This window comes from Muscardinus avellanarius, assembly GCF_963383645.1.
Source record: "Muscardinus avellanarius genome assembly, chromosome: 12".
Classification (NCBI taxonomy): domain Eukaryota; kingdom Metazoa; phylum Chordata; class Mammalia; order Rodentia; family Gliridae; genus Muscardinus; species Muscardinus avellanarius.
Window position 1 is genome coordinate 97,124,139 of NC_137798.1, and position 141,923 is coordinate 97,266,061.

General features: G+C 53.8%; 2 protein-coding genes across 2 annotated transcripts; one reads left to right on the plus strand and one right to left on the minus strand.

The window, feature by feature from the left end:
* Positions 1 to 67,625: 67,625 nt before the first annotated feature.
* Positions 67,626 to 68,585, plus strand: FAM181A (family with sequence similarity 181 member A; the record flags this gene model as incomplete). The annotated part of the gene is made up of 1 exon (XM_080707624.1): positions 67,626 to 68,585. The coding sequence occupies exon 1, from the start codon at positions 67,710 to 67,712 to the stop codon at positions 68,583 to 68,585; it is 876 nt and encodes a 291-aa protein (XP_080563750.1). The 5' UTR covers positions 67,626 to 67,709.
* Positions 68,586 to 73,032: 4,447 nt separating this feature from the next.
* On the minus strand, positions 73,033 to 99,801 carry ASB2 (ankyrin repeat and SOCS box containing 2; the record flags this gene model as incomplete). The annotated part of the gene is made up of 9 exons (XM_080707811.1): positions 73,033 to 73,169; positions 75,374 to 75,527; positions 76,561 to 77,122; positions 82,678 to 82,849; positions 86,240 to 86,485; positions 88,164 to 88,319; positions 88,895 to 89,061; positions 92,255 to 92,350; positions 99,602 to 99,801. The coding sequence occupies 9 exons, from the start codon at positions 99,799 to 99,801 to the stop codon at positions 73,033 to 73,035; spliced, it is 1,890 nt and encodes a 629-aa protein (XP_080563937.1).
* Between the last annotated feature and the right edge of the window lie 42,122 nt (positions 99,802 to 141,923).

The window sequence follows — 141,923 nt, forward strand, 5'->3', positions numbered from 1 at the left end:
CCCCGTGCTGGGTCAGTCATGATCTGGTCATGATCCAGGGACCACGTGCCCCAGCTCTGGGGGTGGGGCCCAGCAGGGACTGCAGCTGCAGGCTCGGGTCTCTGTCACCAGGCTGAGGGAGCAGAACTTAGAGCCACGTGGATGCCAGCCCAGAGCCTGCCACCTGCAGGCGGAGCTCCTGGGGAAGTGGTTTTGCCTCTGGGCCCCACTTTCCTTATTGGTTAAGGCAAGATTGCTTTTGGCATCCTGTGGGCTGTTGGGAGGACTAGGGGCTCCCTGGTATGTTCTGTAAGTCACCCACCTGTTCCATACTCCAGCCAACCAGCTGAGGTCACAACAGTGATCGTTCTGGGTTGCTTGTGGGGAAACCAAGGCCTGGAGAGGGTGTGGAGCCTGCCTGGGGGCCTGGATCAAGCAGTGCCCACTCCTTGACCACCGCCCTGGTCTGGGGGCTTGGAAGGGGCTCAGAGCAGCTGCGTCCTCCCCGGAGCCTCCAGGCACCTCCCAACCAGGCAGGGCACAGGAAGGGGCATCCCAACCAGGTGGGGTGCGGCAAGGGGCATTGGGACACTGAGGGGCGGGTGGTGGGGTGGGGGTCCCTCCCCCAGAGCGCCCCGGCTCTCTGCTGCTGCAGGCGGGAGGCAGGTCTATCTCTGCAGGGAGAGTGATGAGCCAGGCAGCTCCTAACTCAGCCTCTGGGTGGCAAACCCTAGGGGGTCTCTCTACCCACAAGACCACAGCGGGTGCCTGGGGGGCCATCCCGTGGCCTCTCCTTCCAGCCACACTGCTGTCCTCACGCTGTAGTGGTGGTGGATGAGGACTCCTTGGCATCAGGGGCATTGAGCGCTGCGGGGATTGAAAAGCAGCTCTTTTACCTTCTGAGACAGGAATTAATGGAGCCTCAAGTCACCCCCAGGGCGTGGCAGCCAGGGCTTCTTGCATACCTCCTGGGACGGGAGTCTCACTGTTTGTGCTGCCTGGGGGCTAACCCCATTTTGGAAGTTCTTTCTTGGACTGAGGCTTCCTCTCTGTGACTTTCCCATCACATTCTGTTCTGCCCTGAGCTTTGACTATCATTCTTTCAGCTGTAGGGAAGTGGAGTACCTTCATGGAATGCTACTGTGGAGACGGACCTATCTTTAAATCCAGGATCCTTCCCTTGCCAGCCTCCGTCTGGAGCAAGGCGTCCCTTGTCTCTCCTCTATCCACTCTATAACAGGGGTGGAAAGGGTCCCCTCTCGTGTTGGCCATAAGGAACGGCTGAGAAGATGAAGTGCCCTCGTGGAGGGGCATAGTAGGTGCTCAGTAAACAACAGCCGTTTCTGGCTCGAGTCTAGTCTCTTCCCCACACGACAGTCCCATCCAGTGTGGACACTTCTCCAGCCGTCTCTAACTGTCTCTCCCATGTTAAGCGCCTGCCCTCCTCATGCTTGGTTTCCAGAGCTTCCATTTCCTGATTCTTCCTCTGGAAAGACTTGTTTGGTCCGATCATCACTCATTAATTTCTCTCTCCCAAAGTCCGTGTCTGTCGTGCATTAGCACCAGTAAGAAGAAAGGACAGAGCCCCTGCATCAGAGTTTGGAAGTGGAAATTCAAATCGGCAAAAGCGAGACCGTGGGAGCTGAATGGGAGTTCAGAGGCGAAGTCTAGAAGCGGGATGAGGGGCCTGGAAATGCAGCCGGGCTGTCGGCCTCTAGGCGCTGACACCACAGCGGCCCCATCTGTAAGGTGTCCCTGGCGACCGGTACGGAGCATGCGCGGGCAGGGGCGCACGGCGTGGCATGGTCGCGGAGGACCCCTGCCTGGGACAGCAGAGAACTGGGGGCCAAGAGCTCAGGAAAGAAAGGCGCCCTGCAGCAGGCCTGGCCCCCGCGCGGAGACCGCTGCTGGTAGAGCTCCAACCCCACCAGCTTGTTCTGCTGGTTTCTGGGGTGAACCCCGGGAGATCGGAGCTGGAGACCCCTCAGCCAGCCCAGCCCCACGCTGCTTATTTTACAGCCAAGGAAACTGAGGCCAACCCTGAAATATGAGAGGGAGGCCACTCGAAGGACACAGGGCGCCTTGGGGCCCCAGGGCGGCTTTCGGCTTTCCCACCTGATGCCCTAGACCAGGAACCCAAGGTCCTCAAGCTGGCAGCCATGGCAGGAGCTGTCATCCCAGGGACCGCCTTTGAGGAGAGGTGGTGCCCCCCCCCCCGCAGGTTCCAAGGCCAATTGGCCCAGCTTCAGCCAAGCGCCTCCTCCGCTCAGTCGACCACAGCCACCTGCGGAAAGTCACTTGGAAGAAAATACCACGTGAGCCGGCTGACAGCCCTTAGGGCGGGCAGGCCCAGGCCTTCGCCAGTCCCCTCCTCCCAAGGACCCTGCAGAACAGGCACAAACCTCTTCCTCTTTCCACACTGAGCAAACTGGGGCAGCCACTCGCAGCAGGCACGAGGGTCGGGGTCAGAAGCCGCCCATGATGCCACCTTGGCGCCCCGTGCTCCAGGCCAGGCTGTTATAACCACCCGGAAGGAAGCAAGGACACTTCCAAAATAAAAAGGGGGCCAGGCCGACCATCCAGCGGTCGCCAGCTCGAGCCCCTCGGCGGGCTGGCGGCAGAGCTGGGCTTATTTTGTTGTTTGCTGGCGTTCATGCCCCCGACTTACAGAGACGCGGGAGGTGAGGGCCGTCTGTGAGGGCTGTGAGGGCGTGAATCGCAGTCAGGAGCGAGCACGCGGTGAGGTTTCTGGCACTCTTGCCCATGCCTGAGCCTCCCCTCGTGCACTCAGGAGAGCGCGTCACTGTCATTAGCCTCCTGGTTTGGGGCTTTGGAAGCAAATTTCTTTATAAAGCTGACAGCTGGCAGCCCTCGTGAATGCCTCTGCTTTGAATGGATGGGGCTCTGAGTAAGGGCTCTATCAGCCATGCTGCGTGTGCCGGGAGGAAGGCGGCGGCCGGCTCAGAGGACCTGCCCCCACCCGTGCTGGGCCCCCCAACACTGCACTGGGGGCCCTCCTGCGCCCCAACCTGCCAGCACCCGGCCACTCTGGGTCTACACTGGGAGAGATTTGGGTTTTAACTATGTTCTCATTCTGAGTCACAACTCCAAGTCCTGGGTTGGGATGGAGACTGGGATCTGAGGCCTGTCTCCCCCTGACATCACTGTAGACATCACTGTGGCCTCTGCCCGCCAGTCACTCGCCGCCCTTGTTTTCTTACCTGGGGAAGGGGAATAATGCTAACAGCTCCTCCTTCTTGGGGTCTTCCGAGAGCCCAAGAGGAGAAGAACCCGTGAAGGCTCACACAGTTGCTAAGAGCACACAGGTGTTCAGGTCGCTGCCGCCCTTGGCGGGGTTCTACTGGGAAAGTGGGGCTCCGTCCCAGGGTGTCCCCGCTCTGGACAGTCAGTGGCCTCCCTGGCCACAGTTTTTTTGTTTGTTTGTTTGTTTGTTTTGGTTTTTTTACTTAACAAAGCTGGATTTCAAGGAGCCAGGCTATTTATTTATTTATTTATTTATTTATTTATTTATTTTGGTGGTACTGGGGATGGAACCCAGGGGCATTCTACCTCTGAGCCCTATTTTTTATTCTTTGTTTTGAAACAGGGTCTCACTGAGTTGCAAAGGGCCTCACTAAGTAGCTGAGGCTGTCCGTGAACTGCGATCCTCCTGTCTCATCCTACCAAATTCTGGATTAAAAGCTTGAGTCAGGCATACGAATTCAGTCACGTCTCTTAACTACTCTGCTCTCTTCTCCAAAATATTGATGGTGGTTTCCTGGGAAATTCCCTGCAAAAAGAGAGCTTTGTGCTTCAGAGAATGGGCCCTATCCACCTTGTTTAACTTGGGTCTGCACATGGTGGTGCTCAAAAAAAGTTGTTGGATATAAGGATGGGGGAGGGGAGAAAGGGAAAAGGATGAGTGATTGATGAAGGGTGGAAGGAGAAAGGGAGGGAGGAATGGATGGGTGGGTCAATGGAGGGATGAAGAAATGATGGGCAGATGAATGGAGGAGGGATGGATGGTAGAGGGATGGATGGTGGAGGGATGAGGGTGGAGGGATGGATGGTGGAGGGATGAGGGTGGAGGGATGAGGGTGGAGGGATGGAGGGTGGAGGGATGAGGGTGGAGGGATGAGGGTGGAGGGATGGATGGTGGAGGGATGAGGGTGGAGGGATGAGGGTGGAGGGATGAGGGTGGAGGGATGAGGGTGGAGGGATGAGGGTGGAGGGATGGATGGTGGAGGGGTGAGGGTGGAGGGATGAGGGTGGAGGGATGGATGGTGGAGGGATGAGGGTGGAGGGATGGAGGGTGGAGGGATGAGGGTGGAGGGATGAGAGTGGAGGGATGGATGGTGGAGGGGTGAGGGTGGAGGGATGGATGGTGGAGGGATGAGGGTGGAGGGATGGAGGGTGGAGGGGTGAGGGTGGAGGGATGAGGGTGGAGGGATGGATGGTGGAGGGGTGAGGGTGGAGGGATGAGGGTGGAGGGATGAGGGTGGAGGGGTGAGGGTGGAGGGGTGAGGGTGGAGGGATGAGGGTGGAGGGATGGATGGTGGAGGGGTGAGGGTGGAGGGATGAGGGTGGAGGGATGGATGGTGGAGGGGTGAGGGTGGAGGGATGAGGGTGGAGAGATGGATGGTGGAGGGATGAGGGTGGAGGGGTGAGGGTGGAGGGGTGAGGGTGGAGGGATGAGGGTGGAGGGATGGATGGTCAGTGGATGGATGGGTGGAGGGATGAGGGGGAGGAGTGATGGATGGGTGGTAGAGGGGTAGATGGGTGGAGGGTGTATGGATGGTGAAGGGATGATGGGTGGAGAGAGGGAGGGAGGGAAGGATGATGGACAGATTGCAGATGGATGATGAGTGATGGTACTGTCTTTAAGAAGATGCACCACTTTTTAAATGTGCAGTCAAGAACTGTGTGTGTGTGTGTGTGTGTGTGTGTGCGCGCGCGCGCGCGCACACGGTTACTAAGGAGCCAGGCTGGGTTTAGACCCTGAGCTGAGAGTCAGCCTGTGATCTTTCTGCTCCTGTACTGCTCAGGCAGTCCAGAAGTTCAAGGCCTGCCTAACTCATAGATATCAAAGTCACAAAAGACTGATGTACAAACTGGAAAGCAGGATTTTTGGTTTGTAGAAATCGATCTAATTTCTAAAGGCATGGAAGAATTCTTCTTAGCCATCGTGGCTCAATCTGTCATCCACTGGCTTTCAGTAGGTGAAAAAGCAGGGCAAGTAAAATGTTCCACTACTGGGGGGCATTTTACGGAGACCACAGGAAAGTCGGGTAAATTCTCCCAACCCCATGCACAAGGCTCCTCTGGTGGGGGTTGGGGGCTGTCACCAGCTGCTGGAGGACACGGCTTGGCTTCCTTGGCTAGTCCTTCTAGAATACCAGCTTGGTCTTCAATTGCTATGTAGCAAAGCAAGCCAAAACTTGGTCACTGAAAACACCCACAGTTTGGTTGCGTGCATAGATTCTGTACAGGGTGGGAGAGGGCGGGCTGTGTTCACAATGTCTGGGGCCTCGGCTGGGAAGACTCAAAGGGCGGAGTTCACCCGAATGGCCAGGGGCTGGATCCAGAGGCTTCTTCCCAAGCGCCTGCCATCTCTCCTCTCCTGAAAATCCATGGGACTGCTCTCACCACCTGGCAATGAAGTCCCCCTTGGCTCCCGATGGCCTCCCTCCGCAGCCTCTTGGGTTCTGTCTTTCTCTGTGGTCTTGAGCCCCGCCTTGTGACCTCCCCAGCACCATGACTTCAGGGTAGAGGGACTCCTGAGCTGTGGCGGCTCGGGGCTGTCCCAGCAAACAGGGCAAGGCCATGTGGCATCAGAGCTGTCTTGCTGTCTTGGTGGGAGCAGTCACGGCCCACCTAGACCTAAGGTGAGAAGACACAGCCCCGGCTCGTGGAGAGAAGAACTTCAGGCCGTGTTTCAGGACCTCCGCCACCACCTGCATGTTCCGGGCACCTTCTTCCTGCATGGCTCGCCTCGTTAAGAGCCAGCCTCAGTGTCCCCAGATAGTCCTCAATAAAAAGCAGCAACCCATGAGAGATGTTCCTCGGGATAGCGACTGAGGACTCCATGTGAGAAATGCATCTCTTGGTGGGCTCTGGTTCCCGTGGCAACGTGCGGAGATGGGGCACCTGTAGAGGATGTGCAATTGTGTCTCGCCGTTCTGGGGACCAAGAAATCCAAAGTCAAGGCGACAGCGGGTCCAGTGTCTGGCGAGGGCCACGGCCTGGTCCGGAGATGGCAGGCTCTTGCGTCCTCACAGGTGGAAGGGGCCAGGTGGCGCTCTGGGCCCCTTTACAAAGGCACCAATCCCATTCAAAAGGGCACCACCCACAGGACCAGAATGCCTCTCTGCCTCCTAAGACATCGCCTTGGGGGGTGAAGACTCCAACACATTATCTTGGGGGGAGCAGAGTATTGGGACCATTACAGGATGCTGTGTTCCCTGCAACCGAGGTTCACTCGGCCTCCCAGTGAGAAGGGACAGCGGGAAGAGCCACGTCCAGGCCACTGGCCCCAGCAATGAGCCCTTGCTGTCTCTGGCCTGTCCCCCGGCCCCAGTATAACCAGCAGGGCGTGACAGTGTCCCACAGGACCTCTGACGCTACCCAAGCTCCCAGGTCTAGTAGAAGTTGGTGCTTTGTCCTTGCAGAGGGAAATCTGATTTCTGTGTTGTAGACACACCTAGATCTGCTCTGATGGCGGCTGCAACTGGGGAGTGCTCCACAATTAGTGTGGCAGCAATTGTGGGTTGGATCTGGTTCACGCATGTCCTCAAAACTCCTGCCCTTGAGCCCTTATGTGGGTGGTTGAAAGATGGTGGGACCTTTAAGAGGAGGAGCCTCTCGAGAGGCAGTAGGTCATGGAAGGCGCTGTCCTGGGAAGGAATCTGTTGGAGTTCTCATGGGCCTCTGAGATACCATGCTAAAGGAAGTCTGGCATCTGCCCCAGCTCACTCTGGCTTCCTTCCCTGTGATCTCTCTCCTGGACACACACTCCTGCCATGATGCTATCTGCCACAATGTGCTGCAGCCAGAGGGGAATTGAACAAGCACCACCATGCTTTGGACTTCCAGCTTTCTCTGTGAGCTACGTGAACCTCTTTACTTAATAAAGCAGCTAACCTCAGGTATTTCATTACAGCAACAGAAAATGAGCCATGATAGCAGCTTACTGGATAGTTTTACCATAAAAATACACCAGGAAGCTGTATAATCCAACCAGGAGTATCTTTGGCTAGGACACGGGTAAATAAACTGTGATACCATGAAATATTACTCAACACTAAAAAGTAATGAATTTGTGGTATTTGAAACAACACATGGATGAGCCTCAAATGCGTTAAGTGAAGTGGAAGCAGCTAGACTCAAAAGACAACAAACACACTGTTTGTTGACATTTATATGACATTTGGGAAAAGGTAAAACTACAGAGACAGATCAGGCCCAAGGGGTGGGGGAGGAGTAAAGTATAACAAGACTTGAGAGAGGTGACAGGGTATGTTTCAGCCTTAAAAAGGAGCGTCCTGTCACACTACAACAGGAAAGGACATTCAAAATACTATGCTAATATTATGCTGAAACAAGACGCAGTCACGAAACCACAAATGCACGCATCCCTCTGTAGCCATGACCTCTGGGGGATATTGAAATCTCCAGATGCTCAAATCTTTTATGTAAAAGCAGAGTATTTGCATAGAACCCATGCATAGGCTCTTGCTTTTAAATCATCTCTAGATTACTTATAATACCTGATACAATGTAAATGGCACGTCAGTATAGAGGATGACAAAAGAAGTTCTGCACACGTTCAGGACAGACTCCGATTTTTTTCCTCCAACATTTTCAGTGTACAGTTGGTTGAATCCACAGATGTAGAACTCACAAATATAGAGGAACTACTGTATGGTGTGATCCTGTTTATACAAGATATGTGCAATAGATAAAGCTGGGGAAAAAAGCCTCAGAAAGTAAAACAGTGTTTTGCAGGGGCCGGGGGAAGAGGAATGGGGAATTAGTTAATAATGTGGTGTTAGATTTGCAACATGAAAAAATTATGTCCATCTCTTCACAGCCTTATGAACGTACTTCACTACTGAAATGTACACTTAAAATGGATGAAGACGGTAAATGTGATGTCATGTGTTTTTTAAAATAAAAGTTTGATAGATTGTGATTTACATTATGATTTGACTATAATACACCAATTATACCAAAGTATATTAAAATAAAATAAAAGCCGAGCATGGTGGTGCACACTTGTAATCCCAGTACTTGGGAGGCTGAGACAAGAGGATCGCGCAGGTTCACAGCCAGCCTCAGCTACTTAGTGAGGTTCTCTGCAACTTAGTGAGATTTTGTTTCCAAATAAAGAACTAAAAATAGGGCTGGGGATGTAGCTCAGAGGTAAATATGCCCCTGGATTCCATCCCCGATACCGCAAAAAATAAAGTAAAAGTTTCAAATGAAAAGATTAATTAGAAGGAAGCTTCACTTTGAGGTGATCATTATTTTATGATTATGGTGCTGATTCCCCAACTGTACGGATCAACTGGACACGAAAAAGGGACAGTCTGGCTGTATGTAAATCACACCTTCATAAATCTGGCTTAGAATAAGTGAAAATAAAGCATGTTTTGGTGTAGAAAAAATCCACTCGATCATTCAACGTGTGCTTCTTGGAGTATTTACCACATGCCAGATGCTACTGTAGATGCCGGGAATTGATTGCAACCTTCATGGAGTTTACATTACTGTGAGAATGTAATAAAAAGTAATGGTGAGAAAAGTAATGAAATAAAAGTCAAGAATAAAAGATATTGTCAGAAAATTAATGGAGTAAAAGACAGTTCAGAATAAAAGAGACAGGTATTGCCGGGCGTGGTGGCGCACGCTTGTAATCCCCGCGCTTGGGAGGCGGAGACGGGAGGATCGCGCAGGTTCGAAGCCAGCCGCGCGCCCTGGCTTAGGAGACCCTGTTTCCAAATAAAAATGTAAAAATAGGTCTGGGAGTGTAGCCCGGAGGTAGAAGGGCTTCCAGGAACCCAGTACCACAAAATAAAGAAAGAAAGGAAGAAAGAAAGAGAATAAGAGAGACGGGCATAGATAGATGTTTAGATGTAGATCACTGCTGCCTCATCTGGTTATCATCTGTCTATCTCTCTACTACCTTCTCTTTCTCCATACATCTATCATGTGAATTTAATAGAGAAAAAAGAGCATTCCAAATTATAGAGAACTAATTCATAACTTCCAACTTTATACCATATTCCCCCCAAATCCATATAATGATGGCAATGTAGAAAAAGGTAGTGCTAAAAATGTCAAAACCATAAAGAATGAATAAAACATAAATATTTATGTAATCTTGGCCTGGGGAAGAGCTTTCTAAGTATGAAACCAAAGGCAAATACATAAAAGAAAAGATTAATGGATTTGACCACTTATAAACCAAACAGCCTGACATCAAAAACACTATAAATAAAACTAAACTAAATGTCAAACCACAACGAGTAAACATTGTTTGCCATGTGTATTGCAGAGCAAGGATTAATAACCTTAATGCATATGGTAGTGCTATGAATTGGTAAGAAAAAGCAAATACTGTAATAAAAATGGGCAAAGGACATAAAATCTGACATTTTAATTATTTTAGCTTTATATCCCAACAACTCAAAAAACAAGTCATAAACATAATGGCCAGAAAACATACGAAGCAAATTCGACATGACCAGAAATTAACAAGGCATACTTCCTTCTATCAAACTGAGAACGAAATTTTAAACGATAATTTTCAGTGTTGTCGAGATTTGAAGACAAGGTATTCCCAGGCCCTGCTGACAGCAGTGTAAACTGAGAATCATTCTGGAAGACAATGGAATAATGACTATCAAATGCCTCAAGGACAGTCATGTACTTGTTACTGAGTCTCCGTGCCTCGCCCGCACCATTTCTGTTCTGTAACGCCAGGGCTGGAAGTCTGTGAACTACATTTCCCAGAGGTCTTGCTGGCCATTTAACTGACAGTTAGAAGCGATGGTGAAAGCTGAAAGGGGAGAAGAGAGGAGAGAGGACTCTCTTTGACTTCCATTTGGGTCTGCCTCCCTCCACAGTGGCCATGCCATGTGCACCTTCTGGGTTCTAAGGGCCAGCTGGCAGTCTCAGCGCCAGGTGCGTGGCAATCCCTGTCAGCGTGGGCCCCGCTCACAGCACCTGTTGTGGGTGCCTCGGTTCTGGCAGCTCCATTTTATCCCTTTTGTCCCTTCAAACCCCACAGTCGCAGCTGCTTCCTGCTCCTGAGGTCCAAGCCTGAACCTTGGGGAGGACTGTGATCTGAATATTTGTCCCCAGAATTCACGTATTGAAAACTTAATCTCCAAATTATACAATAATGATATTTGGAAGTGGGGCCTTTGGGAACTGATTAGAATTAAATGAGGCATTAGTGGCTGTATGGGAAGAAGAAGAGAGGTCCAAGGTAGCATGCTTGCTGGGCTTTCCCCGGCAAAGGGCTCCACCATGCTATGATGCAGCTAAAAGGCCCTCGCCAGACACTGGCATCATGGTCATGCTCTTGGGCTTCCAGCCTCAGAACTGTGGGCTAATGACCTCTATTCATGATAACTACCTGGTGTGTTGTTATGGCAACAGAAATGGAAGAAGACGGGGATCCTACTCCTCCACCTCGGTTCTGGCAGCTCCATTTTATCCCTTTTGTCCCTTCAAACCCCACAGTCGCAGCTGCTTCCTGCAGTCACCGAGCTGGTCACCCCAGCATCTAGTTGCTCTCTATCTCTTCAATGCCAGGGAGACCAATCCCCTATATTAAATCCTCTCTGTTTGAAAACACCTCTGATTTCCCTTTTCTTGGCCTAACTCTTGCTGGTTTACTCTTTGCCCTAGAAATTCCACTTCTAGGAAGTTATTTTACAAAAACAATCATGGAAATGTTTTTAAAATGTGACATGACTTGTTAATAGCAAAGTGAGGGAATCTAGAGAGCCTGAAAGCTCAGCAGTGTAAGTTTTGGATCAACTTGTGTCCCCTGAAAAAGATATGTGGAGGTTCTAACTCCCCACACTGCGGAATGTGAACTTACTTGGAACTAGAGTCCTTGTGGATGTAATGATAATTAGCATGAGGTCATTCTAGAGTAGCGTACACCCTTAAACCAAAGGGCAGGTGCTCTCATAAGAAGAGAAGTGAGGCGTGGTGGCTCAAGTCTATAATCCCAGTACTTGGGAGGTCGAGACAGGGGAGATCACAGGTTTGAGGCCAGCCTTAGCAACTTAGCAAGGTTTTCACACCTAGAGAGATCCCGTCTCAAAATAAAAAATAAAATTGGGCTGGGAGTGTAGCCAGAGGTAGAATGCCTCTGGGTTCAATACTGAGCATTACAAAAAAAGAGAGAGAGAAGAGGAGAGTGGAGGAAAGGGAAGAGAAGAAAGAGGAAGAAAAGGAGGAGGAAGAAGAGGAGGATGGAGAGGAGGAAGAGGAGGAGGAGGAAGAGAAGGAGGAGGAAGAGAAAGAGGAGGAGGAAGAGGAGGAAAACAAAGAGGAGGAGGAAGAGAAGGGGGAAGAGAAGGAGGAGGAAAAGAAGAAGGAGGACGGAAAGGAGGAAGAGGAGGAAGAGAAAGAGGAGGAGGAGGAGGGAGATGGGGGAGGAGGAAGAGGAGGAAGAGGAGGAGGAGGAGGGAGAGGAGGAGGAGGAGGAGACTCAGAAACTCACAAGGAGAAGGCCATGTGATGACCAACACAGAGACGAGAGTAATGTTGCCACACACCAAGGACTCCCAGCAACCTCGGAAGCTAGGAAGGAGGCCAGCACACTGGCATGGGACAGATTTTTCTTCTGAGTCCCTGAGCAAAAACCAGTTCTTAATGTTGGACTTCCGGCCTCTAAGAGAATCCACTTATTCTACTTTAAGCTACCTGGTTTGCGGTACTTTGTTATGGTAGCCTTGGGAAACCAACACAATAGGAGTGGTTAAATGAATTTTGGTCAAGTTCATGTCTTGGAAGACAGAGGAGTGCTTCACGTAGAGAATAATATTGTCGCAGGATATGTAATGAGTGGAAAGATGTTCACAACATGTTAAGTTAAAAAATAAAAGTGTAGCCGGGCGAGGTGGCGCATGCTTGTAATCCCCACGCTTGGGAGGCAGAGACAGGAGGATCATGTAGGTTCAAAGCCAGCCTCAGCTACTTAGGGAGGTTCTCAATAACTTAGTGAGACCCTGTTTCCAAATAAAAAATATAAAATAGGTCTGGGAGTATAGCCCAGAGGTAGAAAGCCTCTGGGTTCCACCCCCAGTACCACCAAAAAAAAAAAAAGTGTACCTATTAGAACCTTTTTCATAAACTTTAACAGGAACACCCCCTGAGATAATAAACTGAAATAATAACCTTAGTTGTGTGAAGGAGGGCAATATAGTAAGTGATCTTTTGGTGTTGTTTTTTAATATTTGATTCTAAATTTTCTATACAGAGCAGATCTTGTTTTCAAATAAGAAAAGAAAAGCTTTTATAACCAGTTCCAAGGGTGACCTCTGAGTCCAACAAGGACCCCCCTAGGATTGCTTGTTACTGGCTTAACGTTCTGCGGGGTCAGGGAGAGCCCCGGCTGCCAGCAAAAGTCACGTGTGCCCGGGATGGGTCGTCCTTCTTCACCTGGCTCCAGCCAGGACAGCTGAGCGCACACTGAGGATGCGAGTCTCCATGACACATGATCAGAGACGACCTGTGGAGAAACCAAATGGGGCTCTCGGCTATTTTTAGCACCCTCTGTTTCAGTTGACTAACTCCACAGCACCCGAGGCAGTTTCCCTGAGAGACTGTTTTGCTGTTTATTCATAAATGTATTTTTACATTCATTTTTAAAATGTTTACGATGAAATGTTCAACCAGTCAAAAGAAGAGAGGACGGTGAACTGCCCTGTGGCAGACGCCCAGCTTCAACAGCTCCAAAACTTGGCCACATCCCAAGGAGCCCCACCTGCACCCCATGCGCTCCTGGAGCACCTAAAAGCAGATTACAGCCCCACCTTCTTATGAGTCCTGGGGATTGGGCTCAGAGACATCCCACTTCCCAGCTAAGCTCTCAGCCCTTTTTATGTTTTATTTTGAAACAGGGTCTTTATAAGTTGTTGAGCCTGGCTCGAGCCTTTGATCCTCCTGTCTCAGCCTCCCAAGGACTGGGATTACATGTTCCACCACACCAGGCTAAATTACAAACTTTTTTTTCCTTTCACTTATAGACATTTCCGCTTGCATCTCAGAAAAGATAGGTATGTGTGGACCTTTTTTTTTTTTTTTTAACCCAGCTTCACTGTTATCGCCACAGATAATAAAATAAATTGCAAATTGCAGTTTGTCAATATGATTGGATCTTCAGGCCACAGTCAGATTACTACTGGGCTCTGTCTGGGCTCACTTCACTCTCAGAAATGTCCAGAGGTAGATGGCCACAAGGCCGGTGTGTCCCAAGCCTCTGAGACTGATCTGGTTCCATTGAGCCTTCCTGAGCGCCCAGCGGCTGTGGGTGAAGTGGCTGGTGGGTGATGGGGTGCAGCCCAGTACAGCAGAAAACCTTAAAATCTCTCCCTCTCCCCCGCCCACCCTCTTTCTTTAAAGAATCTTAACTTTGCTGTCTGACTCTGATCTGTACTCCTGAACACAGCATCACCTCTCTGTGCTTCTGCAAAGCATAGGAAATAGTCTGAGCCGGTGATCTGCCTGTCTGTCCTCAGACGCACGTCCTGCTCTTTCTCATGTGGGTCCAGGGGCAGCTGCCTGAGGACCAAGCCCTGAGGACAGCCCAGGAGGATGGGGACCATCAAGGATCCCACCGCTGCTGTTAAACATCAACAGAGCTAACTAACCCTGGATCCATCACCCCTGGACTCCAGTGGGAGACACAGATGTGCCCCCGCCTGAGCTGACCATACAGTCCCGAAGGCATCCTAAGTGAGGTGGACTTTTGAACTCTGATTGGTGTGGGGGAGGTACAGGGCCTAAACAGGAAGAGATCTCCTCTTCCCCCTCCTCAGACCACCTGCTGTTGCTCCTGTCCACAACAGTAAGGGAAGGTGGGTGCCTCTGCCTACAGACCAGCCACACTGTATGAGGGCCAGGGACACCAAAGAGGCCCCACAGGGCTGGAGTCCCCAAGCGGGAGTGGCCAGGCTGCCCCATGAAGAGCACTTGGGGGGGAAATCTCCTCTTCATAAAGTCTGGGTTTCACATGGTATCTGTCCCTGCAACTTCTGTATGTCAATTAGGCTGGGCCATGGTGCCCAGATATTTGGCCAGACATTTTTCTGGATATTTCTTGGAAAGGTATTTTGGATCAGATTTACATTTAACCCTGGGCACTTGAGGTACAGAAGATGGCTCCCTCTGGTGTGGGTGGGCTTCATGTAATCAATGGAAAGTCTCACTAGAACAAAACTGATTGCCCCTGAGCAAGAAGGAATTCTGTAGCACAGGCCCCAAGGCTCAGACTTCAACATCAGCTCTTCCCGGGTCCTCAGCCCGCAGGCATCGGACCAGCCAGTCTCAGGAGTCAGTTCCTTAAATAAATCTCTCTCTCTCTCCTTTCTTTACACACACACACACACACACACACACACACACACACACACACACACACACTGGGTTCTGTTTCTCTAAAGAATCCTAATGTAATATCTGTATGTGCAAAGTGAAGTTGTGGCAGTTCTCCAGGTGAGTCAGGGCAGACATCCTCCTGTCCCCAAATCAGGGCTGCCTGCGCCAGTGCTGGGTCTTATCTTAGCCCCTCATGGTATCACAGAGGCCTGTGATGGAGGGAGGAACAGGTAGCCAGCATCTTGGGCATCTGGGACCCAGAGAAACTATATTCCTGAGGATTTTCCTGGCTCTGGAACAGAGGACATACAGGGTACCTCTCGGGGCCACCTCATCTTATGACTGTGTCCCCACAGTCCTCTGACCATTTTACAAAAGAGAAGACTGAGGCTCAGAGAGCTTCTGTGGTGTCCAGCGCACCCAGCTTCTAAGTGGCAGCGCTGGGGGAACCCAGTGTGGTCACGGCGCGGTGGTGTGTCCATGGTAGGATGCTACCACCAGGAGCCTGGTTTTATCAGCGCCTGTAGCAAATTGTTTACTTGCAGGTTTTAAAACAGCAGCAGCAGCAGCAACAACAACAAACCACAGATGATTCATTGAGAAAAGCACAGCTGCCACGAGAACTAAATATATCGGGATTCATGTGCTTGGAGAAAGAGGTTACCTGGATGTGAACATCATAGAGCATATCACAAAGGAGCCGTCGGTGCCTAGTGACAGCTACTGTATGATCCTGCGGCCCCACCCACTCCTCAACCAGAGCCCGCCGCCTCCTGCATGTGTACTCTCGTGCCAGGAGTATTTATGGAGTGCCAGCTGTGTACAAGACGCCATGCCAGGCACTGGGGACACGAAGTTTAAGACACTGTCTCCTCCTCCCGACAGCCCTTGCAGTGCAGACAGTGGGGCAGCCAGGCCACCCTGGGGCGGCCAAGGGCGGCACAAGGACCAGGGGGCCTCGCTGGGCCATGGCTGCAAGAGGCGACATCATGCTCTCCACCTGCTGGGAAGAAAATGCTACCAGTTGCAAGCTGCAAAGCAGTTTTCAGAAATGCTAACTTGTGAAAATGGTGCATCTTGGAATCTGTGAAGTATTTCTAAAAAGCTCATTCCAGAAACAACAGACCCGCCCCATGGCCCCCGCGGCAGCCTCTTGGCTCTTCCGGCTGAGGGTTTTATCCTCTCTGGCGTCCCGTGTGCATGTCTTTAACTACCCTATACAGTCTCCTTTCTTGCTCATGGCTCACTCTCAAACGTTATCTATGGACTTCTCACGTGGAGCTCTCCCTCCTCCCCCTTCCTCCTCCCCCTCCCTCCTCCCCCTCCCTCCTCCCTCTCCCTCCTCCCTCTCCTTCTTCCATCCTCCCTTTCTCCTTCCTCCTTCTTTCCCTCCCCCTTCTTCCACTCTCACTCCTCCCTCTCCCCCTCCTCCCTCCTCCCCTCTCTTCCCTCCTCCCCTCTCTTCCCTCCTTCTCTCTCCCTCCTCCTTCCCCCTCCTCCCTCTTTCCCTCCTCCCCTCTCTCTCCTCCCTCCCTCTCCTCCCTCTTTCCCTCCTTCCTCTCTCCCACTCTCCCTCTCTCCCTCTCTCCCTCCTCCCTCCTCCCCTCTCTTCCCTCCTCCCCTCTCTTCCCTCCTTCCCTCTCCCTCCTCCTTCCCCCTCCTCCCTCTTTCCCTCCTCCCCTCTCTCTCCTCCCTCCCTCTCCTCCCTCTTTCCCTACTTCCTCTCTCCCACTCTCCCTCTCTCCCTCTCTCCCTCCTCCCTCCTCCCCTCTCTTCCCTCCTCCCCTCTCTTCCCTCCTTCCCTCTCCCTCCTCCTTCCCCCTCCTCCCTCTTTCCCTCCTCCCTCTCTCCCTCCTCCCTCCTCCCTCCCCCCAGGCTCCCTGTTTTCTCTCTCACTTTCTCCAGACCCCCCCACTCTCACCAGGCATAGGTCACCCCGCTTCCTGTCCCCTTAAGCATCTCACTAGAGTTCTACGGTAATTTTGGTTGGGTCTTTGGACCATCAGAGTCAACATTATTATGATCATTTTGGGCTCTTCACAGCTGAGCCAGGTATAATGCCATAAATATTTTCCTCTATTGCGGAACATTTTATTTCCCCTAAAATTAATAGTCTCTTGATTTTCTTTTTCTATTTCGGTGTTCTCTGTACTCATCAATAATATAGCCCTGAACTCCTTGGATGTGTTCAAACTCATTGGCTATTACATCAGCCTAACCTTCTGGAAGCTTCTCCTGGCGCCTTCCCAGCGGCTCCAGGCCGCGCTGGCTGCTCTCCAGGCCTGCTCCACAGCCGTCCTCCCGGGAACTCCTTTAGCCAGCACCCTGGTGGTTCCTTCACCCTCCCTGCCACATTGGGGTGCTGGCTTCCTGGGTTTCGCGGCTTCTCCTCCCTGCTTCTCTCTTGCTATGACAAAACACAGTTTCTGCAGAAGCATGCAGAGCGAGTGTATTTATTCTCTCTGCTGCGTAACAAACTGCCCCACAGGCAACAGCTGAGAAGAACACACACACACACACACACACACACACACACACACACACACACACACACGGGATCTCGCCCAGAAGCCCCGCCCAGGGGTGGTGTGGTTGGAGGTTGCGCTGCCGGGCAGAGCTGCGGGCTGCTGGCCTTGGGGTGGGGGGGTGTTTCCAAGGCGGCCGGCTCACGTGGCTGGGGACAGGAGACCTCTGTTCTCTGCAGGCTGCTGGCACGAGTCCTCCAGGTCCTCAGCACAGAGACCTCTCCCCAGCGCTGCAGGAGTGGCCTTGGGCTTTGCAGCTTGCTTCCCACAGAGCCAGTGGGCCCAGAGAGGAAGAGGAAGGTGAAGCCACCATGTCTTTCACAATTTTATCCTGGAACCATCAACTTTGCTGCTACTTGTCACCGACCAGCCCTGATGAAAGGTGGGAGGGGGGACTAAGAAACCAGCATCACAGGTGCCATCTTGGAAGCCACAAGACTGATGGGAACCACCACAGGAGGCGAACTCACAGATTCTGCCTGATATATATATATATCTTTACAGTGGAAAGCATTTTCCATCAGAATCTTGAAAGTGTCCCTCCATCGCTTCCTGGATTTCCTGGTTAAGAATGAAATACTCAGTGCAATACCCAACAACATTGGGACCCTCATCTCTTTTCCCTCTGGAAGTTTTTGTGCACCTTCTCTTTGTCCCTCCATCCTGGCCTTGCTGTGGGTTGGTTCTCCTCCAGGAGGTGCTGGGTTCTGGGGTGCTGGGTGCTGGGGTAGCTGTTTCAGTCTGGAAACAGCCCTTCACCCTTCGCTCCTTCCTATTTCTACTCTTTTTGTCTGCTCCTCTTTCTCTATGATTTAGATACTGAACCTCCAAATTTCTTATTTTTAGAGCTCCTTGAATGCATTCCCCATCCTTCTGTTGAAATTTCATTAGGGCTGTTGTGCTTTTTAAATTTTCCTGCACCCACCCTCTTTGCCTGGATTCTCTTTTAAAACAAACAAACAAACAAAAAAAAATGCACCGTGTTTTTGTTTCCGAGCTGCAACTATATCTTGGTGTTTAAAAGTGAGGGCTGTAGGCAGACCGCCTGGATGCAGGCCCTGGCTCCCAGCTTCCTGCTCTGTGACCTTGGGCAGCTGCTTAAGCCACCTGCCTACACGCCCTGGTCCATAAAATGAGGATAACAATAATGATAATGAGGATACCAACTGTGTTAATTTTCTAAGGCTGTCATAACAAAGTGCCACACACGGGCGGCTTAAAGCACTAAGAATTTATTCTCTCACAATCTTGGTTTTCAGAAGCCCAAGATCAGGTGTGCGCAGGGTCGGTTCCTCCCGAAGGCTTTGAGGAAGGATAAGTCCATGTTCTCTCCCATCCTGCGAGCAGCTGGCAGCCCTTAGTGTGTCCTGTCTAGTAGACACGCGACTCCCCTGATCTTGTACACACTTCTCCACTGTGATCTCTGTGTCTGTGCACCCATTTCTCTCTTCCATCCATCATTAGACTAGGGCCCACCCAACCCAGCATGACCCATCCTGATGACCCTGTTTCCAAATAAGGTCACATGCAAAGGTGTGAGCAGGGCTGGGAGACACAATCCTAAATGCTACCACTACCTCAAGGAATGTTTGTGAAGATTAAATTTCATCCTTAGGCACTGGATATTATTATTATATGCTCCATCACTCCAAGGCTATTAATAATAGTTTTTTAAGTTTTCGTGTCCCTATTGAGTCCTGTTTTCTCCAACTTATTCTTTCCTGTTTGTTTTTGGCCCCTGTCAAATGCTTGGAGACCCCAGCTGGCCGCTCCCTCTGGGGGAGCTGACAAACTGCTCAGAGCCTGGTGCTGTGGGCGGGGTCTGGCCATCGCAGCCTTCACTTTGATCGGCCTCGTCTTCATCCAGCAACCTCATAACAGTATTTCTAGGTGTTTTCTCTCCAGCATCTCTATTCCTTACTTGGAAGTTAAATGCTACTGGCCAGGCACCTGGAAACCAGTGGGCACCATGCCTGGGATCTCAGCTCTCATTATACAGCTGTCCCTTAGCCTATCCCGGTACCCTCGCTCATGTTCCGATCTAGTGGTGTTACAGTTAGATATCTAAGTCCCGTAAAGAGCTCTTTTATTAATGTTTGAGGCTGATGTAATTGAGTCATGAGGGCTGTAATCCCAGCATTTTCACCACCCAGATAAATCCATCTCAGTGGTTGTGACCCGGCCAGTAGGGTGTGGCTGGAGGTGGGTCCCTGGGCATGCGGCCTTGGGCATGGTATATATGGTTCCTCCTCCCCCTTCTCTCTCTCTCTCTCTCTCTCTCTCTCTCTCTCTCTCTCTCTCTCTCTTTCTCTCTCTCTCGCTTCTGATCTCCACCATGTGAGGAGCACAGCTCCTGTGCTCTTCCTTTCTCTGCCTCCCCCCATGCCCTGAGATCCATGGTGCCTGCCTCACATGGACTGAAACTGTAAGAGAAGAAATCTTTCCTCTAAGGGATGTGGTCAAGCTTTTTTAGATTATAGCTGCAAGAATGCTGACTGGAATAGGTTGCCTTCTGTTTTATCCTCTTTGAAGAATAAACCCTTAGCTCTCTGCAGAGGTGAAGCAAGGCCGACCTCCCTCCTGCTTTGTAGGCCCATCTTCACTCTCTGAATTTCCTGTCACCAGTGCTTTGTCTTTGGGAGAGTCGTTAGTGTAAATCTGAGTTGTTTCTGGGCTTTCTCTACTGCTGACAATTATCCCCCAATCTTTCCTAGGAGGAATTATTTTGTCGTTGTTTTAGTGATACTGGAGATTGAACCTAGTGGCATTCTACCTCTAAGATATATCCCCAGCCCTTTCTGTATTTTTTCATTTTTAAACAGGGTCTTGCTAAGTTGCTGATGCTGGACTTGAACCTGCGATCCTCTTGTCTCAGCCTCCCAAGTCCTAGGATTACAGGAATCACCACCACACTCTGCCCTAGGAGGAATCTTTCTTTTTAAAAGTCAGCTCCCTTAAAGTTTCCACCAGGAGGGCCCTGGCAGTGGGAAGCAGGTGTGGGTATTGAGGAGGAAGGGGCCATCGGCAGGAAGACTGGCCCTGCTTCTTGGCCCTGAGGGCTGGGTCAGCTTCCTTTCCATTTTCCCCCTAGGGAGACCATCTCTCCCATCACTGTGCCGTCTGCCTCTGAGCATAACACGGTGAATCCAAGGGGCCCCTTGTCAGTACTGTTTGTAAGGGCATAAAACAAAACACAAAGTACGAGAAAAAAAAATCAACTCCACTAAAATACAATAAATTGAAAAATTATAATGTAAATTTGGGATGAAGTAATATATGTGCCTCTTTTTCAGTGCATTAATGATAAGGTAACAGTCCATTTAACAGCAATTGATAATGATTGTAACATCAAAGAAGTGATGAACATAAATGAAATTTGGAAATATCTGTAACAACCATACTATGATAAGAAGATATTTGTGATTTTTTTTTTGTTTCAAAGTACTATTAGAGACAGAAAGCTGATATGGGAGGATCACAGGTTGGAAGTCAGCCTCAGCAACTTAGCGAGGCCTTCTTTCAAAATAAAAAGTAAAGTAGGGCTAGGGGGGAGCTCAGAAGTAGAATGACCCTGGGTTCAGTCTCCAGGACCACAAAAAGGAAAAGGCTGTGCTATCAACATTACTGTGATTTGTTCCTTTGATACGGTTTTTCCACCCCAGTCCATAGATACACCTTGTTATAGTTTGGATATGGAGAAGATCAGGCATTGACAATTCAAAAATTTTCAGAGATGAAATCAGTGAATCATGAGGGTTCTGATCTCATCAGTGGGTAAAGCCATTGATGGGTGAATGATCTGGACTCCTTGGGTGGTAACTTAGGCAGGTAGAAAGTGGCTGGCGGAGGTGATGTCTCCCGGGATGTGGCCTTGGGGGCTGTATATTTGCCCCTGTGCCCTCCCTTGCCTGCTCTGTCTCTTCCTCCTGCCACTCTGCAGATATGACCCAGCCTAACATGGACTAAAACCTGTGAAATCTCCACAACTGTAGGCAAATAAATCTTCCTTCCTTTGGGTTGTGGTTGTCAGGTATTTGGGGCTACAGCAGTGAGAATCCTGACTGAGAATCTTATCTACAGACCAAGTAAGGGTCTACAAACCCAGGCTGGGACTCCCTTCCTCCCATTTAGTTAATTACTAGCTGGAAGAAGCTGAGGCAGGCTTGGAGCCAGAAACTGGCATTTGCAGCCAGCTGTAATTTCTTACACGCTCAGCAGCTGCAGAGCTGGTGACTGGCCACAGCCGTCATCTGGTGTGCTTCACTGTGTAGCCTGGTACTGCTAACTACTCGTGTATCCATTCATGCATCCATCCATGCATCCATCCATCCATCCACCCATTCATCCATCTATCCATGTATCTATCCATGCACCCATCCATGCACCCATCCATGCATCCATCCATCCATGCATCCACCCACCCACCCACCCACCCTTGCATTCACTCAACAGTGATTATGAGCATGACACTGTGCTGGCCTCTGGACTGATAACTCAAGCAGGTTCCAGACTATTGGGAGAGGAACACACAGATCAATTCTAGTACCATGTTGTGGGTGCTAACACAGGAGTGGGAACCAAAGGAGGCCGGTGGAAGCTGGGGGCAGAGGGAAGTGCTCACAGAAAGGCCAGAAGTGGGAAGGGCCTTGCTGGGAAAGGAAACTGAGGCTGCAGTGTGCAAGTGATGAGTCTGGGCTGGACCACGGAGGGTGGGGATGGGTCAGGCTCAGGAGTGTCGGTTTTGTCAGGCACTGAGGTATCAAACCAGGCTGTGGCGTGCTTGCTTCCCATGGCAGGGCTGCAGGTGGGAGAGGGGAGGCTGCAGCAGGAAGGCCTGTGGGGAGCACTGAGGACGGACCAAGCAGGAGACAAAAAGGCCTGAGAAATGTAGCTTCTGCCAAGTGCTTGCAGAGAGGGGACAGGCAGGAGAGACATTTCTCGAATGGAAGGGACTGTGATGGGCAGGCTGGGGGGTGCAGAGTGTGGGGAGAAGAGGACCAGGAAGTCTCTCAGCTCTCTGGATTGGAAGGTGCGAGCCTGCTCATACCACGACTGGATTTCGGGCTTGCTAAGTGTAAGCAAGTCTCTTTAGTCTACTGCACGGAGGTGAGGGGGGCCTGCTGTTTGAGTCCCATTTCCCCAAAGAGAAGAGAGGGTGGCAGAATGCAAGGATCCTCTAAGGAGTCTCTCAGGGGCACCTGAAAGGGGGGTGCGGAGGTTGGATCGAGGGCCTGTTGGGGAAAGTGTTGAGTGTGAACGGGTTGTGGGGTGAGGCGGGCGCAGGGCAGGGACAGCCCAGCTGTGAGTTAGAGACGCTATTCGGTCAAGGAAAACTCACCCCAGATCCAAAAACAGACCCAGAGTCCATCGGGGTCATGGGAGACTCTGGCCTCAGGAATATGTAATAGATGGAGCAATAAAGAATTCCGCTTAAACGTCTCGTCTTCCCAGGCCTGAGGGATGATGAGGTGGACAGCGTGGTGTGGTCGGTGGGAGCCACGGGAGGTATTTGAGCAGAGCCGGAGTCTGCTCACATCTGTCACCCTCCAGGGATGGTGATGTACAGGAGGTGAGTGGCCCCGGCTAGCGCTGGAGAGAAGGGACCGATTTGGACCAGGATGCCTCTCCAGCACATCCCTCCCGGGGCAGAAACTGAGCCTGGCTGGCTACAGAGCAAAGATACAAGTACATCCGCCACGGAGCGTGCTTGAGGCTTCCAGAGAAGTCCCCTAGGACTGGGCTCTGTCTGAACAGGCACAAATCCAGGGGATTGGAAGGAGGCAGCCTATCGGTTTGAGTCAGTGATCACACCAGTGAAATACAGCCCCGAAGCCACCCGCCTCAAACACTCCTACAAAACCGTAGAATTGATGGCGAATCACTTCAAAATAGCTCAGGAGCTCCTGGAGCTGAGTTTCAGCCTTGCTCTCCCGAGGGCCGGCGGGCTGTGGCAGTGACGCTGACCAGGCCAGCCCCTCCAGTCCACTGCTCGGTGGCAGAGTTTTCAGGCCTTCCTCAGAAGGGTTACCTGATTTGTTTGTGTTTAGATTAAGCACCTTTCCACAGGGATTTTGACCTCTGGCCTTGGCAGCGCGGCGTGCCAGGAGGGGAGATGCCAAGTTTATGAGGAGCTGGAGCCAGCTGCGCCTGCACTCCGTGATGGGCAGAGGCTGGCTTGGCTCCGCTTCAGGCGCTGTAAGAAGCTTTCCCTTTGGAGGAGTCTCGGCCAGGCTCATTACAAGCCGCTTCCTGTCTTTCTGGTCCTCTCTGGGCTTGTCTTGGCCTGGCCTGGCTTCCCACTGAGCTCAGGTCCTTCTGTCTGTCTGGCACTCCCTGCAACTCTAAGCCTCTGTCTCTGCATCATCCCTTTTTCTCTCTCAATCCCGACTCTGGAATCTCTTTGAGGTCCCTTTGCTGAAGGATGTCACATTAAAGACTCATAGCACCAGGAAGGTCCCCTTCACCCTGTGCTTTCCCCCGACTTCTTTGCTCTGCTCATGCACAAATATTTTTCTTACCCACAAAACATCTTACTGCCACCCTAGGGGATAACCTTTGGTGGGTTTTGTGGCTGGGAATTCTGTCTACACGTGACCCTGCTCCCTTTCTCTGTATACCCAACTCTTTCTCTTTCTCTTCTCTCCTCCTCCTCCTCCTCCTCCTCCTCCTCCTCTTCTTCTTCTTCTTCTTCTTCTTCTTCTTCTTCTTCTTCTTCTTCTTCCTTCTCTCTCTCTCTCTCTCTCTCTCTCTCTCTCTCTCTCTCTCTCTCCCTCTCCCTCTCCCTCTGCTCTGTCTTGGTCCCTGCCCAGTCAGTGCTGGCCTAGGTCCAGGCTGTGGTGGGCTTCCTGTGCTCCCTGGGTGTCGGAGCAGGCTGCGCGCGGGAGGAGGGCGTGCAGCGGGCCGGAGGACGGCACTGCTGCAGCCACTGGGTGTTCTTCCAAGTCCTGAGAGGAGCAGCCAGAGGGACATGGGCTGCTGTGCTCACGACCAGCCGGGCCTGAGCCCCGCCGTTCCCGCATACACCGCCAGGATCAGCCCAGGCCGCACGGGCTGTAGATTAATATGAGCTCGGTGAAGAGGAGAGGGGCAGAAATGGTTTTGAAGTGCTTGCTTATTTCTTCTTCCTGTGTGCCATTTTTCCTTCTCCTTCATTCATGTATCCTCTAGCTCCTCTCCCTGTCTTCTGCCTGGGCCCCGACTTCCTTTACCTTGGTCTTTTGAGCAGGGTGTTGTCCTGTTTCTGTCCTCTGCCAGGGTCCTGACGGGAAGGCCTGGCACCTGTCCGATGTGTCCAGGTGGCACCAAGGACCTTTAGAGAACCGCTGTGAGGGTGCAGCGAGAGAACACATCTTGTCCCACTTCACAGGCGAGAAGGAAGGCCAAGCGCCAGGGGAGGTTCTATGCCGGGCACGGCACTGTGTTGTAAATGAGTGAGGCTGAGCAGCCCATGCCGCCTGCCTTTCCACCACCCTGACTCCTCCAGGCGGGGCCTTTGCCTGCTGTTTCTCACCCCCTCCGGGCTCAGGTCCCCTTTGCTGTGACACAGAGCTCACCTCAAAGCGCAGGCTATACCAGCGCCATGGCGGAAGCCGGTGGCGGCTCTGCACCATGTCCCTGGCGGGTCTTTGCTGACCTGTCTTCTTTTCCTCCAGCCAGGGCTCTGTGAAGCCAGGAGGAGCTGCAGGGCGGAGCTGGCCCGGACACAAATCTTCCTGGAGCCGGGGACACTGACTGTCAGCAACTTTGGCGGCAGGTGAATTTCCAGGGCTGCCTTACACAAAGAAACATGAAACTCATATTTCCAAACACCCACAAGAGTATTTCTTAGCTGTCACCGGCCATCTCTGGGGGCAGAGTGAGGACAGGTGGGTAGCGTGGGACAAGACAAGAGGCAGGGGCTGAGGGCGGGCTGGGCGGGCCAGCCCCGAAGGCCAGTGTGGATTCCAGCTGCTTTTGGTGGCTCCTGTGTCTCATCTTCACAATGGCCCTGGGAGGCAGGGGCTACTAGCAAGACTGAGGTTGGGACCCCAAGTCCCCAAGGCCTCAGACCATGATGTCTGAGCAGTAGCCCTGCTCTCCTTACCATGGAGGTAATACGTGGTGCTTCCTTCCGGGGCTGTTGGAGAAGTCAACACAATTCTTGGGGTGAAACGCGAGTGGTCAACAAGCCTCAGATGATGTTGGATTAAATTACTTCAGCCTCAGGGACTTGAAGACTCTGAGCACCCTCACACCGCTAGGATGGCCAGAGCCCAGGGCTCTGCTGGGTGCAAGGGCTGTGGGGAGAGAACTAGCCTGGGATTCTGCATCGATGAGGAGGTGCCCACCTGGGAAAGGAATGGAGCCTGGGTGCAGCATCAGGATGTCGCTTGTCAGCGGAAGATTAGGGAAGACCAAGAAGAGTCTAGGCAAAGAAGCAGCAAGCTGGGCACAGTGGCACACGCTTGTAATCCCAGTACTTGGGAGGCTGAGATAGGAGGATTGCAGGTTTGAGGCCAGCTTAGTGACACTCTGTTTCAAAATAAAAAATAAAAAGGGCTGTGTATATATCTCAGAGATAAATGCCCCTGGGTTCAGTCCTCAAAACCACACACACATATAGACACACACACACACACACACACACACACACACACACACACACAGGAGGAGGAAGAGGAAGAGGAAGAGGAAGAGGAAGAAGAAGAAGAAGAAGGAGGAGGAGGAGGAGGAGGAGGAGGAGGAGGAACAATAAGTCAGCAACTAAAAGGGCCTGGGGATCATTCTGAGACTTATGGGGAGAGAAGTCCAGGAAACTTTATTTCATGATAATAAAGATATGCAATAGAGGGTCACTTACGTGAAAAGGTACACATGAAGCAAAAGCCTTCTGTTTCCATATGTAGAAATAAATGCCAATCAATGCCTAATACATGGTTGGGAAGGAGACACCCCAAGCTGTCAGTGGGGATCCCTCCGGGGATGAACAAGAATGATGGGGTGTGCAGAATGATAGGTTGGGGTGGGGACAGGAACGAGTTTTGAGCAAGCTGCCGAGTTTAAATTGCTTATGGCAAAAAATGTAATTATGTGTTTCTTGGGCAATTAAAAATAATTGCATAAGTAAATAAGAAAAGTGCAAATCTGCTTTGTGGATAATAAATGCATGGTGCCAATGATTTGATTGATTAATTGTGCCAATATGCACTAAAGACTGTGTGTGTGCATCCTCTGGGGCGGGCCTTGTGCCAGGAGTTGGGGCTGCAGGGATGAAAGCTGGAGATTCTGTCCCCAAGAAGCTTGGGACCCAAGCAGTAAGGCAAATGACAACCCCAGAGCTGTAACAGTCCAAGGAATCACATACCCAGCCTGCAAGGAACCAGGGGTTTTTGTTTAGAAGGTCACATTTGGGTAGTGTTCTGAAGGATAAGGAGGAGCCTGGCTACTAGGAGATTCCTGGGAGAGGGAAGAGCCTGAGCAGATGCTTTGTGGCAGTAGAATTCAGAGCCATCTCTGGTGGGCCTAGACCAGGACTTCCAGTCCAGCCTCTAGCATGGGGGATAGGACTGCAAGGGAAGGTGTGGTCAGGGAGCGATGGCTTCATCAAGCCATGGGCCAGGGGTATAGTTGTCCTTTGGGTTATGATGTGGTCAGGCCAGTCTCAGGCCCAGCTATGAACTCAGGGGCGTTCTACCACTGAACTACATCCCCAGCCTGATTTATTTATTTATCTTTTAGTTTGAAACTGGGTCTCATTAAGTTGCAGAGGGCCTAAGTTGCTGAGGCTGGCTGCGTACCTGTGATTCTCCTGTCTCAGCCTCCTAAGTACTGGGATGACAAGGGTGCTCCACCATGCCTGGCTGTTTTCTAATTTTTTTTTTACACTTTGCTGAGGTAACAAGCCTGTGAAAAATTCTGCAGACTTTCCATCCCAGGAGAAGAGTTTTGGTCTGGGACTGGCTGCCCCTCCAATGCCTTCCACCAGCAGAGCATGTGCTAAATTAATGAACTAGCGCTTCCAATGCTAGGAAATCTATTTCACTTTAATGAAATCCAATTAGTTCCCTCACTGTGGAGCTCTGGGCCCTTTCAGACCAGAAGATGCTGAACAAGGGGACGCCTCTTCCCGTAGCCCAGATGTGGCTTCCCCGCCTCCGTCTCCCTTCCAGGAACAGTTCTGCCAACAACTACCTTTTAAGCATCTTTTATCTCCAAATGTACATCTGTTTCCAACATTTCCCTTTCTCGGATTCCTCAAGTGTTCCTCTGCAGGGTACCATGAGAGAGGCTGCTCTTTTAGTTTTAATCCATTCACCCGCCTTCATTCTCCCACTCACTCTCTCTCTTGCCCCTTCACATGTCCACCCACCCATCCACCCACCCTTCCAACCAAACATGAAGTTATTTACCCACCTGATCTCCCAAAAGCATTTTGACTCAAATATCTACCTACTTCCCAATGGACTCACCCACAACCCACCATCCACCCATCCATCCGTCAACTCTTCTACCTACTCACCCACCCTTTCATTTATTCATCCATTTACCCATCCATCAACCCATCCATCCATCCATCCACACACTCATCAACCCATCCACCTATCCCTCCATTCATCTATTATTCACCCATTCATCCATCCATCCACCTATCCATTCATCCATCCATCCATCTATACATCCATACATCACCCACTCATTCATCCCTTCATCCCCCTCTTCATCTAGTCATGCATTCATCCAGCTATACATACACTCATTTATCATTTACTCATACACACATACACACGCATCTATCATCCATCCATCCATCTATCCATCCATCCATCCATCATCCAGCTATATATACAGACACTCATTTATCATTTACTCATACACACATACACACGCATCTATCATCCATCCATCTATCCATTCATCCATCCATCCATCCATCCATCCATCCATCCATCCAAACACACTGAATAAAAATTTTCTTGAGGACCTACTTTGTGTGAACTCCTTTGCCTGACACTTGGGAAATGAAGCTTCCAGTCTAGCAAAAGAAAACTGCCTGCAGTGTTGTGCGTTCTTGCATCAAAAAAAAAAAAAAAAAAAAAAACCTGGGGTAAGATAGCAGATCCAGGTGGGTGTTGTGGTGCTCGCCTGTAATCCCAGTACTTGGGAGGCTGAGAAAGGAAAATCAGGTTTGCAGTCAGTCTCAGTTACTTAGTAAGGCCCTCCACAACTTAGTGAGACCCTGTCTCAAAGTAAAGAGGCTGGGGGTGTAGCTTGGAGGTAGAACGCCCTTGTGTTCAATCCTCAGTACTAAAACAAACAAACAAACAAACAAACACCCAGCAGCTCCACTCCCTGGTAGCTCAAGAACGTGCACAAATGGCGCCTCCCTTATGCCTGCCTCAGTTTTCTCATTGCAAGTAGGTCTTTCCCATGAGTAATTGTGACAATTCAATGCAGTAATTCATGTAAAGTGCTTGGCCTGAATCCTGGTATACGTCAAATACTCTACCAGTGATCGATAACCTTGTTATTTATAGTATTGGTGCTATGATAATTATTATATGTTCTCTCACATATTATTATGGGATTTGCTTATGAATTTAATAATTAATTTATGTGTTCCGTGAATGTTTTATTGGGTGTCCGATGCATAGCTGCGTGCCCTTCAGTTTAGAATCCTATTGTGCAGAGGAGATCTAGACACTTGTACCAGGTCAGTCATAATAACGAATTATCGGGATAATCACAGCTAGTATTGACTGAGAGCTTTTTGTGTGCTAGGACTTGTGACGAGCATTTGACATATGTGAATTCTTATCACACTCATAACAACACTGAGATAGCTTCGAATGTTTTCCCCATTTTAAGATGAGAAAGTCAGGCCAAGGGCAGGTGGGTGCCTCCCCCGGTGCCAGCACAGAGCCCACGGTGGATCCTCGGAGCAGGTGCATGGAGGAGTTGGGGTTTGGCCTCCGGTGTCACCTCACTCAGCAAAAGGGGTTTAGTCAGAATGCGTTACAGATTATGAGAGATTCCAGATGAACAGGTGGGAAAGTAACTCCCTCGTGGAGGAGAACCTTTGATAGATTCCTTCCTCAGATGTGGGCTACGGCCTGCTGTAGCAGAATTGACTCTTCCCTAGTCCCCACCAGACCTGCTTCCTCAAAGGGGCCCAGGGATGAGCATTCTAAGCAGGAGCGCCATTTTCTAAGGCTTAAAACACTCCTGGGCTGTGATGTCAGGCCCATCCCGTCACCCACTTGGGACTCAGTTTCCCCTCTAGTAGGTGGCGGTAACAATCACTGCCTCTTGGCGCCATCCCAGTGGAATGAGTTACCTGTGCAGAGCTTGGTTGGGGCCAGACGATGCTTAAGGCCTGGGTGGGGAGAAGCTTGGCCTCCTCTGGGGAGAGGAGAATGCCGTGGGAGGCCAAGGACAAGACCAGGTGCGTTGGAGTCTGCGGCTCCATCGTGCTTTGCGTGGCTCCAGCCCTTCCAGGTGTGTGTGGCAACCAAGTGCTGGTCCCTCTTCATGCGGATGCAGACCTTGCTTCTTTCAGGTGAGTGCCAGGGTTGCCGCCGCAAATGATCTGTCCTGGGTGGGCAAGACCATGGCTGCTACAATGGTTGATAGAGGAAAACGTACCCAGCCATGTGCCTGGCACCATGCTTATTACTGAGAGCATCCTGCTTGCACATTTGCAAGCCACTCCTGGTGGCTTGTTATGGCTTTCCAAACCAGGATCAGGTCAGAGCAGTGTTGAGCAGGTGTCTGGCTAAACAAGGGATCCCCAGCATGGCATTCTGAAGTGGGTGCCCTCTGGAGAAGGTGGGTGCACTGCACCCTGGGGCTGACGTCCCAGCTGCAGAGCTCACCCTGAAAAGCCTCTGCATCCCCAGGAGTGGCTGACCGACCCCAACTCTCGTGATTCATGAGAGTTAGTGTCGCCTTCTAATCCCACAGGAGTCTCTTGCATTGGCAATGTCTAACAGGGAAGGGGTATTTGATCGAGCTGCCATAACAAAGTGCCCCCAACTGGGTAGTCTAAATATAAATGTATCATCTGCTGTGGTTCGAAAGTTCTGTCCCTTCCAAAATTCATGTTGGAGTGGATGCCTCCCATGTAATCCCAGGAGCAGACCACTGTCCAGGCTTTTGAGCCCCCGCGAGACCCAGCCTGCAGGCCCCCAGTTCTTGGTACACACGCAGCAGAGGCCTGCTCAGAGATTCATCCTGGGGAGTGCTCTGCGCTTGATCCCTGTCCTTCCAGGGCCACTTGCCTGCATCAAAGAGCTCGCTCGATGCCAACAAATAAAGCCCTTCTAGGGAGATTCCACTGGGGTGGGACGCTTTGGGCAGCTCTGCCCTTGCCTCACACGGTGACCTTGGGCTGAGCCCCTAGCTTTGGTTTCTCCAAGTCTGGCCCAAGAAAGTGAAACTTTGTGCCCAGCTCCAGCCTTTGGAAGCTGCGCTTCCCAGCCAGGCGCCTTGGCCTCTTCCAGGACCCTCAGGGGTTCATTTGCATTCTTGGAATAAAAAATGTTGACTGTACTTCATGCTCAGTCGCACATTAAATGCTTCTAGAGGCTGATTTTGGAGAAGTCACTCTCAGCGGTGCTGGCTGGGTGAGAGGCTGGCCTCCCCAGGGAGAGCAATCAGCCCCCTGCAGAGGCTGCGGGAGGAGAGGCCAGCCTCCCGAGGGAGGCGCCTGGCCAATGAGAGACTGGCCAATGAGAGCCTCACCCCAGGGGCTGTCTCGAGGCTGTTGGGAAATGTCTCATTTTTATATGTAAATAAATCATTTCCAGAGATGGCTCCGGTCACAGCAGGCTGCTGCTAAAACGTTTTAAGTGGGTCCTTGGCCACTGTAAACTTTGTTAAGCATTATTATCAAGTTTGGTTGTTTTTCTCTGCTGATTTCACAAAATCACCCCTTTGGCTCTGGCCTGCTCTGTCAGCGGACGCTGCTTGCATACTTCTGGGAACAGAGAGCTCACTACCTACAGCCTGCCTATACTGTGGCTAGACACAATGGGCTGCCGGACATGGCTTCTAAGTGAGCTGGGACTGGAGCTGCCTGTACCTTTCATGGCTGCACCCCGAGCCATGCCTTGCTCTGGCCTCAAAGAACATGAAGAACTTGCTCCCTCTTTCTGAAGCCGCCCTGCATGTACTGGGAAGAATGCACATCAGTGCTCCCCAGGATGCCCAGTCCAGGATTCCTTCCCCAGGGCCCTACTTTGAATGTTGAGGAGCTAAGAACTCTAGGCGGTTTAGGGCAGAGGATCTCGGGACAGAAAGTGTTAAAAGAAACCATCTATGAAAAGAACAGAAACAGGGGTTAAGAAGATACAGAGATAGCAATGACCCGGAAGGAAACTCCAGCCCCTTCCACAGGCCTAATTCAGGAAAACCCCAAGAGTGCTCGAGGGGGAAGGTTGGGGGGAGGCGGACAAGGGGTGCCAGGAGAGCAGAAGCGCCCACCACCCTGAAAGACATCAAAAAAGATTCACATTAGAGGTGAAACTGGACCAGGGACACTGGGTCCACGAGAACCAATTCCAACCAATCACAAAGAGCGGATGGGGAACCCCAGGAAGCGATAAGAGCTCATCTTCTTCAGTTGAGAACTTCAATAAGAGAACTTCAGTTGTTTCTTTTCTCTTAAATTGTTTCTCTCTCCCCTCCCCCTCTGTAGGGGGAGCTTTTCTGTCTTTCTATTTTCTGTCTTCCCTTGGCTTAAAATAAGCATTCACTAGCCGGGCGTGGTGGCGCACGCTTGTAATCCCCGCGCCTGGGAGGCGAAGACAGGAGGATCGCGCAGGTTCGAAGCCAGCCTTGCTGGCTTAAGAGACCCTGTTTCCAAATAAAATATAAAATAGGTCTGGGAGTGTAGCCAGAGGTAGAAGGGTTTCCAGGAACCCCAGTACCACCAAAAAAATAAATAAATAAAATAAGCATTCACACCCAACAACCACCTCCCTATTATCTGAGCCTCATTCTTAAATTTCACGGGACCAAGAACCCACTACGAGGAGAAAAACTGCGTCAGTGTTAATTCCTTCAAGTGTCCTCCACGCACCTCCACTATCAGTGTGCCCCATGCCAGCTCTCACAGAGTGTGACACTGTTTCACTAGCGTGCTCGACAACGTGATGTTCACTCGCCTCTGTGCAATTAGAACATAAACCTCAGGAGGATGGGGCTTTACCTTGTTCCCAGTAGCATGCTGAGCCTCACATACAGTAGACACTCAATAATGCTCCTTCTAAATTCATGAAGTGCCTACATCCTCAGAGTGTCCTGGACGTTGATTCTCAGATGACTGCTTTCAAAATGTGGGTTCCTGTCCCACACACCCATGGCCTTCTCCCCAGACATGCTCTGCTGCGGCCACATCAAGCATGTTCCAATTCACTTAGCAGCAGAGACTGTTTCTCAAACAAATTCTGACCCATAGCTCCAATATATAAAACAGATGAGCCAATATATAAAACAATACATAAATCTGACTGAGTGTGGTGAGCAGGCACCTGACCCCCCACCTCCCTGGGGCATCTGTGGATGTCTGGGACTTGTCTGCACATACTCATGCCCTGTTTGTCTGGCAACAGAGTCTGACTTTCCTGTGGGGACTCATTCTCATTCAATCTGAGATGGGTACTCTGTCGACTGAACCCGGCCAATCAACCAGTGCTACACTTGGGCATCGACAGAAAGGGCCTGTTACCAGGTTAGGCCGTGGGCTAGCCTTGGAACCTTCCTACAAGAGTTGACTTAGAAGTCTGCTCTTTGTATAGAGGTTGCTGAGCCAGCGGGGTGCAAGCCAGTGTCTGTGGGGGTCTGCAGCAGAGAGCTCTCCTGATGCCAACTCCAACCATGGAGGATTCAAGAGACGGACAGAAATTGATGGGTCCTGGTGACATGATTGGGACTCCTGGATCTGACTGGACCCCAAATCCTGAACTTCAGAGAGGTCTGCCAGAGCCAATAGACGTTCCTATTTTGCTTAAGCCTATTTGCGCTGGGCTCTGTCTCGCTTAGGACACTGAGTGCTTTGTTGGGTACGTAGAACATGGTTTGAAAAACAAGGCTCTCTATCACCCTGAGAGTCAGGCAGGATGCATTTGGAACTTTAATGAACAGCTAATTTATTTGACTGATAATATTAATAATAACAACCACAAATTTCACGTCTTTCGCAGTCTTCAGATTCCATAAAGTTTTCAGAAGAATATTGTGAAAAAAATAACTCTATTTCACTCAGATAAATGAAACAACTGAAGCTGAATGAGGCTGAGGGATTTTTCCCAGAGTCACTTAATCAACAAGCAATAATGCAAGATTCGTTCAATATTTGAGGTGAGTGGGGCAGAAATTAACTCGTATTTTGCCGGGCACGGTGGCACGTTCTTGTAATCCCCGCGCTTGGGAGGCTGAGAGAGGAGGATCGCACAGGTTCGAAGCCAGCCTCAGCTACTTAGTGAGGCTTTCAGCAACTTAGTGAGACCCTGTTTCCAAATAAAAAAAAAAAAAAAGGTCTGGTAGTATAGCCCGGAGGTAGAAGCCTCTGGGTTCCACCCCTAGTACCGCCAAAAAAGAAATTAACTCATATTTTAATTATGTAAAGAACTCACATAAGCTGGGCATGGTGACACCGATAAGCCCAGCTACTGGGGAGGCGGAGGCAGGAGGATCACACATTTGAAGCCAGCTGGGCATCTTAGCAAAGCCCTGTCTCAAAGTAAAATAAAAAGGGCCAGGGAAATAGCTCATGGGTAGAACAGTTGTCCAGCATGTGCGATGCCCTGGGTTCAATTCCAGGACCAAATAAGTAAATAAGGACGTAATATAAATTGCCAGACTAAAACAAATAAAAAAGAAACCTTTTAGTAGATAAATGAGTAAGAAATATGAATGGCCAAATCACAAAAGAAGTGATTCAGAAAGTAAATAAAAAGCCAAAAAAAAAATACTCAAGCTCACTAGTAATCCAAGAAATTCCAATTGAGACCAGGAGTTGCTATTTCTTCTCATCTCTAAAAGGTGCAAAGATTAAAACAAGTGCACGCTGAGTGCCGGCCGGCGTGCGGCAAGGTCGCTGCTGGTCTGTGATGTGGTGATGATGTAAGTGAGTACAATCTGTTTTGAAAGCAATTTGTCAAAAAAAAGAGAAAAAATGTTTAACACAGGAGCTGGCAGATGTTTTCTGATAGTAAATATTTTCAGCTTATTAAACCATATTATCTTTGTCTCAATTACTTGGTGCTTGGATGTGGAGAGAAAGCGGCCATGGACGATGAATGGATGTGGCTGCGTGCCCATAAAACTTTATTTATAAAAACAGACAATGGATTTGTTCTACAGGTCATGTTGCAGACCCCTGATTTAAACCATTAATTACTTAATCATTATTAAAATGACTGGGTTTTTTATGGTTTTTTTTTTTGAGGGTCTGGGCATGGAACCTAGGGTCATTCTAACTTTGAGCTATATCCCCAGACCTATTTTTTTTTTATTTTGAAACAGGGTCTCACTGAGTTGCAGAGGGCCTCCCTAAGTAGTAGCTGAGGCTGTCTGTGAACCATGATCCTCCTGTCTCAGCCTCCCAAATGCTGGGATTACAAGCATGCGCCATCACGCCCAGGGAAAAATAACAATTTTTTTAAAAAAAATCATTCACCTACATGGAAATATACTTTGGATGTAAACTTAAGTGAAAATTAGCAGGCTACTCAATTATAACCATGTAATACAAATTTCTAGACTTGGACAAATATGAGAGAAAGCAAGTGTATCTGAAATAGTTAAAGAAAAGAGAAGGAAGGAAGGAAGGAAGGAAGGAAGGAAGGAAGGAAGGAAGGGAGGGAGGAAGGAAGGAAGGAAGGAAGGAAGGAAGGAAGGAAGGAAGGAAGGGGCTTGTTATCTTAAAGCAGCCGGCCTTGTGGCTCTCCTCACCTGCAGGTCATAAGGGCTGCCCCGTGCGTCTGCCATCCCGGCTGCCTGGTTTCAGGGAGCTGGTACAGACCTGGCTGCTCTGAGGTGTCCCGGGCAGGACGTTTGTCTCCGCCACACCTGGTCACTCACCCCCATGGGCCAGTCCAGGCGGTCGGACCTCTTGAGGGCTGGGGTCACACCAGGCATGGCACGCTGGCACTTCCAATACATCCTGTGGGCCAAAGCAAGTCACTTGGCAGCGTGGACCCTTTCTGGCAGGAGGGGCTGTGCAGTTCGGGGCCAGGCTCTCAGGCAGGGGCTGCAGACGAGCGTGACACCAAGCCCCGCTGCAGAGGGAAGGCTGTCTGCCCCCTCCGCTCCTGTGCAAATCTAAGGCACCACAGAGGTCTCCACGCGCCCAGCTGCGCCTTCAGTCCCAGCCCCAGCTAGGGCTGTGTCCTTGGGTTTGCCCTGCTTGAGGCATCTCAGCTGCTCCTGGTTCCGGTCCTGCCTATTCTGGTCTTTCATTCACCTCCTCACTAGGCCTGCTTCCGGTAACCTCAGTGTCAGATCCTTCTGGAAGGGAGGAAGAGAATGGTGAGCGCTTCCTTCCTGTCCCAGCCACAGTCTGCAGGGAGCAGGAGGGTTCAGACTCCACCTTGTGACCAAGGAGGAGAAACCAAGGGGGTCACGGCCACCTGCACCTGCCCTGGGTGCTGAGGGGAGGCGGCTGCAGGAGACCCCAGGCAAGAAGGCCAGCCTTTCTCCACAGACCCAAGGATTCTCCAACTCGCCCCGGAGTCCTGGCTGGCTGGCTCTTCGTACCTTTCAATTTTTAAGAATCAATTCTTTCCCAGAGAAACAAGGCCTGCCTATAGAACCTGATAGATGGGGAGCATCCTGCGGAGGCCACTCACCTTGACATCTGCCCTTTTCACCTGCTTTCTTTGTCCACATCTGATCACCTTGCAACAATGAGGGCTTGCCTGCTGCAGCATCTCGTGCAGGCCTTGAGCAAAAGCTCGGGCAGGGGTCTCACAAAAGCCTAAGTCCCCCATGAATATGAGCATTTCCTTCTTCAAAAAATTATTTTAAGATTATTTAGATTAATATGTGTAGTTGGAATTTTATGAATAAGCATTATAACTAATGGGCAGCAGCGTATGAGAGACTGAGTCAGCAAAGATCCCCCCCCCACCCAGGGATAAAGTTTGGGCCAAAGATTAAGCTCAAGCTGACCTTAGTTTGGGCCAACATATAAGATTAAGTTCAAGCTGGCCTTGTGATAGGAGGCAAAGCATACTTTCTATGATTTATTAAATGTCTGGCACCCTGTCCTGAAGTCTGTTAAAGACTTTTTCTGTCCTTGAAGTTTCCTCCTTGCATGACTGTGGTTTTGTCTAAACTGCCAAGAAAGAAAGTATAAAGATTGTAACAAATCCTGAATAAAGTGGGAGAAGCTTGCATCTGGTCTCGTGTGTCAGAGTCTTTTCTTCGCGACCTCCACTCTTCTCTCACCAACACAGGACCCCCGACTCCTGCTAGGGCTGGGCCCCGGCACTTGCCTACTGTGGCTTGAAGGTGCGAAGTGTCACCCAAGGTCCATATGTTGAAGGGTGGTCCCCAGGTTGGCAGGATGGAGGCAGGGCCTAGTGGCCGATCCTTGGGGCATGGGGGAGGCTTTGAAGGGGATTGTGGGACATGTCTCTCAGTGTCTCTGCTTCCTGGCTCTTGATGAGAGTTGTTTGTTTGCTCAGACACGGGCTTCCCAAACGGCCATCGACACCTTCCTGGGATACCTAAACTGAGGATGTCACAGGAGAAGGGCTGATTCCTCAGTTCCGGATCAGCGGGGCCCTTGGCTTCTATGGTGGGAAAGAATTTCAGCATGTGCCAGTCAGAGACATAGAGATTTATTTGGGAAAGTAAGAAATTCACATTTAAGAAAGAAGGCGGGGCACCTCAAAAGTGGCGGTCCATGGCCCCTTTTTTCTGTGGCACGGGATTAAATCCAGAGGCACTTTTTCTCTGAGCTAAACCTCCAGCCCGATTTTATTATGCAGAAGCAGGGCCTCACTAAGTTGCGAAGGGCCTCCCTCCCTAAGTTGTCAACGCTGGCTTCGAACCTGCGATCTTCCTGTCTCAGCCTCCCAAATACTGGGGTTACAAGCATGCACCACCACTCCTAGCTTCCCGGTTTTGTGGCCCTTCTTTTAAAAGACGCTTGATGCAGGGTGAGTGTGGGGAGGTGTGGGAAGATGACCTCAGTCCGGGGCTCAGAGGGCGGTTTCTGGCGTCTGGTCATGCCAGGGTCCTCAGGTTGATCCCGGGCTCCACCGTCTGATTAACAGAGAAGCCGGAGAGTCCTCAGACTCAGAGGTTTCTCAAGTAGTATATCTGTCTTAATAATACTGCATAATGCAATTTTATTTTTTGTTTTTGTTTGTATGTTTTAGTAAACTTAAAGATGTATGGATTTTCCAGGAGTTTCTGAGAAACAGGCCTGGAAAAAAGAACTGGTTTGGGGAGTAAAGGTATGAGGAACTTCAGCACAGGTTCTTATATTAAAAATACCCTTTACTTCTCCTATCTCCTTTCTGCCTGTTTATTTCTTCTATCTTACTTCAGTGGGTCCATCTGCTCTGAGACTGGAGGTTCAGAACCATGAGCTAGATGGACCTTTTCTCTCTTTAAAAGGCCGTTGTCTTGGGTATTTCCTTGTAGCAGTGTGGAGCTGACTAAGACAGGGCTGTCTGAAATTCAGAGTCTTTCTACGACTCTGTAAGTCCCCGAGTGTTTAACCAAAGCCTTCATCTGGCAGAGGGAATCTGCACATGGCCCTCTGCGGGCCTGGCAAAGTCAAATTGATGACCACAATACTCTCGGTAACTTCCACATCACTGAGTTGCAAAGGACCTCAGGCTGACCATGAACCGTGATCCTCCAGTCTCAGCCTCCCAAATGCTGGGATTACAAGCATGCACCACCACACCCAGCTTATCCTCTCTCTTCCAACCCCAGTTTTCCATATAATTAATATCTTGCATTAGTATGGTCCATTTGGTAAGACTGGTAAACCAATCCTGTTCACTGTTATTGACCAAAGTCTAAAGTTTACATCCTGGTTTTCTCTTGGTGTTGAACATTCTTGGGCTTTTACAAATCAGTCGTGTATCCATCACTGCAGCGTCATGCGGTGTAGACCCACTGCCCTCCACATCCTCATCTGTCTCCACCTCTTCATCCCTCCCTCTTCCTGAGAGCTCTTGGAGATCACTAACCTTTCTAATGTCTCTGTGATTTTGTCTTTTTCAGAATGTCACATACTTGGAATTATACTATGTAATCTTTTCAGAGTGACTTATTCATAGAGTAGAGTGCATTTAAGGCTCTTTCATGCCTTTGAGTGGCTTGACAACTCATTTCTTTTTATTGCAGATTAATATTCGATTGTGTAGATGTACTGCCATTCATGTATCCATTTACCTTTTAAAGCACGTCTTGGCTGCCTCCAGTTTGGGAGAATAAAGCCACAAATAAAGTTTCCATATGCATCCCTGTGTGGATTTTTGTGTGGACATATTCTCACATCATGTGAGTAAATATCTGGGACCATAATTGCTGGATTGTTTGGTAAAAGTCTGCTTAGCTTTATAAGAGACTGCCAAACTGTATTCCAAAGTCATTTTGCTTTCCTGCCAGCAGTGAATGAGCATTCCCATGGCTCCGTATCTTTGTCAACATTTCCTTATGTCAGCGTTCCCATTGCTCCCTATCTTTGTCAACATTTCCTTATGTCAGTGTTCCCATTGCTTGCCATTCTAGTAGATGAGCAGTCATATCTCCTCTCTCCTCCTTCACCTCCACCCCGCACTGGAGATGGAATCTAGGGCATTCTACTGCTGAGCTAAACCTCAGGTTCTATTTTATTTTTTTACTGTGAAACAGGGTCTCACTAAGTTGTGGAGGCCTCACTAAGCTCTTGGAAGTTTGCCACAAACCCGTGATTCTCCTGTCTCAGCCTCCAAAGTACTGGGATTATAAGTGTGTGCTGCCGCACCCAGCATCCTCCTTCTGTTTTAATGGCTTTTGCCTGGTGATGTACGCTATGAATAGCTTTCCATTTGCCTACTTACCATATGTTTATCTTTGGAAAGACACCTGTTCAGATCTTTTGCCCGTTTTTTAATTGGGTTGTTTGTTTTCTTTCTGCTGAGTTTCTCTTTGTGTGTTTTGTATACAAGTCCTTTGTCAGAAATGTATTTTGTAAACATATTCTCTCAGTCTATGGCTTGCCTTCTAATTTGCTTAACAGTGTTTTCTGCTGAGCAGAATTTTATAAAGTCCAACTTACCAATATTTTCTTTCATGGATCATACTTTTTTTTTGTTCTAGAGCTTGAACCCAGAGGCATTAACATTCATTCTATTTTTCAACTACATATACCCCCAGCCCTTTTTTTTATTTTATTTTGAAATAGGGTCTCCCTAGGTTGCTGAAGATTTCACTAAATTGCTGAGGTTGTCTTTGAACTTGTGATCCTCCTGACTCAGCCTTCCAAGTACTGGGATTACAGGCAAGTGCCACTGTGTCAGACTTTGTGGATCATACTTTTAGTATTGTACCCAAAAGCTCATTGTCAAAACATGATAACCTAGAAGCTTTATCACTTTGTGTCTTCCATGGAGTGCATGATCCCTTTTGAGTTAGTTTTTATGACAGGTAGGAAGTCAAGGTCAAGGTTATTATGATGATGAGTCACATATGAATATCTATTTTTCTAGCCTCATTTGTCGAAAAGACTCTTGTTTTGTAAATTGCCTTTATTCCCTTGTTAAAGAGCAGTCGATTGTACTTGGGTTTAGTTCTGGGCCCCCAGCTATTCTCCGGCCCCACTGGTCTGTTCTGTCACGAGACCACACTGTTGTGATAGTAGCTTTGTAGTAAGTTGAGTTCAATCAGTCCTCTGACCTGATTCTTCTTTTTCAGTATTGTGTTGACTGTTCTGAGGATTTTGTCTTTCCCTACAAACTATGCTATAGCCTAGATCTTGAATGCCCATGTGTTGAAGGCTTGGTCCCCAGGGTAGTGCTATTGGAAGGGGGTGGAACTTCTAGGAGGTGGGGCCTAGTGGAAGGCCTTTAGGTCATTGGGATATGTCCTTAAAGGGGACCCTGGTCTCCTACGTCTCCCAGTGCCTCTTACTTATTTAGCTATTTTATTTATTTTTGCTGTTATGTGGACAGAATCTAGGACCTCACACATGCTAGGCAAGTGCTCTGCACTGAGCTATATCCCAGGTCACTCTTCCTGTTTTGTTTGTTTGTTTCCTGATTACGAGGAGAACAGTTGATTCTGTCACAATCTCCCCTCCATCCCAGTGTCCTGTAGCACACCCACCAGACTCCCAAAGCGTTTGGGTCTACCTGATCTTGAACTGTAACCTCCAAAACTGTGGACCTAATCAAACCTTTTCTCTTTTAAGTCATCTAATTATAGTATCAGGAAGCCAACTAACAACTTTAGAACCAATTTGTTGATGTCTACAAAATCACTTACTGGGCTAGTGATTGGGATTGCTCTGTATCTGTGGATCGAGTTGGGTGGGTAAACATAATTTTTTTTTAAGGAGTGAAAACGCTAAGGCCAAGGAGACCAATCGATTCACCTAAGGTTCACATAATTAAAACACATACTTCTTTGATTTTTAACTCATACATCTGGTCACCTCTAAAACACAATTGCTGCTGATGGATGACAGTCATAAGAAAGTTGTCATTTCTCACACATGCACACCAAAAGTTACAGAGTGTGGGTGGTGGTGGCTTGGGGGAAAAGTCCCATTGACAACAGGGATGCTCCTGCAGAGGGGCTGTGGCTGGCGGCCCGCATCAACTCCTCAAGGGCACGCGTGGACACAGATGTGCCTGAGGAACACGCTCAGAGGAGCTGCTCGCTGGGCGTGAAGATGTTTGGGAACACTCTAACAGATTTATTTGGCTTACATTTTCCTTTTTATGAATGCCTAGGAGTGATGTGTGGGTTTTTAAAACCCCTTGAAACCGCTGGGCGGGGTGGCGCACGCTTGTAATCCCCGTGCTTGGGAGGCGGAGACAGGAGGATCGTGCAGGTTCGAAGCCAGCCGCGCTGGCTTAAGAGACCCTGTTTCCAAAAATAAAATAGGTCTGGGAGTGTAGCCCGGGGGTAGAAGGGCTTCCAGGAACCCCAGTACTACCAAATAAATAAATAAATAAATAAATAAATAAATAAATAAAAATAAAACCCCTTGAAACCTAAAACTGAGTATGTGTAGAGTAGTTCTTTTGATAAACATAAAATTAGAATTTAAAGCAACAGGAAGCATTGTGTCATGGCTCATGTGTATAGTTTATGTCACTGCTTAAAACAGCGGTTCATTTTCTCTCAGTGGGACTTAGAATAATAAAGCATCTTAAAACCTATGTACTGCAAATGGTCACCTCTGTCAGCATCCTGGGAGAATCCCAGGGTGCTGGAATTCAACTCCAACTCTGGGTGATACCATCCTTGGGGATGGGGTAGGGACACTGAAATGATCCATGGGCCTGAGTAGCCTTGGTGCAACTGGAAGACACTGAATAAAAATAAGGGGGCAGCCGGGCGTGGTGGCGCACACTTGTAATCCCAGTACTTGGGAGGCTGAGACAGGAAGATCCGGGTTCACGGCCAGCCTCAGCTACTTAGTGAGGGAGGACCTCTACAACTTAATGAGTCCCTGTTTCAAAATAAAAATTAAAAAATAGGGCCGGGGGTAGAGCTCGGAGATAGAATGCCCCTGAGTTCCATCCTCAATACTGCAAAAATAAAAAGGAGTAATAGAAGCTCATAGGGAGCAGTGAATATTTTTTTTTTTTTCTGAAGAGAGATGGTAAGCCAGTGAGTTTGGGAATCTACAGGCATGAGTTTATAAAGAGTGATATTTATGAAGTAGAGGGCAGGCTAAAGGAAATGGACAGGGCGAGCTGCGGTACCTCCCCCCTTAGGCCTATATCTCCCATTGTGGGAACCTGCAGAGACCCAGCGATCGAGGGGCCCCTGAGAGCAGTTCAGAGGCCACCTACCCGGGACGCAGAGCAGCAAGGACAAATGCAGACTCCCACTGGGGGCCAAGCCGGGATCCCTGTGCGCTGCGCTTGTACCTGGACACAGCACTGCTTGGGCTCCTGGCCGAGGGCCGCAGAGCAGGCCGATGGGGAGCCTTGGGCGCCGCCGTGGCTGTCGCCGGAAGCCCTGTGGTCCTCTCCAGTCCGCCTGTGGTGAGGGCAGGCCTGGTGCTGACAGCTCCCCTAGCCGCCCCTCCCCACCAGCGCCTGATTGACAATGAGAACCTGGTGTGGAGCCAGGAAACGTCTGCCAAGGCTCAAACGCGGCTCCAGGGTGGCAGATGTCAACCTGCGTGCCCAGTGATGGACAGCGGGACCTCGCAGCGTGACTTGTTTACGGCTTCTAAGGGCGAGTTGTGCATATTTCAAACTTGGCCCGAGTGCCTCTAGGCCGATGGGTTTGTCGGCCCTGTCTCGTCTGGCTTACGGCTCTCAGACCCGCCAACCTGACTTTTGAAGCAAACTCTATGGTTTATCAAGTGCACAGCAGAGCCAGACTCACTGCGTCTGTGCACGGGGTGGGGAGGGAGACGCTTGACACTCCAGGAACCCCTAGAAGTACAACAGGGAAACTGAGGTCCAGGCAGGGAAGGGCCACAGGCCATGGTGGGCGGCACAACCCCTGCTGGTCGCAGTCTGCTGGCCATGGGCAGGGCTCGGCTTGGCCTTCAGTGGTAAGACGACAGACAAGTCACCTATCTGCCTTACTTAGTTTCCTGCACTGCACACAGGGTGGTAATAATACCTACCAAGGCTGGTTGTGGAAATCAAGTGAGCGTGTGAACCATCCTGAGCCATTCCCGGAGTGAGTTTATACATACCACCCCGATGAGCTAGCCCAGAGCACGCCTCAGTGTTTGTTGAATGACTGAGTGAGTGTGACAAGCAGATGGTAAAGGGTGTCGGACATGCTGCTTGTCACATTAATTAGTGAATCCTAAAAGAGTCCAGTCCCTGCAAAGCCACAAATGTCATCAACCCTGTCCACCTGCTGGAGAGCCTACGAGATGAAGAATGTCCTATTTGTTTTTCTGAACAGCAAATCCAGACTTTTGACTCCGGGGATTTAAAGGAGACGGCGAAGGCTTGAACAAGACCCACACGCTGTCAGGTGGCATGGCGTGCCGTCCGCCCCGCCTGGACACTTAATGCCGGCCTAAGCTGGAGGCCGTAAGCCGCGGGTCACAGCAGCGGCCGAGAGGAACAGTCGATGCAGGAATGAGTCCCCTGGGATTCGGGGATGATGTGGGTTGGACAGAGCCCAACAGCATCTCCGCCCTGCTGAGAAAGGCCCAGAGGCCGCAGCTCCTGGGGCTGGTGCAAGGACAGACAAACGAGTCTGGTGGGAGTCTGGACACCATACAGGCTTTCCCATTCCTGTCCCGGGCATGTCCAGAAGTGGCTTGTATACAGAGTAGACATCCAAGTGTCCTTATTAGCTGGTGTTTTCTTAAGCAGTGGGGATGTTTGCCGTGTAGATCATTCCCGAAGGTCCACATTGGAAGGGCCTTTAGAGTACACCTCATGTGGCCTCTTTTTATGACCTCAGTAAGGAAACTGAGGCTGAGAGAAGAGAAATCCAATTTGGTCCTGACTACTGCTCTGCACTCACCCTTCTGCAGAGCCCGCTCGGGTGCTGGGAGCGCACCTGTCCCCACCCCGGGACACCTGTCCCCACCCCGGGACACCTGTCCACCCGTGCTCTCTCCCCTTCTATGCACATTGCAGGCCGCTGACTCGGCTTTCCCCAAACCACTGTCCCGGCGTTTCCCCCTTCCCGAGCTGGCCAGGTTCATCTCCAGACCTGCCTTTGGATCACCCAGCACAAGCCTGCAGCAGTGGGGCACCCGGGCTCCTGCCCTGCTGGTGCCCTGTGGGCTCCCCAGCCCTTGAGGCGGCCCTCTGAGCTCTCTGGTCCTGGTGGGAACCTGCATCCCGAAACTCAAGGCTGTTCTCCATCTCTGCTGTCCCCTCCTCTCTCTGGCCCCGGCTCCTCCAGGACAAGAGTGGTGCCCACTGGTCTCCAGGTCCTGCCCCCGTGGAGCTGGAGGACCTCGGGGCTGTTATGGGTCTCTGTGCAGAAGCCATAGCACTTAGCGAGGCCCAGAAGGCCCTTCCGGACCAGTCCCCCAGGAGTTCTCCCGAGCCATCTGCCCCTCGCCAGCTCCGTCCACACATCTGCGCTCCCCAAGGGACTGCTACAAGCTCTGTCCCTGTTTGCACAGTGCTCAGCTTCCTGGAGCCGCCCCACCCCACCCTGCCCCTCCTCCCCCCTCTATCTCCACCTGCTTCTCTTACCCTCGAAGACCCCTCAAGAGCCCCCCGTCCCAGACATGACTCCTAAACACCCAGGGTTGTTCTGACAACCAAAGCCCAAAATCGATCTGTGTCATGGTCCCACCACAATCACAGAAGGACATGGCCCCACGGCTGCGCACGTTCCCTGTGGTTGCATGAAAACACCTGAATTCTGCTTCCTTTCCTCCTCCTCCTCCTCTTCCTCACCCTCATCTTCCTCTTCCTCTTCCTCCTCTTCCTCCTTCTCCTCTTCCTCCTCCTCCTCCTCCTCCTTCTCTTCCTCTTCCTCTTCCTCCTCCTCCACCTGTTCCTCCTCTTCCTTCTTCTCTTCTTCCTCTTCTTCTTCCTCCTCCTCCTGTTCCTTCTCCTCCTCTTCTTCCTCCTCCACCTTTTCCTTCTCCTTCTTACTATGGTATTTTGAACCCAGGGGCATTCTATCTCTGAGCGACATCCCCAGGCCCATTTGATTTTTTTATTTTGAAACAGGCTCTTGCTAAGCTGCTAAGGGCCTCACTAAGTGACTGAGGCTGGCCTCCAACCGGTGATCCTCCTGCCCAGCCTCCCAAGTCCCAGGATTTCAGGTGTGTGCCACCATGCCTGGCTTCTGCTTTCTTTTGTGTGGGCGGCAGTGGTTGGCGGTGTCACCACGTCACGCACCCTATAGCAATGGCAGCGCCTGGCACGGGCCAGGTCCCACAGCGGTCGCTACTTCCACTTGGGACTGTGATGCCTGCACAGCTGCGTCCCGGCGGCTTGCGCGGTGTCCGAGCCCTGCTGCCCTCCCGGTGGAGGCAGCCATGGCGGGGTGGGTTTCCCCTGGGCTAGGGCTTGTTCTCCCCATGACTATTTATTCTGTTGAAATGGCAGGAGGAGGAACAGACGCCCTTCCACTCGGGACTTTCTAGACCTGACTGCTGGGGGCCTGGCTGAGCCGTGAGCCCATTCACACTCCCAGGGCACGGGGACCGGAGTCCCCACAGGGCTCCCCATCAGGACCCATCAGCACCTGAGCCAACTAGCTGTTTGGAGTGCGTGAGGTGTGAGGCCCAGGCCTCTCGCTAGCACCCCTGCGTGCTTGCTGTGCACGCTCGGCCTCTGAAAAGCCGAACTTCACCGCTGTTCTGTTTAAACTTTCACTGGGAGATGTGATCCTCCACGTTGGACACCCCTTACAGGCGGTGGAAACAGAGCCTGACCCTTAGGGCCCAGAAGCCAGAGTGAGCGGCACCTCGGTCACCTGGTGGCGGCTCTGGGAACTGCAGGCAGGAACCCAGGAGGGCCCCAGGCTGCCCGGGCTCCCTGGTCCATTTATGGTGATGCCAGGACCCATAACTTTGGGGGTCTCTCCTATTGTCTCGGGTTTGGAAATCCAGAGTCTTCAAGTCAGGCCTGGTTTTTTCCAAGTGAGAGAGGATTCATCTGGGCCTCAGTTTTCTGTCAGCAATAAGGCTTGACAGATATCTGTGTACCCCTGTTCTGACATAAGAAGGGATGGCCAATAACATTCAGATCATTCTTTTTCAATTCTAAGTGGTAGGAGTTGGGGAGATGTTCCCGACACTCTAGGCTTGGAAAAATGCCTCCCTCCACAACTCTTGGGGGCGGGGGCGAGAAGAGGGGGGGGGGACAAGACAGCCCTGTTCTCTCCTGCACGCTGGTGTTTGCTGGGAGGTTTCCAAAGATGTTCAAATAAAAGCCTAATTGAACAATGGGGCTGTAATGGGGTGGTGGCAGGCCCGGCTCTGACTTCATCAGGAGACCTAACCTCATTACCTCTGCATTAGTAACAGCTGCAGCAGCTGGGGGTGCGTTCCTTGCAACCCGGACACTTCCGGCCTACAGGGCTGCCATTTCTCCCTGTTTTTCATTGCCCACAAACGCCACTTGGACTTTCTCCATTCCAGAGAAATCTCTGGAGTAAAACAAACACAGGGGAACAGGCAGGCCTCTTTCTGAAATCCTTGAGGAGGCAAAGGTTGCATGGGGCTGCAGCCCTGAACGGCCATCCTCAGCAAGGCTCAGTCTGCCCGAGCCCCAGCCAGAGACACTGGACAGCAGCAGCGCCACCAAGCCCCGGGGCCCGGGGGCGCTCAGGCTGCCCAGCCACTGGGCTCCCTCCTCTGCCCTCCAGCCTGCCCTCTTTGCTCATTCTTATTTGGGAAAATTCGACAAACACAAAAATGTCCTCAAAGGAGAGTGAGAACGTCCATCCCCTGTCTCCACCATTTGAAACTGACCTCTGTTAAAGACATACATTAGTATCTGCCCTTGGAGCCGGGCTTGGGGCAGCTCACCAAGTGCAGTGCGCACGTCTGTCCCTCTGAACTTCACTACATGAGGTTACGATGCACTAGTAAAAATATATTTTAAGAAAAAATCTGCCGGGCGTGGTGGTGCATGGTTGTAATTCCGGTTCTTGGGAGGCTGAGATAGAAGGATCGCAGGTTCCTGGCCAGCCTCAGCTACTTAGCAATGCCCCTCTGCAACTTAGTGAGGCTAAGTTTATTCTTTATTGGAAATAAAGAATAAAAAATAGGGCTGGGGGTGCAGCTTGGAAGTAGAATACCCCTGGGTTCCATCTCCAGTACAAAAAAAAACTGCCTTTTTTTTTCTAGATTTCTCCTTCCTTTCTTCCTTATTTCCTTCCTTCCTTCCTTTCTTCCTTTAGAAAGATTGCTCTCCTCTTTGTTTTTTTTGGGTTTTTTTGGTGGTACTGGGGGTGGAACCCAGAGGCTTTCTACCTCCGGGCTATACTCCCAGACCTTTATATATATATATAAATATTTAAATATATATATATATATATATATATATATATATATATATATATATATATATATTTGCAAACAGGGTCTCACTAAGTTGCTGAGAGCCTCACTAATTAGCTGAGGCTGGCTTTGAACCTGCGCGATCCTCCTGTCTCAGCCTCCCAAGCGCGGGGATTACAAGCGTGCGCCACCACGCCCAGCCTGCTCTCCTCTTTGTATTGAAAATGGTACTTAGCATGCTCACGGCCCTGGATTCCATCCTCAGCACCAAATAAATAAATAAAAGTGGTATGTGCTCATTTGAAGGAGGCGAACAGTTGGGAAACTACAGCCGGGCGGGCGGCAGCACCACCAGGCTCACCACTGACCCGGTCCCGCGGCTCTGTGTGTGGTAAAGAAATGAGGCAGACGGTAGGTAAACATCTCCCTAAAACAAGTCTGAGCGTTAGGAGCCAGAGCCACTGGCTCACGGTGAGCCGGCCTCCGGCAGCGCTGCCCTCACAGGAAGCGCGTGGGTCATCCCGTGTTTGAGTTCTCTCATGCGGGGGGATCTTTTCCAGTGCATTCGCTCTGTCCATATATTTTGAGCTCTGCCCCCCCTTTGTGCTTGGTCCTCGCACCCCACACCCCTTCCACCCTTCTCTCCTCTCCTGCTCCTGCTCTCTGGGCTGCCCATTGCCAGGCTCTGTGAGTGATGGGCCCCGCCTCTGAGCCTCCTGCCTCGGCTTTGTGCTCCCCTGTCCTGCGTGTCCCTGTCCTGCGTGTCCCTGTCCTGCGTGTCTGCTTCCGCTCTACGTATCACCTTACGAGGCGATGGTGTGGCTGCTCTTCTCCCCTCGGGCTTCTCCATTCTTGGCATCTCGCCTGGTGGAACGCAATAAATATTGGCTAATGAATGGGAAATAGGCCGTTTATATGGAGCCATTTATATGCAAGTTTTCTCTTGCACACCTCCAGGAACAGGGTGCTCACTACCTACAATCAGTGGGCTCCTCCTCTGGAACCCAGATGGGCTCCCTGCACAGAGTCAGGGGTCTCTAGGGTTGCTGCCAGCTTGGCACACACAGACCAGTGCTGCAGAGAGCTGATGTGCTGGAGTGAGGAGATCGGGTGGCTTGCGTGGGGAGCTGGTTTGTGTCCCTTTCCAAAATATGCTGAAGTCTAAACCCCCAGCATCTGTGGAAGGGATCTTTTCTAGGAAATAGTCTTTGCAGATGTCATCAGCTTAAGATGAGGTTATACCAGATTGAGGTGGGCACCAAATCCTTTTTAAGTCAATAGAGAGGGAGATTTGGATACAGAGACAAGGGAGATGGCCTGCAGAGAAGGTCTAAGGATAGAAGAGGGATCGAAGGGAGGCTGCCGCAAGCCAAGAAACGCCAAGGATTGTCAGATACCACAGGAAGCCTGAGAGAGGTGAGGAAGGATCCCTGAGCCATCAGAAGGAGCAAGCCCTGCAGACACCTTGATACTGGACTTCCAGGTTTCACAACTCTGAAAGAGTTCCTTTCTGATGTTTGGAGCCCCACGGTTTGTGGTACTTTGTTATGGTGGGCTTAAAAAATGAGGACAACTTGTTATGCAGCAAAACCAACCACTACACCCACTAATTCATTAGATCATGTGACCTGGTAAGACCAAGGACAGCCAGCTGATCAGCAAAAACCTGTTTCCTCTTTTTCTTGGGCAGATGGCCAAGCTCAGCATGGCTCAGTACAGCTCTGAGGCTGAGGCCTACCTGGTGGAAGAGGAGCAGGGCTGTGCTGGGCCAAGGCTTCGGAGCATCGTGCGCCCCTGCGTGTCTCCCTTTTCCTCTCCACCAGCCCCACAAGTGTGATGATGAGGCCCCAGGGTGGGGACTGCAAGCCAAGACCTGTGGGTCTGCTATTCCATGACTGACTCCCAGGCTAAGAATGTCTTTTATACTTTTAAAGAATTGTGACAAAGATGGGTGAGAGGGGAAAATAGAACTTGCAAAAAACCTGAAGTTTTTTGAGCCTCACAGAAACAAAGTTCACAAATTCCAGTAGGACCACAAGATGGGAAGATTCAGAACAACCGTCCTTGGCAGCCGTGTGGTGAGAGGCAGGGTGCCCACCACGAATACTGCATGGCGGTGAAACGCAGCTTTCTACTCTGAGCCATAGTGACATAATTTTTGAAGTCTAGTTGTCGCAGCTTAGCCCTACCCAACTGACACAGAGGACCATTGAGCTTTTCATGGGGACTTCTGGGATATTCTTATTCTCCCTGCCCCTGAACCTGAGCTGAGGCAGGTGCAGAATTGGTGCCCCACCCTGCTACCTGTGAACCTTGGGACTTAAGCCTGTGGAGGGAAGGCACGTAGAAGCTCCCAAAGCGAGCTGGCGCTGATAACACTGAAGCCTGGAGACAGCCACACCTGCAACCGACGCCTCGTTCCACTCACAGCTTACCGCCAGCTGACAAATTCGCCCTGTCCCTTAGGACAATTTGGGCCTAGTTTCCATTATATGCAAACCAACAAGCTTTGGTGTTACGAGAGCAGTAACTCAGATCTGCTGAAAGAATGAATCAGAATGCATCAGACACATGCTCTGGCGCTTTAGGTAGGACAGTGATAGTTAGGCGTCACCGGTGTCGTAGCCGGCAACAGGACGTCCGAGGGCATGAAAGGCGGTGGCTTGGAGCTGCTGCCTTGGGAACGGGGCCTGGTTTTGGGAGTGGGAGACATGAGTCAGAGGTCCCAGTTAAGATAGCCTGATCTGACTGATAGCTGTCCACATAGCTGAGAAAGATGGGGTGCTGATGTGAGCTGATCATGGGGATGAATTAAATGGAAAACAGGAACTGAGATGGCTCAGATGGTGCATGTGCCATTTATGGACAAACCTTCAAGATGCAAGGAGTCCAGGAACTTGGAGTTGTCTGGACTCTGGAAACAGCCACTAGGAGTTGGAAACAGGGATGCTCCAGCCAGAGAACCTGGGAGGCGGGGCCAGGGTGGGGGGCACCCTCCTCCCCGTCTGTTTTCTTGCACTTTTAGGACAGGATTGCTGGAGAAACTGCATGCGCGTGAGTCTCGCGCCGTGCCAGCTGGGGGAGGCCCAGGTTTGGAACAGGGAGCTCAAGGGTTGGGCCGCAGCACCCCGGCAGCTCATGCCCCCCACTCACCACACGCCCTCCCCGCCAGGGTCAAAGGGACCAGGGCTTCTCATCAAATCAGAGTCGACCCAGAAAGACTGAAACGTCCTTGATAAAGAAGCTGAAAATAGCTGCTCTGAGTCATCACGCGTGGCAGCCAGGCCCTGCGGCTCCAGTGTGGCCCCGGCTCATGTGTGACCCTGTGGGAGGCTGAACAGCACTGGGGGGGGGGGGCAAGCCGTGGTGCTTCCGTGCCCTCCAGGCCTGGCCCAGGGCACCCTGCCTCTGAAACTGCCAGACGGAGAAGCTAGCAGCTCCCGTCTAGGGGAGGCAGCTGTGGAAGGTCCCGGTGCCTGCATCTCTGGAGCCCCACCGAAGTCTGCCAGGACTGCTCAGGCTTCAGAGCCAGTCACCTGAGAACAGCTGGCTTCTGTCCTGGACAGGGCAGGGGACTGCCTAGTCCAGACCCCAGCAGGCCATCAGGAGGCCACGGGCAGAGGCCGGGCTGTTTAGAGGAAGCTGGGCTTATGGCCAGGGAAGATAGGGCGCAACTCCCCTGCTAGCAACTCCCCACACCTGGGCTTTTAGCACATGGACACGGGTCCCCACACCTGCCTCTCTCAGTCCTGGGGAGGTCCTCTCCCACCCAGAACTGCCCATCCCTTGGATTTACCAGCCCAACCCCTCTCCTAGGCCAGCCTGTATCCCTCAGCCATGTGAGCTGTCTTTCAGGGGTGGCTCACACCCCTGCCTAGACTTGCACTTGGACTCCTGTACAGGCCCAGCTGGGAGACAAATAAAATGAAAAGCCCGTGCCATCTCTACTCTGTGTCTGAGTCCTTAAACTGGTCAGTCCCTTGTGCCTGGCCTGCTACAGACACCCCCCCCCCATTGGGTAGACCCTACTGATACCCAGAGTGACTGGTCAAAGCCCGGCGGCCCCCCTCCATCCTGCCACGCAGAGTGCTGGGGACAGGACAAGTGCTCAGCCGAGGCTGTCAAGTCCTAGTCAGTCCCAGCTCACGCCTGCCCTGCAGACCCCGGGGGAATGGGCTCTGCCCCAGCTGGGTGGATCAGGACCCCAGCTCAGCACCACGGCACCCCTGTAAAACAAAATAAATCTTGTATTGGTTTGTTTTCTTGGTGGTACTGGAGATGGGCATTCTACCTTTCAGCTACACCCCCAGCCCTATTTTATTATTTTATTTTGGTAACAGGGTCTCACTAAATTGCTGAGGCTGGCCACAAACCAGCGATCCTCTGACTCAGCCTCCCAAGGACTGGGATAACCCACATGTTCTACCACGCCTTGTTTAAAGGGAATCTCCGAGGATGCTTATAGCAGGCATTTGCATCCTTAGTCTTGCTGTGGTGCTCGCGTGCCCAGATCCTGGCCTGCACGGGGCACCTTCCTAGGGTAGCCCCCACCCCTGCCTCTGCAGACATCTGGGGTACACTGGGTTCCTGATGACCAAGCTCCTCCCCTCCTCCCGAGGTATTCATGACACACTGTGGTCCCAAGGCTTGCTTCTCCGGGAGCCTGAGCAGAAATGGCATCAGGACTGTGTGACCTTGTTAGGAGGCTGTAAGAAGAGGATCCTGGGACTTGTGGGGAAGGGAGGCCGCAGGATGAGCACCCTAACCTTGTGCTGGTCTGGCCCTGGAGCATCCTCTGGGAACAGACTCCTCGAGTCCAGCCACCATACCATTTCTGGGGCCACACCTCCTGGACCTCCTGGGTACAGCCACTCTTCCAACCCGTCTTGAGCCAGGAAAGCAGCGGCACCCACAATCCCACTGCTGTCTGCGTGGCTCGTGGGTCCTTTGCGTGCTGTGGGTGCCGGGACTTGGAGTGGCTGGCTGGTGGCACAGGGCTGTGGCCCTCTCTTACCGGGTCTCTGTCTGGGTCTCCAGGCCTCCTGCCTCTGTGCCTAGCTCCCCAGGCCTGCAGTCTGAAGAGGTCACAGTGCCCTCTGCTGGCCGCTGCAAGGAGAAAGCCGCTTTTGACCTTAGGTGAAAGCCCAGAGGCGACTGAGGTGAGCGGCCTGCCTTCCTCCTGTCCCCTCGCTGCTGCCCCACACTCTCTCCTGTGGCCCCTCAAAGTCCTCCTGCAGCGCTCCTCCGACATCTCTCCTCTGCTGCCTCTGGTCCCTCTACAAAGGCCAACCATCTTGGGCTCATTAGGGGCACTTCCTCCAGGAAGCGCTCCTGCTTTGCCGGGGGAACTGGCCCAGCCTGCTTCCAGTCCTCGCCGTCAGCTTTGAGGGTGCTCACCACAGCTCCTACCACACCGCGTGGTCCATATTTGTCCCTTTGCTGCTCCTGAAGGAGACTGTGCAGCCCCTCCGCAGGGGAGAGGGGCAGCGTCCCATCTGTCCTCAGCACCCAACACAGACAGAACCTACCACAGAGGCTCCGAGCGGGACCCTCCTGATGTGGATGCTCTGGAGAAAGACCCGAAAACCATATAGTAAATATGTGCTCTTGAGAGAAAGCGCGATGCAAAATCGTAGGAACTGAAACCGAAGCCCTCCTTCCATCCGTCCCCATCCTGTACCCCCTCTCGTATCTCTGCTGCGTCAATTTGGGGTACGTTACCTCCGGACGCTTTGCAGCAACTCTGTTTACTTTATTTTGCCTTTTTTCTTTCTTTTTGCTTTGCTGCCGATGGAGTCATACTCGACACGTATTTGTGCATTTCCCTCGTGACGGTTCATCTGAAGCCTCCTAAGCCCACACCTGTACATTTATTTCACTCTCTTCGGGGACCGCAGAGGGTCCTCGGCCTCAATGAGACTCACTAACTGCTGGACTTGTCATTTTTACCTTGATGAGGCTGGGGGGGGAAAGAGCTAGGTGCTTGGTTGTGTGGTTTTTATTCTTATTTATTTTATTGTTTTATTGGTGCCTTGTATTCTCACATCATAATGTAGATCGTGTTGACACTGGTACATTCACACAGTGCTCGGTGCCCCCCACTCCCCACTTCCCTTTCTCCAATACCAATGTCCAGGTTAACAATGTTCTGTTCCCATGTGTACACACAGTGGGAGGTTGCACTCCTCTTAATGAACCTCAGCCTTCTTCCTCCCCTCCCCTTCCTCCCTGGTCTACTGAGGATCCCATCCATTATCTGGAGTCCCTCTGGTATCCCAAATACTCCCTAGCCTGAGCATATTAGAGAAAACGCATGTCCCTTCTCTTTCTGTGCTTGGCTGTTCTCACTTAACATAATGTTCTCCGGGTCTTTCCATCTTCCTATGAATGACATAATTTTGTTCTTCTTTATTGGTGAGTAGAATTCCATTGTGTGTATTTCCCATCATTTTATAATCCATTCATCTGTTGATGGACACCTAGGTTGGTTCCATGGTTTGGCTATTGTGAATTTTGCTGCTATGAACATGGGTATGCATGTATTACTATAGTTCTCTGATTTTTTTTTTTTTTTTGGTGGTACTGGGGTTCCTGGAAGCCCTCCTACCTCCTGGCTACACTCCCAGACCTATTTTTACATTTTTATTTGGAAACAGGGTCTCCTACGCCAGCGTGCGCGGCTGGCTTCGAACCTGCGCGATCCTCCTGTCTCCGCCTCCCAAGCGCGGGGATGACAAGCGTGCGCCACCACGCCCGGCTATAGTTCTCTGATTTTAATCGTTTGGGAAAGATACCTCGTAGTGGTATAGCCAGATCGTAGGGTGGATCCAATCCCAATTTTCTAAGGTGATTTTTAATTTCAATTTTACTTTCCTTGCAGTTGCTGGCAACATTGCTGCAAACAGCCTCATGTACGATTTCCTGGTCCTGGTCTCTGGGCCCAGAGCAAAGAATGGTTGGAGAATTAACGATGTTCAACTCCTGCCTTACCCTATACCCCGACCCCAGAATTGACTCTTAGACATAGAACTGCTGCACATTTTGATAGATACCATCAGAATACCTTCCAAAAGTAGACATCAATTTTTTTTTTTTTTTTGCGGGTCTGAGGATGAAACCAGAGGCATTTGACCTCTGAGCTACACCCCCTGCCCAAATTTTTATTCTTTATTTTGAAACAGGGTCTCACTGAGTTGCAGAGGGCCTCACTAAGTAGCTGAGGTTGTCTGCGAACTGTGATCCTCTGGTCTCAGCCTCCCAAATGCTGGGATTACAAGCATGTGCCACCACACCCGGCTAACATATCAATTTTTACACACATCAAGAATGTGTAAGTGTATATCTCTCCAGCGCTCAACTTCTTAAAATTTGTACGTACCTGATCATTTTTAAATCCAACTGGACCCTGGCTAAAATGGGTACCTTGGTTGCCTGCAGAGAAAGATCTAGAAAGGCTGCACCATAGGCAGGTGTGACAGCCGCGGGGCCCAGGGTGGGGTGGGGCTGGAGCACCCAGGACGCTCATCTCCTGTCCTACCTCCCAGCCCACCCAGAGCAGGAAGATGCTGTTTGGAGAAGGAAACTTGGAACCCACTTGTCATGTGTGTAAAATACCTGGAGAAAGGGGTGATGAATTTTACCCATATCCAAACAGTTCACTCCAGATGCAGAGATTTCCCCGGGCAGCACCCCAGGTTTCAGGTGGAAGGCTTTTGCAGACTTTAATCTTCTAACAGTTCAGGAAAGCCTCGGTGTTTGCCAACCTGTCCTACGTTTATAAGACTTCAAATGCCATGGGAAAGCCAGGCTGAGAAGAGGAGACGGCAGGCCTTGGCGAGGTCAGCTTCCAGGTGGAGGCCCATGGAGGGCCCCCCGGGACACTCAGTCATCCAGGAACCCGAGTGGTCTCAAAACTGCATCCGTAAGCCAGGTGTGGTGGTGTACACCTGTAATCCCAGGACTTGGGAGGCTGAGACAGGAGGACCACAGGTTCGAGGCCAGTCTCAGAGACTCAGAGAGACCTGCAGCAACTTAGTGAGACTGTTTGACAATAAAATATAAAAAATGTTAGGAGTATTGTTCAGAAGTAGAATGTCCCTGGTTTTGATCCCTAATACCAAAAAGTAAAAAAAAAAAAAAAGAGAGAGGGGGAGGGAGAGAAACTCACCTGCCAGGTTGGGAGAGGGACTGCGGATGCTGGAGAGAGTGGACTGAAAGGAGAGTTGCCTCCAGCCAGGGCCAACCGACACCTTGGGAAAGATGAAATACCGCTGCTCAAGTAGGTCCCGTATAGAACACACGCATGAAGAGTTCCCAGGCTGCTGGCAGGTTCGTTCTTTCAGTGAGGGAGGCAGACTAGGTAGGATCCTTTCCATTGGTAACAGAGGAAACCCTGCAGGGCACGGGAGGCCTCCCGCAGGCAGCCCTCTCCCTGCTGCAAAACAACACTCAGAAAGGCGTGCTGCCATTCCGTGTCGTGAGCTTGTCTCCCCGCTATGCCACCCTCCATGAAGGCAGAGCCTGTGTTTGATGGAGCCTGGATTCCCCACTCCCACCGCCTGCCACCCTCAGCTCAGCCCAGCCCGGCCTCTCCCACCCGGCAGGTGTGCGGCAGATGTTTGTGGACTGGATGGATGGGGTGGACGTCAGCTGTCACGGACATGCTGCCGCCAACGCGAGGAGGCGGCGAGGAGCCTGCTTGCAAATGTGAGCCCCTGCCTGGCCAAAGCAACTTGGGGCTCCCCAGGAACACAGCTCTGCTCCGGAAAAGGAGACTAGATAACCCTAGGGTGGGGTGGGGCAGGAGGTAGAGAAGGAGAATGAGGAGGGCTCTGGGACACCTTGGAGGTGCCGGGGGTGGGAGGGGACTCTTGCCAGAGTCCTAAGAAGGGACCGGGTGGGCTTCTGGCCCTACTGGCCTCAATCTTGGGCCAGAGGGATGGAGCAGCTCCTTGCCCAGCAGCATGCAGACCCTGAGAATTCCACGGGCGACCTCTTGTGGCCATTCGAGGCCAAGGCTGACCGCTCAGCTCAGAGAGAATCCTAGATTGCTCTCTCCTAGCAAAGGAAGGGTGCAGAAAGAGGGCTCAGAATTCAGGGGAAGAGCGAGCCTGGTCTTGGAGCCAAGATGCTAGCCCAGGCAGACCACTGATTCTTCAGGTTGCTCTGAGCAAGCCACTCCACCTCTCAGCCTCAGCTTCCTCATCTGCCAAGTAAGGGGTCGGATGAGATGAGCAGATTTCACAAACGGAAGTGCGGACCACAGGCCAGCCCTGGGCTGACACGCTGTGTGTGTTACCTGAGCCTCCTCCAGTCACACAGCGGGCAGGTTTTCCCTGCAGAGGAAGAGGCTGAGGCTCTGAGACGGTCACAGCTTAGCCTGGTCCACTCCGAGCTTGCTGGGCGGAGACTCAAAGGCAGGCAGGAGGGGGGCAGCTTTACAGGGCAGAGGGGAGGCTCGGCTGCCCCGTCCCGGGTCCTCGGCACGGGAAAGGCACAGCCTAGGAGCGGGACATCTTATGCGGCAGGTTTGGGGACGTGTTGGACTTTCCAGTTGCCGTTGATGAAGTGATCAGAGGCCAGCCATGCTGACGCGACCCATCGGGTCTGCGGAGACTCTGGGTCATCTTTCCTGTTAGGGCTGACCACTGTCTGTTGCACTGGTCAGCCTCTTCCTCTGACACTTGGGGGCTGCGCAAGTGCCAGCCATCTTAGCAACTCCTTCCCGTGCCACAGAGGATGGGCCACCGGCCTCCGATGAGAATGAGCTCGCTGTCTGTGGAAGCAACCAAAGGTGGGTTGGCAGAGCCCCCAGGTCCTCCCAGCCCTGACATTCCAGGAATCTGGCTTTTCCCCTTGGAAATGTACTGGATGGGAAAGGAAATGGCCAGTATGAGTGGTTATCAAACCACAGAGGAAGCTTGTGGGCAGAGTAAATGAGAGGGCTGGTACCCTGAATAGACCTCCCTCCCTGTGGGCACCTCCAGGAGGCGCCTAATTCCAGGCCACCACAGCATCCCAGGATCTCTGACTCTGAGATTTCAAGGCGAAAGACCACCTTAGCTGACTTCCCCGATGCACACGCTCTAGTGCTCGGATCTACATTGCTGTCTTCCTTCCAAGTGGCCGTCCAGCCCCGCTTGATTGCCTGTAGAGATGGCCCGCTCACTTCCACTGGAGGCAGGCCCACGACCCATCGGGGTGCTGAGCCCCCCAGGCCGATCTTGCCTTCCCTCCCCCCGGGAGCAGCAGTGGCTGAGGATTTGCTGAGGAATTCCTAGGGAAATGCTGGCAAAGTATGCCAGGCAGAGCCCAGGGGGGCAGCCCTTTTCTGACTATATCTAAACTTATATCTGCCTCTCTATCTATCTATCTATCTATCTATCTATCTATCTATCATTCTCTCTCCATCTAACCCTATATCTATTTATCTATCTATCCATCTCTATCTCTATCTAACTCTTATCTATTTATCGCTGTATCTGTTTCTCTGGAGTGCTCTAATGCACCACATGTCAGAACAGGGGCAGGCACACAGTAGGTCCTCAACAAAAGCTACCAAATATCATCTCAGCTTATTCCATAAACACCTTCCCAATGAACAGGCATCTATTCTGTCTCACCTTGGAAGGGACGAGGCACCAAGACGTCTCGCGTGGCTCCCTAGGAGGCTCTTCTGGCCCTGCCCGGTGCCGGCGCCCACCTGCCCAGCTGCACCTGGAGCTCCAAACCAGGCCTGGGGGGCCGAGAGGAGCGGCCTGAGAGTGCAGAGTGGCAAGGGCCCCTGAGGGCTCCCTCCCCTGCCAGTCAGACAGACCCCGTGGGCAGCTTGGCAGCCCGGTCAGACCCAGGTCATCCTGGGTCCCATCTTTGTTGCGATGCGCTCTGCAAGCCTAGCAGAGTGGGCAGAGTTGCCTCCATCCCACAGATAAGAAGAGCAAGGTGCTAGGCCCTGCCCCTGATTAGCAGAGGCGGGCGTGGGGTGTGGATACCTGACCCCAAGGTGCGTGCACTACCCATGCAGATGCCAGCATACTCCAAGGCTGCCCTCCGTGGACCACACGCCGGCATGCCACCCTAGGGGCAGCGTTGTCCCTCCTTATGCTCCCCGGTCACCATGGAGCGCATGCGCAGGCAGGTTGGGCCCCTGCCAGCTATGCCAGTAGCCCTCTCCCACGGCAGGGCTACCTAGTCAGGAACTGTAGAAGGCGCATTGTTGGATGCATTGGGGATACGGAGTCGGAAATCAAGAATTACATGCCCTGCAATGAGGAAGAGGCTCCTGTGCATTGCTGAAGTGGGACAGGCAGCCAGCGGGGTGCTGGGCACCTGGGAGGGGACAGTGCCCAGCCCTGGAGCACCCCTTCCCCAAGGGCACTGGGGTGCCAACCCCGGCCCAGGGTTCTGCTTCCTGACCCCTGGCTTCCTAACCTATGGAGTGGGGAGCACTCGTCCCACCTCAGGTCTTTTGTTCCTTTGCTTATTTACCGAGGATGCAGTGCCTCTCCGCTGTTCTCGGGAAATCCCATCCCGGAGCGTGGGGGTTGGGGCAATGCTCCTCTGCTGATGAGGGCGAGCGCCCGTTCCTGTGGCTCTGGGACAGGTGTGGCCTGAGGTCACTTGCTAGGCACAGATGGCTTTGCTATTGACATTGAAGTCTCCAAAATGGCTCAGGAGCCAGCCAACCAAAATTTGACTCTATGTTCTGCTTTGTTCATGGATTCAGTTAGTCACCAAGCATTAATTATGCACCTACTGTACACAAAATGCTTGGGGGATTCCACTTTTCTTCCTAAGCTTATCTTACCTCTCCGCTCCATTGTGCTACAACTCCTGGCTGTCTCTACTCCCCCAAGTGCAGGATACCTCTGTCTTCAGACCTCTGTCTGTCACCACCAGGGCCACCTGTCACCCTGGAAAAAAATCAGCATGGTAGAAAGACCCCTAGATCTGGAGTCAGGGGGGATAGATTGGAACCCTGGCTCTGCCTCTCACTAGCTGTTAAGTTAGTTACCTCTGGCCTCACTTTCCTCTCCTGCTAAGTGGGGGAATATCAGGATACATAAGACATCTCCTATGGCTAATGCCTGGCCTGGAGTCAAAGCTTGTTTATTTCTAAGTGTCTACTGAGCTGGGCCAAGGAGCTCTGCTTGCGTCCTGGTGAAAAGAACGTGCACTTAGACAAGTCGCTGCTCCTGTCAGGACTGTCCCCTGATCACGGTCGTAGGGTTGGATTGCCACAACACTGAGTTTGTGCCCTGTGATTTTACAATGGAGGTAGGAATGTCAGCGGAACCGCAGGGCAGACATCACTAGGTGATCAGATTATCTGCACTGAGCTGTGCTGGCCTCGGAATCTTCGTGAGGTGCCTGGCAGCCAGCACTAATCGAACCCAAGTTGGCAGTTGAGATTAAACGGACGTTCATTCCTGGCCAGCGCCCTGGGCCTGGTGGAGACACACCAGAGAGACACTGGAGGATTCAGCCAAGGTGATGCGCGTGGGGTGGGTGGGGGATTCAGGGCAGTCGCAGGAACGTGGGTCATGTCTTTACAGGGCACCCCACAGGGACACAAAGACACAACTGCTATGTAGTTGCTGACACACCAGCCCCTCTCATGCCCAGACGGCTCCCCCGGGCAGCCTTTAGAGCCAGCCCAGCAGAGAAGCAACCGCAAAGGGAGGGGTCCACTCTACACCCTGCACCCTGCGAGGCGCTCCTTTCTTCTCAGGTGTGGAGGGCGGTGCTTGGCTCCACCTTCAGGGTGAGAGCCTGAGACTGAGCTTACGGACCTGACGGCCAGTCACAGACGCTCACGGTCACTCTGGGTTGGACTCCAGCTCCAGCCCTTGGGGCAGGTCACTCAGTGCGTGTGCCAGAGTCCTCACCTGTAGATAGTGGGGGTAATAGCAGTGCCCGCCTCATAGAGGGGTTCATAGAGATAAAGCTTCTGGAACATTGTCTAGCATTTAATAAGAGGTTGGTAAACTTCTGACGAGGCTGCTAGCACAGGCGTCTTGTCCATCCTGGTATCCCTAGCACCTCGAAGTATATCATGCGTAGAGTAGGTGCTCAGTAAACACGTTGGACAGACTCGCTGAGTACTACCTATTCCTCACAGGGCCCCACCTGGCTTTTCTTGGTGCCAGTTCACAGGGGGAGAAACCAGAGCTCAGTGAGACCAGTGACCTAAGCCAGGGAGCGGCGGCCAGCATCCCCCAGGTGTGTCTGAAGCAGAGCTCTCCCCTCTCCTGCCCCAGGGAAGGGACTCATGCCACGTCTTCCTTCCCACACTCTAGACTTCGGCCCTTCTCAATTCCTGAGAGGAGGATATGAAATCTAAGCAAAACCCCATCAAACTGATAGGAGAGAGACAAATCCACAGTTACAGTTAGGGAATTCGACATTCCTGTCCACAATTCGACAGAGTCAGCACAAGAAAGCTTCAGGAAGGCTATGGTGAGTGGGCTCGTCAACCAGCAGGGTCTCATGGACATTTGGGGAGCACTCAAGGCTAAAACAGCAGAACACACATTCTTTTCCAGTTCACATGGGATGTTTGTCAAAATAGGCCATATTCTGAGTGATTAAAAGAAACCTCAACCAATCTAAAAGAATTTAAAATGTCTGCCAGGCATGGTGGTACGTCTCTGTAATCCCAGCTACTCTGGGAAATGAGGGAGGAGGATCGCAACTTCAAAGCCAGACTGGGCAACATGGTGAAACCCTGTTTTAAATTTTCAAAGGGAAGCTGGGTACGGTGGCACATGCTTATAATCCCCAGTACTTGGGAGGCTGAGATAGGAGGATCGCAAGTTCAGTTCGCTGCCAGCCTCAGCCATTTAGTAAGGCCCTCCGCAACTCAGTGAGACCCTGTCTCAAAATAAAGAATAAAATATAGAGCTGGGGATATAATTCGGAGGTAGAATGTCCCTGGGTTCTATCCCCAGTACTGCAATAAACAAATTCGGGCTGGAGGTGTAGCTTGAAGATAAGAATGCTCCTGAGTTCCATTCCCAGTAATATACTCTCTCTCTCTCTCTCTCTCTCTCTCTCTCTCTCTCTCTCTCTCTCTCTCCCTCCCTCCCTCCCTCCCTCCCTCCCCCCCCTCTCTCCCCCTCTTAAATAAAAATCAGCACCAATTCTTCCTGGAAATCAAGAGAAGGGAACACTTCCTGGTGTGTTTAATGAGGCCAGTGTTACACTGATACCAAAGCTAGAAAAAAATAATGCAAAGAAGCTACAGGCCAATACCTCTCTTGGAGGTAAGCACAGCAAAAATCTTCCACAAAATATTAGACAATTCAGCAATATATAAAAAGAAATGCTCAGAGCACCAAGCAGGGTTTGTAACAGGAAGGCAAGGCTGGTTCAGCTTTTGAAAACCAATCAATGTAATCTTCCATATCCATAGTCTAACAAAAGGAGACAACACCGTTAGTCACTGACAGTCAGATGGTCAAATAAAATGGGGTGAAGGCCTACAATGGAATAACAATCAGCCTTAGAAAGGGCAGGAGATTCTGTCACAAGCTACAACATGGATGAATTCGGAAGATGCTCTGCCAAGTAAAAGAAGCTAAACACAAAGGCCAAATATCGTAGGATTCCACTCTTATAAGGCACCCAGACTAGTCAAACAGAAGGAGAATGGCTGTTCAGAGGCTGGTGGGAGGAGGAGTCATTGTTTAATGGGAACAGAGGTTTACTATACAATGATGGGAAAGTTTTGGAGATGGATGAATGTTCCTAATGCCACTGAACTATACGCTTAAAATGACTGAACTGGCCATTTTTATGATGATGATGATTATATATATATATATATATATATATATATATATATATATATATATATATCTTGTCACAATAAAAATGTTGAGGAGGCTCAATGAGAAAAACACATGATCATATCGGAAAGTCATATGACCAAATTCAAACCCATTTATGGTGAGCACTCCTGATGAGTTAGGAGGAGGGGAGCACCCTCACATAATAGAGAGCACCCACAGAATCCCACAACTGGCATCTTACTTATGGACCACTTCCCCCAAATCAGGAATAACACGCGGAGGTCGGCGCTCAACACTCTTATTACACATAGAATTCTCTCCCTGAAGGCTCCTGAGACTGTGGTGAGCGCATCCCCTCAGCAGCCCGTCTTCCTTTCAAAGCCGGTCTTCAGGTTCTCTGGCTTCAAAACCCCTCCCCGTCATACACAGGGTGAGCAGGTGAGGTTACCTGATGTTGAATCTGCCCTAATTTATATTAGGAGAAATGAAATCATTTGCCAAGTTTGAGACTCTTCTAAGTTGCACTGACCTGACACCCTGGCCCCACACTGATCGGAGCCACTACATCCCCCAAAAGGAAGCCGTGTCCCAGAGAGGGTGAGCGGGTGGGCTGGGATCACACAGCCAGGCAGGGGTAGAGACGGATGAGCTCATACCCAAAGCCAGTCTTCTAGCTAGCCTCGTAGCACAGTGGCAGGAATCACTTCGAACGTGCAACTTGATCAATCAGACCCTGGCCTGTGTCTGGAGTTGGGCTATAGCCAGGGGTGCGGGGGCGATTGCACCAGGATAGACTTCTCTGGGCATCACGAGGGCTCAGCTGCTCTGTGGGCATAGCCTTGCCGGTGGGCAGCCTAGGCTGGGCGGTCTGGTAGTCAGGGCTGGATCCCTCGGCTCAGCCGTCAAAGGGGTTTACTTCAAACCGATGCCTACCATCCCAGCGTCCGCTCTGATTACCACTAACAGCGAGCCTCAGGCGGGTCTTTGGAGGGAATGCTCCCTTATGTAAGGGGTTATGTAAGTTGTCTTGTGTTGCTGTGACACTGAGTAGGGATGGCGGGGTCTTGCTCTTCAGGCACTGAGCTAGCAGAGCCCCTGGAGCTGCTGGGACCCGGGGCTTGGTTGGCAGTGGTTAGAGAGAGCAGTATCTTATGAGGGTCACACGGTCAGCCTCTAGCCCGGCTCTGTGGCTCTGTCGTTTACTCAGGGGCCTTGGGTGACTTTCCCAGGCACTTTCCACCTGTTTCGTCCTTCACTAAAGGGAACGATTATAGCACCAGGAAGAGCTGTTACTAGACCTGCGTTCAATAGCTGGATCGAGTGGAAGTTCACGTGACAGCGATCAGGTGTCAAGAGCGCAGAGCCGGAGGTGGGAGAACCTGTGCAGCTCACCTCTAACAGAGCCCACGGTGCACACGCAGCATCCAAGTGCCACAGCCCGGGGCAGTCTCAGCAACCGCAGGGTCCTCCTCTGAGGACAAACCTGCCTCCCAGGCCATCTAGTCACCAGAGATACAGAGACAAACCTGCCATGTAGGTCCTTCCCCTCCAGGGCTCCCGGGGTGGACAGGGAGAAGGTGTTTCCAGTTGACAAGATAAAGCCATTCTGTGGAATTGGTGGAGTATTTGACTCATGAAACGTTTTAGCAAGGAGCTGCCCTGCACCAGGCCCTATGCAGGGATCAGATTACAAAGGGCTTTCTGTGTTTAGCCAAGGAGGTTAGACTTCATCTTTGGCTCTGTGAACATAGGTGTGGAAGAGGGAGTCGTGGGAGGTTTCCAGGAGGAGGACTGTTTGCAGGAGGCTTTGAAGAAGGCTCAGGGGACAGGTTTGGCTGACTTGGGCTCAAGAAACAGAAGTTTGGAGCTTGTCTTTGGGCATGTCACCAACAGTAAATAGGGAGAATAACTCCATGCCTGTCCAGATGCAGACCAGAGAGAAGGACTGTGAAGGTATTTCCAGAGCAAGGTGCGGTCATTGTCGCTGCTGCCTCCCACCTGTGTGCTGGACCTGTCAGAACACAGGAGGCGCCTTCCCCTGCATCTGCCAGGATGGCCCTGGGAGCCAGCCTGGGTCTGTGCAGGGCCGCGGATCAGACCCAGCCTTTGGCCACAGCCACCACCTCTCCCTCCTGATGATCACCCAGAGCTGCGGCTCCCAAGTTCCTGAGCCAGAAGGTGAGAGTCTCATTCCGACATTGAGATGGAGGAGCTGAATCCGAGACCTGTATCAAAAATCTGGTTCCGGCAGCACCAGGGCAGCATCTGGTACAACGCGCAAGCCCAGGAAAGCAGTGTAGGACGACCGTGGGGCAAGCACAGGCTGGCACACAGGCAGGCCTGGCTACAAGCTCACATCCTGCCAGCTAGGAGCCGTGAGGACACAGTGTCCTGACATCACCTGGGGAGAGGCCCCCAAACATGGCTGGTGGTACGAGCAGGTGACCAGCGAAACTGTTTTCCTCATTCCATTTTCCTCTCTCTTCCTCCTTTTCCTCCTCCTCTCCTCAAAGTGTTTAGGGGAAGAACAGGCCACATTAAGAGTTACAGAATAGGCTGGGCGTGGTGGCATGCGCTTGTAATCCCAGAATTTGGGAGGCTGAGATGTGAGGAAGGTGGTTTCTGGACAGCCTCAGCTACTTAGCAAAGTTCTTTGCAACTCAGTGAGACCCTGTTTCAAAAATAAAAAGACTAAAAACTAGGGCTGGGGGTGTATCCTGGAGGTGGAATGCCCCTGGGCTCCATCCCTAGTACCACAAAAAAAAAAAAAAATTAGAACAACTTTTCAGGGCACTAACTGGTCTCCATGGAGCCCTTGCCAGGTGGGGAGGCTCGCCACTGGCTGAAAATATGATAAGGTATGATTAGGTTGGGGGGGGGGAGGACCCAGGTGCCATGGGTTCTCACAGGGGACTGGGGTCTTCAGTGGAGCCCGAGGATGTCTGGATGCTCCAAAGACAGTAGCCCCTGGGATGCGGGCTGGGTGTGGCAGGCCAGTGCAGGGACAGGCCCCCAAAGCGTGATGGAGCAAGTGCTGGGCTGCAGAGGGATGCAGCTACCTGGCTCTGCATGCCTGCCTCTGTGCAGAAAGCCTCAGGGAACCATGAGAGGAACCAGGCAGGTGCCCAACCTGGCAACTGGGGGTCATCAGGGTGGTTGCTATGGCAGAGAGTGGGGAGTTTGAAGCAGAAAGGCTGCTGCCTCTGCCTGAACCAGTCAGGGTAGGCTGAGATGTGCTGCAGAAACACATAGCCCCTGGGTCTCTGGGACTTAAAAGAGAAATGGCTCAGCCCCCACCAGTGCAAAGCTGCTGTGGATAGGGCCAACTCTCAGAGGCATGCCATGACAGTTGACACAGCAGTGTGTTCCAGGGCACGCACCTCCAGCCGCCTGCTTCCCTGCCACAGCAGGGCTGGGTGCCTAACCCAAGTAGAGGTGTGGCTCATCAGTAGGAGGCTGCCTGCTCAGGCCTGGTCCCCACAGCAGCCGCCACTCCTGAGTGAAGGCCCCTGGCCCTGCCCTAACAGCAGCCCAGAGGAGCCCTGACACTTAGTGGGCGTGGGCTGCCATGCAGACCACCAGTTCTCTGCTGACCAATGCACAGTAGGAGAAGGTGGCAGAAGAGAGCAGGAAGGAGAAGAGGAGAGGATACGGGCACCCTGAGGGAGGCGCGGAGGCAGGAGGGGCCCGGAGCTGGCTGGCACGGAGGCCTCGCACGGCAGCATTTCCCGGGCAGCCTCCCTGGCCGGCCTCACCGTCCCCTGGCCCGGCGGTGGGCAGGGCCAGCACCAGCTCCGGGCTCCTTGCTGGCTCCGAGTGAGCGGCCCTGCTTGCGGCCCCGCCGGCGTTGGCACGGTGACAGTAGCCAAGTGTGCAAACTTGGGCCATTGTCCCCGGGCCAGGGGGAGCCATGGAGACTGGCTAATATGACACAGGAAAATGTTTGCTGATGGCAATTCTATGGGCTTTGTCCACCTCTTTCTCCATCATGACGACTCGATTTAAGTCCCTAACTGTTTGAGTACAAATGCAAGGGGACCGTGCACCGCCAACCTTTTGTGCGGCTGCACTGAATGGGCGATTGAGGCTTTGTGTGGCTCAATTGAGGACACAAACATAAAGACAAGATTCCTGCGCGCCCCGGCCCCTTCCCATGGATATCCCCGCGGACGGGCGGGCGGATGGACGGGCAGACGGACGGGCCCTGCTCGCACCTCTGCACCCGGCTCTGGGCCATCCCAGGGCCAGGCTGGCTGAGCCGGAGACAAAGACAGACTGGAGCGAGACAGGGCCACTCCACACTCAAGGACAGCCGCGGGGAAAGCAGCCCGCCCTGGCTTACCCCGTCCGATTGTCTGTCTGCAGCGGAGCATGGCCGCTGCAGGCCTGGAGTCTTTGGGGGAGGTTGCAAGCCCGGTCTCCACTGAGCCCTACACACACACACACACACACACACACACACACACACACACACACACTCACACTCACTCACACGCATGCACACACACACTGCCTCCTCCAGAAGCCAGGGAACCGAGGTCAAGGGGAGGAGGGGCGTGGAGGAGGCCGAGGAGAGCTGGCTTGGGGGGGAGAAATTTACCGGGAAATGATTGCATTTGGGAACTGTCTTTTTTGTGATGGTCCCCATGGTGACAATTTGTGATGGCAAAGAATGTGGGAACGGGGCGCGCCGCCTGATTGGGATGCTTTGTATCTGGAGAGGCGCTCCTGATTGGCCTGAGGCCCCCCAGCCCCGGACCTATCCTCCATTCAGCCACCACAACCTCCCTGGGCTCGGAGCGCGCGGCCGTGCCTGCCGGGCCTGCCCAGGTCTGCGGCGGGGAACCTGCCGGGCCACGTTGGCGGGCCCGGCCCACACCTTCGGTCAGTGTGAGGCCCAGTGGCTCAGGCCCGACTGGGTGGGGGCGTGGGTCAGGCTGGGGCCTGGGGGAGGGGCGCAGTGCTGCGGGTGGTGGCCCAGGAGGCATGAAATCGCTGCAGATGCTTCTACGGGGCGTCCCTGCTGCCCGCAGCCTGAGCCCAGCCCTCCAGGCAGGTCTCCACTGAGTGCTGGACAGGTTCCTGCCGGGTCCTGCGGGAGAGTTGGGGGTGGAGCATGGGACCCAGGAGGGGCGGGGTGCTGGGAGGGGGAGGCTACCACCCGGGAGAAAGGGGGCTTGGCTTTCTGGAAAGTTGGAGCAGCTGCCTCGCCTCGGCTCAGAGAATAAAAACCTCGCTGGCAGGTCACGCGTTGCGTGGGAAGTGCGGTGCGCTGGGATGCGGCCTTGGCAAGGCCGCTTGTGGCTGGGCCACCTCAGGCCAGGGGCTTGACCTCTCTGGGCCTCAGCTTCGAGAAGAGGGCCCCAGACCCCAGAAGGCTGAAGGAGACTGTTAGCGCCGGTCGTAGGTCCTAGCACAGCTGATTGGGAAATATTTAGCAATGCTGAAGGGGCATCTCATTACCCAGGGCCCCGCCGAGGGGTGCCAGGGGATGGGGATGGTCTGCATCTAGTTTGGGTGACCTTTGGGGAAGGTCGGGTGTGGTCACTCAGAGGGTCTCCAATGGCCTGTCCTGTCCCCCAGGTCAGCTCTGCGCCCTTCCTCGGAGCTGCCGGCCGCCAGCAGGACCCGCCCCCTTCATGGAAAGCCCCATGCGGTGGTCCCCTGGCCATGGCATCGGACAGTGACGTGAAGATGCTGCTGAACTTTGTGAACCTGGCGTCCAGTGACATCAAGGCAGCCCTGGACAAGTCGGCGCCCTGCCGCCGCTCAGTGGACCACCGCAAGTACCTGCAGAAGCAGCTCAAACGCTTCTCCCAGAAGTACTCCCGGCTGCCGAGGGGCCTTCCAGGCAGGGCGGCTGAGCCCCACCTGAGGAGGGGGCCCGAAGAGCAGCCAGGGAGGCTGCCCCTCCACGCCAGCCCCAACGCCAGCCCCGGCAGGGGTGGGGGCTGCAAGGAGCCGGCTCTGGGGAGCCCCTGCGGGGAGGGGTGTCTTTCCAAGGAGCAGCTCGGGGGGCTGAGTCCCGAAGCCGCCAGGTCCGGCCAGGTACCCATGAGGAAGAGACAGCTGCCCGCGTCCTTCTGGGAGGAGCCGAGGCCCACCCACAGCTACCCCCTGGGGCTGATGGGGGGACTGGGCCCCCAGGAGGGCCCTCCCTATGAGAGTAAGAAGAGTTGCAGGGGCTTGGAGTCCTTGGGGCCTGAGACCACCCCGGTGCTCATGTCCCCCCGGGTGCTGGCCGACAAGGAGCCGTGCAAGGCGCCTGGGCTCTCCCTGGTGGGCCGCGTGGACGCCTGGAGCTGCTGCCCCTTCCAGTACCATGGACAGCCCATCTACCCAGGCCCTCCGGTGGCCCTGTCTCCCAGCCCAGTACCCAGCCTGGGCCTGTGGAGGAAAAGCCCCGCTCTGCCTGGGGAGCTGGCCCACTTCTGCAAGGATGTGGATGGCCCAGGGCAGAAAATGTATAGACCTGTGGTTCTGAAGCCCATCCCTACCAAGCCGGCCATGCCCCCGCCCATCTTCAATGTCTTCGGCTACCTCTAGCTGGGCCTGGAGGGCCTCACCCCCTCTGCCAGCCCCAGGGAGTGCTCCTGGTGAGGAGGGGGCTGAGCAGTGGCCTCTAGGGCATTCCAGAAGCCCCTTCCCTTTGTGTGTGAGGTGGGGGCTCCTCAAGCCCTGAGGCCTTGGGAGCTGGGGGGCTGGCCTGGGCTCCCTCTCCCCAGCCAGGCCCAACCCTGCAGATCATCCTCTACCACCGACCGCACCCAGGCGCCAGCCACACACCTGTTCGGCCTCACCCACTTTAAGCCAGCCCCAGTTGTTCTGTTTGTTCTTTGTAAATATTAAGAATAAAGTTGTTTCTTTTGCAGTTTCCACATCTTGGGTGTCCCGAGGTTGAATGGTCCCCGGGCATCAGAGGCAGCTGGGACTGCATGTGGAGGCAGCTGGCTGTGGGCGGCCAGGAGTGGCCCGAGGCCTCGGAGATGGAGATGGTTGGGGATGTGCGCTGGGGCCACCGCTCAGTTCCAAAGAAGGAGGTGGGAGGGGTGGGGACGCCACGCCACCAAGGGAGGTCTCTGGCCACAGGTCAGAGGACGGCAGGCTGGGCAGGGCTGGACCTGGGAAGCCCCAGCCACTCTGGGCCGGGGATGGAGCTGCAGGGCCCTCTCTGCTGTGACAGCCTCACAGACACCAGGTGAGGAGGTGCTGCCCAGGTGTGGTCAGAGGGCAAGTCAGGCCAAGTGGGGCTCAGTCCGTGGACAAATCAGGTGATTTGACCAAACTGTCCCTGTTGAGAGCACAGTCTTTCATTCTGTGCCCACTGGCAAAATAAAAACTCCAAAGCCACGATCTCCAGTGGATTCAGATCCTGGTACCTGCCAAAAGCTCTCAGTCCCTGGCGCATTCCAGGCTTGGCCGAGGGAATGCCAGGGCCACTGCCCATGATGGGCACGGTGGGGCCACATACAGGGGCAGAGGTGGTGCCGGGTTTTGCCCTGATGGTGCCCACCTGGCGCAGCCCCTGGGTGGATCCTGGTGCTCGCTGGCCCAGGATCACCCTACTGCCCTGCCTGTGGCCCCACGAGTGGCAGAGGCAGAGGGGCTTGGCCGAGGAGCACATGGCCCTCATGACCCAGCAGCCCTGGATGGGCCCGACCGCGCCCTTGGCAGCAGTGTGGTGCTAGGTGAGTGATTGCTGGCCGTGCCTTGAACTCCTCATCTGGGGTATGGGGCCTGGACTGGGCACCTCTTCTGTGCTGGGGGTGCTCTCCTTCACGGCCTGGACATGGCTCCCGGACTCCTCCCTGCTCACATGGGCTCCAGGATTAGGGGGCCCCGTGGGAGGGACAGCTGGCTCATGAGGAAGCAGGGTTCCTGATGGTTCATGTCTGATGGCCTCAGAAGGCCTCAGAGCCATGGATGCTGGCCCATCAGGGGCTGTTCTGAGTAATTATCTGGCACACCAGAGGCAGGAGGTCCCGGCCCCAGGCTGCTTCGTCTCCAGGAGCACCGAGAGGCCAGGAGGAGACACGGAGCCTCCTTTGCTTCCTGTGTGTCCTCACACACGCCCTCCAGTTCCAGTTTGTGCCTCCACACCACACAGGAGTTCAAAGCTCGGAGCCCCACCTACGGCTGTGTGATCTTGGGTAAGTTGCTTAACCTCTCTGTGCTTAAATGTGACTGGTGGCAGACAGACCGCACAGGTCACTGAGGTGGATCTGAGCTCTTGAGGGGTGTCTGCAGGTGTTACCATGCCAACAGCTTCACACTGTAGAGACTGTCCCCAAGGCTGTGAGGTGCCTGGACCACCCAACTCACTGCACTTCCCAGAGAAGGAGCCAAGCCTCCCGCCCCAGGCACATTTTCCCAGGGTGCTGGGTGAGCTCACTCCAGCCGGGCCCTGGTCCAAAACCAGCCTGTCCTTGCCGGGGCTCAGCTCTCCCAGGGCCACCTGCAGATGCCCACGTGCAAAGATAGGAGGTTCCATTTCGAAGCAGGAACCTGAGCCGGACCCGGTGGTGATGCCTGTAATCCCAGTACATGGGAAGCCGAGACAGGAGGATCACAGGCTCAAGACCAGCCTCGGAAGCTTAGCAAGACCCATGACAACCTAGTGAGACCCTGTTTCAAAATAAATAAAAATAGGGCTGAGGGGTGTAGCTTGGAGCTAGAATGTTCCTGGGTTTAATCCTCAGTATCACCATAAAAAAAAAAAAAAAGCAGAAACTGGATCTGATCTGACAGAGCCCCGGGGTACCATGATCTGGGAAAGCTTTGGTATTTTTTTTTAAAAAGTACCCACAGCATCAGCCACAGATATACCCTAACCAAAAACCAAGGTGTATTGGTTCAAAGTAAAACCTCGAGCTAGTGCAGGGGATCCCAAACACCCACCCACATGGTCTCAAGTCTCCACCTGTTTAACTAAGCATGTTCCTGCTGATGGCATGGGATTGCTGCCCAACTCTCAGCATGGCAAGGCTCTGTGATGCAGCAGATGTGACTGGAAGTCCATGACCCACTGGGGTGGATGTCAACGTCCTGAAAAGCAACGCAGCACAGGCACCTCCCAGGCCAGGGGACCCCACAGCCTACAGAAGGCAGAGAGTGTGCTGACCGCAGTGGGGAGCCCCACACCCCACACCTTCCTCTCCAACCTCATATTCTTCTCAGCCAACGCCCCGCTCTGCCAGTGCCCCGAGTTCTCTGTCGGGGAGATGTGTGGCTGGTGTCTCTGGGACATGAGGATGTCAGGTGTCCTGTGCACCTCACTGCAGTAGTGGGCTTGCCTGAAGTCCACCCCAGCCCAAGGGCACCCCAGCATCTCACAGGCTGGCCCCGCCCACTTTGCCTGCCCCCTGGCCACCTTTGCTTGGCCACTAGACTTTCAAATCCTCCTTCTAGCTGTGGGATATGCACAGGCCCCCTTCAGCCAGGGTTTCCCCCATGAGCCAAACCTTAACAGCAACTGCCCTTGGGCCCTGGGAGCTGAGCCTCCTACCGGGGAAGGAAGACAGTTTCCTTTGGGATTTCCTCCAGCGAGGCAGCATGGGCTTGCAGCCAAGCACAAAGCTGGAACCCCAGAGACTCGCTGCGTGTACCCGGGCAAGTCCCTGCCCCTGCCGGGCCCGTCTCCTGTCAGTACGATGGCGGCCCGGGTGAGATGTGGCTGCAACATGCTACCTGGGAAACTCTTCCTCCTCACACAGAACCTGGGATTTACTGGTTCCATGAAGCCCAGTGTCAGAGCCACCACAGTCCAAGGGGTAGATGAGAAGCTGATGGCAGAGCCAGGCTGGAGCCAGTGCTCCCCCCACCCCACCCAGCTGCTTCCCCTCCAAAGGCCAGAAGCTGCCCCTGCTCCTGCCAGGACCAGGCCATGTGCAGGCTGTCAGCAATGAGCCCTGACCTTGCCAGCTACAGCTCCAATCACAATCGCAGAGAACCCCATGACGTACTGGGACTCCCATGGAAACATGCTATGCTTGGTCTCCCCCATGGGACTGAGACCCACAAGAAAACGACGTGACAGTGGCGCGCCTCAGTCTCTCATGGGACCGGGGCTCCTGCCTGGCTCGCCATGGGCCACCCCAGGGCCAGGGCTTGGCGCACCCTCAGGGCCGGGGCCCTCCCGAAAGCTGACCCTGCAGGCCTCCAGCACTGAAGTTCATAGAAGCCCGCATTATTTCCCCCCACTATCTCAAGGTTGGCAGTAAACAGTGGTGAGCAGGAGTGTCAGGAGACGTGTGGGTGCGGGGTCCCCATTTGCCGAACACCTGCTCCTGATAAAGCTCCTGTTTCCATGGTGATTGAAGCAGAAGAGGAAAGCCATCGGGGCCAGGGGTCTCTCCTGGTCAGTGAAGGACACGCCCCCTCGGGTCTTTCAGAAGCACAAAGAAAGGTGACACATTCAGGGGTCCAAAGTGTCCCCTTTGCCGGGAGCTGGCTGAGGACCCCAGGGGATCTGGGACGAGGGACTTGGCTGAGCAGGGAGTCACGTGTGCAACATTTATTGTACTCAGTGACGTCCTCCAGGGGAGGGTCTCCCTTCTGGGCCCCCCAGGGCTCAAGTGGAGGATTCACAGGGCAGGAGGAGAGGTGCAGGGAATGCTCTGAATCCAGGAGAGGCAAAGGCGCCCTCCAGGGTCCTCCTGCACAGTCCAAGTGGAGCCAGGGGTCCCTGCGGGCCCGCCCTCCCGACCACCTCAGGTCCTGTCCTGGCCCCAGGACGGAGGTCTCTGCCGTCCCCAGTGGCAGAGAAGGTCTGGGTTCTACTCAGTAGTGAAAAGGGCGGAATCTTCTCCAACACACTGTGCTCTTGAATCTGGGCAAAGCTCTGGCGCAGAGACCCAGCGAGTCGCAGCCGCTGCCCCACTGACGGGGAGGCAGCCTGCAGCCACGGCTGTCCCCAGGTGCCCCGGCTGTGAGACACCACCGTCCCGAGAGACTCCTCTGGAGGAGGCTGAGGGCCGCTCCTTTCTTGAGCCCGTTACTGGGTGTTTTCGTATTTCAGGTACCTAATCAGCCTGCCTGGGAGCGGCAACGTGTCCAGGAGTTTTATACGGTACTTCCCTACGGCCTTCCGAACCCGCAGTCGGCAAAGGTGAGCCAGAGGCCTTGGAGGTTCTGGAAGAAAAGAGGGAAAGAGAGATACTGCATGCAGCTGGCCAGGGAGGCGTGTCTGTGACGCGGGCCTGCGGAAGATGCTCAGCTGCCCTGGCTGGGTCCCAGCAGGGTGTCTGCAACTGGCAACTCCTCTCTGCAGCCACTGAGACCTGGGAGGCACCTTCCCCTGCTACCAGCACAGATCTGCAAGCCCCAGGGAGTCAGGCTGCACCCACCTCACCCGTGCGGCGGCGGTGGCCGGTGTTCTGACGGGACTACGGCTGTATCTCCCTCAACTTATGCTCCTTCCCGTTCACACACAACCTGGACCCTAAACATGGCCTCCGTGAGAGGGTCAAAGGAGTTGACCTTTAGGTGCACCCATACATGGAACTCAGCTCTGGGCCCACTGGGTGCTGAGAGGCCAGGGGCAGGGGGACAGGGCCTGGGCCACCTCCCACAGGCCTCAGAACCTGCCTCGACTGCCCCTCAGCTCCTGCTGGAGCTGGGGTGGGGTAGGCAGGAGCCAGGACTACCCACCTCAGAATGGGTCATTTTTTGGGCACAGAGAAGGTATTTATTAAATCAAAGAAAGTCATTCATTCATTCAACAAGCACCTGCGGGGCCCCTTCACCCTGCCATGCTGGGGCTGGAGGGCATGGTAAACCTCGGAGGAATGGGTACGAGGAGCGTGAAGTGGGGGAGGAAGGAAGGGGCAGCGGCTGCGTGCACCCGGCCAGGTGTCCACTGCCTGGGTGTTCTCCCTCTGCTGCCCTCTGGTATCACTCAGGATGGAGCCGCCCCTCTGGGAGGCAGCACCTTTCCCATGGGGAGGGAAGCTAAAGGCCATGGGGGGCACAGGACACATCCCCTCCGGGAGCCTCTGTCCGCTCTGCTTCCCGGGTGGACCATTTCGCATCTGAGCGCGGGATGCAGAATCACCAGCATTCTGCAGCTGGAAGTGGACGTCACAGGCACAGGCCAGGGACCAGCGCTTGTGCCTGCTCCTAAGGTCATGGCACACTGAAAAGGCCTCCCTGGGCTGTGGTTTAGTCCGGAGGGATTACCCTTCCCTGGGGAAGGCAGGAGGAGGGGCAGGACCAATGGAGCCTGCATCTGGGCTTGGACCGCTCTACCCTCTAGTGGCCGAGGCTCGCCATGCCAGCAAGCCAGTCTGGGTAGTCGATGGAGTTGTTTTGGCATCCAGAGCTGCTGAAGGAGCGGGCAGTGCCACTGCCCTCGTGGCTGCCACTAACTTATCAGAGACAGGGACTCCAGCCCTTCTGGCTGCTGAGCCACGGGAATGCCCTAGAGCTGGTTCGAGTTCGAGGAGGAACTTGGCCGGCCAGTGGATGGGGTTCTAAAGCAGCAGTCTCGCTGGAGACAGGTGGCGAGCGGCTGAAGGTGAACTGTTTCCTGGCGGGCACACACTTGCTCAGAGACTGACCAAGGAGGCCGGGGGAGCCGGCACTCCTCCGTGCAGATGCCCATTGCTGTCACTGCCGGGTGAGTTCCCTGTGCCTTAGAGACTTGAATCACGGCCTCCCTGGCCTGCGTTACCAGGCTGCCCCATCTGCCCTGCAGACATAGCCGGCTGGTGCTCAAACCCCACTGTCCGGTGCCAGGGGCGCTCACCTGAGGCTGGCACACCTGGGGGCGACTGGACCGTGAGTTCCCCCAACCTCCTCTGCTCAGGTGGAGGGGCCCTGGCCGTGCTCACCCTGCCCCGGGGGCAAGGCTGCTCAGAGCTCGGGGCCCGCCTCCTAGGCCAGCACGGCTCCACGGGTGGTGTGGACCAGAGGTGCTTTCCTGGCGGGAATGCAGGTTCTCGGGCCCAGCCCAGGCCCTGCCCGGCCCCCTTTGTGACAAGAGACCCGGGTCCTCGTGGGCGCTGTGCAGGCTGGCACGCCCCTCTGCCACCTGCCACGCTGCCTGTCAGGGGCCCCCAAATGTGGGCATCAGATTCCGTGGCACCCCTCAAGGAGCTGAAACTGTTTCAAATGGCACAGAAAGATCCAGTAAGAGGGACTGACCCATGCTGGTGCCCCCCCACCCCCGGGCTTAAGTTCCAGCTTGTCGCCACCTAGAGGTGTGACTTTGGTCCAGACACCGGGTCCCTCTGCGGCTTGGTTTCCTCGTATCGGCCACTACTGATCCTTGGGCTAGTTGAGGCCTGGGTCCCTGGAGGGGCTGGGGGCTACCGAGGTGGCCACAGCAGCCCTACCTGCCTTCTCCTTGATGACGGCCCAGTCCTCGAAGCTGTCGATGTGCTCCTTCAGCCGCGAGCACAGCTGCACATTGCCCACGTAGTCTAGAAGGATGTCCACGATGGGCCCCGCCCAGCGGCTCACCTCGGGGGCAGACAGGACCTCGCAGAACTGCAAGGGAGCACAGCGTCACCCACAGGTGGGACCCGAGGCCAGGATGCAGGGCACATGTCACGGACGGACACGGGGCACCGCGGGCAGGCCCCTCTACACAGGCTCCACCGCCTGCAGCTCGAGGTGCGCAGTGTGGGCTTGCATCATCTCTGGGGGCCTCGGCTTCCTTGCCTATAAAATGGATATATGCCATCCACTTTGAAGAGATTTTTAAAGTGAGAAGTCTGGTAACAGGGACACAGACTTCTTTGAACACAGTAAAGCAGCCCGGAAATACTGACCATCTGTCATTATACAGGACATTTCTAACTTCCTTGGCATTTTAAGCACTGCTTTTGTGCTTGCTTTTTGTGTGTGTGTGTGTGTGTGTGTGTGTGTGTGTGTGTGTGTGTGTGTTACTGGAGGTTGAACCCAGGGATATTCTACCTCTGAGCTACACCCACAGCCCTATTTCTATTTTTTATTTTGAAACAAGGTCTTGCTAAGTTCCTGAGGCTGGCCTCAAACCTGCCATCTTCCTGTCTCAGTCTCCCAAGTAAGTACTAGGATTACAGGCATGTACTGCCACGCCTGGCAAGTGCCATCTTTTACGGCAACACCAGGGTGGGTCCTGCCTGAGTCACTGGCTCAACACACCCTCTGGGTCCTGCCCCCTTAACATCGAATTCCGCAGGTCCAGATGTGCAGGCGGTGATGGGCCCCCGTTCTGCAGTTTCTCCCCAATCCCCAGCTCCACTTGATGCCTTAAATCATGGGGGAGAGGGGCGTAAAATAAAGTTTCTTTCTTCCTGTGAACCAGGAAGTTCGCAGCTCTGCAGGTGCTAACCACCGGGTCCTACTCCCCGAAAGGATGCTAACTGCCAGTTTAGCTCCGTCCAAAGTGCATTCACCCCCAGTCCCCTCTCTCGACCATTAACCCACCCTGTTCAGAGGCGTGGAGGCCGTCCACACCCCCGCCGTGTTAACCACAGTCCACACCTTCCCTAAAGCCCGCGGCCGGCCAGCTCCGCCCGGCCCCGCGCCCGCGCACCTGGACCACGCTGGGCTCCTTGTCGGTGGGCGCCTCGTAGAACCTGCTGGAGCGCTGCGGGGCGGGCGGGTGCGGCCCGCTGCCGTACAGACAGGAGAAGCAGGGCTCGCCGTCGCAGCCCAGGTCCATGAGGAACTTGAGCAGCGACAGGTACTTCATGGCGAACATGATGGTGGCGGGGAAGGCGGTGGGGTGCGAGGTGATGCGCGCGTCGATGTTGGCGCCGTGGTCCAGCAGCAGCTGCACGGTGCGCAGGCAGCCGTGGCGGATGGCCACGAGCAGCGGGCTGATGAGGTCGCGGTTGGGGTCGGCGCCGGCCAGCAGCAGCAGCTCGGTGGCGTACACGTTGTTGTTGACCACGGCGAAGTAGAGCGCGGAGCTGCGGCGGTCCTCGTAGAGGCGCGCGCGCTCGGGCGCCAGCGGCGCGTTCACGTCGAAGCGCGCGTCCAGCAGCGCCTCCAGCACCGCGTCGTGGTTGCGCTCGGCGGCCAGGTGCAGCGGGCTGATGCCGCTCCTGCGCACGCGCGTGCGGCTCGTCACCGGCAGCAGCATCTGCACGATCCTGCGGGGGGCGGCGGGCACGCGGGGTCACCAGCTGCCGGCACCCGGGGCCACCCGCCAGCGGCCAGCAGCCCCCTGGCCCCAGTTCACAGATAGGGCAAACCGAGGCTCAGAGAGTCAGAGCCGCGAAGGGCCCCCAAACCCAGTGGAAGTCCGGGCTACTTCCTGCGGGAGGCAGCAGAGGCTAATGGTACAGTTTGGAGCCAACACTGCCCTGCCTGGGATTCCCTTCAGCCTTTTTTTTTTTTTTTGGTACTGGGGATGGAACCCAGGGGCATTCTACCTCCGAGCTACACCCCCTGCCCTATTTTTTATTCTTTATTTTGAAACAGGGTCTCACTGAGTTGCAAGGGGCCTCACTAAGTAGCTGAGGCTGTCTGTGGACCGCGATCCTCCTGTCTCAGCCTCCCAAATGCTGGGATTACAAGCGTGCGCCACCACGCCTGCCTACCTTCGGTCTTTTTAAGAAGGCAAAAGGTATGTCTCATGGCTCCTTTTCTGCAGATGAGGAAAGCAGTCAAGGCTCAGAGAGGTGAAGACTTGCTCAGGCAGGGTGTGCGCCCTCTGGCTCTGGGCGAGGGGGTCCTGGGGTGCACACACACAGGTGGCCTCAACCACGCCTATCCTAGGTGGATTAACCTGCTGTGCCCTGGGGATCCCTTTTCCTAGAGACTCAGTTCCCTGAAGGGCGACCCCAGGATCTCACAGGACCCCCGCCCACCTTCACCTGAAGAGCTGGGCTGGCCACCCTCAGGGCTGGAGCTCCCTGCTAGCCCTGCTCCTTTTTCCTGCAAGTGGCTGCAGCGATCTAGCACTCTGCCTGTTTTAAACTACTGCGTCCTCCCAACGCCCCCTTTGCGGTGGTATTCACATTATCCTCATTTTACAGATGGAGAGAAGGAAGAGAAGGTGTGTGACTTCCCCAAGGATGCACAGCCAGGGAGTAATGGAGCCAGGATTGAACCTGAGGCCGCGCTCTTAACCACTCCCCTGCCTCGGGTAGCAGCTGACCTGTCATGGGGTTCTGTAGTCTTACGGATGTCTTCACTTGCCTGCCCCATTTACCTTCACTGAGACTCTGTGGGGTGGCCAGAGCAGTCTGCGACCTTTTTAATGGCTGTGGCTCAGAGGGCTGCGGCGACAAATCAGAGGTCATAAAACTGCTCTAGGGGCTCGACCCCAGGACCCCTTGCCCTGGCTCTCTTCCCCTAGACCCCTGTCGCCCGCGAGAACAAGCCAACATGATTCCAAAGCCTAATCTGTCCAACCCCTGCTGACAGGTGACCTCAGAGGCTCTTGTGGGGCTCCAGGGAGGTGGCCGCAGCGGGAAGCAGGTGCCACAGGGCCTGTTCCCACGCCTCTGGCCTCCTGGCATGCTGGCTTGCCTCTGGCTTCCTGGAAGTCGGATGCCAACAGCCTCCTGCTGGGATCTCAGTGGAAAGTATTATTATTGTTAGTGACGCTGTGTTTGGCTAAAATCTGCCTCTAAAACCTCAAAAGGAAATTCACACACCCCAGGCGGCTAATTGCCTCCTAATTTTTATTTGTGCAGACCCTGGAGGCCTGACCTCCCTCTACAGAGGTACCGGTCAAAGGCAGAGCTGGGGGTTCACCCTGGACCATGGCCACGGCCAACAAATGCTCTGTAACAGCCGTAACAGGCCCCACCACGGGAAAGAACAGGAGAGGGGCTGGCCGGGACAGGAATCTCTTGCAGGTCTCAGCTGGTCTCTGGCAATCCCCTGCCTAAAGGAGGGAACGGGGCAGAAATGTGGGAACTTGGCGGGAGGGACACTGCCTCGGGGGCCCAGGAGCTGCAGCTCCGTGACACTGTACGTCTAGGATTGCCTTCGTTTCTGCAAGAAGGACTTTGCCGGGCAGAATGTGAATTTGTCATGCTGGTTTGGGTCTGCAGAGACCATTTTCGGGAGGGTGAATGGAGGCCAAGGCCTGGGGGGAAGAGGGGCTGGTCAGAGGTGGGCGGCAAAGGAGGACAAGGTGTGGTCTAGAGGTCTAGAGGACTTTCCGTGGGGCTTGGCCATGTTACGTGGGAGGCCCCTGGGCACCCTCACTTTTCTCCCCCAGCCCAGAGGGCAGGAAGGCAAGGGGGGTAGACCCTGGGACAAGCTGGCATCACCCTACTTTTCCCAGAGGCAGGTCCCGGATGCTCAAATATCCTCTTATGGAGAGGGACGTGGGCGCTGGGTCCTTCCTCTCCCTGGGCTTTGCTGCCCAGGCCCTGGGACCAGAGACACCCAGCTCAGCTTGGGCTGTATCCAGAAGGCTCAGGGCAGCAGCTCCATCTGTGCAGTGGGCCGCTGGGCCATGTCCAGCTGGACTTTAGTCCAGATAACTCAGCCGCTAGCTTTTTCGTGGGACATAGGATCCCGGAGACTCTTGTGCCTGGGTGCTGACTCCCCACCAAGGGTTCTAACACCTGTGGCTGCGGCCTGGCCCTGCTGCCTACACTGTGCTAGGAAGGGGCTAGGGAGAGTATGGAGACCAAGGAGGCTGTCTTTAGCAGGGTGAGGGTCCGGTACGGGCCGTGAGGAAACAGGGGGACTCAGGATCAGCTGGACCTGGTGGTACAACCAGCTCTGCCTCACAGCGCTGGGTCAACTCAACCTCTCTGAACCACACTGTAACAGAGGAGAGCTTCATCACGATAATAGTGATGACGACGGTGACCGCTATCGTGACCTCTTAACACCTCACCTTCCTAATAACCACGTTTATTATCTTGCTGAACACTTACTATTTGCCAGACACTCTTTGAAGTAAGTGCTTGATGCAGTTACCTTGCTTAATCCTGAAATGACCCTAGGACCTAAGTATCGTTTCTTGTTTCGTCCCCAGAACAACTCAGCAAGGTGGGATTGGAGCGGCCTGATTACAACACACAGTTTAATAATCACTTCCACCGAGGCTAACTGGGGGATAACTTAAGATGTTCCACTCTAGTTTGGTCGGCGCGCATGTCAAGAAATAGTGGCTGTGGTCAAGAAACAGCACCCTGAGTGCCAGAGTTGCGGCCCTGCTCTGGGTCCCGGGTCACATCATGGCGATCTGACCTCTGTTGGCCTTTCAGTAAGTGTGAGGGGCGAGCTTGACCTTCACGTGGGAACCAGCCACCCCAAGGCGGTCTGCTCTCCCTGCTGCTCAGGCTGCACAGTAAACGACTGGGATTACCCGGGACGCTTCTAGAGAGCCCGAAGCCCAGGCTGCAGCCCAGAGCAGTGGGCGCAGAAGCTCCAAGAATGAGGTACAGGCACCAGGGCTTGTAGTGATCCAGGGGGCCCAGCGTGCCGCCGAGGCCGGGAACCACTGCTGTCAGGCTGGCCTCAGGGCAGCCGCTCTTGTCAAAACAGTTTTCTAATAAATCTGTCTTTATTAGAAAAACATCTTTAACTGTTGATCTTTAATTTTATAAGATGCTTTTGCCAAACAAGAAGTGAAAAACAAGGGAAAAAAAAGTGTGTTTGAGGTGATTAAGGTGCCGAGGGCGTCAGGGGTCCCTTGTCAGCCGGGCCCCATGTTCTCCTCGGACACATCTGGTGCGATCCCCGGCTCCGCGCCGCGTTCCAGGCAGAGGGGATGGACAGGAGGCCTGTTTGGGCAGGTGGCCGGCTGCAGAATGCCTATGGAATGTCACATGGAATCCCCAGGCAGCCTATGGGAGGTCGGCGCGGGGAGGGCCCCTAAGGCCGCCTGCCCTAGTGTGCAGAGGGCCTCAGACTCAGCCGGGCCCTGCCAGGTGGCAGAAGCTGCGGGCAGCCGCTTTAACCCTTTGGTGGGCAGCCCTCAAAGAGCTGGCGGAGTGTGCGGGTGGCCTGGGGCGCGCTGCCGCCTGGGGTCTGTGCATCCTCTGGGATGTCAGCCTCCTCTCCCCCTCAGAGAGGACAAAGGACGCCCCAACATGTTCAGTCCGGCTTCCTCCTTCTCTTGTCCGGAAGGCTGAGGCAGGTTTCCCACAGTGTGTCATTTGGGACCATGAGATGGAAATTTAGGTTAAGAGGGTTTTCAATCAATTAAAAATGATCATTTTAACACTGTACATAAGTGATAATGTTTATATGTAAAACAATATCAGAAATGTTTTAAATGAATTTTTGTGTATGCATGTGTGTGTGCATGTGTGTGCACACGCGCGTGTGTGTGCATGTGTGCGCACGTGTGTGTGTGTGTGTGTGTGTGGTTGAACCCAGGGATGTTCTACATCTGAGCTCCATCCTCAGCCCTATTTTGTTTTCATTTTTATTTCTTTGTTTTGTGGCACTAGGGACTCAGCCCAGGGATGTCCTGCCTCTGAGCCACACCTCCAGCCATTTTTATGTTTTATTCCGGACAGGGTCTTGCTCAGTTACCAAGGGCCTCACTAAGTGGCTGAGGCTGGCCTTCAACCTGCGATCCTCCTGTCTTAGCCTCTCAACGACTGGGATTACAGACGTGCACCATGCCTGGCCCTAAAATAAATTCAGTTTAAGTAAAATATATATATATATATATATATATATCAGCGGAAAGGGCCTGATGCTTGGGTTTATGTCCCAGCCCCGGGTGTGGCCCATTATGGGGATGTCCCTTGGCCAGCTGAGCCTCAGTTTCCTGCCCTGAAAAATTGGCACCAGGGTTGACCTGGCTCCCTAGACACAGTGGTGAGGCCCCGCCCACCCCTCAGGGTCAGCTGGAGCGCCCTCTCCCTGGGCATCTTCCCATTCATTGACCCATAGCTCTGTGTGTTGGAGTGAACTGGCTTCAGGAAGATGGGGTTGGGGCACCGCGAGAAGGAACCTGATTTGCCATGTTTGTCAGTTTCTCCAGTGTAAAAACTCCCACCACTGCCAAGTTCACGCTACCAATACAAGGTCAATAAACGTAAAGCTAGGAGGAGGTGTGCACGGTCGGTTCCTAGGAGCTAGTACTAATCTGCGGCACACCCCTCTGCTGCTGCCCACGCCAGCCTCCATCCCCCAGGACCACCTGAGAACCCAGGCCTCTCTGATCTTGAGTTAAGTGCCCAGCACGCAGCTCCATGACGGCCCGCCGTCAGCATCGGCACCCTCTGTACCCGTAGGCATTGCCCGCAGGCCTGCCAGTTGCCCAGCAGGTTATCTTTGCATTGTACCAGAAATATTTACTCCTTCAGACTCGTCTCTGGGCCCCTGGGTAGCATTCCAGGAGGCGTGACATTTGGAGCAGATGAGTTCCTGCCACTTATGGAACTGTGTGACTGTAGACAAGTCACCCCGCCTCTCTGTGTCCTCGTCTGAGAAGTGGAAATCAGTATAGTATATAGTATATAGTATCCAGCTCACTGAGCTAATGAAAGGATTACATAGGTTTAGAAGGCAAAGTATTGCAAAGGCTGTTAGGCGAGCTCTTATCATTACACAGATGTTTCAGGCCCAGAACCTTTCAGGCATTCACAGCTGAAAGGTTTTCCTCCTTCTGCCAGAAGAGTCGCCTGCATCTGGCCTCTCCTGGCAGAGCGACCCACCCTCCCCAGCCTCGTGCGTGCGGGACAGCCCTGGCAGGGCGGTGGAGGGCCCGGCTAACCTGTAGCTACCCTTCTTGGAGGCGATGTGCAGCGGGAGCAGGCCGTCCTTGTTGGTCTTGTTGGCGTCGGCGCCCTGGGACAGCAGGAACTCCACCACGTCCTCGTGTTCATTCTTGCAGGCCTCGTAGAGGGCCGACGCGCCATCACTGGCCTGCGTGTTGATGTCGGCGCCTGCAGGAGGGGAAGCAGGTGAGCCAGGGATCAGGGTGGCTGCTGCTTTGACAGAGCGCCCACCTTGAGGATGCTGGTATTTAATGAGCACCTACTATGTGCCAGGCTCTATTCTGTACCTATGTGCTCTCTTTCTGAATCTACAACATAACCCCAGGATCAGAACTACTTTTTCTTTTTTTTTTTTTTTTGGTGGTACTGGGGTTCCTGGAAGCCCTTCTACCTCTGGGCTACACTCCCAGATCTGTTTTTACATTTTTATTTGGAAACAGGGTCTCCTAAGCCAGCGTGCGCGGCTGGCTTCGAACCTGCGCGATCCTCCTGTCTCTGACTCCCAAGCACGGGGATTATAAGCGTGCGCCACCACACCCGGCTAGAACTACTTTTAACTCCATGTTACAGGCATTACACGTTACAGGATCAGGGTTGCTGTCGCCCTCATAGTACCTGCCATGAGGACGCTGGTATTTACTGTGCATCTACTGTGTGCTGGGCTCCATGCTGCACCTGTGCACTCCCTCCCTCCCTCCCTTCTCCTCTCCTCTCCTCTCCTCTCCTCTCCTCTCCTCTCCTCTCCTCTCAATCTCTCTCTCTCTCTCTCTCTCTCTCTCTCTCCCTCTCTCTCTCTCTCTCCTCTCTCTGAATCTACAACATAACCCCGGGGGAACAGAACTACTCTTAACCCCCCATTACAGGTGAAAATGCTGAAACACAGAGAATCTAAGCTACTTGCCCCAGACCACCCAGCTTATAAACAGCCAGAAGTGGTGGCACACGCTTGTAATCCCAGTATTTGGGAGGCTGAGACAGGAGGATTGCAGGTTTGCAGCCAGCCTCAGCGACTTAGTGAGGCCTTCTGCAACTTAGTGAGACCCTGTTTCAAAATAAAAAAGAATAAACAAGAGGGCAGGGGGTGTAGCTTGGAGATAGAATGCTCCTGGGTTCCATCCCCAGTACCTCAAAGTAAAATAAATAAAAAATTGGACTGGGGTATAGCTCAGAGATAGAATGCCCTTGTTCAACCCCCAGGTCCACAAAAATAAATAAACGTAGAGCTGAGCTTGAACCTAGGTGGCCCAAAGGAAGCTTTTAGCCCTCACTCTGTGCAGGAGTGCTTGGGTTCTGTCCTGGGACAGACCTCTAAACTCCGGTGCTTTTCATAAAGCGGGTCTCCGGTAACTATGTTGGTTGAGATTTGTTTTTCCTTGGCCAGAAATATGAGAGAAATTGCTTTCTCTCTCCTCCCAGGAAATCGCCGAGCCATGCTTGTGAGCGGAGGAATTGAACCTGCACACAGTCCGCCGGCCGCTCAGTCTCCTACACCTGCTGCGTCTCGCAGGACAGAACCTCCGTGCACGTGGTTTTTCTTTGCACAAACAGGGTCAGTCCTTTTGTGTTCCGGAAGAAGGTGGAGCTGCAGCTCATCAATAAGGGCCGAGATCTGAGGTCTGTGGTAACCACTGCTCTGCTTATCTCGGACTCTCTGCTAACTTGGCTTGCAGTGATGGTGGGGCTGGTTTCTGGTACAGTGGAAAGAAGACAGGCTTTGCTGATAGACAAGGACCAGCTGAAGTTTCTCCTTGGTGGCTTCTGAGCCCTGTGACCTCAGGGGGCCTTCAGTTTATCATCTGCCAACCAGGGAGAATGGTCCCTACCTCTTGGGTCACTGCAGGGAGTAAATAAGATAGTATAAGCGAATCCCTCAGCACAGCTCTGGTACAGAGAGGGTGCCCAGAAAATGCCAGTTGTCAGGACAATGAGTCCCCCAAGGAAGAGCTGCTCCTGCCCTTCCTGCTGAGGGAGAGCCCGCGGGCGGCCCTAGCACGCTGCCGGACCCTCAAAGCCAGGCTCCCTGGAAGGCCTGGGCCCCGCCAGCAAAGCCGCCGGCTCACACAAGAAAAATATTTGGATTGAAAAATGGACTGAGCCCACCAAGAGATCAGGCCCTGTCTCGGGTCAGCAGGAGAGCTGGCAGATGTTTGGAGTCCGCCGGGCCCACTGAGTGCCCCACCTCGAGGCCCGGAATCCCAGGGCGCTGCTGTGCCCCTTTGTTCTCACGCCAGTCAGTCCAGATGCGTCCCTGGCTGCGGGGAGTGCCTCGCGGCCGTGTCCCCGCTGCTCACACGCGTGCTGAGTACGTGGGGCTTGTGTGCGCCGAGGCCCCGCGGCAGCACAGAGACCAGGTGGACCCGGCTGAGCATGCAGGTCCAGCTGGGACCATTGAACCTCCAAGCGCCATCCCCTCCTGGACTAGATGGATGAGGATGTCACCTACTCCTTCAGTTCCAGAACAACTCCAGTGCCCCAGACGCTGTCCGTGCACGGCGGAGTTCCCGGCTCACAGCAGGGCTCAGCCAATTTGTCTAGTTCAGCCCCAGGACCTGCACAACCTCTGGCCTCTACAGAGGGTTTTCCTTCCCACAGAGAAGGAGAAGAATTCAAAGTTCTTCAGGGAGATCAGAACACAATAGTGCGTGCTGTGTGTGTGTGTGTGTGTGTGTGTGTGTGTGTGTGTGTGTGTGTTTTATGTGGGATTGAACCCTAGGTGCCTTCTACACCCACAGCTCTTTTTAGTTTTTGTTTTGAAATTGGTCTCACTTAGTTGCTGAGAATCTCACTAAGTTGCCGAAGCTGGTCTTGAATCCTGCGATCCTTCTGTCTCAGCCTCCCAAGTACGGAGATTATAAGCATGCGCCATCACATGTGGCCAAAATGTAATACTCTTTAGCCAAAAGTACGTAAAGAACGTCTGCCATGGTCTCCAGGACTTGGTAATGCAGGCCGCCTCTTTAGTTTCTCCCATCAAGGTTTTCACCGCAAAGAGAGCAAAGCCCTGGGCTCAGATCCCAGCTCTGCCTCTTGTTTGCTGTGTGACTTTGGACAAATCCCTCTCCTCCTGGCCCCTGGTCTCATCACCTGCAAAGCGGGGAGGTGACCTCAGTGAGGCCTGAGGTTCTTATCTGAAGGGTGACGTGGTGGAAAGAACAGTGGTTTGGGTGTCGGGGCCCCAAGATTCTTCTACCACCAGTTTTGCTATGTGACTTCAGATGAGCCACTTCCCCTTTCTGATCCTCAGATCCCTCATCTGTAGAACAAGCATACTGAGTTGTAGCAGAGATAGCAAACATGTCACTGTGCCACAGCCCCATGCTTGTGCAGACATCACCAGCAGATCCCAGAGCCTAGACACTGCCTCAGAATCCTCCACACTGCAGGATCAGTGCTGGATCCGAGTATGCCCACAGGGTGGCACCTGTACTTGCTGTCCCTTCCTGCAGATCTCTCCTGTGGTGCCCATCAGCCAAGGGTCCCGGGACACAGATGAAGGCCTCTGTGGTACAGGGGCCCAGGACCCAGGGACTCCATGACCAGGGAGCTTCAGCCACTCACCGTGCCTGGCCAGGAACCTCAGGGCCTCCAGCTGCCCACCCTGGGCGGCCACGAACAAGGGGGTGATGCCATAGGCGTTCTTGGACTCCACCTTGGCCCCTCCGCTCACCAGGACCTCCATGGCCTCCAGGTCGTTGCGGGAGACGGACTCGTGCAGCGCCGTCCAGCCGCGGTTGCAGCGGTGATTGGCGTCGGCGCCGTGCCGCACCAGAATCCTCACCGCCTCCGCATTCTTGTGCTCACAGGCTGCGCCGGGGAGGGAAGATGGTCAGGGGACCCTGCCAGACACGGCCAGCCAAGACTGTTCATTCATTCACCCATTCGTTCATGCATTCAACACCCACTGACTCTGTGCTAAGTTCTAGTCCCTGCCCAGAACACAGGACGTTTAGCTGAAGGTAACACTGGTCTTAGCAGTCATGTTTGCTGCGTGCATATAGCACTGGTTCTGGGCACCCTGCTAAGCACTCTACATGATTAGTTTAATCTTCCCAGCTAACCTTGAAGGCAGTGTGGTTTTCCCCTGTCGTAGAAGAGAACATGAGGCAGAGAACAGCTACGTGACTTGCCTCAGGTCACACAGATGGCCAGTGGCCGAACTGGGACTCGAACCTGGAGTCAGGCCCGAGGCTCTGCCCCCTTGACTGTGCTAGATGTCCCTAACTTTCTCCCTTTCCAGTGTCACCTGTATCCGTCCACTTCACCAAGGCTAAAAGAATCTTTCTAGATGAGGAGTGGCTATTCCTGCTGAGACCAAAGGCTACTCATTTAATTTGGGAAAAAATTTGTCTCCGGAATACAATTCCTGACATCCTCCACCTGCTCGAACCTTCTTCCCAAGCTGCGCCTGTCTTCAGACCCCAAATGCCCCTTGCCTCTGGTCCACTCTCTCCCCAGGGAGCTGCAGGAGGGGCTGGTGACACTGGTGCTTGTCCCGCATCCGTGTGGGGACAGGGCAGGGGGACGGGAGAGGGCAGCCTGTGCAGTGTTTCCAACAGGACCCGAGCCGGGCTCTGTGCCTCTCCAAGCCTTGGTTTCCCGCCATAAAACAGACCATCAAGGCTTCCTGAAAGGGTGTGGGGAGGGCGGAGGGAGGCCAGGCATCGTTAGCATGGGGCTCAGCACATAGTAGGGCTAGGGCAGGCAAGACACAGCTCATGGCATAAGCCGTTTGGCAAGAGCCAGGTGCCCCAGAACACGGGGGTCCAGGGCAGCCACACCCTGAGCTGGGAGCCCTGGCCGCCGCTCGTGGGCTCTGTGGTCCTGGGCAGCTCCATTCCTGGCTCTGAACCACAGATCTCCATCTACAAGATGAGGGCGCCAGCAGCGCCCGCCCCTTACAGAGATGGCTATGAGGGCTCAGGGAGGGAACAGTGCCCGGCACGTCGTGAGCACTCTGTAAACGCCAGCTGTCGGGATCATTCACTTTGGCTCTAGGTCCGGCAAGAGTGGCCGTGAATGTCCTTGGGCGATGGACTGAGTTAAGCTCGGGGGTTTCAGTTTCCCTGAAACACACATTCCCGAGGGACGCGGGCTCTCTCCTTAGCCTCCGTGCCCGTCCTGTTCCGTGCCCCCTGCTTGGCCAGCCTCGCTACCTCCTAGTGAGGTTCAGCCAGGCCCTGCCCCCAGCCCCAACAGCCTCCTGCCATCTCTGCACGGCCATGGCTGGTGCCTGGGACAGGCTCCTGTGTGGACCATGGCCCTCATCTCTGGGCCCTCTGGGCCCCTGGCCATGCCTGGTCCAGGAAACACTTAGAAATGTTTTGCTAATCACGTGCAGAAATGAATGTTTCCATGACATACACCAGTTCTGCAGCCCAGAGAGAGGCCTGCCCCTTCCAGTAGACCCCTTGGGGCCACACCCTAGGGAGCAAGGCACCTCCATTGCCCACCTGACTTCTGGAAGACGCCCACCCAGGCTCACCTTTATAGAGGGGCGTCTCCCGGGACTTGTTGGAGATGTCAGGCTCTGCCCCGGCCTGGAGGAGGGCGAGGACGCAGTCCAGGTGTGCCCTGCAGGTTGCCAGGTACAGGGCTGTTTCCTCCTGCAGCGTGCGTTGGTCAATGGCAGCCGGGTATGCTGGGGAGATGGGATCAGGAAACGCATGAAGAAGGAAGATATCCTCACAACACAGGCTGCCCCGTTTCTCCCATTCCAAGCAGGGGCCTGTATGGCCTGCCCCACCCTGAGGCTCCTGCCAGCCAGCCACAGCAGGAAACACCACAGCTGCTCTTCTTGGTGTGATGGGCTTTTGGGAGTCTGGCTGCTGGAGGTCAGAGGTGACACCTGTTTGTGGGTATGACCCATCCAAATCAGAGAGGAGGTGTGACTGGCCCGGGCCCCCCAGCTGGCGAGGGACAGCCTTGGCCGGGCCCAGGCACAGCTGCAGTGTTTCCCACACCAAATCAGCCCCTGGAACGTTCTGGAACAAGCTGGCAGTTGCTTTCCCAAAAGTCAGCCCTCCCTCCTTCCTTTTCTAGGAATCAGGGTCCTGGGAGGCCTGGCAAGATGGCGGTGGGTGGGGGTGGCATGGCAGGGCAGCTGGGGACAAGTCTTCCCCCCAAACCTTGGGTCTTCATCTGTACCAGGCAGTGACCTTGCCTGCCTCACCAAGGGGCGGCCCTTCCCCTGCCAGCAGGCCCCAAAAGCCTCACCTCGCTGCAGGACCTGCAGGCAACCCAGCTGGCCGTAGTAGGCTGCCTCGTGGAGGGGGAGCCAGCCTTCCTTGTTGGGCTCCGCCAGATTCTTCCCCTCTTTGATCATGGCCTTCAAGGCCTCTTGGTCGCCTTCCTGGATGGCCTTCAGCACGGGGTCCACGACCCTGTGGGAATAGGGACACCCAGGCCTCAGGTGTGAGCAGTGCGGGGCCACCGCAGGCTCTGGGGCCCCTTAGCCCGGCGACCCCAGCTGCTTCTGGAATGGGTTCTCAGCTTCTCCAGCCTAGAGGCTGCCAGAGAACTGAGGGCCCTCCAGCGCGGTGGCTCTCCATGGCTGCGGCTAATGCTCTACCAAGACCATTTCTGCCAAGGGGGTTCAGGAGAGCCAGCTCTGAGGGGTGACATCCCACAGGAAATGTGCACCAAGCACGTGCACCTGCAGGTTGGCTGGCCTCAGCGGCCGGGGCGCCCAGGCACAGAGCCTTGCGGGCCCTCCTGTCAGCAGTGAATGCCTCTGGGGTCCTTCCTCCACCCCTCACCCACACTCCTGACAGATACCTCAGCTGAGAAGTCTGAGCACTTGCAGGATTGTTAAAGGTGAAGCCTTGAGGTAGAAGGCTCCTGGGTTTCATCCCCAGTACCACAAAAATATAAAAAGTAAATAAAAAATAAAAACAAAACAAAACAAAAAGGCAGAGTGTATACCTCCTCCCGCCCCCAGAGGTAGAATGCTCCTGGTTTCCATCTCTAGCACCAAAATTGGGCCGGGCATGATGGGACACACTTGTAATCCCAATATTTTGGAGGCAGAGACAGGAGGATCACAGGTTTGCAGCCAGCCTCAACTACTGAGTGAGGTGTTCAGCAACTTAGTGAGATCCTGTTTCTTTTCTTTCAGTGCTGGAGATTGAACCCAGGGGCCTTCTACCCCCAAGGCACACACCTGCCCTATTATTTATTTATTTATTTATATATTTGTGGTGCTGGAGATTGAACCCAGGGGCATTCTGCCTCCAAGGTACACCCCCAGCCTGATTTTTTTTTATTAATTTTGAAACAGAGTCTTATGAAATTGCGAGGGGCCTCACTAAGTAGCCGAGGCTGTCTGCAAACCCAGATCCTCCTCTTTCAGCCTCCCAAGCTGTATTCTTTATTTTGAAACAGGGTCTCACTAAGTTGTGGAGGACCTCACTAAGTAGCTGAGGCTGGCCACAAACCTGCAATCCTCCTGTTTCAGCCTCTCAAGTATTCGGATTACAAGCATGCACTATCATATCTGGCCACTCTGTTTCAAAATAAAGAAGAAAAAATAGGGCTGGGAGGATAGCTCAGAGGTAAAATGCCCCCGGGTCCAATCCCCAGCACCACAATAAAATAAATAAATAAATAAATAAATAAATAAATAAATAAATAAATAAAATAAAAACGGCCGTGCGTGGTGGTGCACCCTTGTAATCCCCGTGCTTGGGAGGCGGAGACAGGAGGATAGCAGTGTAGGTTCAAAGCCAGCCATGCTGGTTTAAGACACCCTGTTTCCAAATTTTAAAAAAATGATAAAATAGGTCTGGGAGTGTAGACCAGAAGTAGAAGGGTTTCCAGGAACCCCAGTGCCATGAAAATAATTAATAATAATAATAATAATAATAATAATAACAACAACAATAATAATAATAAAACAAAAATAATATCAGAACATAAAAAGGGCTGAGGGTGCAGCTCCCAGGAGGTAGAATGCTCCTGGGTTCCATCCCCAGCACCAAAAATACATACATACATACATACATACATACATACATACATACATCGGTCAGTCTCCTCGTTCACTCCTTATCATCTGTTGATTTTCTCAGGAACTCCCTTCCCCATCGTGGCAAAGGCAGGGGGACCATGACAGCTATGACTCCCATCTCTGCTTCTGGGGAGGGTTCTGCATGGACAGCCCCATGCCTTGGATGGAGGAGCCTAAGCTGGAGGCTGGCCTTGCGCCTTGCCCCGGGGCTGGGCTCCTCCGAGGGTGTCCTGCACCAGCCCTGCACCCCCGCAGCCGCTTCCTCCCTGAGAGCCGAGCTGTGCTTCCTCCTGACTCTCAGACTCCCTGGTTATTAATAGCCTCTGAGCCTCACAAAGCCACAGCCCCAGCGAGGATGGTGGGAAACAGACCAGATAAGTTCCGAGTCCCACCAGCAGGATCGCTGCCACCTGCAAGAGCTGCCCTTAGGAGCCCCAGAGCAGACGGGCGGCCTCAGGAGAAGCCCACGTGGGTATGTGGAGCTGGCTGAAGCAGAGGGAAGGGGCGGCTGGCTCTTGGCTGTGGCCAGGGGGCGCGGGGCAGAGCCACGAGAAGGCTCAGGACCTGCGGCCCAGCGTGGGCCTCTCCAGCTGCAATCAAGGACCCTGATGCCATTGGCACACGCTGAGGGCTCCTCCAGGAGCTCAGCCCCCACCCTGGCTGGGAGCAGGCTACTGGGAGTGCCAGACCACCAGAGACCAGCAAGTTGGACAGGACCCCGGGGACCACTTTGTCCTCTCCAGCCCTGTACTACAAAAAGGGGCAGCTCAGAGGGGCCAACCATGGGAAGTGGTGATGGTCCTGAGACCAGAACTGGGTCTCCCTTTTCTAAACCATCTTCCCCATCTGCAGCACCAGCGCTGCTGTGGGCAGCAGGGTTCAGAGGGGCCGGGAGAAGAAGCATCTGCCCGCCAACCGCCTCTTCCTCCCTCTGCAGCAAAATAGCATGGAAATAGAGGTGCCGCTGATGGGGCATCTCTTTCACTTTTAGCTGCTTCCAGGATCCCTGGGGTGGGGGGGCAGAGAAGGGAGAGGAGACAGAGCTTTCCTCTGAACCCCTCCTACAGCTCAGATTATGTCTGGATTTTAGCACCTGGCGTTTAAAGGAAGGCGACGAAGTCAAACAGAAGCTGTGGGTAGATGTGGGTATTTTGGAGGTCCCCATATGGGTCCCAGGAGACAGGGACAAACAGAAGTTGTGACCAGCTCCCCAGCTCCACCCCCCAGCTCTTCTGGGACTCTGAGGTCTAAGGCCACCTCCTCCGTCTCCCCCCTGCTGGGGCTCAGGCTCAGAGTCCTAGGCTCCTCCAGTATCCAGGTCCCATCCTGGGGAGATCTCAGGCAGTCAATCCCAAGCACAGCCAGTTTCAGAGGACGGCAGACAGTGGCCACCGTGACCAGCTGGGCAGGAGCATCTGGGTCTCAGGGGAAGCTTTGCTCAGGAGGTGGCTCCAGAGTGCCCTGGCATCCTGGGGACCTGGGACCCGCTCCCCACCCCCACCTTCCCTACCACCCCAGAGCGGGCATGAACTTGGTGATGGTCTGGGGACCAGGCAGGGGTCACTTACGAAGTTGTGAACAAGCTGCTGTTGTATTTCTGCATGACCCCTTGGAATAAGCCCATGGGGGCGCGGGCCGGCGGGCTCTCGGGAGGCGCCGTGGACCTGGAGGGCACAGAGCAGGGGTGAAACAGAGAAAAATACTCAGCATAGGAGAAGCGGGTCATGGCCGGAGGGAGAGCCAGGGGAGAGAGCTGGAGTGACAGACACACACAGGGCTCTGAACCAAAGCAGATGGCCGGGCCCTCTCTGTGTGCTGGACACAGCTGCTGTGTCTCTGGATTATTTTTGGCCCTTGGAGGAGGCCCTGGGAGACTTAAATGACCATATAAGACAGCAGTGAGGTTAACCTCACCCCACGCCTGCCATCCCCCTCCCCAGCCAACCACAATGCTGCAGATAGGAAGCCAGGTGACATTCTTTACTGGAGGAGGGGAGAAGTGGTCAGCGCGGCAGGTCATGGGGAAGGGGCTCCATCTTGGGGCTTGCCAGACAGGTCCCAGCAGAACTGGATGAGAGATTCCCAGGCAAGTGGGGGCCCAGCTGAGGGGCTAGGCTATGTGCGCCACCACCCCCACCTTGCTAATTTTCTCCTCAGGGTTGGGAGGTGAGTGTAAAGCGGTCTCAGCAGAAGGATGCACAGGAGGGTCGCCGAGGCGGGGGCTCAGAGGCAGACACTGCTCAGCCATGTGACCTGGGACCATCCACCCCATCTGTGCCCGGTTTCCCCACCTATAAACTAGTACAAGGGCAGTCCCCCTCTGGAGGGCCGGTGAGGGCTGAATCCACCCATGGGACATGCTTGGTGAAGGCCAGAGGGTGCCAGGCACAAAGGGGCCCAACATAAAATAATAATAATAATCATCATCATCATCATCATCTTATTATTTCACCTTGCGGAGCCTCAGTTTCCCCACCTCTGGCTGTTGAAAGGGCTGAAAGGAGGCGTGCAGTCATTCCACGGCCAGAGTTAACCCCGGCTAGCAGTAAGCGGGGTTGACCAGCCCTGCTCGCCCTTCCTGGCCCAGATACCCAGCGGGCACCATGCGATTGCCCAACACCTGGAGAGAGGGATGGGCAGGGCGTCATGGCCTGGAGTGCTGGAGTGAGGGGTGACTCTAAGAAGTGACAGTCTTCTAGGACAGGCCAGAACCTGCAGGTTCCAGGGGCCCCTCAGCAAGGCCAGGTGTCTAGAGTGAGCAGGCAGGGGGCAGGGGCCGTGCTGGGCCCTGCCTTCCTTCTCTGCATGGGCCCTCGCCTTGTTCTACTGACACTCAGCTATTAGCCTGGAGGCCGCCTCCTGCTGGGCTCCCCCATTCATCCTCCTTTATTAGCTTAGAGGTGGTGCCATGGCCTTTTGACAAAGCCAGGGTCACATGCAGCAGGTATGTGAATGGAACCAGGCTCTCCCTGCCCCAGATGCCTGGTCTTTGCCTGCCATGCAAAGGCCTGCCTCGCCCGCTCCATGGACCCAGGAGCTGCAGGGCCCAAGGTTCTCCTGGGAGCAAGTGAGTGGGGCAGATGGAGGCTGGCCAGGCCTGCTCTGCGCCTGTGGGCAGAGCAGCCCTGTGGGCTTGCGTTCGTGGGTGGCCTCCAGTCACTTTCACTGATGAGAATGTTTCTAGCAGGATAGTAAGCGCGGTTTAAAAACCTGCCCTGTTATCCTGAAACCTGGCCCTGTCTCTGCACAGTACCAACAGCAAGGAAGCAGCAGCATCTGGGAGCTACGGTGCATAGAGGTAGGGGGACGGGGACCCCAACCCCCCAGCAGGCAGTGTCCACCAAGCCAGGCGGTGCATCACCTGGTCCCATCCTCTCACTGCCTTGGGGGGAGGCTGTGCAGCCGCGTTCCCATTTCACAGATGAGGAAATAGACAAACTGAGCTTTGTTCCACAAAGATTTCCTAGCTCTGGCTCAGTCCCCGCAGGTCAAAGTCATGTCTTTTTGTGGATCAAGATGGTCAGAGGTCATTGGATTGGGAGACAAGGACACAAATGACCACAGAGCCATGGGGCAGGCCGAGGCAGAGGCAGAGGCAGAGGCAGAGGCAGTGGCTTGTTCTGAGAGCACTGAAGTGGGGGTACATTAACTTGGTTTGGGGACCTGGCAGGGTGGCTGCTCAGAGCCCCAGAGCTGTGAGTCTTGGCTTAGATGGGAGTCGGGTCCCTAAGCTGGTTTCACCCTGTTTCTGAGGCAAGCTAGAGGCCCCACTTCCCTCAGTCTGAGGCAGGGGAATTCTCAGTAGCACAAACCACAGACCTGAGTCATGAGGGGTGAGAGAATCTGGCCCGCGGGCGGTGCGATGTGGCTGCAGGTCATGAACTGGTAGAGGCCCAGGGGGACCCTCTCTGTCCCCCTCACACACACATGGAGAGAGCACTGTTTCTCCCTGCTGGGTCCCCCAGGAGCCCTTGGGCCTTGAGACTCCTGCGAAGGTACAAGAAGACACCTGGGTATCTTGACTTGCATTATGGTGGCTGTGCACACATCTGTCCAAGCGAGTTCCTGCTTTGCATTTTCTTCCTTTGCCTTCTTAGAAATGTAGCCTTAAATAAAATGCAGAAGTCTAAGGGCTGTGTAGCTCCCTGGATGCCCCCTGGCTGGTCCCTCTGTGGTGACCTTGGGTTCCGGCTCCAGCACTTGGCCCCGGCTTCTTCACGAGGCAGGGCGCTGGGTCGGCCTCTTGGGAGCTCTTGGCAGCCAGAGCTTCTCGAATGATCCTCATTTGATCCTCAGAAAGCCCCGGGCATGTTTCAAACCTCATCCCTGCCACAGTCACATCACAGTGAGAAGTACATTGAAACTGGCTTTGAGGAGGAGGGTTGTATTTTTTCGGGGAGCTGGTTTGGCTTTCTTTTCTAGCCTCCCCAAAACTCAGTTGACTGCAATTTTGATCACAAGATAATACTGATAATTTGCATTCCTAAGGCATTTTATTGGTTTCAAAGTGCATTTTTTTTTTTTTTGCCTAAAAACATTTATTAGGTGCCTACAATGACACAGACTCTTTACACTGAAGACACAAAAGTGAACAGTATCAGCTCCCCGTGCCCCAGAAGGTCACAGTGTTCTTGGGGACACTCTCGGGAGGCCTTCCCAGGGTGGCAGGGAAGTTGACCTGTGAAGCAGGGGCAGCCATGGGGTGGGCCAGGTACTCAGAAGAGGGGAGGGAGGCGGATTCAAGGGCGGATGTGGGGAAGCTCCACCACCCTCCGTGCAGTTTCTTCTCCTAAGAACCCCGCACACCGCACAGTACCGGGCTGCAGCTCGGCCAGCAGGAAAGCACGGCCTCATGTGCATGAGGGCCTGGGGTTGATCCCACCATAGAAAGGAGAGGGGGGGAGAGAGGGAGAGGGGGAGACAGAGAGGGAGACAGAGAGAGGAGAGAGGAGAGAAGAGAGAGGAGAGAGGGGAGAGGGGAGAGGGGAGAGGGGAGAGGGGAGAGAGAGAGAGAAAGAGAGAGAGAAGAAGAGGAGAGAAGAGAAGAGAAGAGAAGAGAAGAGAAGAGAAGAGAAGAGAAGAGAAGAGAAGAGAAGAGAAGAGATGAGGGGGAGAAGAGAGATCAGGTGTGATTGTGCACATCTGTATTCCCAGTATTTGGGAGGCTGGGATAGGAGAATTGCAGTCTTAAGGACAGCCTCAGCAACTCAGGGAGACCCTCCAAAACTTAGTGAGACCCTGTTTCAAAATAAAAAGGGTTGAGAGTGTAGTTTAGAGGTAGACTGCTCCTGCAGCAGGAGAGGGGGGGTGGAGAATAAGAAGAAGGAGAAGAAGAAGAAGAAGGAGAAGGAGAAGGAGAAGGAGAAGAAGAGGAGGAGACAGAGGAGGAGGAAGAAGGAGAAGGAGGAGGAGGAGGAGGAGGAGGAGGAGGAAGGAAGGAAGGAAGGAAGGAAGGAAGGAAGGAAGACTTCTGTCCAACTGCAAGACGCGCAGAGCAAGCCCTAGTTAGACGTAGGGTAGAAGGCACTGGGGCTCAGGGAGGGACGTGTCTAAGTCTGCACAGCCAGTAAGTGATGGAGGAAGGATCTGATCCACCAAACCCACTCCCCTCCACTGCCTTTTCCTGCATTCCATTACTCCCCCATTCGCTGGTGCGGGTGGCGCCTGGGCACTCGCCCTGGGTCAGGCCAGGAGCCTTGCAGGCAGCAAGAAGAGCATAGGCGCCTGCCCGCAAGGAGCTGACAGATTAATGGCAGAACAAGTCAAGTTGGCGACTGACTTGACCCGGGAGGTGGCCAGGGCAGGACTCGCCGAGGAGAAGACATTTGATCTGAGGCCCAAAGGCTGAGAAGGACCCTGGGGCTGTGCGTGCCATCCCGCTCCCAAACCTGCTTTGGATCTGCTTGATGGAAACTGCTACTCAGAGATACAAGTGCACCGGGCTCTCTGGGGTGTCCGTGGCAAAGGCGGGTCTGGCTGTGTGGGCGCCAGTGTGCGTGTATTTTATTGTCTTCAGGGACCCTGGGCCTCTGCGGGTGGGAGGCCGCTGGACATAATGGGGCCTAGACCCACTTCCAGGTGGGGGAGGGGAAACAGAAGGGGAAGCAGAAAGGAGCTCTTCTCTCTCTCCAGGGCCTCGTCCTGCATTCAGCACAGGCTGCTTAAAAGTCTGACCTGGGCACAGAAACACCCCCTGGCGTGGCCTTTGTAAGCACTTAGTGTGTTGCTGTGCGGGCACCTGGGAGGTGCTCAGTGGGCATAATTAAAGGGCTCCTCCTTCCCCAGCAGGCCTGCCCAGCCCCCTTCCAGAGACAAAGGGACAGCAGGGAGCTCGGGCTAGGTGGTTCTGGCCCCAGCAAGAGAAGGTAGGGATGACTCTCTGCTGCGTTCTGGGCCTGGATCTTAGATGACCTTGGAGAAGTGGCTTCTCTTTGTGTGAGACTGTTCTTCCCAGGAGGCTGGGTCAGTGGGGGCAGCCCTCCTTGGGGCTGTCAGATGGAGGAGGGGCTTGGGTCTGGAGCTCAAGGGCCCCTGAGTTCTAATGTTTCTACTTGCCCCCAGGACTCCACTGAGGGACTCCTGCAGGGACTGTGCTTGGGTGAGCTGTGGCTTCACGCAGAGGCCCTGTCTCTGAGGTGGGGGGTGGGGTGGGGTGGGATATGGCCTAGCTCGATCTGATCACTCCTGAGAAAGAGGAACCTGTGGGCTGACTTCAGCTGAACTGGCTGGAACAGGAAGCAGGGCCTCCTTGAACCCCTACAGTGAACCACATCCTGGCTCTGGGCTCCAATCGGATCTGGGGATGGGACATCCTCGGGGCCAGTTACCTGCAGTCCTCGTCCTCTAGAAGGCCCTTGTCCTCTAGAAGGTTCCTCAGCAGTGGGCACCTGGGTTTCAGCCCGGCAACCTGACAGTGGTCAGGCCTCAGCCAGGAACACAGTGAGATGGGGAGAGCCCTGGTGGAGCCACCCGGTCACCCAGCTGCCGGCTGAGACTGCACATTGGGAACGTCTATTTATTGCTGATATTGTGACTCCGGAGGATGCAGTGGTTCTGAGCGGTTAGGTGACTTGCCCAAGGTCTCACAGGGAATCAGCAGCTGCTGGAGACTGGGAGTCCAGGCCCGGCCCCACAGTAACAGCAACAGGACTGTTACAGCAACTCCTCCCATCCTCCGAATACACCCTAGACTTCACTCAGGGAGAGCAAAAGCATTTTTATGATTGCATATATCTTTTCTAAAAGCTGTGGAGGATCGAATGGTCCATTTCTTCCCTGGCTCCCACTTCCTGCAAAGCAGGTGCCCCCGAGATTCGCACTGTCTGACTCCCTGAGCACTTGAAGAAGTGTGGCTGGTCCGCACTGAGATGCTGGGGTGCTGGGAGTGTAAAACACGCACTGGGTTTCAAAGACTTAATAGGAAAATGAAGGTAAAAAGATCTCATTCATAACCTTTATGTCGATACATGGAAATGATGATTTGAGTTAATTTCCCTCATTTCTCTTTACTTTCCCTTTAGGGTGGGCCTTAGAGTATCTAAAATGATATCTATAATTGTATTTGTGGTTCAGGTCACATTTCATGGGGGTAGTGCTGTTCTTAGAAGGTCTAGTGACCCAGATAATAAGGGGTCCCGAGGCAGGGGAACCCAAGGAGGCAGAACAGATCCATGGACAGATGTGCTAGGCTTCCCAGATGTGCTTTCCAGGCGGACTGTGTGGATAGGGCTGGCAGTGCTGGCCAGACCCGCACCCCAGCACCGCGGCGTTTAAGTGGAAGGCCAGCTGGGCAGGGGCAGGGCCTGGGTCCCAATCTCCACAGCATCACTGTGAGGGCCTTGTCCAGTTACTCAGCCCTAAGCTTCAGTTCCTTGTGTGTTAAGTGGAACTAGGGCACAGAGACCACCAGAGGGTCCTCAAGAGGATTCAGTGAGACAAAGTGTAAACCTCGGCATCCAAAGGTTCTGTGTTCATGGGGTCAAACAACTTCTGATAAAAAAAAAAAAAATTTGAAAAATACGCATCTGCACTGAACAGATTTTTCTTGTTATTATTTGCTGAATAATACACTATAACAATTATTTACACAGCCTTGCATCGTATTAGGTATAAGCAACCAGAGATGACTTAAAGTATATGGCAGGATACGCATAAGTTTATATGCAGATATTACATTATTTTTATCAGGGATTTGGACATCTGCAGATGTGGGTTCTCATGGTGGGTCCTGGAACCGGTCCCCCTTGGATGCCTAGGGACAGCTGTATAACAGATACAGCAATAATCGGCCCCGTTAGAGCTCAGTAAGTCTAGATGACAATTGTAAATCATTAAGGTATTAAAGGGCATCCTAAGCCGGGTGTGGTGGCGTACACTTGTAATCCCAATACTTGGGAGGCTGAGACAGGAGGACCACAGGTTAACGGCCAGCCTCAGGTACTTAGTGAGGCCCTCCACAACTTAGACCCTGTTTAAAAAAATAAAGAATAAGCCAGGTGTGGTGGTGCAAGCTTATAATTCCAGTACTTGGTAGACTGAGACAGAAGGATCGCAGATTCGAGGCCAACCTCAGCTACTTAGAAAGGTTCTTGCAACTTAGTGAGATCCTGTTTCAAAATAAAGAATAAAAAATAGGGCTGGGGATAGAGCTTGAAGGTAGAATGCTCTGGGGTTCAACCCCCAGTACTGCAATAAATAAATAAATAGATAAGTAAATAAAATAAAGAATAAAAAATAGTGCCGGGGGTGGAGCTTGAAGGTAGAATGCCCCTGGGTTCAATCCCCAGTATTGCAAATAAATAAATAAATAATAAAAAGGCATCCTAGAGACCAGGGTGGTTTAATTCGGGATGAACAGCATTTGGCTTCACAGTGTATGGATGCACCGCTCATCTTATCGGCTTCACCTCACTCACCTGGTCCATGGGTAGAAATGGGCAGGCTGCTGGCTGACCCGGGCCGCCACTGGGGCCTCGGCTGGGGCCCGGCTCTTGTCCGCTAGGCTCTGCTCGATGGCCATCTGGACCAGCTCCTCCTCGCTCAGGCTGCTGTACAAACTGTACTCCTCGTGCCCGATGGCGTGCTGTCTGCCCCGGGTGCTGATCTCCGTCGCCATCTCTTCTACCTCTCACACTGGCCTCCAGAAGAGACACTTGGTAGGGGAGGGAACCGCAAATCAGAAATCCCTGTGAGGAGACAGACCATCCTGCTCACTGAGTGCTTCAGGAGAGCTGTGTCCAGCCACGGGGAAGGCTGGGCTTTTTCCAAGCAACTGCATATTCATTTTTATTAATTTATTTGGTCAAATGATCCATCCAAGCACCCATCCATCTTTATATCCATCCCTTCATTTATTCATTCATGAATCCCATCTATCCTTCCACCTATTTATTCATTCTTCCAAATATCTATTCACTTATATATCCAATCATCTTCCCATCCATCCATGTAGCCAACCACCAATCCATCCATCCATCCATCCATCCATCCATCCATCCATCCATCCATCCATCCATCTATGTAGTCAACCACCAATCCATCCATCCATCCATCCATCCATCCATCCATCCATTTATCCATCCATCCATCCATCCATCCATCCATCCATCCATCCATCCATCCCTTTCTCCTCATGCCCATCGGTTTGCCTATTTGCCCTCCCATCCATCACTAGTTACCTATATACTAAACCTTTCATCCATCCATCCATCCATCCATCCATCCATCCATCCATCCCCATGCCCAACTGTCTGTTCACTCACCTACTCATTTACCCATTTGCCTTCCCATCAATCACTACTTACTTATCCAACCTTTCAATCATCCATCTACCCACCCATTCACTCATCTCTCTATTCTCCACCAATCCACTTATACATCTATTTATCCATATGCCCCCCCATCTATCATTTATTTTTTCATTCGGGATAGTCTGTCTACACAGGTATGCATGCATACATTAACTAAAAGTTTACTTATCACTCAACTTTTTTGTGTCAGACCCTCTTCTGGGTACCCAGTTCTGCAAGAATCCCAACAGCCCCAAACCCCGCCCTGATGCAGCTTACACAGCATTGTGTACATTCCTGCCTTCTAGTTTCCAGCAACATCCTCTCCTGGCACTTGTCCATCTCTCTGCACCATGGGAGGGCTGAGAATGCTAGAGATGACTCAGACACGAGCCGGCTAGTTTGGGAGTTTACATGACCTACTTAACATCAATCATTGAAAGAGTCTGCAGGGTTAATTACGGGGACCTTCTTCTCAAAATGCTTCACAAAGAAAAGAGCTCGAGTCGGCTGCTTGCAGAAAATAAAATAAAATAAAATAAGCCTGATTCTGTTTTGACCAGCTGATCTGCAGTATGAACGGGGTCAGTGGTTTTTAGCCCTGGCTAGAAATTGGAATCACATGAGGCCCTTAAAGAAATACCCCAAGTCCCAGTGCTATACTTTGGTTTGTTCAGCAAATGTGCACTCCTCTCCCCTGGGAGGCAGATGTCCCCTCCCCTCCCCAGAGGTCCTGGGCTCAGGTCCACATGATTTGCTCTGGCCAGTGACCATTGGTGGACACAAAGACAGCAGACAGGTGACCAGTGCTGGTGCCATGGGCTTTGCCAGGAGAAGGGAGAGAGTCGCACTACAGCTGCTGCCTCAGAGAGAACCCACCAGGGCCACCTGAGCCCACCCTGCCCACGGAGCCCAGCCCAGTCAGGCCTGCAGCCTGCAGCCAGCTCTCCCAAGCTCTGCTGTCCTGCTCAGCCAGTCTGCTGGGGCTCAGATCCCAAGCACGTCCATCGGCGCTTTGCTATGCAGGATTCTGTTGCTCTAGTTGACTGATTCCCCAAAGCCCAGGTCAGGCACATCACAGAGGGCATCCAAATGGTGCAAAGCCAAAAGGAAAGATGTCGGACTTCATCACTGTCAGGGAATTCAAATGCAAGACCGCTGTACACCCACCAGAGTGCTCAAAGAAAGGGAGGGGTGCGGAGTGACCAGAATTCTCCCAGCACGGGAAGGAGTGAAAACTGGTGAAAGTGCTAAAGCTTAACATGCTTATGTCCTGGGTCCCAAGAGCAACCTTCCCAGCTATGTGCCCCCCAAAGGATTATGGACATAAGTTTGCCAATAGACAAGGTCAAGAATACGCATAGCAACGCTTCCCGATGAACCCACCGGAAGTGACCCAAGTGCCTCTTGGCATTTGAAAGGCTGCACTCCGTGTGGTGTATGAATGTGCTGGATAGTATATTCTCATGAAAAAGAAAGAACAAACTACCTCTATACAGAACAAGGATGAATCTCAAAAATAATATTGTTTTAAGTCAGATAAAAAACAAATGCATATATATGATTTTGATATAAAGTTCAAGGCTAGGCAAAACTACCTACCTACAAAAATGTCAGAAAAGTGGTTCTCACTGGGAGGGCCCTGAGGGCAGGGTATTGGTAGAGGGGGCCCTGCCTTGTATTTTTCCATCTGAGCGGCCGTGGTGTGGCGTGGTTCTATGGAAGAATCCCTGGCGCTGTTTATGTATAATTCTACGGGAGTACATCATACTGCGATAACCAGTCTACTTAAAGAATGTATAATCTGGGCGTGGTGGCACATACCTATAACCCCAGTACTTGGGAGGCTGAGACAGGAGGATCGTAGGTTCAAAGACAGCCTCAGCAATTTAGCAGGACCCTCAGTAATCTAGCGTGACTCTATTTCAAAACAAAATAATAAAAATAAAAAGGGCTGGGGGGTATAACATGGAGGTAGAATATCCCTGGGTTCCATCTCCAGTACTATGAGAGAGAGAGAGAGAGAGAGAGAGAGAGAGAGAGAGAGAGAGAGAGAGAGAAGGGGAGAGATTGCTCGGTGCACCTCGGGCTGATGAAGTCCCTCCCCTCCCTTCCCGGGGGCCGGGTGCTGCCTGATGATGGAGAATCACCACTTTGAAGCATAACCGTCCAGACACCACAGGTGAAGGTGGGGCCTCTGTTAAGGGAGCCCGAGGAATGAAGGGGACACACTCGCACCCCTCAGAGGGATTCTTTTGATTAATCCTGAACAGCCCGAAGAGCAGCACCGGCTGTTGTGCGAAGCCTTAGTGAATGAGCATGAGTTCTCTCTCTCCAGAGCTGGGCCCTGCACACAACTGGAGGAGGCTGCAGACCTGAAGATGGCAGGGGCATGGCCGCCGACTCTGTCCTCGGCCTTCCTGCTCTGTTCTCCTGTGGCTGCCTCCCTCCGCCCTGCCTGGCTCAGGCCTCCGTTTCTCCCTGCCTGGCCTCCGGAGAGGCCCCATGGTAGCCTCCCCACCCCAGCCTCCCTGCACTACCATCGGCTGCTACCTCAGACCCAGAGCCCACCAAGTCCCTTCTCTGCCCAAGAGAACAAAGCCTGCGCTCTTGCCCGGGCGTTCTGCCCTTCAGAATCTGGTCCTCGTGTTCCTCACGATCCCCTGCACACCGGGCCTTCCAGAATTGCCTCTCCTCTCTGTACTTGTTAAGACTCCTCTCTACTCTTCAAGGCCTAGAGCAAGCACCCCTCTTCTGGGAAGCCGAGGAGGATTCTTCTGCAAAGCAGAACGGCTCTCCTTCTGAGCTGCAGTCAGTAGTTGAGTGAGGACTTGGCCTCAGACCCACTTTCCAAAGCCAGTGCCTATGTGAGGGGGGTCCCACCGAGGGCCCAGCCATTTCCCCCATATCCCCTGAGAGCAGAGCCCGGCTTCGCGTGGCAGCAGCCGGCAAATGCAGCCTGTCCCATGGATGGACCATGGTTGTTTGGAGACAATTAGGGCAGACACGCCCTCTTGGCCAGGGACTCATCTACAAGTAGGCATGTTGCCTTGTTTTATTCAAAGAGATATACAGAAATTCTGCCGGGCTGTTCCTAGTGAGAACTTTTTTCCTAGTATAAGAGACAGTCATGGATATGATGCCTCCCAGCCCCAACACCTGCTTTGTGCTTGGAGAACTCGATGCTCGGAGCAGTAGCAGCCAGATTGTGGTTATGAGTTTGACAGACTGAATAACAGAATGAGTTGGGTAGAGTGAACGTCCCTGTGGCTGAACCACTGAGCTGCTGCGGGGCCTGCCCACCCTGGCCGTGGTTAGGGGAAGACAAGATTCTTGAGGTTCAAGCCAAAATTAGTTGGATTTTGTGTTCTATGCAATCAGAATCATCTCACATGGCGGTTCTTGGACCTGGCTTGGAGTCTGAGAGTGTACCCAGGCCCTAGTCCTGCTCCAGACCAGTGAGAGTCCGGCGTGCTGTCAGGTGGACAGCCTCTGTCCTAGGCCGCAGTGTGGCTGCCCACTTGGGGAGGGCCAGGGGCGCCATAACCTTGACCCGAGGCTTGGGGTCTGGTTTTCAATGGCCTCTCCCTGGGTTCGTGTCTCAAACAGTCACAAGTGCTTCCTCTCCTCTCCCTGGTCCTCCTTTTTTTTTATCTGTTAAGTGGCAGGATGGACTGAGCCTGTCCCTTGTCCCCCGTCCCTGTTGTGGCACCTGTGAAGTGGGTGCGTCCCCTGTCCACTAACCAGGTCTGGATCTGGCCCCTTCTCGGCCCCTGTGAGGCTGACACCCCCTCCCAGGTCTGGGTTGGCCCGGTCTGCCCTCAGTGGGTTGTGGGGGAGCTCGGCCCTGAGACAGGCGTGGCCCCTGATCTCCCCAGAGCCGGGTTCAGCTTGACCCCCGTGCAAGGCAGGGCCGCAGTCCATATGGCACTAGACTAGCCAAAAGTGTCGGTGCCTGGTGCCTGGTGCCGGTGTCTGGCCTGGCACCGTGGGCCCCACCTGAGGGTGTCTGCTTCAAGCCAGGGCACAGTAAGGAAGGACTCTGGACTAAGTGTCAGAGACCTGAGTTATCATTTCTGTGCAGGTGCCAGGGTGCTGTGTGAGCTTGGCCAACTCCCTGTCCTTTTCTGGGCCTTAGCTTTCCCATTGCAAAAGGAAGATTTGGGGCTGGAAGACATCCCAGGGCTCCTTCAGTTCTGAAGTCTGCGACTCAGAGAGACATCTGCTTCAGCTCGGTGCTATCGAGCCCCAAACTCCCTGTCCCCAAGGAGCCCCGAAGGCCACTTCAACATGTCCCCACGCCCCTGGGGAACAGAAAACCACAGGAGAGTGGACGGGTCTCAGGTCTAGAGAGCGGGAGCCTGCGTCTAGTTCCCATTCTGCAAATGACTAGCTGTGTGACCCTGGACGGTCACTTCTCCTTTCTGGGCCCCAGTTTCTTTATCAGTGAAAACGGGAATGAGAGGAGCCACCTCACAGCGGTGGGGAGCAGTGTGCTGGAGGGTGCAGGCAGAGGTGCCCCCATGGCCACTCATTGCAGGCAGCTGCCACCCTGAGGCCTGGTGTGGACAGAGGCCTGGGGGCAGCACTGGGCTGCAGAGCTCCTCCCCAGACACACGCCTTCCCCAAATCAACAAGCCTGCCACTAGTTCTAGACCCCCGGGCCCTCGGACCCCTCTCTCCCCAGGTGGGACCCCGTCCAGATCCCTCATGATTGTCGGTGACACCCCATAGTTGTCCTTGCAACAGCTCTGCAAGAGAAGGAGCTTTTCCTTGGAATGACTTACTTCTACACCCTGGAGGCTCCTTCCAAAAGGAACTTGCCAAGGGGGATAGGTCCCTGGTAGAGTGTTCGCCTAGTGCCCACAGGGGGCTGGGTTCTTCTCCAGCACGGCCAAAAGAGAAAAACCTGACCCCCCCCCCCCAGTTGTCAGCCCCATTTTGCAGACAAGGCCCTAGAGGCTCGGAGCGGGAGGGGAAGGGTTTGCCTGAGGACTGACGGTGGGAAATTGCATTAAAGTTTGGTCCAACCTCACAACCAATGCTGCTTTGGCAGCTCCAGGAGCATTGATCCTGCAGCCAGCTTTATGGCCTGGCCACCCAGAAGCACCCCCTGGCCTGCATCTGTACCCTCGGCACCATTCCAGGTTCCTGCCCACCCCAGGAAGGTACACACAGACCAGGAAGGGCACAGGCTGGCTTTTCGCCAGAGCAGGGCTCGCTCAGCCTTTGCGGCAGCACATCCCCTACCCCGCAGCGCTGTGCGTCCAGCAACCTCTTGCTTTTACCTGCTGAGGCTCTCATCCTTTGAGTGGCTGGGGACAGTCCCCCAGCTTTAGGGTCCTCAGGTACAAAACGGAATTCTCGGTAACTATTACGAGGGGGTCAGAGGTAGAACCAAGAGTGCTCGTACAGGCACAGGCTTAGCTGAAGCAGGAGGGGAGACTTCCTCAGGAAGCAATGCCATCGGGGCTGGTGGCATCTGCCAGGGACACAGGAGGGGCATCACCCGGGGGCCAGCTGGAGCTGTCACAGCAGAGGGTCTGAAGTAGCCTACGGAGTCCACCTCACCCATTTTAGTTCAAATCTTGGCTTTGACAGTTACCAGCTGTGGCCTGCTGGACTCTCAATCCCTCCATCTGTAAAATGGGCTTCAAAAGTACAGAATTTTGGCCGGGCGTGGTGGCACATGCCTGTGATCCTAGTACTTCGGAAGGTGAGACAGGAGGATTGCAGGTTCGAAGCCAGCCTCAGCGACTTAGTGAGGCTCTCAGCAACCTAGTGAGACCTGCTTCGAACTCGAAGGTAGAATCCCTCTGGGTTCAAGTCTCAGTACAGAAAAAAAAATGTACAGATTGGCCTCCGTTTTCCCTCATCTTTATTCTGCCTAGCTCAATTTCTCCTTCCTTCCTTCCTTCCTTCCTTCCTTCCTTCCTTCCTTCCTTCCTTTCTTCTGTTTTTGCACTGAGGATCAAAACCAAGGGTGTTCTACCTCTGAACTATACCCCCAAATGTTTTTATTTTGAAATAAGGCCTCACTAAGTTGCTGAGGCCAGTCTCAAACCTGCGATCCTCCTGTCTCAGCTTCCCAAGTACTGGGATGTCAGTCGTGCGTCCCCGCCCCCAGCCTGCCCAGCTCTATTTCTGAGACCTCCGCCTTCTGGTCTGACTCCTGGAGGGAGGCCAGCCATCCCTTGGGACCCTCTGGGAGGCTGATTGGGATAAAAAATAGCTCTTTCCCAGGGAAATCAGGAGCATGGGCCTCGCCCAGCCAAGCCAGAGCCAGCAGAGGAGTGTTCAGGGGCCAGCTGGCCTGCAACTAATGAGAAGCAGGGGCCACTGGGCTTCCCCAGGCCTTGGGGAGCTCTTCACCCTTCTTGCAGCACCCCAACATTGGCCCCAGGGGGGCACCCACCTCTCCCAGGTGGCATCTGTAAAATGGGGACATGGTGGTCACAGGGTAACTTGAATTAACACATTCAGAGCTCTCAAAAGTGCCTGGCCAGCGGGTGTGGTAGTGCACACTGGTAAACACAGCATTTGGGAGGCTGAGACAGGAGGATCATGGTTCGAAGCCAGTTTCAGCTACTTCGTGAGGCCCTTTGCAACTCAGTGAGACCCTGTTTCAAAAAAAATAGGGCTGGGGGTATACCTCAAAGATAGAATGTCCCTGGATTCCATCCCCAGTAACACACACACACACACACACACACACACACACACAGAGCGCCTGGCCACCCACAGCGCACCGTCCTGTGGGTCCTCTGTTTCTACAGCCATGTAACGGGCAAATAAGCAAAGGGCCTGGCAGGGCTGGGGAGGGTTAAAGGGCTGTACCTTCTTCCCCTCGCTGTAACTGCGGGCTTGCTCGCAGCCAGGCCGCAGCCCTGCACCAAGAGCAGGGCCAGGCTCCCCTGGCAGTCCTCCTCCTGCAGTCCATGCATCCTTCAGCCAGGACTGCTCAGGCGTGCAAGGGACAGCGCTCTCCTGTCTTCAGTGATGTCTGCTGCTTTTCAACCTGCCTCGTCCTGCAGGGGCACAGGAAGGCCTGGAGGCCGGGAGGCTCCTAGTGTCTGAGGCACCCCAAGTAGCCTGCCGGGCACCCGCACACGACACTAACTGCCGCCCTCTACTGTCCGGACTTCCAAAGAGCAGGATTGTGTCCTAACTCTATGACCTATCACGAGACTAGGTACACAGTAGGTGTTTAATAAGTGCTGAATGAACAATGGGGTCATCATAAGGCTTCCACTTGGAAGCTCGGCATTTCCTTGCACAGGGGCAGGCACATTGAGGCCATGGTGCCCGGCTGCGTGGATTCCATCCCAGATCGGCCACCTACTGACCTCCTGGGGTTCACTTGCCCATCAGGAGGTAGAATGGTGACAGCGCCCAGCCTGCAGGGTGCAGTCAGAAGAAATGAGGTGCAAACATGTATGCTCCAGCAAGCACCAGTGGCTCACGAAAAACTGTTAGAGGATCGCAGGTTCGAGACCATCCTCAGCAATTTAGGAAGATCCTGTTTCCAAATATAAATATAAGAGGGCTGTTACGGATTGGCACCCCAAACAAAGTCAGCCCCGCGTGGGCGCCAAATATGTTACGGTTTGGAAAACTGTCCCCAGTGATGGTCGACCCCTCCTACTATCTTAGCTAGCTTATCCAATCATGTAGATCTGTCTTTAGATAAAGGCCTAGTTCTCCTCAACTAAGATCTGTCTTTAGATAGAGACAGGCCTAGTTCTCCTCTCCTATTGACTGGTTAATTGCTTTGAGCTAGGTTAATTTACATTGGAATAGCTGCCTGTTTTAGGCAGAAATCAAGTCCTTTTCTTTACCCATGTCTGCCGCCATTTTGACACAACTATTTTGAAATATATTAATAATCATAGCTTTCCCAAATCTCCCTAGGCCGTTCCCAATACTGTGCAAGGGCTAAGGCATGGCTCAAGGAGGAATGCCTCTGGGTTTCTCAGCACCACAAAATAATAATAATAATAATAATAATAATAATAACAATAACAATAATAATAACAATAATAATAATAATACAATAAATAAATAAAAATAAAATCTGCTAATGCTACTCTATGGCTCCCCAGACTCTGCTTTGACAAGAGCAGGGGGAGACAGCTCGGACCTGTTCCTTCCTGAGCCTGCACATTGGGGGCTTGTTCCCAGCTCTGTGCTTGCTATTTTCAGCCCTATTTTCATTTTTACTTTGAAACGGTGTTTCACTAAGTTGCTGAGGCTAGCTTTGAACCTGCGATCCTCCTATCTCAGCCTCCTAAGTACTGCGATTACAAACATGTACTACCATACCCAACCGACTTTATGCTAATTCTCCAAGAGACTTGGGCACCCTCAGACTTTGGTATCCGTAGGAGGTCCTGAAACCACCTCCCAACAGATACTGAAGGACTACCATATATCTAATACACATGCATACATAATATCTATCAATTAATTCCATAAGTTTCAGGGTCTTGAGAATGTCACCTGACCCTCAGCCTAAGACAGTGCTGAAAACTGGCAGCTCGGGCCAGCCTGGGCACACAGGAGGCATCCACCCGGGCTGTTCCTGGCTCCCAGGGCTTTAGGTCCCATTCCTTGCTATATCCTCTCCTTCAGTCAAAACCCATCTTTCCAACACCTTCATCCCCCAGGATCCAGAGGGGACCTAGGCTAAGCCAGAGGAAGGACTTCCTTGGGGGCTCCGGCGTGAGGTGTTGGGTGTGCGTGCCTGTTCCTGGGTCCTAGTGCTTTACAGTCTAAACTATAAAAAGCAAGCGGGTGCTCCTGGGTCCCTGGACTGTGTCCTAGCCGCCTTCACGGGCCGCATCTTTGATCTGCCCCTTTGTTCTCAGGAGGAGCTTTAGGACTGAGGCCCTAATGGACCTGGCAGAGGAGCTGTGACCATGTCTGCCTGTCTCCTCTCTTCACCAGATCCCTGACCCTGAATGCTGAGGGTGGTGGCAAGGGGTTAGCTACTCTGTGACCCTGAACCTTGCCCTTCTGGACTTGGTGGGGTGGGGCTGGAATCCAGGCTCCTAGTCCTTGGATCCCATGAGGAGCTCCCCCCCACCCATTAAAGCTTTGGGAGAGCCTTTATGAGAGGACACAGCTAACAGCCTCTGGGGTCCAGGGAGTCAATTCCTCTGTCCAGATTCTAAAGACTAAACTGCCCCCAGCCGGCTCAGCTCAGATGTGTTGATGCTGGCTTTGCGTGTGGGCTTCTGAAGTGGGGTCACAGTTGCTGCAGGTCCCCAAGGAGATCTGCACAGGGCTGCGAACCCCCAACACAGGGCTCTTCTTCATACGGAAGGGAAGCTGAGGCCCAGAGAGGGGCCACCACTGCCTCAACATCAGCTGGTAGGACTGGAACCTGTCCAAAGCCAGCTCTGCTCCCCGCCTGCCAGACCCCAGACCCTGTGCCCCTTGTGCAGAGGGAGAGACTGAGGTACCCCCACTTCTTCTTGATGACCCAGATCAGATGAATCTCTCCCACGTGGCCTGGGACCCTAAGGACATGCCTTGATAGTTTCCTTATCGGTGCAATTGAGGAAGCCCCCCAAAAAGAGCAAGAAAGAGAGAGGAAGGAAAGACTGGAGGGAAACACACACACACACGCACACACGCGCACACACACGCACACACACGCACACGCACGCACACGCACGCACACACACGCGCACACACGCACACACGCGCACACACACACACACGCACGCACGCACACACACGCACACGCACACACTACAACAAAACAAACCCCTCCCTTTTAGTGACAAAACACTCCGTTCTGAGGAGGAACATAAATTCCCCACAGACCCAAAGGCCCACAGCCTAAGATGGTACCCGGAGCAGCAGCAAAGAACCCCGGCCAGCGCCAAGTTTCTGTCTTATTTCTTCAGGTCCTCCAGCTCTTGAGCAACAGGCGCACGGGTCACCTTTCTCCCGGCCTCCTGGGCCCTTCCCCTGCCTCCTGGCCCTGCAGGGATGGCCCTGGTCCCAGCCTCTACCCTCGGGCTCAGCCAGACACGTCAGTGTGGCTCAGTCACAGACAGCGCTGGGCACGGGATTCCAGGCCCCTGACCCACTTTCTGCCGGGGCTCAAGGGATGCCAGCAGCTCCATCTGTGCCAGCAGCCCGGGGTGGCAGTGATGGGTGGGTGGGGCTGGCCAGTCACCTCTGAGCTGCCAAGGCAGCTGTGCCCGCCCCACCCCCACCTAGTGCCCACCCAAGCGCAGCCCTGGCCCGTGTCCCCAAGGCCGCGGACCCTCACCTTGATCCCTGGCTGGCCGGACACACAGGGAGGCCTAACTCCAGGCAGCAGAAGGGGAGGGCTCAGGAGAGGAGGGGCGCCCCCCAGCACCCCAACTGCAGCTTGGCTGAGAATCTCTCCCGCAAGCTAGATCCCGCCCAGACCAGCAGGGCCCTCGTAGGTCTTTCTTCACCCTCCCCTCTCTGGGCTCCTTTCTCTTTCCTGCCCGTTTTAAATCTTTGTCTTCTCCTCTCTCTGCTTTCTCTCTTTCTTTCCATTTTCCTTTGACATTTTGCTAAGTTCCTTTCACCAAAACAAACCAACAACCCCATTGGGCAAGTTAAAGATCTATTTCCCACCACCACCGCCTCCCCCAAATATCCCTCTTAGCCCCAGTGCGCTTGACCACTTCCTTTATAGTCTTGAGTGGGACTGGAAAAAGATTATTCCAAAAGATGTTGTTAAGGGAAAAACTAGAGACACAAAGTACTGTGGCAGCAGCCGCCTCCTCCAGGCAGCCTGCCGGGGAAGGCCAGGGGGCGGGACCACAGATATTTTTGTGCCTCCTTCTGGAAGATTCCTCTGGATCTCCGCTGTGCACAGTATATGAGCATCTTATGACACCTTGATGGTGCCAGGGACATTTCTACATGAAGGTGCTGATTACCACAGTCCTGGCCCCTGGAGAGGGTACAGGAGGTGACTGGTGGCTTGGAAGGTGAGCCCTGGGGCCAGAGGCCAGGGTGTGATTCCTGACTCGAGACCTTAACTCTCTGAACCAAATTGGCAGCGATGCTCACTTCTCACTGATGGCTGCCTTGAGAAGGGCCAACGAGAGGACGCCCGGAGATTTCCCTGAGTAGCCAGGCCGGTGCCTGGTGCCGCAGGTGTTCTTCCCTGTAAGGTCGCCGCGGTGGGCTACCCCGGGGAGGGAGGAGAGCCCCTCCTCACTGACCCAAGGCTCCTGCCTCCTGGCCTGTGTGTGCAAGGATGGCAAAGCAAGCTGAACGGCCCTGGGGAGGCCTGGCCCTGCTGCGGGGACCCATCCGCTGTTTGGAAGTGGCTGGAGCACCTGCCACCGGCCACTTTGCTGCACTCTGGCCCGGCCCGGGCCTCTGGTGGCGGAGGTCAGGGCTGCAGGGGGGAGCTTGTCCTGGGGCCTAGGCTCCTTTAAACTTCTCCCAGTTCCCAGGACACCTCCCCACAGCCACACCACTCCTCCTGACGTTGCCCGAGGTCCTCTCCCAACCTGGTGACATTGCACCTGTCCTTCCAAAGGCCATCATGTCCTTGAACATGTCCTTGCTTGCACACGCACACACGTGCACACACGTACACATACATACAAGGTGTTCTCCATCCCCGTAATCCTGCAGCTTTGCTAATAATGTTTCTTCTGCTGTTTCCTCTCTTTCGCCCCTAGAAGTTGCAGGTAGAGCCCGTGGCACCTTGGCCGCCATGAACACCACCGCGCCGAGCATGCGGGAGCCCTGTCGTACCGCCCGACTCTCTGTGCACAGAAGCGTGTTCTCTGTGTCCGCCTGACCCGAACGCATTCCAGAAAGTCGTGTGTCTCACTTCGACGTTGCCCAAGACCCGCACGCCCAACAAGAGCATCACTGATAGCCGCTTTTGCATTTAAATTTCTAGAAGTGCACCACAGAGCAATATTCTAAGCCAGGGTTTCCTGAAGAAAGGATAAATGCATGCAAATGGCTGATTCTCTGTCCCCCAGACCCCAAACAAAAGTCGCCAGCGTGCTGTGCTGCGGGACCCATGAGAAGGGAGGGAGAGCGAGAGGTAAGAACACAGTTGAACTGCGAGGGTAAATCCTGCAGCCGAGAGCCGCGGGCAGCAGGGCCCCCTCTGGCAAGGGCTGTCTACCAAAGTTAAAAGCGTGCATTACCTGTTAGGCTCCTACACAGGGGCGCCCCGGGGCCAACGCGAAGGGCTTTCTTGAGCGCGTCTGAATTCAGAACCTGCTCCCCGATGCTCCCTCCTGCCCTGGCCCGGAGCTCCTGGCTGCTGCGCCAGGCAGCTCTGAAACGCTGTCCTTTGAAGCAGGGAGTTTATTTCGGGCCCACCGCATGACCACAGAGGGCAAGCCAAACTATAAGATGTTGTGAATCTCAGATTTCCTGTTTGAAGACTGCCCCGAGGAAGCGGCGCTCCAGCCTGACGTTCCTCCAGGGCCGTCTCTCACTCCAGAGAGCATCCCGCAGCCTGGGCCCGCACGTGATGTCATCATCTGTGATCCTTGACATGGAGGCCATATATGGGTATGTTTCTGGAACTAGCCAGGAGGGAGCGAGAGAGGAGAGAGATGCAGAGGGTGAGATACAGAGGATCGGGGAAGGAAGGCACAGACACGGGATGGGGAAAGAAAGAGTGGAGAGCGAGGAGAGAGGAAAGCACCAAGAAGGAAAGGCGGAGAGGAGAGGCAGGAAGGAAGACGGAAGGGCGGGTGGGGGTAAAGGATTCAGGATAAAAACCCTTGGGGAAATCGAGCCTCAGTGCTGCATGCGCAGCAGGTGGCAGAGCCTGGCATTTGCAGACACCAGGTGCCCAGTCGCTGGATGTGTGGGGAGGGGTGGGGCTCAATCGACTCAACCAATGCACACAAAAAAGCGTGTGGAAGCCGGGTGTGTGGAGCACACTTGTGATCCCAGCATTCGGGAGGCTGAGACCGGAGGATGGCGGTTTGCGGCCAGCCTCTACTACTTAGTGAGGCCCTCTGCATCTCAGTGAGACCCTGTTTCAAAATAGAGAATAAAAATTAAATAGGGCAGGGGGGTATAGCTCAGAGGTAGAATGCCCCTGGGTTCCATCCCCAGTACCAAAAAAAAAAAAAAAAAAAGGTGTGTGGGCTGGTGGAAGGGGCCAAGACAGCACACAGGGCCACACTCACTGAGCGCCCAGGACACGCCCAGGCCCCACCAAGCGCCCACACACCACATGGATGTCATCTCTCTGGGGAAGTTGGGGTGGGGCGATGCCACTGGCTCTCTCCTCCACAGGGAAAGTGATGAAGGGCTCCCCTTGGGCGATGTTGGATTTCTGATAGCTGGTGTCCTGGGGTAGGGTCAGGTTCCAGAGGTCTGCCTGGGGCTGAGGGCGGGAGGGCCACCGTCCGGTCCCCAGGCCATGTTCCAGTGATCCTGGTATTTGTGCATCACCCCTCTGGGCGGTCACCCCGGGCCACGGTGGCTGGGTGGCCTCCCAGAGCCACATGCCGTGGTGGGGGTGTGAGAGAAGGGTGCACAGAGGCTGTCCGATTCTCTCTACTGTTTGGAAACTCTCCTCCGAGAAGTATGACCTTCTAGTAGATGGGATCTTTGCTGCAGACAGGACGCAGGCTCCTCTGCTATGATCCACTTCAGACTGGACCTGGGAATCCTGGGGCCAGGGCAGGCACCAGGCCCCTCTGAGGATGCCCCCGGCTTTGCCATCTCAGTCCAGATGAACCTCTCGCAGTCAAGAGAGCTGGTGAGGCTTCATCTTCAAATCTTGCTTCGTGCCGAACGCCAGCATTTGAGAATGAGCTGCAAGTAGAGAGTCCCAGGTACCAGCAAGTGCGTTGGGTGGACAGCAGGGCAGGTGCCGGCTGGGCACACTTTGATGGGTAGATTAAAGTGTCATCCTGCTGTAGCCCATGCCAGGTAGGTGCTGTCCTCACCCCCCATTTCATGGATGAGGAAACCGAGGCTTAGAGGCAGCTTGTCTACAATCCCGCAACAGACAACGATGTGTTAGCATTCTGAATGAGTTATGCCTGGCATAAAAGCCAGTGCTGTCAGCCACACCGCCATCCCCGTGTCATGGGGAATCTAAATATTGGGGCAGAGGAAGATCTCTACAAGGCAATATGAAACTAAGTTGTTCTATGCTATTTCTTTCAGGAGAAGAATGCCCTACACACATTGTCCTGAGACTGGCAGACAGTGCTCCCTCTGACGAGGGTGCCTGCTGCCCCCGCCCCACACCCAGGAGTCTGTCCATGTCCCTCCTGGCACCCGCCCTGCTCACCGTTCGCCAGCAGTGGGGCCTTTTTCTGCCAGCACTGTCACTGGGAGCATGAAGGAGCATGAGACCAGCCCAGTGTGCCCTTGAAAGAACCAAGGCCAGACCCAGGTCCTGACCCCCAGCCCCAACTCCCTCGCTGGCCACGTCCCACCCGAGCCCATCCACAGGCCACCAGAGGAGCGTGGAGGCTCATCCGCGGCCCCTGGCCTGAACCCCCAAGACCCGGGACCCCAAGCCCACACCAGCGTGAAGGAACATGGCTTCTCCAGACGCCCAGGGAATCAGAGCTGGACCCAAAACAACACGTGGACTTCCCAAAGTGACTGGGACGAAACCCAAGGCGAAAGGGCGAGATGTACCAGAGTAAAATGAAATTCTCAGGGCAGCACTCACAATGGGCTGAGGGGGGAGATACAAATCCTCCTTCTCTTTGTTCAGTTGTGCATGGAAAAATGTCTAGAAGGAAATGCGGCACATTTACCATACCTACCTCTGTGTTTTCTATATTTTCAACAATCACAATGGATAAAAAGCAACTCTAGGAGCGGGCTGGGCACACACTTAGTTACTGGCTACAGCAGGGCCCTGGTCTTACTCATCATGAACCCCATTCACGAGTGTGCCTGCCTGGGGCCTATTTCAACAATCCCTCTACGATGTACACAGACAGACCAACGCTGTCTGGTCTCAGGCCTTGTGGGCCTTAACTGGCAGCAACGAGCTCCTAAGACCTGAGCGGGTTAAGGGCAGATAGCTTATCTCCAAGATGGCCGCCCGCATGCTGCCCCCTCCTCATACACACGCCATACCCCCGCCAGGGGGAGTCCCTTCCTTCCCCTTGAATTTGGGCTGACGTTAGGGATGGTTGACAGCAGAACACAGTGGGAATGGCATTCTGAGACTTCCAAGGCTGAGTCATAAGACATTCGTCACTATCATGATGTGACCAAGCCTGTCATGGTTTAGGTCTGGGATGTCACCCCAAAAGCTCGGATCCCAGAGCGGCAAGGTTGGGAGGTGGAGCGCGGCTACCGGAGGTGGGTCACTGGGGATGTGGCCTTAGGACCGTATCCATCTCTGCCCCCTTCTGCTTCCCCGCAGCTCTGAGCTGAGCAGCTTTCTTCTGCGGCTCCCTTCCGCCCTGATGTTTCTGCCACGGAGCCGGCCAACCATGGACTGAACCTCTAAAATCACGAGCCAGACAAAGCTTTTCTCTTCTAGGCTGTTCCCATTGGGTCTTTTGGACGTAGCCAGGCGAAAGCCAGCACAAAGCTGCATAACACAGCAAGGCATGCCGGGGGCCTGGCCGATGGAGCCCGGAGCCAGAGGAGGCTGGTCAGGAGCCTGCCGTGACTGGAGACCTAGCTTAGAAGTGGATCCCCCACCGGGAGCAGCCCCAGCCGCTGCCACACCGACCGGCAACCCCCCCCCCCCCCAGCAGGACCCATCAGAGATTCCTGGCCCACAGAAACATGAAGTATAATAAAGTGGTTGTTTTACGCCACTGGGACCAGGGCCATTTGAGGTGCAAGAATGGGCCACCAGAAACTTTATCAAATACTGAGAAATCATCTGCTGAGCTCTTCCCAAACTGCTCCCCTGACAGGTGCAGTGGGCCAGAACCTGGGCTTTCCCCAAATTTCCATTTTCATTTTAATTTTGGCGGTACTAAGGTTTGAACCCAGGGGAATTCTACTTCTGAGCTACACTTTCACCCCGTGTGTGTGTGTGTGTGTGTGTGTGTGTGTGTGTGTGTGTGTGTGTTACTGGGGATTAAGCCCAAGGGAAGTCTACCTCCAAGCTACACCTCAGCCCTATTTTATTTATTGGTTTGTTTGTTTGCTTATTTATTTTGGAAACAAGGTCTCACTAAGTTGCAGAGGGCCTAAGTTCCTGAGGCTGGCTAGGGACCAGCAATCCTCCTGTCTCGGCCTCCCAAGTACTGGGATTATAGGTGTGCACCACTGCACCTGGCTTTCTTGTTGCACTTTTAATTTGCCTGTTCCTGGTGACAAATTCCGGTGAACACCTGAGAGGCCCTGACCTCAGTGATCTCTGGAACTTTTTCAGGGTCCCCAGCTTCGCGCAGGTGCAGAGGTAGTCCTAGGAGACATACTCTGGGGAAGGGTCTCATGAGGACACAAAGGGCTGGGCGGGGGATGCCGTGTCAAATGCAATGTCAGACACGGTACAACTGGTCAACCTCCAGGCTGCAGGAAGACCCGTGTGGCCACCAAGGGGCCAACTCACACCTGGCGCCAGGAGGGCACACAGGGCCCGCCCTCCTTCCCCCATCTGTTTCTTTGTGGCACTCACACTCCTCTTGCCTCCCTATATTTATTTGCCTTGTGTTTCTTGCAGGTAGAATACTTCACCTTTCTGCTCACTGCCGTGCGTCCGTGCAGTAGGGCCTGGCACATGGAAGGTGCTCGTTAAATTACCATTGTGCTTCTGCGCTCACACACGCCGTGGGCAGACACTCACACACACATATACACCTTCCAGACTTCCCTCCATGGTAATGTGGTTATTGTGATCTGAATGCCCATGAAGAATGGTGTGTGTGTGTGTGTGTGTGTGTGTGTGTGTGTGTGTGTGTGTGCGTGCTGTGGTTTGTTGGGGAAGCACTTTAGGCAGACCCACACCTAGTAAGGTCCAAAGCAGGAGCACAAGCCAGCACGTTTTCCTATGCAGTGGCATCTCTTCTGGGGAGGAGGGAAGGGCAGGCCAGGGCATGGGAGCCGGGCACAGGTCAGCGCCAAGCACTGGACTGTCACCCCCGCGGCCCTGGCATCCAGGCTCCCAGTCCTGGCTGCCTCTCCATAGCTGTTTATTTTGGTTTCAAGTCACCAAGAGAAAGGACAGACAGGTCCAGTGCTGGACCTGGGCAGGGTTTTGGGGGGAGGGAGCAGCCCCAGGTTCTGGGAAGAAGAGGGGCGTCTGTGGGGAGGGGGCAAAGGGGCAGGGGGGAACCTCTCTCCTCCTGTCTCCTCGGATCATTCTCCTGTAGCAAGCTGGAACCTCCGGGGCCAAGGACGACAGGGAGTGTCATTCTGAACCCAAGCCCTTGGCGGGGGAAGGGGTGGGCTGTCTACGCCCTGTCCTTACCAACATGTTGGAGACATGCTGAGGACGAGGCTCTGTCACCCAGCAGTGGCTGTGTGGTCATCTCGGTGGCCTTGGGTGGCCGTGATTACTGCTGTTCCCAGCACCCATCACCCATCAGCTTGATAGCCATTCTCTCAACACCCCTGGTGTGTGCGAACAGGGACAGTAGGGTCTGGCCAGGGTTTCCGTCAAGATTAGCAGGTCTGTGGAACAAGCCCAGTCATGGCACACTGGGCCAGTCGCAGCTGGTGGGGCCTTACTGCGCCGTGACTGACAGTTCAGACAAGACTGACAGGGACAGACTAGCAGGACAGGAAGCATGGATGGAGCCATGCCCTCGCAGCCCCCAGCTTGAACTCCCACTCCATGCTGCACACATTACCGACCACTGATCCCTGGGGGCTGCGGAGTCCTGTCCCTGCCCAGGAAGCCGGCATCAGGAATGTCTGCAGGGGAGCCTGCCTGCACACCCAGGACTGCCTGCGTGACTGGACCTTCCCAGGAGGGGCTTCATTCTGAATGGTGTCTCTCAGGAGGTGCTCCCGGGCCAGACGAGGGCTAGCCATGCAGACAGGCTCTTCCTTCCAGAAGAGGCCACCTGCATCAATCTCAACAGAATTGAGCCTAGTGGCTCATGTGCCCAAGATACCTGCTGGAAATCAGTTTTCCACAAGCATCAATGTGTTCAGAGCAGAGCTCTTTACCCTTGGACAGGACTAAAAGGCACAGCCCGGCCTCCTCCCAGGCTGGACGCTATATCCTGCGAGGTGACCTGGTCCTCCCTAGACCATCTGCAGTTGGGGCAGGAAGGAAGCGGTGGGCCCATGTCATCCTCGGCCATCTCCTCGGGGAATCCAAAGCCGTCTGTGATGTGGTGTCCCAGAGGATCAGCCAGCCCTGGCGCTCCAAGGATGACTGGTTGCTCCCCTGGGGCCCGGCTCTGGTGTGAGCGCGGCTGGAATACAGCATGTGAGGCCGGGTCCTGATGTTCTGGCGGGGAGGCTGTCTCCTCTTGTCCTGCAGGTGGGAAGGGAGGGGCCCATGCTCACATTTAAAAACACCTGATAGCGCTACCTGGCACTTGCCCGATCGCCTGGTGAGGGAGACGTCATACGATGTCAGGGGACCTGCCCAGGCCCAGCAAGGCGGACCCCAACTCTATCTTCTGTCCTGCCAGGAAGGCAGAGCTAGGAGGACCGCAGCTCCCTTCCCCAAGGAGGGGAAACTGAGGAGCTTGTCCAGGCCACACAGGAGACCTTGCTTCTAGCAGCTGAAAATCACATCACAACATAGACCTTGAAGCCCAAGTTGGGCAAATGGGCCAGAGCCTCACCATCTCCAGGGGAAACAAGCCCAGAAGGTGGCTGGGTTTCCATACCCCACATGCTTGCCACCCCTGGAAACTCCCAGAATGCCCGGGTAGGGAGGTCCTGGTTGCCGCTGATCACGGGCCGCAGTGAGCGGCTGGAGCCGTTAAGACCAGCTTCAACATTCCTACGCACAGGAGGTGAGGCTGGGGTCACTCCAGCACTGTCTCTTGGAAGGTGGCTGTTCCTGATCTCCCTGTGGAGCCCAGACTCTCTGGAATTAACTGCCAGGGTGACCACTTGCTAGTGTGTAAGCCTTGGATTCCTGATCTATAAAATAGGGGGAAAATAATAATACCCAACTACTCATAGTTCGTACGAAGGTTGCAAGGGTTAAATTTGGATATACACACACCTCCCTTAGAAGAGATGTACGGCCAGGTGTGGTGGTACATACCTCTAATCCCAGTACTTGGGAGGCTAAAGCAGGAGGATGACAGTTTGGAGGCCAGCCTCAGCTACTTAGCAAGACTTCCAGCAACTTAGTGAGACCCTGTTTCAAAGTAAAAAAAAAAATTAAAAAGGCCAGGGTATATCTCAGCGATAGAACACCCCTGGGTTCAATCTTCAGTGTCAAAAAAAAAGAAGGATATAACGTAAGAAGTTTTTATTAGCTTAACTCTCCAACAGGGACAGAGGGATGCTGGTTGATTGGAGACTGGTTCTCCCCTGGGAACAGCTTCACCCAAGGGACATCTGATAACCCCTGGAGACAGGTGTGGTGCCATCACTGGGGGCATGGGGCGTGGTGCACATCTGGTGGGCAGAGGCCAAGATGCTGCTAATCATCTCACCTTGCGCCCCACGTCCCCTTGGCAGCAGGGGACTGTGGGCCAGGCGGAGCGTGGCGTCGCGGGGAGGAGCTGGCGGAGGAGTAGGGCTGGGAAGAGTCTGCACTGAGCTGACACCTTCCTGCACTGAGGGAGGCCTTGGGTTTCAGGAAGGCCCAGTGTCTACTTTTCTGACGCCCTGGGACTAGCAGTTACGTAATGGGGTGGCTCGCCGACCCCGCTCCTGCGGGAGCTCTGCGTGTCACTGCAGAGGAAAGGCGGCCCTGGTCAGAACAACACGGAAGGACTCGCCACTGAGATTGCCATGAAGGATGGGTTTCTCCTGGAAGCAGAGAAGGGGGCCGTAGGTGGGTCCAGAGCCCCCTGCGGCATCTGAGGGGCGAGGGTCCCCAGAGGGTGCACAAAGAGGCATGGAGCCACCGCTGGCAGGAGAGTGGGCGACTGAACGCGTCTCCCACAGCATTCAGCATCGGATCAGACTCCTGTTTCTAAGTATGTTGCTCGCCATCCAGGACTTGGTGCTCACGTGTGCATGTGGGGGGCACTGGGGTGCTCACGTGTGCACACAAGGGACAGATGAACTCACAACTGTACAGGCACCAGAGGCATCTGACACGCTGGAAAAGACCCAGCCTGGCGCAGCGAGTTAGTCTTAGCCCTTCTGGAAAGTTTTGGGTGGCCCTCTGCAAATCTGTCCCCTCTGGACCCTTGAGAAATGGAGGTGGGGCCACACTGAGCAGGTACTAAGAATATAGAATAAGAGCCGGGCGTGGTGGCGCACGCTTGTAATCCCCGCGCTTGGGAGGCTGAGAAAGAAGGATCACACACGTTCAAAGCCAGCCTCAGCTACTTAGTGAGGCTCTCAGCAACTTAGTGAGACCCTGTTTCCAAATAAAATATTTTAAAAAAGGTCTGGGAGTATAGCCCAGAGGTAGAAAGCCTCTGGGTTCCACTCCCAGTACCACAAAAAAAAAAAAAAATAGAGAATAAGCCAGATGTGGTGGCTCACACCTGTAACCCCAATACTTGGGAGGCTGACAGGAAGATCACAGGTTCAAGGTCAACCTCAACAAGTTAGTGAGACCCCCGTTTCCAGATACAAAATGAAGTAGAGCTAGGGGTGTAGCTCAGAGGTGAAACACCCCTGGGTTCAATCCCCAGTACCACAAGCACACAAAATAATATAAAATATACAACAAACTCAGAGAGCCTCTGAGCCCAAGAGGGCACCTGTGCGTTGCTGTGCCCACCAAAGCCGCGTTCTCTGGGAGGGCAAACTGTCGTTCTAAGTTGCTTGCCATTCGAATCAAGCCCGCCTAAGTATTTCAAACTCCAACACAAACCAGGGCAATTATTTTAGATGAGACTGAGTCCTGAGATCCAAGCCACCCGCACATCGCTTTGAAATCCCTCTGCCTCTGCCCTGTGTGCACACGGGCACTCCTGCACACACCTGTGTGCACACGTGGTCCCGAGCACTCCCCAGGGAGGCCCAGCCTCTGGGAGGCTCAGGGATGGGTTTGTGAGCCGCCCTGGGCGGGGAGGGCAGGCCTGACAGCAGGCGTCCGCGGTCCCAGGCATAGTGTCTATTTCGCAGCTAAGGAGCTGGAGATAAGAGACTCAAAGTACCATAGTGAGCTCACTCGGTTCATGCAGGGTCCAGGTTTTTGAAACATCATTCTCTTTCTCCAGTGCTCTCGTTTCCCCTTCTCATTTTTCTTGGGACCGCGGCGGGCCAGTCCTCTCCAAACCGCACTGTCATAGCTCCTGGCCTGGCTCGAGGAGCGTGTGACCGGCGCCTGGCCCGGCGCCTGTGACCGTCCGGCATGCTCTGCAAGTAGATGTCCTGTGTCTGGGAGGCACCGTCAGCCAGGCTCCTGGCCTCCCGGCTGGCAGCTGACCCTGCAGCCTTTGCCCTCCCCGGGGCCTCTGGCCCTCTACTCAGTGTCTCTCTTGGCCCAAGAGGATTGCGTGTCTGTTGCGCCACACGTCCCGGGGTGATCGCCAGGCATCCGTGCCCAGTGGCCTGGTTTCTGACCCAAGTGCCTGTCAGGCCCAAGGTCTGCGGCTTCCCAAGGGAAAGGTAGGTCTTAGGAAAACAGAAATAGCCCAGAACCCCACCTCCTCCCTGATGTCTCCCTGATGGGTCACCGAATCCCGGTACCCGCCCCAGTTTGTGAATCAAATATTTGAGACAAGCCTTTGGGAAGAAGGAAAAAGAAGTTTATTGATTGCCTAGCAAATCGGAAAAGCAAGAGAACGTCAGTGTTCAGGAACACGCCTGTGCTCTCCCTGTACAAAGGAATCGAGACTCTGTGAATAGTTAGTGCTTCAGGGTCCTGCTGGGGTCTTATCAGAGGAAGGACGTTCATGTTGAAGTCTACCTTAGGTCAGTTCAGATCCACAGGCCAGGCTTCTGCTGGTGTGTTTATTAGAAGGGACACAATTCTTGTTCAAGTCTCTCTGTGTGTGTGTGTGTGTGTGTGTGTGTGTGTGTGTGTGTGTGCGCGCACGCGCGCGCGTGCATGTGCGACACTGGGGATGGATCCCAGGGGCATTCTACCTCCAAACTACACCCAGCTCTATTTTTTCATTCTTTATTTTTTAAATTTTTATTTATATATTTTTCCGGGTCTGGGGATGGAACCCAGGGGCATTTGACCTCCGAGCTACACCCTCTGCCCTATTTTTTATTCTTTATTTTGAAACCCAGTCTCACTGAGTTGCAGAGGGCCTCACTAAGTAGCTGAAGCTGTCCACGAACCGTGATCTTCCTGTCTCAGCCTCCCAGATGCTGGGATTACAAGAAGTTTTCTTATTCAGATGCACAGGTCCCCTCCCATCAGTAAATGGATAAGAACATGTTCTTGTTAACAGGGCCAAGGAAAGGAGACGTGTCAGCTCTGACACAGCTTATGGGGTGGCCGCCAGGACCAGAGTGGCCCCTCACGGCGGGTGCAAGCCAGCCTCCTCTGGTCCCTTGCCCCTCCTGCTGCCCCTGATTGCTGAGGCCTCTGGACTGGCAGTGTCCTCCCTGCCGCTGTGTGGTCCCACCTCCCTCCAGGAAGCACTGGGTGGCTGCTTCTTCCTTCACGCCCAGCTTCTTGCTTAGGAGAGTTCAGGACTGCAGCACCTTCCTGGGGCAGGTGGGAGGGGAAGTAAGGAACTCTGAGGCCAGCGCAGAGGCTCATGGTGCCCGGCAGTGTATACCTCGGTGTGCCTGTTAGCTGATCCTCCAGCTCAGACCCCATCCCAGGAGCCCACGAAGGGCAGAGGCAGGGCCAGCCGCTGGGGTGCACAGCCTGACTGGGGTGTGCAGCAGGAGGGAGAGGAATGGGAGGAAGGGAGGGAGGAAGAAGGAAGAGGGAAGGAGGGGAGGAGGGGTGGGAGGAGAGATGGGGTGAGGGGTGAGGAATGGGAGGAGAGGTGGGGAGGAGTAGAAGAGAGGTGGGAAGGGCCAGGGAGGGGAAGAGGGAGGAGTCAGAGAGAAGGGGTAGCAGGAGGGATGAGGCATGGAAGGAGGGGTAGAAAGAAGGATGAGGATGGGGAGGAGTCAGGGAAAAGAGTCAGGGGAAGGGATGGGAGGAGGGATGGATAATGGGAGGAGGGATGAGGAATAGGAGGAGGGATGGATAATGGGGGGAGGGATGAGGAATGGGAGGAGGGATGAGGAATGGGAGGAGGGGTGGGAGGGCCAGGGAGGAGGAGGAGGAGTAGGAGACAGGAGTAGGGAGGAGGTGGAGGTGTGGGAGAGTGACGGAGGAGGGGCTTGGGAGACTTTCCTAAAGGTGGTGAGGCTGCCCTGGGTCTGGGGGCCATTCTTGTCTGGGGCACAGTGGGTGCCTGGTCCAGGGCCTGCACAAACCAAGGCCAGCAACACCCCAGCAGTGACACCTGGCAGAGAGCAGGGAGCCCACAAGGGTGGCGGTCACTGCCGAGGGCTTGGGCTGGATCCCAGGGTGCGCTGGTGAGGCTTCTAAGCGGTTCAGAATTGAAGATCGCCTGTCTTCCATGTCTACAGCCTGGTGCAAGGTGCCAGGGCGGGGGCAGAGCGGGGCCTACTGGGAACAGTTGGGCAACTTTGGGAGCTGCGTCTTGGGGCAGTCTGTGTGGAGACGGCTGCCTGGAGCAGCAGGTTTGGCGGCGGACTGGTCAGGGAAGACAGTTTTGGGAGCCCTATGAATCTTGGGAGAGGTTGTGGATCCTGAAGGGCCAGATACCTAGGTGAGCTGCCAGCCAATTGGGGCAGGACCTTGAAGGCCAGTGAGAAGCCCTGTTTGATACCTGGCCACACCTGCGGCTCCACGGAGGGGCTGGGGGTCTGGCTAAGTAGGCGACCCAAGGACCCGGGGCCTGTGAGTGGCATCTGGCTCTTGGCCCCGATCTCGCTATCTGCACTTGGCCTGGCAGGGACCGGCTCCTGCAAGTGTCAAGGGAACGGGGCCCAAGGGATGAGGAGAGCCGGGCTTCCATTTCCAGATCATGCTGGCCACTCAGGTGCAGCTGGCTGCTTGGACCCCTGTGCCCAGCAGGACCCACCCCCACTGGGTCCCGCCAATGGGAGGCTCTGGTGGCCGGACTGGAGGCAGGTCTGGCTATTTCCCTCTCCGGCTCCTCTGCTTGGGCCAGGGTTCCCAGAGGCTCCTGCCTGGCTGCAGCGCCAGTTAGGCAGCTCCTCCCTGTGCCCCTTTGGCTCTGAGGTGCTAACACTCTCTCCGTACCCTGCCCCTGCCCACGCATCTGTCCCTTTACGCACTTCGGGTCAACACTTTTTCATGTGCCCACCGTGTCTTACAGATGGGATCATTAGATAAAATGCTGAATGCCTGGGCTGGGCGTGGTGGCACACGTTTATAATCCCAGTACTTGGGAGGCTGAGACAGGAGGATCGTGCAGGTTTGAAGCCAGCCTCAGCTACTTAGTGAGACTGTTTCCAAATAAAATATAAAATAGGTCTGAGAGTGTAGCCCAGAGGTAGAAAGCCCCTGGGTTCCACCCCTAGTACCACACACACACACACACACACACACACACACACACACACACATAAATAAATAAATGAAAAAATTGTAGAATGCCTGATTAAATTTGAATTTCACAAAAACCACAAATACTATTTATAGTATAAGTATGTCCCAAATATTCCATGGGATATACTTATACTAAACAATGACTTGTTACTTATCTGAAAGTCACATCTAACTGGGTATACTAAGTGTAGTTTCCTTCCTTCCTTCCTTCCTTCCTTCCTTCCTTCCTTCCTTCCTTCCTTCCTTCCTTCTGGCAGCGGCCTTCCTTCCGTTCCTTCTTGACAAATCTCCACGCGGCCAGGGTCCCTGATTGGCAACAACTAGGCTTTCGGTGGTGATCCAGGCGAGGCTGCTCCTGGGTGGCCCAGCCTTCTAGTAAACGTGTCTTCCGAGGTCATCTTCCTTGGAAGTGTTCATCTGGGTTGAGCTGGAAGAGGCACAAGGGTGGAGAATGGCACATGGAAAATTCCCGTCACCTGGCTTGGAGGTGGCACATGTTACTAACCCTCACACCACGCTGGCTGGAACTTGTCACCAGCCACTTCCCACTTCAGACAGGCTGGGAAAGGTTGTCAGCTCTGTTCCCAGGAAGGAGGGGCAGCGGGTAGGTGGCAGCTATTAGACTCCCCCATGCTCCCTTCCCCAGGAACCGACACCACGAATAGCACCCAGAGATGTGTGCAAAGAGGCCCTAAGAGAAGGACACTCCTGGTGGACCCCCAATGGGGCCAAGAGGGTGAAATGTAGTGACTTGGTGTAGGTTCTCCAGAAACAGGCTCGAGATAAGAATCTGAATCTCATATGTACCTAGGAAGACATCTTTATCATTCTGTTTTCCATTACTGTAACAGAATACCTGAGGCTGGGTAATTTATAAATAAAAGCTCATAGTTTCACAGGCTGAGGAGTCCAAGGATGGGGAGCTTCACAGGCTGACCTCTGGGCGGGGTCCTCTTGATGGGTCACATCATGGCCATCGACTTAGTGGGATTACAAAAAGGGAGAGATTGCATTTGAGGCAAAAAGCCAGAGATTCAAGGGTCAGCCTTGCTCAGTCATTACACCTGATTCTCAAGGAATCTAACTGCAGTCCCATGAGGACTATATGCATCCCTTCAAGAGAAGTACCCTGCTGACCGGCCCACCTCCCACTAGGCCCCGCCTGTTAAGGGACCCGCACCCTCAACACTGCCATCCTGAGGTCCAGGCCTCTGACACAGGAACCCTTGGGGGATACGCCATAGCAAGATCCCCAAAAACATGGTAGAGGGGAAGAAGAGTGAGACAGGAGGGAAGGCGGTGAACAGCAGCCCGCCCCCAGACAGCTCACACCTCTGGGAAGCCTGGGAGTCCCTGGAACGGTCCTCAGACCTGTCTGTTAAAGGAGGGGGAGCCAGGGTACTGCGGCTGGTCGTGGTCTGTGCCTAGGAGGGTTTGGTCTTTACACTTGCGGCCTCAGGCAAGGTGGGCGGGGCCCGCAGGTGTGTCCTCAGGGGTCAGGGCCGGGTTATAAACAGGACACCCTCTGTCTGCTGCGCTCTCAGTTGGTTGGTCTGTGAATGGAGAAAGCGAGCACCACCTCCAGTCCACGACTCTGTCCATCACATGTGCCCTGGCCCAATGGCTCCCAGGAGCGGGGTTACAGAGCCCGGAGGTCACTGTATGGCCTAAGGTGAGCACCTGACTTGGAGTCCACTAGCCTGAGTTGGAGCCCAGGCCCGCTGCTTATTGTTTCAAGACCTTGGCCACATCATTTCTCCCTCTCCCCACTGTTCATTTGATGACCCTCCCCGAGCCCCAGTGAGTCTGCAGCTTTGCATTCTGCTGGTCCTAAGGATACTAGACCTGAGTCTCACAGGCTGGAGGGGACGCAGGAACCACAGAGGCTGCCTCAGCTCTGCGCTGTGCCTGCGTTGCAGAAGCCAGCTAGGCTGGGCGTCTACGAAGGCTGAGAAGAGGAAAACACCCCGCCAGTCCTGGGGGTGAATGCAGATGATTTGAAGGAATATTTCCTGGGCGTTGTGTGGGTCCCATGCCTGGTCTCCAGGCTGGAGGTGCCTCCAGGCTCCTGTCTACAAAATGTGCGTCTCCTCCACTCTCTCCTACTGCGACTCTGACGAGAAGGAGGTGAGGTCAGGACCGCTCCCCAAATTTGCAGGGCCTGGTACAAGATGAACGCGCGGAGAGCAACCGCAGACCATCAGCCGAGAGCTTTAGCGCGGGACCCTGTGCACTTGAGCGTCCGCGGGCTCCTGATGCAAAAGCTTTAGTAAACTGTCATATCCAGGCCCACGCGAGAGGCAGCGGGAACCGAGGCCACGAGTCACGTGAGCGCACAGCCGATGGCACCATCGTGTGCAGCCAGAGACGTGGGGGCGTTTGTCTTCCAAGGGGCCAGCCGGGCCCTGGACCTTGGCTGAGGCCCAGCACCCTGCTCGCCGGCCAGAGGCCCTGGCAGGGACCCAGGACGATAAGCACTGGGTGGATGGGAACTGAGGGCCGCGGGGTGACACACCGTGACGTCCTGCACTAGGAAGCCCGTCCAGGCACAGCGCACCGCCCAGGGGGCCCAGCACGGGGTCCCGAGCCTCGCAAGCAAATACTGCTCAGAGTGCGGGGCTCTCAGTGGCCCGGCAGGCCCGGCTGGGCACATGGGCGCCCTCCTCCTGCCTCACACCCCCCGGGGAAGCCCTCAACTCCTCATTCACGTATAAATGTTCTTCCATTAGAACTGGAAGGGGAAAACGAATGGCCTTGTAACTCACCTTGACCTTCCTTCTCAGGCAACTGGAGCCCCAGTGCCCCCAAGAATCCTTAGTGCGCCTTGAATTCTTATTGTGTCTCATGGGGTCTTTCCTGGACCAGCTCCGCTGTGCTGTAGGTCAGGAATCTGGAAGAGCCCAACTGAGCTCTTTTCCCAGGGCCTCGTTAGACCAAAGTCAAGGCCCGGGCTCCTATCTAGAGGCTCAGGGGCGCCTCCTCTTCCGCTCCCTCTGGCTGTCAGTTGAGTTCAGCCTCTTGCAGCTGGGGACCTGAGGTTCTGGGTTTCCTTGCTGTTGGCCAAGGCTGCCCTGGCCCATACCCCTGACCCCTGGCATCTCCACATCGAGGACGGCCATCCTCTGTCCCCACAGAATCTCCATCTTGCCTCAGATCCCTCAGATCACTCTTCTGCCCCCGGCCAGAGAAAATGCTCAGCCTTTAAAGGACCCTAAGATTAGATTAGAATCCAAATCGTGCCTGCAAAATCCCTGCCTCCACGGAAGGGCGCTGCCCACAGGGGTGACCTTCGGTGCGTTCACAGCTGGCCGCGGGCCGGGGAAAGGACTGGGGCATCTCGGAGCTGGCTGGCTTCCTCTCTGCACCTCCTACTGTTCCTCTCCTGCCCTCCCACCGTCAGAATTTTTAAGAACATCGAGATCCTTAAAAAATGAGAATAAGAAAGGGGGTGGGTCCAGGCCACCCAGGGAGCTGGCAGAAGCCACCCCCAGGGGACTTTCACCACCTCATTTCCTCCAAACCCCTGGACAGAGCCACCTTCTGGGGTCTGATGTTCTCTGGGAGGTTTTTTGTCGCCCCCTTGTGGACCGTGAGGGGCAGCTCTGGAGCACAGAGAAGTAAGAATAGGGGACCCAGACCCACCAGCCCTTTCCCCAGCTTACCTGAAGAGCACGCAGGAGCGGGCCCAGCCTTAACCAGAAATGGCTGTGGACCAGGAAATGACCGCAAGTGCTGGATGTGGGGCGGATCTGCACCAGGCCAAATAACAGAACAGTGACAGCCAATGCTTCACAGGCATCAGCTAATCCGCCCTCCATAACAGCTGCGAGGTAGATACCACAATAGCCCCACCCCCACCCCGTCCACAGTTTCACTTCCCGTGATTTCAGGTACTTGTGGTCCACTGAGATCCAGAAATATTAAATGGGAAATTCTGGAAATAAACTAACTTGTAAGTTTTAAATTGCATACTATTATTTTCAGTAGTGTGATACAATTTGGCACCTTCTCTCTCCTCCCAGACTGGCAGGTGGATCATCCCTTTCTTCAGCGTATCCATGCTGTATACGCTACCCGCCTGTCAGTCACTTAAGAGACAACTTGTCTCACCAGAGTGACCACTGTGGTATCTCAGCACTTGCGTTCAAGTAACTCTTCTCTCACTAATGACACCAAGGCACGAGTAGCAACGCTGGCTGAGCACAGTGGCGCACGCCTGTGATCGCAGTCCTTGGAGGCTGAGACAAGAGGGTCACAGGTTCAAGGCCAGCCTTAGCAACTTAGCCAGCCCCTGTTTCAAGATAATAAAATGGGGCTGGGGTGTAGCTTGGGAGTAGAATGCCCCTGGGTTCAACCCCAAGTACCAAAATTATATACCTATATAGAGACAGTGGCAAGACAGAATACATTGAGGGAGGGAGTTAGGGTCAAGAGTACACCTGAGCCAGGGACCCAAGGCGGTCAGAGGGCCACTTGAGGAGATGGCTTTGAGCTGAGATCTAAGAAAGAGAGAGGGAGCACTAGGAGTAACTGGGAGAAGAACACGCTGTGGCAGAGGGGACCACAGGTGCAAAGGCCCTGTGGTAGGGAAGGGGAACAGGAGATCCAAGGTGACGAGGATGGCCTAGGCACTGCTGGACTTCTCAAGGCCCCATTGTCCAGGATTTATACGCCACTTGTGATTGGAGCCACAGTGTGCTGCCGCCAACCTCTGCCAGCTCCTGAGGGACGCCTGTTAGACCTGCTGCATTTTGCGAACAGTAGTTATACTGTTAGAGGCTTGAAATTAACCATGGTGGGAGAATTTACACCATGAAAACTGGCAAATACCACAGATCATGGCTTCCCCCACCCCACCCCAGCAGGTGGTTTTCCATAGGGAACTGGGGAAATTTTATTTTAAGAAGTGCTCCCTCTGGTGGCCATGAGGGGAATGGCCTGCAGGGGACGGAGGCGAGAGGAGCTGCTGGAAGGCTGAAGGCTGCTGCTTTGGTCCAAGGGGCTCAAGGGTGTGTCAGACGGTGGGATCAGTGGAGGGACATGAATGGATTCTGAATATACTGGAGGCAGAATTGAGGAGCCTGTAGGCACAAAGCCGTCACCGGAGCTCTCAGGGCAGGGAGGCAATGTGGTTTGAACCCAGGCCCGCCAGCTCCTAAACACCTCTCTTCCCACACTCAGTGCTGTTCTGGGTTGCTATGGAGATTCTCCCCAGGGGCCGAGGGCATGGCTCTGAGACAAGAGGAAGCACGATGCCCTGGCCTCCCCTCGGCCTGGCTTGGTGGGCAGAGCACACCTTCCAGAGCAGCTCTCCCAGGAAGGGCGGGAGATTGAGACAGGGATTCAAGAGGTCACTCTGCAGCCCCCAGGTGGACTGGCCCATGGCTTCTGCTCTGTCCTCCCTCCCTTGAGGATGGAGCCCAACAGAGCTGGGCCAGAGGCAGCCTCGGAACATCCCAGGGCTTGAGTGGATGACTCCCCAGCTCCGGGACCTGGAGCTTTCCTAATGCAGAGCAAGGATGCAGTGGGGGCCTGGGAAGCAGGACAGATGGGCCGGGGTTCAGGGGAGGAGAAGCCACAGTGTGGCTTCCATAGCCCTGGCTGCTCTGGGTTTTGCTTTCTCTCTTTCTAGGGATGTAGTAGGCAGGGACAATGGCTGAGATTCCCTCTCAGTGGGCAAGGGAGCAGGTAAGCAGTGAGGCTTCCCACAAGGAAAGCGCTCTCATGGAAAGAGACGTTCATGGGAGCAGCCTGGCTAGCTAACAGGGGAGGGCACGGGGCAGGTAGCAGAGTGGGCACCAGCCCAGTAGCTCCAACAGCAGGCTCAGGGCAGCCTGTAGGCAGGCTTGGTCCTGAGCTGTGAGTGGGCCATGCATTCAGGGGTGCTGGGGAAATGCCCAAGCTGTGGCCACCAACCTCAGAAGGGACAGTGTGAGGCCAGGCCAGGCCAGCAGGACTTGGGTGGCCCCCTCTGTGTCTACTGATGACCAGCCCTACGAGAAAGGACACAGCCCAAGGTTCCCTTGGGGCGGCCGAGGCCTCTTCTCCCTTCTCTCAGGAGCTTAGGCAGGAGGGCAGGTGGGAAGGGTCCTCGGATGTGGAGAATCTGGCCTTCCTTCCACTGCACACCATGAGGACGGAAGCCAGCATTGTGATGTCACGGCTGGCTGTGGCTCTGTGCTGGAGCTGGAGGTGAGTCGACCGGGCCCTGCTCCTCCGGCTGCTCGTGGACCACGTGTGATGCTTGGGGCTCGTGGACCACGTGTGATGCTTGGGGCTCGTGGACCACGTGTGATGCTTGGGGCTCGTGGACCACGTGTGATGCTTGGGGCTCGTGGACCACGTGTGATGCTTGGGGCTCGTGGACCACGTGTGATGCTTGGGGCTCGTGGACCACGTGTGATGCTTGGGGCTGGGAAGTCTGAGCATGCAGCTCTCGCCTGGACGCTCTTCCCTGCATCCTAGTCCACGGCCCAGGAAGGTCACATAGGTGGGATGCAGCCCCTGGCCAGTGGCCCAGGAACTGCCAGCAAGGCTGGCTTGAAACTTCCTGCCAGGAGTCTGTCTTCCCTGGGTAGCCCTGAGCTGGTCCCAAGGGCCTTCACCTCCAGCCCGGCTCTCCACACCCTGCATAAGCTCCGAGCTGGGAAGGTGGTCATGAGTCCATGCACAGGTGGGCAGGGGGTGGGAAGACAGTGGTCCTGAAGGTGCCCCCACCGCAGGCTGCCTTCTGAACCAGCTGCACTCTCACCCATGACTCGTCCCCAGATGCTGTCAGAAATTGCCACCTGTTGGACGTACTTGGTGCCTGGGGACTCAGATGTGAAGGGATGGGGCCATGCCAGGTCTGGGGTGGCCAAGGCAATAATACCAACAGTGCTCTCAGTCCCTCCAGAGCTGGGGCACATCTCAAAAGCCCTGGGCCCTGGGCTTTAGATCCAACGAGCCCAGAGTCCAAATCCAGTCCTGCTCTATGGCCTTAGGCTGGTCACAGGCCCCCTCTGAGCCTCCATTTTCTTTTCTGTGAAGTGGGAATGCTGACCCTCGCTTCGGAGGATAGAAGAAGAAGCTGTCACCGCGACTGTCCTGTCCCCGTGCACCTGCCTCCTGTCCGGCTCGTGTGTCCCTCCACCCCAGCGTGGGCCCGCGGGTGAGGCTCCATGCAGTTGGCATGGACCTGGAAGCGGGCCTGAGGCACCCTGGCAATACAGAAGGCGCCCTGCAGGAGCTGCTGCAGGAGCTCTGCCAGCTGCAGGCCAAGTATGCACTGCCCTGGCCCTAGTGCCACCCACCATGGGCCAAGTGTCCAGGACTGGGCAAAACTGTCCGAGGAGGCCAGGCCAGGCGAGGACGTGGGGAGGTGATGCGGGCAGCTGTGATGGGGTCTTGGTCCAGGCCAAGCCCTCGGCAGACTGAGCCTGCTCACCATGGAGGGCATTGGTGGCCGACCCCGTTTTGCACCCACCAGCCCAACCCTACTGGATTAAGTCAGTGAGGCTGCTGCCCGGCTCTGGGTGGAGACCCCAGGGTCTCGCTCCACCCAGACAGCTTAAGTTGCAGGCTGACTACGCAGTCCTGAAGCAAAGGTCCTGCCCCCATCAGAACCTCCAAGTGCTTCCCACCCCAGCGAGGGTTAACCCGCCGGGCTCCCAGACATCGGGTGGGCACTGCGAGAAGAGTATATTTTTTTTCCTGCAATTTTTAGGACTTGAATAAGAAAATAGGGTCCAGGGAGACAGAGTGGCTTGTCCTGGGTCTCTCCATGACCCAATTGCAGCCCAGTTGGCACAGGCAGAGGGAAGGTGAGCAGGCTGTGGCCAGGCCTCCCTCTGCCCTCGGTCCTTGGGCACTGACTGTGGCCAGATGCAGAGCAGGTGACCTCTGACACTTGTCTTACTTAGGATACTCCTCTGACCATCAGCACGGGGACTGGGGGAGGCCTGCTGCGGGACAGAGCGTCAGGGTAAACTGGGCTCCCCATGTGCTGTCCTGGGCAGGGGCGGGGACAGTCACCCACCGCTTCTATCACAGACAGGCAACCCAGACACAGAGCGGCCCAGCACCTGGCCCGGGACACCAGCTAGGAGGGGTGGTCCATCTCTTGGATAGGCCTCGGCCACCACCTGCCCAGCCTCCAGGGGGGATACGGCGGAGTCTGGCACCAGAACGGCCCGGCTTTCTCCTTCCTGGGCTTTCTCCTTCCTTCTCGGCTGCTGACCCGCTTGTGGCTCAGTTCAGTTTGCTCAGAAGCGAAGCGGGGTGGGAGACTCCTAAGTCAGCTGGGTATAAGCGGCCAGCCCAGCGCAGGTCTGAGAGGGGATGCGCAGAGCTGGTCCCAGGAAGGGCAGTGCAGGACCCGGGCCCTTCACACCGTGTTCTTGCCTCTGGCCCAACAGGCAGAGGAAGCTGAAGAGAGAGGTGGAGAAGCACAAGCTCTTTGAAGACTACCTGAAGAAGGTTCTGGAGAAAATCTCCAAAGGTGTGTACCTTCCTGGGATCCGGCTCTCCATGGCCGGGCCCCACTGAGCCTGGAGCCGCTCATCTCAGGACCGGTGGGCACAGAGGTGGACGGGGCCGGCCCCACTGCCCGCCTTGCTAATGGCTGGCTCAGGCCAGTTTCTAAGGTCTTGGTTTCTTTCTCTATACAGTGTTAGTTACGTAATTATGTGAACTAAATTAACTAATCTGTATTATCATGGAGCACAATGCAGGCAGTTAGCTAGCACCCAGAAAATATTAGCCACGTTGATTATCATAGTTGGTCCCCTTATCCTTCGGGTTCCACATCTGCAGATCTGAACAAACTCAGATCAAAAATATGCAAAAAGTCACGTCTGTACTGAACACGTACAGACTTTTTTCTTCTCATTAGCACCCACCCAATACCGTGGAATAGCTACTTACCCAGCGTCCACATCATGTTGGGTATTATAAGGTACCTAGAGAATATTTAAACACAGCAGGACATGCTTGGGTTCTATGCAAATAGCCCATCATTTTATGTAAAGGACTGGAGCAACCTCACATTTTAGTATCTGTGGGGGTCCAAGAACCAAGGTATCACAGAAGGACAACTGGATTTTGTTTCTTTGATTGTTTTGTTTTGCTATTATTAACTAAGAGTGGGCATCTGAAATGGGTTTTAGTATTTTGTTGTGTTTTATAATTTGTGCCAGAGTCTACTGTTACAGGTGCTGGAAGCTTGTTAGAAAAGAGAAGGGGAAACCAGGCTTCCCCTTGGTGGTGCCTGTGACCCTAAAAATTGGAGGACTAACAGAGGAGGATTGCAGATTTGCAACTAGCCTCAGCAACTTAGCGAGGCCTTGCTTCAAAATAAAAAATAAAGATGCCCGGTGGCACATGCTTGTAATCCCAGCACTGGGGAGGCCGTGACAGGAGGATCCCACAGGTTCGAAGCCAGCCTCAGCAGCTTAGTGAGGCTCTCGGCAACTTAGTGAGACTCTGTTTCCAAATAAAATATAAAATAGGTCTAGGGGTATATCTTGGAGGTAGAAAGCTCCTGGGTTCCATCCCTGGTACCACAAAAAAATGAAAATAAAAAAAAAATAAAAAACAAACTAGAGATAGGGGTGTAGCTCAGAGGTAGAATGCCCCTGAGTTCAACTCTCAGTACAGAAAAAAAAAATAGAAAGAAAGAAAAGCAAAAAATACATATTCATTATCATAACTATTATTTTTAACATCATTCAAAATAGTTTTATCATATAGTAAGTACTTACTTTGTTTTAAGCTCTTTTAGCAAATCTCTTCCTGTGTGTGGTGCTGGGGACTGAACCCAGGGGTATTCTACCTCTGAGTTATGCTCACCTTTATTTTCTTTTTTGTATTGAAACTCCATCTCACTAAGATGCTGAGGGCCTAGGTAGGTGGCAGGAGCTGGCCTTGAATCTGAGACCCTCGGCCTCAGGCTCCCAGGTACTGGAATCAAAAGCACGCGCCCCCATTCCCAGCTAGCAATAGTTTTACCTCTCTGTGAGCTCAGGGTACTGCGTCACCTAGACTCAGAGAGGTCAAGGAAGTTGCCCAAGGTGGGCCAGCGGGCAGTGGGGGGCTGGGGCTCTGGCCTACCTGCCTGCATAGCCGCCCTGCGCTGAGCTACATGAAGGTGCTCATGAGGGGCTGGGGCCCAACTCTGCCCAACCCTCAGAAGAGGGTTCTCAGAGGAGACGGCCTCTCACGTTGCTCAGTAGCCAGCAAAGGTGGGGGAGGCTGTCCTTGGGCCAGGCCCTGCATGGCAGGTTTGGGACTACAGAGCTCCAGGTTGCAGGAGGTGGCCAGGGGCGCAGGGAGAGGAGGCTGGGCCTTGAGCACCCTAGCCGGGCAGGGTGTAGGGCTGGAGTCAAGGGTGGGCTTGAGGCAGACCCAGCACCCAGTACTGTGCCCAACAGCCTGCTGGTTTCAGGGCTTCTGGATTCAGTAATTCAACCCTTCTTATATCACCTAAAAGGAGTAACTGGCGGGCCAGAGGCCTGCTCGCTGGAGTGGGAATGATTCCTAGGCCGTGCCCTCCCCTCAGCCCTGGCGCTCTTTCTCCTGGGGAGCAGCTCCTGCCCTACCTGGTCCAGCATCTGTGTCCTCAGCTCTAGGAGGCGCCAAGGCCAGGAGGTGGGCCAGGAGGTCCTGCTGCAGTGCGCCTACCCACCCCCCTGGGCCTGTCTCCCCAGACTTCAGCCTCCCGGAGGAGCCGGAGGCGGCCCTGGTGAAGGCCCTGGTGGAGCACTATGGGCAGCTCTTCACAGCCATCCAGGACGCCCAGAAGCACCTGGAGGCCTTCTCCCAGATGAACCAGGCTGTCCACCAGAACCTGAAGTCTCTAGAGGAGAGCCACAGGGCTCTTGTCCCAGTAAGTATTACTACCTGCACCCAGGACCTTTGCCCTTGGTCCAGAGAGCTGGGGCCCCCTTCCTCTTAATGCTGCAGGGGGGCTGGAGCAATGGTTAGCATCTGGGTGGGGGTCCCACCAGGGTCCTGCTCTGTACCCCTTAGCTCTCTCGGGGCCTTCCATCGCTCTGTTTGTGCTTAAAAGGTCTTCTGTGGGCTAGAAAAGCCATGAATTCTGGATTCCAACCCAAGCTCAGCCCACTAACTGTGTGACTCATTTGTACCCTCTCTGAGCCTCAGTTTCCCCATCTGTCACCCTAGCTGCTCAGGTTCTTGCAAGTCAGAAAACACAACAGTAAGTGCTCAGAGAGATACTACCCCCTTCTTATAGTTTTTAGTTATCTCATAATAAACAGAACTTTGTCCAGAGGGGCCTTCCAGGTGAGAGGTCCACCCAGCAAAGGCACAGCATCGTGCCTGGGACAGGAGGGGCGGGAGGGGCAGCCCGGCCAGCTGGTTGATTGGTCCCAATGGGTCCCAGGATGTTCACAGTCTCTGCCCCCTAGTGGCCGCGCTGCAGAACTACAGCACTTGGCATTTTTTTTTTTTTTCTTTGAACAATGGGGTCCTTTTCAGAGCTGGGCACTTTACAGGCATGGTCTCATTAGATCTCACTCTGGTCCTTGGTTTTCCAGAGCCTGGACTGGGGAGCGGTGAGTGAGGTGACCGTGCCCGCATGGGGTCGGATCCTGTCCTCTCCTTACTTACGTTAATGGTTTATGCCTCCTGCCCCCCACCAGACTCCTTTCACTTCAATGACTTAAGCAATCTGCATGGAAATATCACTTATCTTAATGACTGAGCTTAGGCATTAAATTGTGCACCTGGGTCTCTTCCACGTCTGAGGCGAGGGATGGAAACAGCAGAGAGGCCCTCTTGTGTTTGTGGTGCCTCGTCCAGGGTCACGGCTCACACCTGGGCAGGCGGTGCACCCAGACAGCCCTATGCCTGTGGCCCGCAGCCCTCCGGGACCTCCCAGCATCCCCAAGGCCGGAGAACACAGCGGCAGGGCCTGGCCAGGCCGCCTGTCCACTCTGAGCCCAGGAGGTGCCATGATGACCTGGCCTTCTCGCTGCAGAGCCTCAGGGTCCGGCTGTGTCAGCTGCAGAAGAAGTGTCACCGCAAGCAGCAGCAGTGGTGGCAGCTGGAACATGGTGTCTCCTGCCAGAGAGACTCTGGTCTTGACACACCAGCATACTCTGCGATCTCCAACGTGAGTCTCCTCTGCTGGGCGGCTGGGGATGGGGCCTGTGTCTCCTCAACCAGCTTCACCCCGACAGCCAGCCAGACAGACAGATAGACACATGGAGACAGACAGCCAGACACATAGAGACACACCCAGACACATGGACATACATAGACACAGACAAACAGATGTACAGTGTCACACAGACACAGAGACACACACAGATACAGATACATGCATATGCACTGACACACACATGCACACACGCACACCCCTGGCCTTTCTTCAGTAAGTTTTGCCCCATCACAGAGCACCTCTAAGATGGGAAGATGTTACTTGACAGACGGGGAAACTGAGGCCACAGATGGTTGAGGGCAACGCTCTGCTGAGAACCAGATCTGGGAACAGCGGGCCCACCCAGGGCCTGGAATTGTGCTGGGCGCTGGTCAGACCTCACATGATGTTGACAGTTAATAATGAAATAATGAAATCAAATGGGGCTACTGTGGACTGTCTTAGGTAGTCCTGGTGTCTCTGATCGTGGCCTGGCTATGCTCAGCACAAGGCCACAGCCCATGGCCAGGGGCCAGGACACCTGGACTTAAGCTGTGTGCTGCCCCGTACTGCCCAGGACTGTGATCTGTTTACCGCGGAGTCCAGGTTCCTTGCCATAGCCAGAGCTGCAGCCTGCGCCCTTGTAGCCTCGGGGACCCTGGGGGCCCAGGCCGGGGCTCAGGGCTGTGCCGGCACCTCCTCTGGCCAGGACATGGCCCCTGAGTGAGTGCAGGACCTTCTCAAGCCCATACTGATCGACCCTGTGGGATCTGCCTGTGGGAGACGAGGGCTGGGGTCTGGGGGCTGCTGGCTTCCACCTGGCTTAGCAGGGAGCTGGGCTGGCTCGGAGTCCCTTTTCTACCTCCCTCTCCAAGCTGGCGCAGCACTGCCACAGCTTACCTTGACACTGGAGGCCCAGAGTCCAATAGCCAGTGCTTCCTCCAGCAAAGTACCTCCCAGCCTCCCACCTTCCCAGGAGGCCCACAGACCCTAGGGCCCGCGGTGGAAGGAGCCCTTCCAATCCCTCTCGGCATGGGTCACAGACCCAGCTGAGGGACACTCCTCTGACCTGAGCCAGCTGGGGCCAGGGCGGAGCTGCTGGGAGAGTCTGAGCCTTTGTCCCCTGCAGGGCTGGCTGCTCAACTACCTGCAGCTGTCTATCGACAACATGATCCAGCAGTGCGGCCTCAATACCCATGGCACGTCCAAGAGCATGGGCCTCTGCTCCAAGCTTGATCTGATTAAGGTGAGGACACACGGATGGCCAGGGGCTCCCCACTGTCCCATCCTGCCCTGGGCCTCAGCCTGTGGCACCCCACCAGCCTCCCTCCCTGGCCACATGGGCACTGGTACAACAGGGACTTGGGGTCTTGTTTAGTTTCTCAACAAACTTGAGCACCCATTGGGTGAAGAGGTGTAGGAGGAGGCATAGAGGGTTTTGCTCTACCTGAACTTTCTATGTAGCCCAACCCAGCACATCATATGTGTTATGGTTGTAATGGTGTTGTGGGTGCTTTCCCTCTATTCAAATAGATAAATTGAATCGGGAAATTAAAACTAATAGCTCAGTTGAATCTTCAACAATTCTTTATTACAAAGTCAATAGAAAATAGAGAGGGAAGAGAAGGAGCATGCCTGGCAGACACACTGGAGAGGCTGAAAAAGGAACTCTGCCCCCCTCTCCCACCCCAGCCCTTAAATACAGTTTTCTTGTTGGTATGTTTCTATCAGCATTACCAAGGCAATGGGCTGGTTACTTATTTCTTAACCAGGTGGTACCTCTTTCTCTCTGGGTAGTGCACTTATTAAGTTCAGGGGCCAATAATCTGCTGTGTTTTACCTCTGTGGTAATGGGCTATATTGGTTGCCCATCAACTATGGGTGCTTTGAAGCAACACAGAGAGTGTACATCTCCTATACCAAGGCCAAGTCTCAAAAAATAGGAAAGAAACAAGCACAAATTACACTCAGTGTAGCTGGGTGTAACCTCTAAGAGCAAGGTATAAGGCCCTTGCTATCGCCAGGCAGAGTCACTGTGATCTTAGGGTTTTTAATGACCTCTACGTATATATATATATATATATATATATATATATATATATATATATATTTTTTTTTTTTTTTTTTTTTTTTGCGGGTCTGGGGGTAGAACCCAAGGGCATTTGACCTCCGAGCTACACCCCCCGCCCAATTTTTTATTCTTTATTTTGAAACTGGGTCTCACTGAGTTGCAGAGGGCCTCACTAGGTAGCTGAGGCTGTCTGCGAACCGCGATCCTCCGGTCTCAGCCTCCCGAATGCTGGGATTACAAGTGTGTGCCACCATGCCCAGCTTCTACATATTTTTTTAAGGCCAAAAATTTTACTAGGGTAAACATTAGGACAAAGAGCAGAGGGGAGGAGGAGCTTTGAAGAGTAACAGGTAAAGGTGCCAGCTCTTCCTGCCTGAGCGCCTGCGTAGCTCCCACACTCCGACTGCTTTTTACATTTTTATTGGAAATCAATACCAGAGCAATTTTCCAATACTAGCACAACACACACACACACACACACACACACACACACACACACAGTGTCCACACAAATACATTCGTGTGCTCTCTGTTCACCAACAATCCACGTGAGATACGGACACACCTGCACACAAGCACATGACCATTGACGTGTACGCACAAAGACACTGGCAGATGCAGTCACACATCTACACACAAGGGGCATCCAGTGGCTGCAGGAGCCATCAGCATCAACTTAGACCTCAAATGCCTGGCCAAGACCACAGCAATCCTTCTCTTTATCCCCAAGCTCCCCACCAATCAGAATCGTGACTCCAGAGCTTGTCTATCTATCTATCTATCTATCTAGATACAGATATATATATATATATATATATATATATATATATAGAGAGAGAGAGAGAGAGAGAGAGAGAGAGAGGTGTAATTCACATACTATAAAAGTTATCCTCTAAAACATACCGCTCAGTATTTTCAGTAGAGTAAGAATTGTATGACCATCATGCTAGCTAACTCCATAACATTTCACCACCCAAAAGGTTCACTCTGCACCTGGCTTCTTCCACTCAGTGCAGTGTTTTCAAGGTCCATCCACAGGGTAGTGTGAACAGTACTTCATTATTTTTTGTGGCTGGATAATACTCCATCGTATGAGTGATGCACATTTTGCTTATCCATTCAGCAGTTGATGGATATTTGAGTCGTTCCCATTTTTTGGCTAATGAAGAATGCTGCTGTGAAGACTAGGGTACAAGCGTTTATTTAGACATATGTTTTCAACTCTCTTGGGTGCATGCCCAGGGATGGAATTGTGGAGTCATCTGATAGCTCTGTTTAACATTTTGAGGAGCCGCCAAAGTGGCTGCACAACTTTACAGTCCCAGGAACAGCGCATGGGGGTTCCAGTTTCTCCACATCTTTGTCAACACTTGGCATTGTCTATCTTTTGCAATTTAGCCATGTTAGTGGGTGTGAAGTGGTACCTCACTGTGGTTTTGATTTGCATTTCTCTGATCACTAACGATGGTAAGTAGGCATTTTATTTTTTCATGTGCTCGTTGGCCACATGTCTCTCTCCTTTGGATATATGTCTATTCAAATCTTCCGCCATTTTAAATATTAGGCTATTTGTTTCTTTATATCTGATTTGTTAAAAACCCCTTATGTACTCTGGATACAGGTCCTTTCTCAAATAAGTGATTTGCAAATATTTTCTCCTGTTCTGTGAGTATCTTTTAACCTTTTTAGTGGTGTCCTTTGAAGAACAAAGGTTTACATTTTGGTAAAATCTATTTTTTTTTTGCTTTTGTTATTTATGTTTCCTGGTGCTTTGTTTTTTTAACAAACCATTCCCCAGTCCAAGGTCATGAAGAATTATACTTATTTTCTTTAAGAAGCTTATAGTTTTAGCTCTACTGCTTACGTCTGTGATTCATTTTTATTTAATTTTTATATATGGTGTGAGGTAGGGAGTCCAACTTTTGCACAATGCTCTCTAGTTGTTCTGATGCTGTTTGTTGAGAAAAACTACTCTTTCTCCATTGAACTGCCTAGCACTCCTGTAAAACACCAACTGACTGTAAACACTAAGCTCATTTCTGGACTCTCAGTTCTGTCCCATTGATCTATGTGTCTATTCTCAAACCAGTACCGCAGTGTCTTTATTGCTATAGCTTTGTAGTGAGTGTGGGGGAGGGGGAGGGTGTTGGGGAGCAAACCCCGAGCCTCGCAAACCCCAGGCAAGCGCGCCATCGCTGAGCTATGTTCCCAGCTGTTTGCAGGAAATTTTGAAGTTGGGAGGTGCGAGTCCTCCAACTTTGTTCTGCTTTCCCAAGGTTGATGGCTTCTCCACTAGGGCAAGTCTCAGATCATGAGCGGAAGTCTGGCGTCTTGGTGGGTTTCAGGCACGGTGTGATCCCAGGCACAGTGGCACCCTCAATGCCCAGTCTTTTCTTCCTCTTCAGCTCTGTCTTCACCCAAGTCATAAGTTGCTTACCTCATCTGAGGTGGGTTCAGTGGCAACATCCAAGCCCAGGCGCCTTAGCTCCTCTGGACACCTGGCATCTTCTCTAGCTTCCAACACCAACAGTGAGCAGTGAGCAGGTCTTAAGAGCTTTTCACAGGAAGTTTGAAGGCTGAACCCAAGCTGCTGTGTGGCTCAATCCCAGGGCACCAGGCTTGCTGAAGTCGGACTGGCAGTCCCCAGGATGTC